This window comes from Strix uralensis, chromosome 5 (genome assembly GCF_047716275.1).
Source record: "Strix uralensis isolate ZFMK-TIS-50842 chromosome 5, bStrUra1, whole genome shotgun sequence".
Taxonomy (NCBI): domain Eukaryota; kingdom Metazoa; phylum Chordata; class Aves; order Strigiformes; family Strigidae; genus Strix; species Strix uralensis.
In genome coordinates, this window is record NC_133976.1 from 77,032,622 (window position 1) to 77,172,735 (window position 140,114).

A 140,114-nucleotide genomic window follows, 5' to 3' on the forward strand; every position below is an offset into this window, starting at 1 on the left:
TCAGCCATTGCAAGGTGGCAGCTGCCTCTCCTTTCTTCCACTGTAAGAGAAGCCAGTGATTACCTTTTTATTTTTAAGCAAAAGCTGAGGCTTTCTAGTGGTAGCCTGATGCTGGCGAGTGAACTGCTGTGTTTATTAGTGGCTTCCTCAGTGTGGTATTAATGAAACAGTCAGAGCTTTGAGTAATGGCAGTATTTGAGGGCACATGACAGTGTATCACTACTAGTAAAAGAAATTAAAATCACAAGCCTGCGGAGGTGATGATGGTAGTTCAGTAGAGCCAAGGAGCTGTTTCATCCTCCAGGCTTGCCCTGAACCTTGGGCTTTCTGCCCCACAGATGATGGCAGTGCTGGGCCTCCTGCTTATTCCAGAGTCCGCTGGTGATATATGAACCTCATTTGTAATCACACTGCTAGAGAGGATTGCTCATTTCCTTCGCAGAGGACACATGCCTTTTATAAATCGAAACTAATGCGCCCACAGCCAAGGATGCAGCTGACAACGACATCATCCCTGTCTCCCTTTTGGGAGTTTTTGCATAGGTGACCGCAACCTGTCAAGGAGTGTGTTTTAGGGGACAGCCACCACAAAGGTTGCCATCACTGCAGTTCAGCAAAGCTACTGTCTCGTGCAGGGAGGCTTTGGGCTGGGAGCTGCGGCCTTTCACACTGAGAGTTGGGCTGGTTCCCAGCTTTGGGTGCACGCTTCTACTCGGAGGGAAAAAAAAAAAAAAAATTCTCCTTTCTAGTATTTTTAATGTACCCTGGGAACCAAAAGCCTGTAGGAAGAACGAATCTACTTCCCAATCCAGATCCCTCGCTGGCTTTAACGGGTAGCTCCGACCTGACCAAGCAAACCCCTGTGCCAACAGGGAGCTGGATCCTGGCCCGGCGCAGCCACGGGCCCGCTGACGGACGCCGTGCCGCAGGCTCGGGGCTCTCCCGGCCGGCCGCTGCCCGGTGAGGCGGCTGCGAGCTGGCCGGGCGCCGCCACCGGTTCCTCCCGCAGCGGGGGGCCGCTGGAGGAACCGGTGCCGTATTGGTGGCAAGTAAGGACTTTCCCTCTGGTATGTCTGTTTGCAACCAGGCGCCTTGTCTCTTTTTTAAAACTTCTGGCCTTGCCACCGGCATCCCATTCACCTCCGGGCATCCCCCTCACCTCCGGGCACCCCCTCTCACCTCGGGCACCCCCCCTCACCTGCAGACAGTCCCCCTCACCTCGGGCACACCCCTCATCTCGGGGACCCCTCCTCACCTCGGGGACCCCCCCACCTCCGGGCACCCCCTCTCACCCACCCACCCACCCCCCCCCGCACCTGCAGACAGTCCCCCTCACCTCGGGGACCCCCCTCACCTCGGGCAGCCCCCCGCCGCACTCCCCGCGGACGCCGGCCGGCCGGCAGCGCAGGACGCGGCACTCCGCGGACCGGGGGGCGGTCGCGGTTGCCGAGGCGGCGGGGCGGGGCGGGGCGGCGCTCCCGCCGGAGAGCGGCGGGCCGGGGCCGGGGCCGGGGCCGGGGCCGGCGGGGGGCGGTGGCAGCGGCGCGGCGCTGCATGGCGCGGCGGGCGGGGAGCCCCCAGCCGCGCGTCCGCACGCCGCCAGCCCGGCGCCCGGCGCCGCCGCCGCCATGCCGGGGCACGGCCCCCCACCCCCGCCGCCGCCGAGGAAGGTAGGGGGGCGCGGAGGGGTCCCCGTGGCGGGGCCGGGCAGGCGGCGGGCGTTACCGGGGAAGAGCGAGCGGGCGGGCGGGCAGAGGTGCTGGGAGGCAGCCCGCCGTTGGGCGCGGAGGATCGGTGCCGCTCCAATATTTCTCTTAATCCCTTTTTCCTTCAGCCCCCCAAATTGGCTTTTCTTCCCCCCGGTTCGGCTGTAAAGACGGAAACCGGGGGGCGTGAGCTGAACACCCCCCCCCACCACCACCCCTCTCCCGGCCGCTGAGGGCACGGCCGCGCACCCCCGGTGCTTTCCCGCCGGGACGGGGAGGGCTCGGCCGCTGCTCCCTCCGTCCCCGCCGGGTGCGGGTGGGCCGGGTCGGCTGCCGGAGCGGTGCTCGGCCGCGGGCGGGTGGCAAAGGGGCTGAGGAGACGTGGGAGCTGCTGAAAAGCCGACCCAAGTGGTTCGGGAGCGGTGGGGCGGAGGAGCAGAGGCAGCCCAGCCACCCAGCATGGGGCCCCTGGGTGAACTCAGCCCTGGCTCGGTCTCCGGCAACAAAAAAGATGAGGAAACGCTAAGCAAATTCTTTGGGGGAAACCTGGGCCCTGCTGGAGCAAGCAGCAGAGTCCTCCTCAGTTTCAGCAAAGTTCTGAATCCCTCGGTGTTTGTAGCTCTGCATTTCTCCCTTTCTGCTCTGGATAGCCTGCTTTTCTCTTCCTTTGCCTTCAGCAGTAGGAAACGTCTGCACTTGGGTGCAGCCTGTAGCTTAACAGGGTGGCATTTCTAACTCCCACTTGGGATCCATGAGAATATTCACCTGTCCTGGGGGAAGAAATGCCAGCTTGCCTTCCTGCTCTGGTACCCCGGGAAAATGGGCGCTAATGGAGTTGGTGGAGGGGAACGGTGGTTGGGAAGGGAACAGGGAAGAATTTACAGCTGTCTGCTGCCGTGGTCCCAGGGTGTCAAATGCAAACGGGAAGGTAAACCGTGCAGGGTGTATCTGGGATGCTTTCGGAGGTTTTGGTGTTATGAGTCGCCAAGGAGCCTGACCCTTGTTGCCGGGTGCTGGAAAAGGGATGGTCTAGGGGGGATTGGGGCTTTCTGACTGCTTGGAGCGGCGCTGGAGCCTTGCAGGAGCAAGTAGTAAGTGCTAAGCATGGGGCGCTTAATCCTCCTCTTTACAAGAGCACAGCTTGTTTTGTGGACAGGTGAGCAAGTTGTCTGGGAGCTGTTCCTGACCTTGAGGTGTTCTCGGCCACCTTTGCTGTTGCCATTTAAGCAGGGTTGTTGCTTTTGGAGAAGAGTGTCTCTGGCCTGGAGCTCAGCTGGGAGGATAAAGAGAGAGGCAGAAGGATTTCCATGGGACTTTCATTTGCTACTGGGAGGGGAGGTGCTGGTGTTGCTGGTGGATTAAAAAGCTGTTTTCTGTGTTGGCTGCCACCTAAACTTGACCACTCATTCTTGGTGTGTGGTAGCGAAATCCAATAAAGTGTACTGGCTCCATTTCTGAACCACCAGAAAGGGAGTTGTTACTGCATCCTGCCAGAGGAAAGGAATGCGTTTCCTCGACCCTTGTGTTTTATTCTGAATTGTTGTCATTGGGGCAGTGTTTTGGGGGGTTAGGTGGTTATTGGGTTTTGGGGGGTTTTTGTTTGGTCGTTTTTTTAAAAATAATCCAAACAGTGTTCCAGTGTGTGAGAATGGATATCTACCACACTGGGACAGACTTGGAAACAACTGAAAATGCTAAGTATGGAAATGAGAGGAAAGCCACAGGATTTCCCAGGGTAATACAGCGCCTCTTTGAGAAACGGAAGAGAAAGCACTGAAAACAAAGGGCACTGGAGTGACCCGGGATGTAAAAAGCAGGCTAAAGATTTATGGCTCAGCTGGGACCTCTCTTTGCCTGTGGGTGAGAAGGTTGTGTGCTGAAGCCTGGATTGGCCTTTGGCATGTCCCTGTCCTGACAGTCCATGCAGAAGTTGCTCCCTGTTCATCAGCTCAGATCCCTAAGCACGATGTTCCTTGTAGACCACAAGTGCGCGTGGAGCGTCCCAAAGCGCCGCTTTCGGTAGCGTCCCCAGTTCGCTGCCTTGGGAAATCTTTTAGGACATTTTGTCTGCAGACACAACCACGTGATGCTTTCTGTTCTCCAAAAACAAGAAGGGCATTTAGATCCTTTGTCGAGCACTTACAATATGCTTGTCTTTCTCCCATGCCTGGCATATTTACATGTTAGAAATGTTCATTTTGACAAGGAGATGATAAATAAAGACTGTGTAAGCTGCAAGGCAGTGGTTTTCAGAGGTGAGCTTAATCCAGTAGAAGCTTTTCCGCTAAGTGATTCTGAATATCAGCCATAGTAACTAATTCACATGGACTGGAATGAAAACCTCTGTTTTGCTGGGCACTCTGGGTGCATGGAGCCAAATGCAGTCCTTGCCCCTCATGTAAGAAATTTGCCAGTGAGATCTTCACGCAACAGAGCCAGACTCTTAAACATGGAGAGATGCTGGGTGTTTCAGAATTGCCCAGTAAGTGTCATGTTCTTTTGGATCCCCCTAAGTGCATCCCAAGGCAGCTGGTTCTCTCTTCCTTTTCTAGCACCTGACATTTATTTCCTGACTGGAACTGTGCTGAAGCTACTCCTTCCTAAGTGGAGGCCAGACCAAGGGGAGAAAAGGCTCTGTAGTGCACCATTAAGCCTGTGAGAGTGGAGAAGAACCTCTCTTAAGCTCTTGTTGAGGCTGGTTAATTGTGATGATCAGCTCTCTTAGGCATCCAGAACTGGGGTATAAGCTCTTTGGGGAAGCATTTTTTAGCGGAAGGATTTAAGTACTAGTGGCTGATATGTCTGTTGGCAGGATCCCAAAAGCTGGCTGGAAGAGGCCTCTACTATGAAGGAAATGCTGAAATAGGACTTTTAATGAACTTGCATAGCAGTTCCTTAAGGACTGAGAAGACTCTCCACAGGGAAGAAGGGAGTGGGATGTAGCTAGAAAGAAATTTCTTGTGCATTCAAGTTCTGACAGTAAATGAGTGAGTCTGGTTTTGCCTAGATACAGCTCAAATAACATTGTATCTGAGGGGTACCTATCTGTAAGCACTGTTTTACCCAGACAAGGCTGGAGTACAGGCAGTGTTTTCTTGATTGTAGCTCTGAACTGCAACGGAAAGGACAACAGCACGCTTATCTTGCTTATGGGATTTTTCTCTGTTTTTCACCTCTAAGTGGCTTTACAAACTACTGGAAATGAAAGCAAAGGCTGAAATGTGTGAATACAGATGCCGTTCCGTGATTTCAGCCCAGGTTTTAGTGAGGAGCGCTCCCATTCTCGGTGTCCGTGGTCAGCCTTGTGTATGTCATATGACTGAACACCAGGCTCCTGGTTTCATGAAGGCAATGCTTTAGAAATGTAGGTTTTTGCAGGGGCCTTGGGTGATCTTGAAGTTGGGTGCCTAAGACAAAGAAACTAGAGTCCCTGGGGCTGCTGACCCTCTACAAGCTCGATTTTCAACTGAGAGCTGTGTCCTTGGGTGGAAGTGTGGCACAGAACAGGCTGAGGACCAGTTCAAGGTCTCTCTTGTTGGTATAGCACTAAAAGGCATCATCACTATCTTACATAAGTAAATACTTACGGTCCTATAGGCCAGTCCTACTCAAGATCTGTCCCAGCCTTTAGGTGGTTCACCTAATTGGGTCGAGGTACTCTGTGTCTGTAGACATAGGACTGATGAGGTGAAATTCATAAGTCCCCAGTCCGGTACCTCATTGGAGCAGTAGATACTTGTCTGCTGCTTATGTGAGTCCTCACCAGTTCATGTCTTTTAATGAGCCAGGAGCTCAGTGGGAACTCATGGCATAGAGCCTGCAGTGAAACATCTTTGGGGCTCTGCCATCATGATGGTCCCATCCCTCCTGTGCCGAGACGGCTCTGAGCAGCTCTGAACTGTATCATGTGGTTCCAGCCTGTCACCATTGCAGTTGCCAACAGAGTTTGTGCTCTTGGGATAATCCTGATGTGATGGCCAGGTATGCTGAAACCCCCTGGGTTTGTACTGCTCTGAGGTAAATATGTTGCCTAAACGTTTGCTGGTCAAATGCAGGGTGCCATGTATGTGCAACAAAGACCCCAAAAGGCAGCTCATGAGAAATCTTCCTTGCAAGAAGTTTTAAACATGAAGACTCCTTTCTTTAATGCAGATAACATGCATTGAGAATCTCATTTCTGTCTTTTCTGCAAATAGCACAATCCCATGGTAAAGCTGAGGGGAAGTCAAGTGTAGTTGGGAAGATGGAAGCTTGAAAGAGTAATGTCCTGCTGGAATGAACACTGTGAGTGCTGGTGTAATCTTCGTCCTTTCTTTCAGTGCTTCTTCCCCTCCCCAGGTTAGGGAAACCCGCTGCAGCTGGCATACTGTTAGTTCCAGGGATTTAGCAGGGTGAATTCAATGGTTACAGTGGTGATTAAAGGTCAGTTTTTACTAATTAAACTCGTTAGGAGTTAGTACATCTCTGAGACCCTGTACATTTTGGGTGAGGTCATCATCCCACCGCTGGGACACTGCCGGCCAGCTTTGCTTGGGGTCTTTTGGTTTTCTTTTTTTAATCGCTCATACAAATGAGAATTTGGCTTGAATGTTACCGGTTACCGTTCCGTACGTTCCGTTACGGAATGTACTGTTGCTGAACGTGAGATCAGTCTGTGTTGGCCATCTGACGAGCAATTCATGGGCGGTTGGGGTAAAGCCTCAGGTTGCTCATCGGGAGCGGGGAGGCCAGGAGAGGAGGCGGTTGCCCTATGGCCGGGCTGTGGTGTTCAGCTCGGGCAGGAGTCACCTGTTCTCAGTCCCCCTGTGCTGCAGCCGAAGCTCTCGCTCAGCCCTGTGCTCCTGGGCTGGGAACCGGCAGTGTTTATGTGATGAAAGGGAGCAGAAGATGGCTTTTCCTGAGCACTGCTTTTGCCCATGCATGTGCTGGACTAGAGCCAGGATGGAAACTCTGTCCTCATGAGCAGAGAGAGAGAGATGGGAGGGGCGAGAGATGGAGAGGGGCCCAGAAGCAGAGGGAATTAAAATAAAAACGCCAACCCATACAGAGAAAAGCCTCTAACAGATGGGCCTGGCCATTCCTGGGTTCTTCACACAGTTGACTTCACGTGCAGCCTTGACGAGGTCTCATCTAGGAGTGTGAGTATGGGGCATGGATCGTTTTGAGATGCGTGATGTAAAATCAGAGTAAAAGGCAAAAGGAAGGAAGCTAGATGGGTAAGTTAGTTGTCTGGCTCTATACTTCATGCCTGAAGTGGGGTTTGTGAGTTGCTACTGGTGCTGTGCCACTAATAAGGCAGATGCTGCTGTGTGAGCCATTGGAGGGGCATTACTTTGTTTTCGACTGTGGCATCCTTTAACAAGGCAAGTCTTGTCTCTTCTCCTCTGTAAAATAGTATTGCTAATGCTGACAGAAGTTTGTTTCACTGGTCTTGTTCCTTCTAGCACACATGCAGCAGAGGGCTATCAATCTGGATTGAGATAGTGTAAAGATAGGTTATGCAAGTAGATACTGGCAGCTGTATTTTCCTATGCCTAGCTCCTCATTAGGGATGATGGTAAGTAATCAGATTTGCTGAACAGTTCAGCATACGGGGTGCTGACCCTGCTTGGGCTAGATATCTGTGCAGGAGACTCTGCCTGGCAGAGAATCTGGTCTCGGAGAAGCAGTCAGAAAAGCTTGGCTCTGAGCTCCTTTGAAAATCTGGCCCAGACACTTAAAATGTCAAGAGCTGATGATGGTTAGGGGCAACTTGAGTGGGGAAAGGTGCCACCTCAGTTGGAAGTGCATGAAAGAGTTCTGGGTGGGACCCTGCCAGGCAATGAGACTCGTGATCCTGCAGATCCCTGAGAGCAGATGGCTCCTGACCAAGTTCAGGCACGTAAGTTGTGTTTCCAGAACCTTACTGGGGACTCTGGCAATTCACCAGAGAGACTGTTTCAGGGGGCAAGGACTTACTGCTCTTTGTAACCAGAATAATTTTAAATGGCTGGATGCTCTGTGTTTTAATTAAATTTCCCTTTGGGAATAAAAGTGGTGAAGTGTTTCTGTGATCCCGCCTACACTTAAATATTTTGTACAGTGCCCCCAGTTTGGCAAATCGTTTAAGCAGACATGTAGGTCTAAGCGCATGCTTAAATCCACCCAGCAGAGCACTTTGGCTGCCAGTGCAGTACATCATTCCTGCTCAGGGAAGTTTGGACTGGGCTTCATGAAATCTAATTGAAGATAGCAGGCTTTGAGAGTAGGCTTAAAATTAAACACCTGCTTAGGTGTCTTCCTCATCACAAGTGGTCTCACACACCCAGTTGTATTCTGTAGGATCATTTTATATTAGTGATGTCCTTGAACATTGCTTTCCTCTTAATATCCTGCGAGACTTCTTGCCAAGTGCTTGCTGACAAGCCGCGTTACTGTGAGCAGTTCAGGTGAGATGCTGTCACAGCCCTGGTATTTTGCTAGCGTTGTGAATAGGCATGCATATGTGAATGATTAAATCAACCCATCAGGGTGTCATCTGGAGAGGAACAAATGCTGAGCTTGCTTTGCAGGCAGGGGGAGGATGAGATCCCCCTCTGTATTTTTTGCTGAAAGCTTTTCCCCTCTGCAGATGTGCAGCTGCTGTAGTTCCTTGCCAAAAGTCGGCCGTGACTTTCAGAGCTGGGGAACGTGCACACATCTGCTTGCAGAGGAGAGCAGCGAAGGGGCTCGGGTCTCCTGTCCTAGGGGATTATGTTCTCGTGATAGATAGCGCTAACTGTCATGGAAGGAAATGGCAAATTTCACAGGGCACTGTGAGGGTACTTCATAAATATGAGTTTGCTTGCCAGCGTCAGCCAAACACCACCTTGCTAAATGAGAAAGGAAAGAGCTCCCAGAGACATCTCAGACTATTGGAGCTTTTTCTTTAAAAGCGTTAAGCCCCCCTAGAAAATGGATATGTTTTCCACATACAAAAATACAATGTGTTTCAGCTGCAGAGCATGATGTGACTATAGGCTTCACATTTTCCTTTAGGTAAGAGTCGAGTCTCGGGTTATCCTGAGCTCAGAGTGGCTTAGTAGCAAAGGGAAATAAATGCCTTTAACTATAAATCAAGAAGGGTGTCTTCTCCAGCACGTGTAGCACTTCAGAAGTCAACAGCTGGCCAAAAACAGACCCTGAGGCATCCTCCACAGTCTGCTGAAGTCCATGGGAGCTTTTCCTTGAATTCAGTGAGCTTGGGATCAGGCTGTCATTGAGAATCTGTGTTTCCCTCCCTTGGCATGCTAGGCGTATGTGCGGCAAGCTGTAGTCAAATTCTGCAAGAGTATTTCTTACTGAAAGGAGATGGTTAAGGTATTGAGCTTTTTCCAGATGATGTAAGAAGGTCTGATCTAGCTGGCTGCCATTTTTCAGCTTTGTCACACTCTGAGAGAGGACTGAGAGGTTTCCTACTGGGAAACCAACACATGGTAACTGTTTTTTGCACCAGATTTCTGTCTCTGTTCCCCAAGATTACTATGAGTGACTCAAGTTGAAGTTCTGTCATGGTGTCACCTCTCACATACAACAGTCCTGTCCTTGTGTTGGTGAAGGATACTGATGGCTATTGCCACTTAGTCTGTGCTAAAGCTTGCCCCATTGGTATCCTCTTGTTTGCACAGTAGGAAATTTCCTTCTAGGATGATTTAGAGTACACAAGTTCAGTGGGAATCCAAAGTTTCCCCTGTTAAATTCCTAAATTCCATCACTAGTCAGAGAAAGACACTTTTGGGTGTGTTTCAAGGAAAAATAGGATCACCTCTAAAAGGCACAAATTTCGTAAAATGTTGTCAGAATTTGATGAGGTTGGTTTTTTTCAAACTACTTATTCTGACATGTAATATATTGCTTCATGTCCCGCTTGCTTAATGTTTGCTTACATGGGATAAAATTATTTTTCTGATCCAAAGGAATCTGGAAACATTATCAGAAACAAAGCGCTTGCCATGTCAGAGCAGTGAAGGACTTCAACTCTGACCAGCAATCACTGCAGGAATAAAAATTCTAGCTTTTCTGTTCTTCAAACCAAACTATTCACATACACCAATTCCAGTCCCTCTGCTCATTCATGCTCAAGGCAGCCTTCCATTAGATTTTTATTATTATTATTGTGAATAGAATAGAATAGAATAGAATAGAATAGAATAGAATAGAATAGAATAGAATAGAATAGAATATTTCAGTTGGAAGGGACCTACAATAATCATGTAGTCCAACTGCCCGACCAATTCAGGGCTGACCAAAAGTTAAAGCACATTGTTAAGATCATTGTCCAAATGCCTCTTAAACACTGACAGACCTGGGGCATCGATCACCTCTCTAGGAAGCCTGTTCCAGTGTTTGACCACCCTCTCAGTAAAGAAATGCTTCCAGTGTCCAGTTCAAACCTCCCCTGGTACACTTTGAACCATTCCCATGCATCCTGTTACTGGATCCCAGGAAGAAGAGCTCAGCATCTCCCTCTCCACTTCCCCTCCTCAGGAAGCTGTAGAGAGCAGTGAGGTCCCCCCTCAGCCTCCTTTCTCCAAACTAGACAAACCCAAGGCCCTCAGCCACTCCTCACAGGACATGCCTTCCAGCCCTTCCACCAGCTTTGTTGCCCTCCTCTGGATGCATTCAGTAGTAATATTTTATTTTCACTTCAGGCTCCTGGTAAAGATCTGGTTTTTGAAAAATCAAGCCTGACCTTGGATTACATTGATTTTTCTTTCTTTCTGTTTTTAAGTAAAAACACATTATCAAAAAAGCCTGGAAACAGGTAATCACTAAACCATTCTTTTTTTCCTGAAGGACTGCCGTCTCACTGTCTCTGTTGCACATGTAACTTTCTTCTTTTTTTTTTTTTAAACTTGTGAACAATATTTTGCAATAGAGGAGATTGTTGTATGACTTGCCATGAAATCCTTGAATGCAGAATTAAGCAGGAGATTGTATAATGAAACTTTTCTTAAGCAGTTGTTTTACAGAGTCAGCATAACTTGGTGATACACTGATGAAGCACAGTGAGATGTACGTGGATGAGATCACCAGAAAAACAAGGTGGTGTGTACTTCCAGCAATGACCTGGAAGTGGGGTTTGGGGCTTTTTGGTGCTTTGGAGGGAATTTTGTGGTATTTCTTTTTCAGTTCTGTAGTTGAATAAAAAAATTATATGAATAAGTATTTGGAGAAAGGTATCAGGGTAGCCCCATCTCTTCCCTTCCATCCTTTTTTCCCTTCCAAAAAAAAATATGGTGGGAAGGAGGAAAAGCCTGAATAAAGTGTTTCAGCTCCTTGTGAAGGAAGGTTTAACACATCCTCTGCAACCTAGCTAAACTTTGCTAGGTAATGTCATTTCACAATAAAGAACCTGACTCTTGTAAGCTTCCTTCAAATCACATCAAACGTTTTCTTGAAAGTTTCTCTCTCTGTTGGGTTGGTTGGATTTTTAGCAGCATACTGAATTTAGATCAAACTTGGAAAAAATTATTTCAGTTGATTAGAAACCATAAGTAATTTGCTTATCCAGCAAATCCATCCAAACCTGTTTGTGATTGTGAATTGAGTTGCTGAGACCATGCAGCTGTATTTCAGGTATGTGAGCATATCTTGCCCAGATAAGTTTCTGGACCCTTTCTGATCAGGTAGGAGAAACAGGCACTTTTACAGCATGATTCAGAGTTTGTGAGATGCCTATCCCAGGAAGGGAGAGTACTTCTAGAGCACAAATTACCTCTTGCGAGTATTAAAGAGGCTAAAAGAGTAGCTCACATGTGGACATCAAGCTGAGAGGGGTCGGCCCATTGTTCCAGGTTCATTCCTGCTTAGAAAATTATGTTAATCTGAGGTATCTGGGAGCATATTTGTCATATAAACTGCTTACTCTTATCTCGGTGTATAATATTTTGAGAAGTCAGTCTTGCCAAACATATGACCCGAGGTAGGACTGATTTCTTACTCGTCATCATTTTGACCTGTCAACAAAAATCAGATTCGTGTGAAAAAAGTCTAATGAAAAGTAATTTCTTAGTTTTATATGATAACTATATTTACAAACACAATGCATCTCGAATATTCTTTTTGCTTAGGAAGGCATATAAGTAAAGATAAATTCTTACTAACCTATTTCTAGTGCTGAAATTTCTCCTCTGTCTTATTTTTCTTTTTAATGCAAATGCAGTGAACCCACTTGGAGAAGTGGATAACAGATTTTTATTGAGTAATTCTCTCCAATCTGAATGTCTGAGTTAATACATGTGGAAGAGATGGGAAGAAGAATGCCTACTTGAGTGCCAAACATTTTTCTTACCAGCCAAGAAGTAAATCAAGTATAGCATTACATAAGCTCTTCTTGCGCTTCTTCTAGTTGAAGAAAATGTTTGGGGAATTTCCCTTAAAAGATCGAGTTTAGATTTAGTTTGCCAGTAGTGTCTGTAGGCATTCTCTTTTCAATAAAGAAAATCTAGGTGTTACCAGGAGATCCACTGTGTTCAGCCATGGATTAACTGAAGCAACATAGTGCAGCTTCTACCTTTGCATAAAGAAGGTGGTTCTGGTGAGGAGTATCTAAGTGGCCTGTTCATAGAGTATCTAATCTAGAGAACATGTGCATTTGTTAAAATCACCATTTTCTGCAGGGAGAAAGACATGGCAGCCTCTTTCTTGAGCCAGACTTTTAAAGCTGAGTGTATAATGCTGATATTTTTGGGGCAGCAGGGAGGGGAACTTCGCAGAGGAACCTGCATATCATCAGGGTGTTGTACTGGGTAGGTCACCTGTCTCCTAGTGCTGGTTGCCTGCTGTGGGAGACCTCATCTCTCACCCTGCAGGAAACCTTTATATTCTTTCAACATCCCATGAGAACCTGTAAGACTTGCCCCCTCCAGCGGGGTTTTATGGACTTGAGCTGAGGGGGTTCTGCTTGGGTTTCTGTAGGTAGACCTGTGTTGGTGAGGAGCAGAAATGAAGTGAACGTGGAGTGTTTGGTGGGTGAAATGCAAGCCACACCGTAATCACTGGAGTCAAATCAACACCTTCAGTACAGCTAGGATTTTGCCTTGCATTGGACTGGAAATGAGATGTTTATGAGCATTTAAGATGAAAGGGGTTGATGTTTATTGAATAGTTCAGGGGACAGGGGCTTCTGCAAAGGGTTTTACTCCAGAAGACTCCTACTTTGATAGTTTGTTCTGGGTCCTGTAAAATCTGCCCTTGTGAAATGCATTCAATGCTGGCTGCTTTGTAGTGATGAGTTTTTCCTGTGCACAATAAACAGTATTGGGGCCCGGTCCAGGACAACATTCAAACATCTTGGGTGGAGTATGCCCTTGTGGTTACCCTGGAATACAAAACTTGGATGCACGTTCTCTGGGTTGGAAGCTTCTGTAAGAGTAGCTCTGCTTCGGTTGTGAGCTAGAGGCTCAACAGAGGAAATTGTACATGGGTGCTCTGCTTCTGCTCCATTATCAAACACATTGATGTATATTAAAGAAAGTAAACAATGGAAATTAAAGTCCTCTAGAGTATTTATTGCCTTTAGTACATCCTTTGGAAGAGAGTAGTGAACAATATGTGCTTGTTTGATAACTCTCCAGTTTCTAGGTTTTCTGCCATGAGAAACCCAAAGAAATGCTTCAGCAAAGCGAAAACCCAAATCTCCCAAATAAATGCTTTCAGTATTTCTCAGTTTTGTTGTTTGCTTTTTTTTTTTTAATTTAGTTATGAAATAACTTTAAGCTTTTGAAAAATTTGTACCCTGATCTCTCTGAAAGTAGAATGAATTTGGGAAGAAAATATTTTCTTTTTCTAATAGTGAGAATTTACAGCACTCAACAGTATTTGCCAAGGCACTGGTGGATTCATGGCCTCCCTAATAGCTTCCACTGAACTGTTGAAGTTTGTTAGGCACTAAGAATTACTGGGGACAAAAGGCTGTGGAAATTGTTAGGGATAGCGTAATTGTATATCTTGTTTTAGCAGCCATTTTTTACTGCTTCTTTGTTGGTTGGTGGAGAAAGGCAAAAAATACCTCTTGGGGAGGAAAAGTAACAGCGTTTTGAAAGGGAATTCTGCAGTTTTTTTGTTAGTTGGTTTTGTTCTCCACAGAGAAAATGAGAGTGAATTCTCTCTTTTCCAGTAATTAATGACAGGTTGTCATAGGATAATCCAGGTTGGAAGGGATTGCAGGAGGCCTCTACTCCAGCCTGCTGCTCAGAGAGGTTCAGGTCTGAGCTCAGACCAGTTTGCTCAGGGCTTTGTCTGGTTGGGTCTTGAAAACCTCCAGCAATGAAGATGGCAGGGCTGTTCCAGAGATGTATTACCCTCATGGTGAAAAAAAGAGGCGGGTTGACATAGCGCTTAGGGATATGGTGTAGTTGGGATCTGTCAGTGCTAGGTTAACGGTTGGACTAGATCTTCAAGGTCCTTTCCAACCTGGATGATTCTGTGATTCTGTGAAATTTTTCCTCATATCAAGTCTCTACGTTGTTTGCACTTGTTCCCATTGTCTCTCATCCAGCCAAGAGAGAAGCAGCCAAGGAATTTGCTTCAGGTCACACACAGTGCTACACTGATGGGTTTGTTTTTACAAGAAGTAAAATGTTTAAAAAGTTATGACAGAACGTGGAAACCTGAGTCTTGTTTCTGAAAGGGACTGGGGTGCCTGGTTGGCAGGCCAGATGTGATTTGGACATGCTCAGGTGCAGAGCGTCACTGGGTCAGTCTGTCCATCTTCCAAGCTGCCAGGCCATGAGGAAGCTCTTTAGACTCATCAGTTCTTCTGGAAGTGCCTTTTTCAGGACTGTGACCTGTTATCTCAGACATCTCCCATGTTAGCAAGTCCTGCCGGCTCTGTGGAGCCAGACAATTTGCAAGGTATGTAGGTGCACAAAGATGCAGAGAGATGTTCTCTCAGTTTTCCCAGCAATACCTAGACAGCATCTCCTGTTGCAATCAGGGAAAAAGGAATGCGTGCCTAAAATTCATTGAAAATGTTAGCCACTCTTACAATGTTTGTTTTAAAAAAATATGATCCTCTGTTGGTTTTGAAAATGGGACTTAAACTTCAAAGTCATCTAGTCACTTCTGAAAATTTTGCCTTTCCCTAACTACTTGTTTATTTTCCTGGGGCTTTCCTGCCACAAAGGTGGCAGAAGAATGTGCCACCAAGCCATTGTGGTGTCTTACCAGCATTTTTGCCTGACAGTACTAGGAGAGGGTCAGATCTGATTTCCCTCCTGTTACATAGTTTTCTTTTGTAGTCAGAAGCTGTCAGAGCCCATGGGGAAGAACATATGGGTGGTTATATGCATTAGACTTGCTCCTTATGCTCTACCCTTGTGCAGTGGGTCAGGGAGCCAAAGAGCAAAGGGTCCTTCCTCAAGCTGTTTTGTGCTCGGGTTGCCAAATGCCTGGTTACTGAGAGAGCACAGGCAGACGAGCAACACGGTGATGTGAGTTGATTTTCTGTTTGTGTTGCTTTCTTGTCCAGGGGTGCCAGTGTCAGCGCAGGGGGAAACCCTTGTGTTTCCCCTGGCCATTGCCCTCCTGACACGCTCCTCTGCCGAGCCCCGTCAGAGGTTCCTGTGCTCAGGATCACTCTGGGAGGGGAGAGAGTATCGAACTGCATATGAGAGTAAAAAAGGGTGGAGGAGGAAGAGTGATTTTCCCTAGGATTTGGGGGTTTTGGTTAGGGTTTTTTTCCCACTTTTATTGGCCGTGAGTGTAATGACCGCTTAACCACATGGACCAGGCTCGCTCCCTCCCCCACGCTTCCTCTCCCTGGCAGAGCACAGGCTCTCAGATTTCCTCCCAGCGCGGGCGGATGGCGGCTCTCAGCTACATTCCTCTTAGTACAAAAGAAAAGGAAAAACTGCTCTCCACACGGGCAGATGGCCGACTGTTTCCTGGCAGCTCTGCTCCAATGTCCTTTTTCCTATTGTCCTGACAAACACACGCACACATGCACGCACACACCCACAGAGAGCAGCTTTCCTCCTCGAAAAATAAATAAATGCAAGCTCCTTTTGCAGAGGTTTTTCTTCTTTGGAGCTGGGCAGGTTTCCTCCTTGTGATGGGTGAATCTTTGGCGGCTCACGTGCTGCCTGGCCCTGCTCTCTGCTGAGGAAGGTTGAACGAGGGGATGGCATGCTGTGCTGTGCCTGAAAGATTTCAGTAAGGAATAAGATCTGCAATAAGCAGATTCTGCGTTTATGATGGTTGAGCTATGCGGGAGAGTGAGGGTGGGAGAAAAGATGAGGTTGAGCAGGACAGGGAAGCGGGGTCTCCAGAACCAAAAAGCAATCTCGAGGTGACTTTTGCATGAGCTCAGAATGTGATGCTTAATAGAGACAGAGTGTAGTGGCAGGTCATGGACTCGGAGCTGGTACAGGAAGGTCTCCTGGAGCATGCAGCTACCAGGGCTCTGCAGATGGTGCCCCAAGGTTGTGGTGATGGACATTTCAGGAAGTTGTGTGCTGAGTCCTCATCAGGAGGGGCAAGAGTCAGCATCCTGCAGGGTGAAGGCCACTGAAGGAGAGATTTGCTGAGGCTCCATTTGTCTTCCCCAATGATAACTTCTTCCAAAATAAGTTGAGGGTCTTCGTTTTAATGCTCTCATTTCCTTTCTGAATGTGAGACAATTTGTCTCCTGCCAGGAAACTCTTTGCAGAGTTGCTCATTGAAGGGACCTCTTTGGGTCCCGTTTATGCTAGAATAGCAGAGGTTATCTCACCACATCGAAAATGAATTCCAGTGTGGTTCATGAGCTGAACACTATATTTTAGTGGCAGGTTGTTTCCTATGCTGTCAAAGGTTTGGGTTTTTTATAAGCATAATAATAACCCTGAATTCTTTCCAATTCTTTTTACGCTAGAAGTGATTTACTGTTGTTGTAGGACTGGTATATTTCTAACACAGCAATCTATCAAAGGAGACAAGTATCTACACCAACTGACTACACTGGTAAAAATGCCTATTTGCCAATGAAGTTTCTTCTTTGTTGGGGACTGAAGCCAGTTCCACTGCATCTGATAGGAATCCTCCCTCTCCGTATGGCTGATAGATGGTTCTGCTGGCAAACGTGTGCTCGTGTAAGTCTAGTCCATATTTCTTTTGTTTTATTCCATATTGACTACAGTCGTCTTGTATGTGGGTAGTTTCAAAGCCAAAGAAAACAGGTATGAAATGCCGGCTCCACTGATGTCATCAGCAAGCTCATGTTTGCTTCAGCAACACAGGATTCACCACTAATGTCTTCTTCAGCCTTGACTGAAAGTAACTGAATTTTCATTTATCAGGCTGCAAAGCATAAGTAAATATTATGCCACTTTGAAAGGGGCAGAGCAATCCCACTGTGAGCACACATGCGCTAATACAAATTCTAAAATGCAAGAAGATGATCTAGTATTGCCAAGAACTGTCACAGAAGAGCTGTCCTTTACTCCTGCCTTCACTTCCCAGGGTCTTGGTTTCTCCATCTGGAATTGTATTTTTTTAAATCTTTTGTTCATGGCTTCCTTGTAGAAAGCTTAGTCTGAAACATTTAATTCCACTAAACACTGTAATCGGATTTCATTTTAGCAGCCAGATTGGGAAATATTGAATCTTCCTCTTCTTTCACATGTGAATTTTTTCTTAGTATTTGTAAACCTACCTGCAGGGGTGAAGACTCATCATGTCTCTAAGCAGTAATACAGACCATACTTGCCACCGTGAAGAATAACAGTATTTACCCTCTATACATGCAGGATTTAATCTGTGCTTGTGAGCAGTGAATTAGAAAAAGAGTGTTGCTGTTTTGTTTGACATGACCATGTAACATCCCACCGCTAACCCTGGAAGTGCTGTGTCTTCCAGCTGAGGGTGTGGTTGCCTGAAGGAAACTGGAGGGATGTTGAATACCATTTGAGTTGTTGAGCTTTTTTTCTGTTTGTTATGTATTTAGAGGGAGGAACAAAGGGAAAATAAGACAATGGGAAATGTGGGACAAGCTTAATAATAGTGGGTGCAAGGAGCCCCACCTTTAACAGAAGACAATTCACATTGTGAGACCCTTTTTTCGATTTCTGTCTTCAGGTCAGGGTTTTTTTTTGTTTCAGTCTGCAGTTTTCCATGCTGAGCATTGCCTCTGGCTGAATTACTTTTGAAAGCCTTCAGCCAAAATGTTTCAGCTGTTTCAAAGAGTGAAGCTAGGAGAGAAAAATGTGCTGTTTTCCCTGCATTAGAAAGTACATGAGGCTTTTCTTTTGATAAGACTAATCTTATGCTTTGAAACAGAAGTGTTATATGTTGTTTGGATCAGGAATTTGTCCTTTGCCACTCCTATGTCATCTCTACCTTAACTTTTCCAAGGCTTTCTGGGAAGAAAATTTCAACTGCAACAGGGTCAGCAGAGGTTTTTATATTTAGTAGCTAAAATCTTCAGTAGTTACCTTGTTCCTGAATGTGCTGTCCTTCCAGCTCCCTGTGCCAGGCAGGTGACGCTGGTGCAATCCCTGTGGAGCTTGTCCTACAACCTTCAGCAAATGGGTGGTGGAGGGAAGTAATGGACAGGAGGTGAGGGTAGTTTCTCAAGGGTCCAGCTGCTTTACTACAGAACATGGACAGCCTAAGGATGCAATTGAGACCCAGGATGACCCACCAATATTGCCCACAGCAGGTCCTGCTGGCTCCCCTCTTCTCATTGCTGAGGGTTAGCTTCTTTCCAAGCACAGCCTTGTTGCCAACCTAGTCTTAACAATAGTCCCATAATAAAGCCCCAACCTGGGAGTCATATGTGATGGATAAATGCCATCTGCAGTTCAGAGCCAAAGGCTGGCCACCTAACCAGCAGTACAGAATACGTTTCTGGGGTTTAGTAGGACCTGCTTGTAAATCTCTGCCCAGGAATGGTGGACAAGACTACTGGGAGTTTGTTTCTCCTGTGCCATCGATTATCCCACTGACACTGTAGCAGAAAAGAGGCGGGAATGGCTTAATTTACTAGTATCCAGAAAAGGCAGAGCCTGGACCAGGAAGGAAGGAAAAGATCTTCGGTCCTAGTCAAGGTCAATGATTTGGACATAAAGATGCAGTCATTCTGCTTCTGAAGAAATAATTGCTACACTGTGCATGTGTGGGTATGCAGTGATGGAGAGGTGTGGGATCCACTCAGGATACTGACAATGGAAATGCACATAGAGAGTCCAATGTCTTCAACATGTAGGTGCAGACTCTCTGTGTAGGGCAAGCATTGTCTCAGATAAGCACTGTGGACATGCAGAAGTTGTATCCAGGAGTTCAGGATGTTTGGTAGCCAGGAGAGAGCTGTAGTGGATCTAAAACTGCAGACTCCTCAGGTTCTGCCCTGTAAGGGCAGGCAGAAAGGAGGTGCTCAAGCCAGTCTGGTTGGTGTCAGGTGGCTTTGTTTTGGTGATACTAGGCCTGGGAGCAAGTGGAAAAAAAAGAACAACTGGAAGCTGTAGGGAAGCAGCTTTTAAGGTAGTAGATTGGGTGGGGGAGGCTTCCTGGAAGTGTGGAGGGGAGGTTGTTTCTGCTGAAGCAGAGAGATAGGACACGGGTGGGTGAGGAAAACAGGCAGGGCTGAGGGCTGGGTAGATCTGGGAGAGCCCTTAGTTTGGGCAGGGAGGGGGAGGTAGGGGATGAAGAGTCTGCAGCTAGGAGCCATCACAGAAAGTCGTTAGGATGGAAGGAAGGTATTTGGATGAGCTATGGGTAGAGGACTGGCTAAGCAATGATTTGAGGGGACAAGTCTGAAAAGAGAGGGATACAGGGAAGTGGTGATGGGGAGGATGGGAAGGGACAGAGGGGGCCTGGCTGGGACAGCTGATAGTGACTGTGGAATTAGCAGTGGGAAACGGACTTGAATTGTGATCCCAGAGAGTTAAACCTGGGCTGTCTGGGCAAGGGGAAACCTGGGAAGCATGGGCTTGTATTGAGTAGGCAAGCAAGGTGGTATGTAACAAGGATCTAGTGTGAAGAGGTGAGAGGACAGAGGTGGGGGCAGATCAGAGAAGTTTTTCTCAACATGGGGTCAAACTTAAAAATAATTGTTAGGCTTAACTGGGCAATCACATTAATCTCTTTGGTGTGTCTGCGATTTCCTTCAGTGCAACGGAGGGGAGCTGTTATATATATATATATTTTTTATATATATATATATAGGTAAGAGAGCAAGTGAAATGGGTGTCTGCAGGGGTTCCTTGCTTAATTTGGCAGGTAATGAAGGAGAAATGGCTAGGAACTTCCTCACCTACCCTTCCCAGAGCTCTCTGCCATGTTGGACAAACCCTGAAAGTGGAGTTTTTGCCAGCTGCAGCCAGCTGTGTGTTCTCTGGCCTGGCTGCCAGATGTGGGGCTGTGGGGCTGGCCCCATGGCTGCTTGTGAAGGCAGTGGGGGTTGCACTTGTAACAGTCTGGAAAGTCAAGTCTTGCTCATCCCTGTACTAAAATCAAATTGTAGTCTGTGCAACCCAGTTTTCCATTTATATAGTTATATGGTGAGCAACAAATATCCTTGAAGGGAAACAGTGAGGAGAAAGCAAAATATTCAGTGAATCTGTCCCAGCAATATGATTTCATCCCTTCCATTCCATGTGCTTCAGTGCTCATCAGGTTTTCCGTGACAGGTGATTGATGTCACTATCCGAGCAGAAAACCTTTTGCTTTTCCCCGCTTTTATTTCTTTGCTGGTTTAGTGAATTGAACTAGCTAGCTTGCTAGCCCTTGCTAGCTCAGAAAGGGCTTTACAACCATTGGAGCTGATGAAAGGGATGCAGGAGCAGGAAGGGAGGGAAAAGTAGGCATGCCCTTAGTCGGTTAGATCTGTTAGATCTGATCAGGCACGTCCTTTACCAAGGACAGGGATGAGACCACGTTGCTGGCAGCCAAGGGAAGAGCAGGGGCCCAGGGAGAGGGAGAAGCAGGGCAGTCCCTTTAACAATAGTAATCCTTTAAATCAGGTTAGTGACATATAAGCAGGCAGAGTTTGTTCTGTGGGCTTAGAGAGGGAGGAGGTCAGTAGAATGAATTATATCATAAAATTAAAGACATATCATAACACACAACACAGCTTTTCTGCATGCAGGCTGAACAACACTGTGAGCTTCTGCATTCCTTGCATTGCAGCGTTGTTCCTCTGACATGGGGTGTGTGCACAAAGAGAGAGGTTGTGGTACGTCGATTCCACTTGGGGTTTTTTAAAATACAGTTTGTTTTGACACATGGAATTCTGCTGACCCCACTGTAAGCCCTGTGGTGTGAGATATGATAGATCAAAGGGAAAAGTTAGGACTGAATAGGGCAAGAGGCATAGGAGGCTGTGTGGGATCTGCCTCTAAAAGATACTGTAGGAGTATATCACTTCCCAGTCGTTGGTCCTTCATGGATATGTTTACATAGGTTTATCCTGCTTTTTTTTCTATAATGAATTACTTGGGCCTTACTATCTGCAATTCGGATCCCATTACGAGTGTGATGAACTGAATGATCCCGCTGTTAGTGTCTTCCGTCCCATGGATCACAGGAGACTCACATGGCCAGGGCAATCAGTGCCTGCAAAGAGGTGACAGCTCACATAGCCCCAGACTAACTGTGCCCAGCACAGGATGGCAGAGTAGCTGAAGTGGGAAGGCACCTCTGGAGATGGCCAAGTCCACCCCTCTGCTCAGAATGGGGTCATGTAGAGCAGCTTTCTCGGGACATTGTCCAGTTGGGTTTTGAGTATCTCCAAGGGTAAAGCCTTTGCAACCTCTCTGGTGCTCAGTCACCCTCTTGGTAAAAATGTTTTTTCTCATGCATAAACTGAATCGTCCTTTCACTGGATGCCACTGAGAAGCCCTGCTGTTGCGGAGGTGGCCTGTCCTCCCAGACCTTGGGGTACGCTCATCTGCAGGGCTGATTGGGAGAGAAAAGAAGTGGACTTCACGGAAGTCCTCTGAGGAGAAACTGTTGCTGCTGTCAGCTAGGGAAGGCTTATGACACGTGTTGTGGAGCTCAAGTTTCAGAAAACCCCTGACTTGCCACTGGGTTGGTGTTGGACACCTCAAGTCAGTGACTCCCCTACTGCAAGCATCTTGTTTCACCAAGGGAGCCAGCTCTTGGGTCCTGTTGCCCTTCTTGGCTCTAGCCGTGTCCCTGCTTGGCTGGTGTCCTCCCCACTCTGTGGGGGCTCGCCCCCTGAGGTCATGCTGCTGCCGGGGACCTCGGGAAGGCGGTGAGCTTGTACCCAGGCCCAGGGATGCTGCCTGGTGCTGGGGCTGTGCACAGGGGCCCGTGCAGTGGCCTCTGCGTGCGTGTGCACAAGCACATGTCCTCATGCCTGCCTCTTCCCCCAGAGGGAAATGGGCTCCAAACAGAGCAAGGGCTGGGGGAGGGAGCCTTGAAGGCTTTAACTGTTGGCTTCCCCTTACTCACGATTTTCCTGTTAGTGTTTTGTCTTCTTGGCATCCTTCCTGTTCTTTATATGTGTATGTTATATATTGTTGTCTCGTTGTTGCTGTCTGTATGTTGCATCCTTTGTTCTGTGAAGCACTGGAGTGGAGAGGTGTTACTTGCAGGCTCTGACTGCTCAGAGTTACTCATGAAAGTAACTGGAGAGATCGTTTCTGTGAGCACCAAGGAGAAGAAACACAGCATGTCCTTTTTTCCATCTTGGAGGAGAGTTTGACCAGCTGCGGGTCACTCCTGGTGCTGTGAAGCCTGTTTATGTGCACCAGCGGTGTGGCTAGTATCCAGTTATGGACTTGGATCTGATTTTTGCATGAGGTGCAGAGTAAACAGAGCAAAGAAAATCTTGAGACAAGCAGCAATGGTAATATCCATCCCTAAACCACAAGACCCTTTGAGATATGCTTAGTTTATTCCCCACAAATGAAATAGCAAAGAAGGGAGGCCTGGGAGGCTTGCTGCCATCACTGCCTGAGCTTATCGGAGGCAAGACTCCACACGTGCGACCTGCATGCTGGCAGCCTGTGTTTCTGATGACGTAGACTGCAGGGCATTTGGTGCTCCTCTGGCTTTTGTCGTTGTCTGGGGACTACACCAAGTGCAACAGGCAAAGCTGGTTTCCTCTCTCCCTGAAGGAGTTTAGTTCATATTCCTCTGGAAGACTTCTCTGTCCTTTGGGGGTGGGAGCATGCCTACTGTCAGCGCCTCTTTTTTATTCACTGGTTGCTTTGGAAACATCGCGTAGTGTCTAGTGCCCTGAACCAGATGTGCATACTCCAAAAGCGTTTTGATCGGAAGTGGGGAAGAGGGCATTGGGGAAGAGGGGGCGGGAGGAAAACTTAAATTAGAAGAAAGCCAAACAGCTATTGCTGGAGACAGATGATTACAGCTCATTTCATACTGTTTCCTGCATGCCAATGATAGATCAGTAAACAAACGCCTCTTTGCGAACACAAAGCAGGCAGGAACTCTGTTTGGAAGAGAGAGGTCGGGGTAGGTCCCGCTTCGCTTGGTAGCAGGAAGCCCCTATCACATGGCCCTGGGAATTGTGAGGCCGGGTGCGTGTGGGAGATACGCCGAGAGGCTTCTGCTGGGAGACTTCACATCCTTCCCAGGGTCCGGCAAACAGGTTTGAGAGATCACTCCCCTCCCTCTTTCCTCCCACCTCCTCCCCTGTCCTTCCTTTCCCAGTTTAATTTTGAAACGATATCAGATGACTGCTTTGTTCCCCCAAACAATGGCAGGGATTACTGAATAAATTGCAGTGGTGAGGCTCTCCAAATGGGGCTTGGCATCTTCTCTCCTCTTTTATGACCTTGCTGCTCCAGGATGTACGTGCCAGGTGGCCCTGGGCTCAGGTTGCCACAGGGCTGTGCCTCCCATTGCTGATAGAAAGTTCCTGTGTGGTTTTTAGAGAAAGCAGCGATTGGTAAAGAAGTACCAGCTTGATGTATGTATGTCCTTCTCGAGTTGCCTGTGAACCAAACTTAGCCCTGCTTTTTCTTCTAGGCAGTTTGTAGGGCCCTGGTCACATTGCAGATGAGGCAGGAAAGCAGAGCATTTTGGATAACGCTTTTGAGCCTCTGGCAGGTCTCCCTTCCCCATCCCTACACGCACACTCTCTTGTGCTCTCTCCCCAGTTCCATCCCACTTTCCCACACAGTCTCATCACCTCCCTTTTACCAGATCAGGTGCATGTTGGACCCCTCCCATGAGCTGCTTTGTCTAAAACTCTCATTAAGCTATAGCAGGTCACAGAGGTGCTCCAAAGACAGTCCAAGCCAGCACAAAATCAGGGTAGTATGTGGTCGACCATAGCAGAGATGTGGGAAGACAGGAGGAACAGGAACTCCCCTTGCCCTTTGCAGTGAACTGTCATGTTAACTCTGTGCGTCTTGTGGAGCCAAACCTTGGTAGAGAATATCTACCTTTTGTGTTCCTACTGGAGGCAGTTTTCCATCACTGCCATCCCAGCTTCCTCTTGTCAGGTGTTGGCAATGCCTGCAAGTCATTTCTGGTGATCTTATTAATGGAAGAGATGATCCCATCACCTCTGAAGTTCATTTGGGCTTGGGATTGACTGTTGGACTAATTGGGAGGCGCCTTATTATTTTCTGCTATTTTATTCCAGAGGTGACTCTTTTTTTTTTCCTTCATGTATTCCAGTATGTTTGGATAAATACTTACTCTTTGGGACAGGACCAGCTAACGTGCTACAATAATCCCCTAGGTGATGCTGAGGACGCCCTGTATACCCTGCTGTTCAAGGGTGAAGGCACAGAAATCTGTGTATCTCCTAGGGCTGATTTACTCCCCTAAGCGGTGTGTGTTGTCATTGGGTGTGTTGGTAGATACCTGGTTGTTGTCACGTTGCAGCATCTGATGCGTTGCTGCTTTGGAAGCTCCTGGCCGTCTCTTTAAGCTGCCTAGTGTGAGAGCGTTGCTTTGGTTACTCCTGCCACATGTGGTGGCTGAGGGGGACAGATGTCCCTCTGGCCTTGGCTCCAAGTCATGCTGATCTGCTGATCTCAGCGGTGCTCCTTTCTCGGGAGACTCTTGCAGCACTCAGCAACTGCTTTGTGCCTCACTTCTGCTCACCGAGGGTGATGGGGTCTGTCCCATCCACTACAGATGAAGAAACGAGTGCGCCTCTTATTCTGTATTATCTTCTTTTTGGCCTCTCCCACAGGAGGTACGTCGGGTATGTGACTGTGCTGAGCACCAGCACACGTTTGCTTATACTCATGTTCATTTTCAAGGCAGTGTTTGTTAGGGGACTACTGGAAAAGGCTGAGATGGAGTTTCGTGATGGGGAAATTGTGTGATCTTACTGAGGCAGAGGAGCTCATCCCAAGCGAACATTCAGTGTGGCAGCGGAGCCACACGGTTTGTGTGTATGCCAACTCCCGTTGGCATTTATATGTTGTTGTTACATTTCTTACTGCTAAAGGCAGTGCCGAGGAGCTCCGGCCACCGACCCTGCTGTGTGAGGCACTAAATGAGTGATGAGTGAAGAGACCGTCCCTGCTCTAGGGATGCTGTAAGCCAAGTGCAGAGCAGCCTCTGTTGCAGCTTTGCAGGAATCTGCTTTGGCTGCCTGGGTGAGTCATTCTTTGGCCAGGGACACAAGCAATCGTTAGTTTTTCATTATTCTCAATCCATAACAGTTAATGGATGGATGAATAGATTTTGTTCCTTAGGCTGGTAAATTTTCTTGACAGTGTTGCAAGGCTGCTCTGTGTCTAGAAGTGAAGTGAGTGTTTGTTCCAGTTACTAACGAGGAAGAGAAGCCAAGGGGGTTTATTGTCTGGGGAAAGAGAGTCCGCTAAATGGTTAGCAATGAGCTGCCCCGAGTGCGTACACATTGAGTTGACCCAGAGTTCACTCCTTGACTCAGGAACGTTGCCAGTGTGGGATAAAGGGAGGGAGAGAAAACTGTGAACAAACAAGACTGATTTTTTTTTTTCCCCCTTTTTTCCTCTCTCTGCCCAAAATACTTGAACAGTGGAAATGAGAGATCCTTTTGTTCTTTACTGTTTGTGGTGTGGTGGTTTGTATTTTTTTTAACAACAAGAACCTACTAAATTTCCCAAGGCACTCGGTCTTGTTGCCAAATGCTAGGCATGGCGGGGCAGCATCTGGCAGACCGGCCAAGTGGACAGATTTGAGAGGCTTAAGATTGTCCAAGTATTGCCTGCAAGATGGTGAGCCTGTTGTTATTGCAGTGCTGCAAAGCAGGCAGACCACCCTGAGAGTGGGGAGAGATGGTGCTGCAGAGTAACAGTGTAATTCTGCTTTTTATTGAACGAGTAAGAGTATTGTGGGGCAATAAAAAGAGGACAGAGTCTGTTGCATTGACTGAGTAGCAGCAGTGCTCAAAAGAAAGAGAGGGACAGTTGTTCCATGAATGCTAGAAATCGTGAGGCAAACAGAAAGGCTCGTTTCTGCGGCTGTTTTACACACACACACACCCCCCCACACACACCCACCCCCAAGGAGTTGTCCTCTGAAAACAGAACAGTAGCAGCCTCACATGGCCCACCAGAGAGAAGGAAAACAGTGGCTTCAGTGCAGTGTCTCTTTGGCCTAAAATGTTTTCTGTCCCAAGCTGGGGACATTGTGACAGTGTTGCATTCACAGGGATCACTTGGGTCATGTGGCTTTAACACAGGTTGTTCTAAAATTGTTTTTGTTTTAGTCTTCTGAGAGGAAAAATATCTAAATCTGCTGAGATTTTGACAACAGTAAAAGCCTTCATAAAACACGCTCCATATTCAAGTCACGTTACAGCAGTTGGTGCTGAGTCAAAGATAATTTTTGTCCTGAAAACCCATCAGCTTCTCCCTGGGCTTCTGAGGGGTAATGCTATCACCCCTCTTTCCATTTCACAGAGGAGGAAACTGAGGCTGTCCTCTGAGAGCTGTCATGTCTTGCTTCTGCTCTTCTGGATTTCAGGGAGAAACGTATGTGTGTAGAAGGAAGAGAGGATGCTGAGCACAGAGCAATGCCTCTTCCTTGTGTCTGTCTGCAGGTGACCTGCTGCCCTGCTGTGTGCTGACATGATGACAGCTAGCAAGGCGGCCGATGTGAGCAGCAAGTCTGAAAGCGGTGTCTGCAAGTCTGTTGAGAGGTGAGAGCTTTCCCTATTTCAGTGCTAGAGTGCTTTGCTTGTGTTTATTATCCCCAATAGAAAGAAAACCAAAGGAAGGAAACATTCTCTCTGCTCTGCACTGTCCCCCTCTCCTCATACGTTAAAAGACACCCCTGTAGGTCTTGGGTGGTTTCATTGCCATCTCAGAACTGTGACGCTTTGCATTTTAGCATCCAGTCAGACTGATAGTCCTAGGCTCACAGTGCTAGAAGAGGTCTGCCTCAAGGCAAGACCATTTGTGCTGATGATATCCCTATCAATGTTTGCCCTGCCTGCACTTGAAATCTTCATCACTGGAGACTCCACAGACTCCTCAGACAAGCTTTACTGTCCCCACTCATTGCAGGTTTTTCCCAGTATCCAGCCTTGGTTTCTGCTGCACAGTCCAACCACCAGTGGCACTGCAATGCCCTGCTCCTTGGGAAAGGCCATGGTCTTCACAGTGCCAGCTCTTAACCAAAAGCACGATGGTTGTCACTGAGACAGCCAGGAGTTAAGTATCTGTGAGGCTAAGGAAGAACAGTATCTGGCCTGGGGCCCATTTCTGCTCAGAAACCCATCCCAGACTCAATTTGCTCTACAACTGAGTCTGCAATGGCTGCCAGCGTTGCTTAACTCCAGGACAAAGCTCAAGGCCTGCCAGCACACAGAGTATCCACACAGATGCTCTTACAAAAGTGCTAAGTTCTGGAAGAGGCACACTTAATACATTTAATTTAATGGAGAAATTTCCTGAGTTGAATCTCAGTGTTGGGATTGTGGGTAAATGGGACTAATGATATGGGTTTGCATCCCCGTAACTACCTTGTGTTGTCCTGGTGCTCTTTCCCAAGCCCTGGCAAACCCCAAAGACATGTCTAAGTGCTTTGGCTCAGAAACATTTTGTGTTGGAATAACTGTTCAGCTGGAACTTTTCTATATTGATAAAGTACCACAATATTAATATTGTGATACCACACACTTGGAACTCCCTAGACTAAATATATTAGGGATTTTTGGTGCAGTTTGGACACTGAAGACATTGAATCCTTTGCTCTGAGGATGTTGAATCTGGTGTCTGGATGCTATGTCACGTGCTCTAGGCCAAGGGAGTGTGCCTGGGTGGATGGAAGCCCAAGCCCACGTGTGGCCTGGGATGGTAAGGCCATAGAAATGTAATAATAAAAGTGCAGTCTTTATCCATTAATATGCATTTGGGGAACATTTGGATGTATTGAGAGAGATCCTCTGAGCAGGCACCAGAGGAATGCCAGCTAGATCACACGTTTTCTTCTCTGCTTAACAGCAGCAATTTTGCTCTTGTTTGCAAATGGTCCATTTTGCATTTATTTGCAGTGGACCTGCTTAATGCCCTGACCATGTCGAAAACTCTACTGCTTCTGAACACAAACACGCAAAAATGCTGGTGAACCTCTCATTGGTATCTGATGTTTAAAAAATACCTCTCTCACCTGCCACCTACTTCTGCTACAGAGAAGGACTATATTTCAAACTGTGTCTTAGTCATAACAAGAGGAGAGCATTGTGTTCTGGCTAGAAGGACCTTTTCCTGAGCGTCCTCCCCCGTAAGTCCATCTCTCAAGTGCCTGGTTTGAGCATCCTCTGCTGTTACCAGCTGCATGAGTAGGGCTTGTGGAGCTGATGAACTAAACCAAGGGTGAGCAATAGTGGTGAATGTTTCTTCTCTTTTTGTCTTTGGTGTGTAGGATCAAGCTTGCAGATAAAAACAATACAGCAGCTGTGAAGGAATTAGAAAGACCTTCATGTGGATTTTTGAGTGAGAGATGTTCTGAAGGTGCCTCTGTCACCCTGGGTTTAACACCTGAAGCTGAACTGGTTTCTTCTATGGTGAAGAACCCACTGGGAGCCTTGGAGAACTTGATGCTGGATCCAAGGCTAGACTGCTTTCAGCAGAACATGCTTAGTCCCAAAATGATCATCAGTGACCCATCTGTGGATCTGAACGTTAAAGAAAACAGTAAAATCATCAGGAGACAGATAGGAGGCACTCAGAATATACGGTCACCTGGAAAAATTGGCTTGAGGAACAAGTCATTCAGTATCAAGGACAAGATTTCAGAATGGGAAGGGAAAAAGGAAACACAGTCTGCTCCTCGCAGAGAGGAGGAGCAAGAAGTTAAAGAGGAGCACAAAGTGCCCTGTGTAACTGAGAAGACAAGAGGGGAAGCACTGGTGACTCGGAAAGTGGAGACCAAGAGACTTATGAACTGGGAACTGGAGTGCAAAGGGGCAGGCAAAGAGAATGAGCGGAAAGCAGGAACTCAGAAAGGCACAGGGCAGGCAGCAGAGCGAAAGGGAGAAGCACAGAAGGATGAGGAAGTGGAGTTCAGCCCTGGAAAATGCAAGGAGGTGAAAGGTGGGAAGTGGGAGGTCCAGAAAGAGAATCTTTCGGTGCTTAGTCAGGTCAAGAAGCTAGAGCAGGCATTGAAAGAGGGCTCAGCAGAGCTGCAGCCACAGTTGCCTGGTACTTATTATTCCCCACAGTGCTTGCAGGAGAAGGCAGCACAAGGACACACTGCTCCTGAGGGCCATGAAAGCGTATGTGGGGCTGAGCTCAACAAAAGGCTTCTTGGCTTGGACTCTGAAATCAGTGAGCCAATTTTTGGGACTCTAGAAGAGGTAAGAACTTCTCATGTGAAATCAAAGGACTGCACAGTGGAGAATGTGTACACAGAGCCAGGGGTGCCAGAGAAGAAACCCTTCATCAACCCACTGCCAAAGCCCCGGCGGACTTTCAAACACGAGGGGGAAGAGGACTGGGTGCCAGCAGCTAGGAATAAAAGAAACCTACCCCCTCTGCCATCCATTCCTCCCCCTCCTCTACCCTCCTCTCCTCCCCCATCAGCTGTCAGCAGGAGGTTGTGGAGCGGGAAGCACAAGAACAACGCTGACCACAGGTATTCAGGCTGTGTTTCTCAAAGGTGTTGGTCTTCATGGTGGAGTCCTGCCTTCTCATATCTCTCTGGGAGAGATGGATCTTCCCTGGTCACTCCTAATCCCCAGAGAGCCTTGCTGGCCATAACCAGCACTCAGTCATCTCTCTGAGAACATACGAGCGGCCAGCACAACTTCACAGGATAACTGTGAAGGGATAAGTCATGGCAGATTTGGGCTTTAAGGTCACTGTATTACTTGGCTTAACCTTCAAGCCCATGATTGAGGGGTTTGGGGTTTTGTTTTGTTTTTTTAGCAGAAAATCTGTTTAATTACAAAATGACTACAGCTGGTCTGGAACGGGGTCTGGAATGATAATCTCTAGACACTACCACAGCATTTTCACTGTTCATAGTAAACCTATTCCTCTAACTGAATCTGATGGGTATATATTCTTCTGGGGTGCTCTCTTGCCTTTTCTCCCCTCCCACATGATTGTGACACATTTTGGGGTGGGGAGCGTAAAATGCACAGCTGTTTCTAATGCCTTCTGCATAAACCATCACCTAAAAATTCCTGGCTTAGGTACAGGAAGGAAAATCAAAACTTTCCAGGTTTGTTAGCGGGGGACACTTAATTGTTTTTTACCCTTTCTACCATCCTGCATGTGAGTATTTTTCCTGTACTGCTCAAAGAGAGCTGATTTTGGGCCCCCCTATTCCTGCCAAGGGTGGGATTCGTGCTGTAAATGGGACCTCTTATGGCCTAAGGTTCTGTGCAGTGTTGCAGGATGTGCCACTTAACACTTGCATCTTCATCGTGTGCTATTACCATGACAACCCAGATTATCTACGACATCCCTGAAATGCCTTTATTTGTGTGGCTGATAAAAATAACTGATCTCAGTGTTACTTTTTCATGCTTTATATGGGATGAGGCTGTGAAATGTTCTCTCCTCATTAATTCATTTTGCCAACTGTGTGGCATGTTGGAGAAGCGAATTAACCGTGATTTGGTTATAAATGCTGGTTAACCGTATCACTCTCCTTTTTGCTCCTTCTCCCCTCCCATCAATGGTGCAGGAAGTCATATGAGTTTGAAGACTTGCTGCAGTCATCATCTGAGAATGGCCGGGTGGATTGGTACGCGCAGACCAAGCTGGCCCTCACACGCACTTTATCTGAAGAGAACGTCTATGAAGACATCCTGGGTAGGAGCTTTGGACAGGACATACTGGGTAGGAGCTTTGGACAGGGAAGGGATTTGACTGCTAATGCTGAGTAACTGAGAAGACTCATGGTCAACACGCACTCACTGGAGGTGCTGAATGAAGTATGTTTATTACCCAAATGCAAACCAAGACACATTTTACACAGATTATTGGCGTAATAGAATAATAATAATAAAAGTAATAAGAAAAATGGAGAGAATATTTCAAAACTCATCAGCTTCAAAGATGAACCTGAGGCATGTGGGAACCAGCTTTTGTTTTTTGCTGGCACCTCTTCTCTGTCTTCCTTTTGTCCTGTGGACTAATTCTCACAGCTCTGGTCTGTCCATTGTGGTGAGGTTGTCACCGCTGAGGTAATGTGAGCAGTCTGAAAACATAACCTTGAAGTCAGTTTCCATGGTTCAGAAATAGGATTGTATATGGCTCCAGGTACCACTGAAATTAAGAAACTAGGTCCCACAATCTTTGAAATTGAGTTTTATTTCATTCTCTAACTTTGATGGCAGATCAATGTCATTTTAAAGATTATTTCCTGTAACACTCTCAATTTATGTAGTGTTTTTTAATACTGTGAGTTAGATGGCCTTTTATGGAACATGGAATAGAATCATCCCTCTTGAAAAAGCCTTAATAGGTTTTAGTAGCTGTAGGCTGGTGCTTGCGTAAAGGTCTTGGCTGAGTTTAGCAGAATAGGAAGAGAATAGCTGCATCAACTCTCGCCATGCAGCTGTAATCCTACAAAGGTGGTCTGTGTTGTTTGGCATGGGAGGAGCTGTGCTTTCTCAGGAGCAAGCCAGGCATCATTATTTTGATATGAGTAAAACCTGATCATACTTGGTGAGAAGGATTTCTCAAAGGAATCATCTTCCTGTGGGACTGATGGCAGACAAGGTGATGCCAATCTGTCCTTTTTGACATTTTTGAAGCTGACAGCCTCATTTGTGGAGCTGGGGACCTCGTGTTTGTTTTTTTCTTGTGTTTCCTTGGGGGGCCAGAGGAACAGGGAGTGCCTGAGCAGCTGCTGGGATTTTTTTGTGTTGGGGCATGGTGGGAGGTCTCAGAAACCACTGAGTAAGGGTCACCTCATCAGCTGGAATAACATGGATAGCATTACAGAGTAGCTATATAGGCAAATCCATCCATTCAAACACAAGCACACCCCTGTGTCCCCAGCTTGCAGGGAACTCAAATAGCGGGATGAAATTCCTCTCCCCTCCAGCTTTTAGTTGCAAAGATTAGAAGAAAACAAAGTTATGGGTAATTGTCAGCTAATGGGGCGTGTTTAGTTTTTTGTTTTCTTGCTGCATGTTTAGGCTTTGCCTGGAGTCAGTGATCTTTAATTGGTTCCTGCAGTCCTGTTGGTGTTACCATGGAAGCTTGGGAAAAGGAGTGGATGGGGATAACTCAAAAAAAGCTGCAGTTTTGTTTTTCACCAGACCACAGGCGGGTATAGTCCACAAAACAAACAATATGTGAGAACCACACCAATGGAGGGGGAACCAAGCCTTCAGCCAGAGGACACTAGTGTGGACCCACAGATAATCATGTGTGTCCATCAGGGCATGTGAGCACACACATACACCCCATACTCATATGCGTGACTTAGGAGGGGTTCAGCTGTTGGTGGGAGGACTGATGCCTTTCCCAGCAAGTCACACAGATTCCCTTCATGTGCTATCTTTTTACCTGTTTGCTGTTGCTTATCTGGAATATTGGAAATTGTACTGGGCATAGAGATGACAAGGTTTATTTGTCAAAAAGAGGGAAACGGTGTTGTTTCTTCTAGATTGAGGCTAATTGGACATGCCAATGGACATACCCCATTGAGGATGGGGTAGGCAACAGAACCCAAGCGTGTTCTTTTTTCTCCAACGTACCCAGTTATGTGACAGCTGAAGTATATTTTCAGTACTGAAAAGTGCCATTGGAATTAGAAAGTGGAGCCACTTTCAGGGACAGGAGCGCATTTGCTGACAAAATGTTCTTGCAGACTTGCTTTGCCAGTGTCACACATGCTTATCTTTCCCTCAGTGAATTCAGATCCACCACTGTAGTGCTGGGTATCACCAAGCCACTGTAGAAGACAGTGTTAGAAAAGACTTGGGTTTCTGTCCTCGTCTGAAGACTTCAGCTGCACTCCTGCCCCATCAGGGCAGGCAGGTGGGAGCACGGCAGTTAGACAGATCCTACAGCCGTTACCGGTCCCTGCTCCAGAGGATTGCAACATCACTGACCTCCAGTCTTTGCTCTCAGCCAAGCATTACATGACTATAAGAGAAAGGTTGTTGCTTCAAGTCCCAACTGTGGGAAGGCATGAAATGATGGTAATGAAGAGAGAAATCTCGTAACAAATTGCCTGCCCATGCAGATGCTTGGGCTAGTTATTGGTTTCTTAGATGCTTGGATGAGGATGTCACAACCTGCTTTTTCAGAGTTGTGTGTTCTTTTTGAACACACTTATGTTTGCATTTCCCAGCACTGCTGAAAAGTGGGATGTAAGAAGCTCGTTATATGTAATCTTGGGTGTTTAAAACTCAGATTAGTTGTGTGCCTCGTCTCCAGAATCAGTGGAAAGAAAGGGACACCTCTGTGTGATCATTCAAGCCTTGTGTTTTTGAGGGGATCTTAGGTAAGAATGATCTGAATGTTCCTTCAGAGGTGTCCCTCCCTGCCCCTCCACCCCCCTCCAGGGAGACAACGTCCTGACTTTGGATGGTCTGGGTTAGGTGAGGTGATTCCTTCACTCTTTCTAAAGCGGTGCACGTGAGATTGAGGCATCCGTGATCGGTAGATGTGTTTGAAAACCTAGACAGTCATCCATGTGGATTACATCTTTCTGCAGACTCAGCCCAAGAGCAGTGCATCGCTACAGCCCCGATTCAGTAATGACCAGAGGTCCCCCTAAACATGGGGTTTAAACAGAGGAGAGAGGACCTTTATGCTAGCCTTCAGCTCTCAGTTTCATTTGGACAATTCTACACAGAGGACTGGAAAGAAGGAAATATATTTATGGACCGATGTGCATGAGAACCTCAGAGCTTCCCTGAAGACAGGGAAATGAACTTGAGGACTTACTGGGTCTTTTCCATCTGTAGTATCTGTGATATGTTCCTATGGCTGCATATGTCAGTGTCAGGGTTTGGACACTGTCCAGCGAGCAGCTGGACTTCTGGGGCTATGGAGAGAATGAAGCAATTGCAGGAATGCTTGAGAACAGGTCTTTATGTCTGATGTGGGAGGTGGGAGAAGGCCAGCAGATCCCCAAACAGATTTTTATGGCAAACCTCAAGGATTTTCTGCGCTTACAATCTCTTGCTTGTGGCTCTTCGCTGCAGATCCACCATTGAAGGAAAACCCTTATGAAGACATTGAGACCAACAGCCGCTGTTTGGGGAAGAAATGTGTCCTGACCTTCCCAGCATCCCCCACCTCTTCTGTACCTGGGACTCCTACTAAGGTACTTTGATTCAAGTGGCCACCTCTCCTGCTCCAGAAAGTTTTGGGTGAAATCCAGGATCTGTGTGGAAAAAGTGGAGTTTTGCCGATTTGACTTTCATCACATCAGAGTTTCTTCCTTTTTGTCTTTTACCACTCTTTTTGTCTTTTACCACTGGTCAGAGTACAGTGTGATAAGAGGGTATTTATTGCCTTTTTGCAAACTAAAAAACAACATTCCCTTATATAAGTAGTTTGTTGCCTTTCACTGTCTACCTTCCCCTGGTAGGGGGGAAGACTTTTTGTTAATATAGTGCAAGAAAACTCTTTCTGCCTTCAAAGAGGGCATTTAAATGCTTGGGTAATCAAGCCCTGCAGTCATCTTGGCTCAGTGTCAGTGGGCAGTGCACAGTCTGCCCGTGCTGATGCCAAGATGCCTCTGCAGCCCCCTCCCCTAGGATGCCTCTTTTGCTCTCTGATGAGACTGGTTGCTGGGAAGTAATGCAATGCCAGTCCCCTGGTTAGGGAGCCAATACAGAAGGGGTGTCCCCACCAGCAGCACAGCTCACAGCCTGGTGCCATCTTCCTCCTTGGCAGTTAAACTAAAAGAAGTAGTAAAACATTGGTCAGCACCTCTTGCTCAGGGCTTACCAAGGCCAGCTCTGCTCCCAGCCTCCTGAGCTGTTTTGGTTGGTTCTTGTTTTCTGTTTAGATAGTCCGAGCCTGGAACAGCAGGGGCAGTATGACAGCAGAATTCATCTTGGCCACAGACGGGTTCAGAGCAGATAGCAGGGATCTAAACACAGTTTTCCTGACCAAAGAGTTTCCCCATGCTCTCCAAGTTGTAGCTATTATTAGAGCTGTTACCTAACATTTTCAGAAGTTTGACGTGTGGCGTTTCTTGACGTGTTGGTCTTTTCCAACCAACTTACTCAGCAACTGAGGTTTCTTTGGATAATTCAACACTTAAAAGTGAAAATTGTTCTGTGGTTCTTGATCCATTCTCTTTGTTGCTAGTTAGGTCTGGAGCAGCAAGGGTCTATGTATGAGTGTTGGGATGAAGTTGATTTCCCTCAGACAGCTTTGCATTCAGCTGTGCACCCCAATTTTCCACCTGTGCTATCAAAAGGGGGCTGCAGTGTTACACAGAAATGTCTCTCACCATAGATATGGTTGCCAGCAGGAGACACTTAGTAAAGAGCTGAATGGGAATAATTATGTTACACTACAGTGCTTTGACATCTAAAAGCTGTGATGTGCGTCAGTCAGAAAAGAAGTTCTGCAGTTCTCTTGGCAACAACGGGTTTGCAACTGCAGTGTGAATCACGCTGGAGAGCCTGCCCAGGCTAGAGGCTGGTGGAGAATGGGTCTGGACAGACTTTCAGTAGTAGATTATATCACTACTGCAGGATGAGATTCTTCAGTGCAAAGGCTCTTCCCAGCCTCATTTTAACGCATGACTTCTCTGTGGGTGGTAAGCTTTTTTGTGAGTGGAGCGTTTTCTGACAAACCATCCAGAGACACCTGAGCTAACCTGAATGAATGAATTGGTCTGACTAATAACTCTGCTGAGTGTGTCTGTTGATGGAGGAAGACCATTACGCTGCCTCAGCTACGGTGCTGCTGTGACTTGTTCAGAATTAGCTTGGATGCCTCTCCCCTAAACCACTTACTGCCACGTAGATACGTCCTCTGGCAGTGCAGATACAGTGCCCACAGAAGGTGTGACTTAACCTTGTCATAACTGCTGGGAAGTTCTGTAGGAGAAAACAATAAGAGTTCTTATTGAGCATCTTTCTGGTGAGAAGTGGTTTGCCCTTCTTTATCTGGAGCTGAGCTTTCTGCTTCTCTGATGCTGTTTTTGGTCAGAAACTTTAAGAACTTTACTCAGCACAACTACTGTTGTGCTCCCACTGAACTTGTAATGAGCTTAGGAGGAAGCCAGTCTCCGTAATTGTCTATCATGGCATTTCTCATACCCTACTCTGAAATATTTAATTCTGGCTTCTGTCAAAGACATCCATTCTGACAGTACTTTTTGTCTGGTCTCACTGCTTCTCTGTTCCTCCTGGCTAGCTGCTCCTTATCCCAAATGCTTGTGGTTGGCTGGTTGGTTAGTCTGGTCTTGTTTACAGTCCCAGCCTCTGGATTACACAAGTCCTGGGAGATTTTTTTCACACTGGAGCAAGGCTTCTTGGCCAACCCCTGAGATTGCATTCTGGTCTGGAATTAGTATGGGATGGTTAAATTGCTGGTCGAGATAGCCCTGGTGTAGCCCGGTGGCTGGGTGAGTTCCTTGTGCGTGCAGAAATCCGTGAGCGTTCTCAGGGCTGTTTTGCCAGCTGAGTTTTTTACCGGATGTACCACCATGATAGTGTTAGCAATGAAGCAAAGGTATGTGAGATACTGTGTTCATTCATTTCTTCTCCTCCATTTCCAGTTGCTTTCCAAGCCCATGTTTTTCCGACAAAACTCAGAGCGGCGGAGTTTCAAACTGCCAGACATACGGAAACTGAGCCGTGATGGGACTGGGTCACCATCCAAAATCAGCCCTCCCTCAACCCCCAGCAGTCCAGATGACACCTTCTTCTCCTTGGGAGACCCTCAGAATGGCAAGAGGAGAAGGAAGATTCCCAAGGTAAATCTAGAGCTTTTTCTCTTTTGCTTGGATTCTTCCAGGCAGAAATGTGAGTATGAGACAATGTTTTCTTTAGTTTCCAGTGTAGCATCCCTGCAATATAGCTGTTGTCCTGGCAGTTGACTTGACTTGTGTTTAACCCTTTTTTGTGCCTGAAGAAGGCTCACAAACATCTCTGCAAGTTTTGAAGAAGCTATTTTTCCATCTGAGATATCACGATTGTCAGGAGAGATAAAATAATAATTAAAAAAAAAAAAGGCATTTTAGTTTTTGCATAAAAGTTGAAGCTTGTCAGAGGGGAAAAAAGCAATTAATATTTTTGCAAAAGACGTACCGCATCATATTTCCATCCTTGCTTGATGGATAGTTCAAACAGAAATTGTCTGTGTGTTGTGGTTTTGTTCCCTCCTGGCAATCTGTTGTTTTTAGGTCTGATTCTTCATGCCTTGGCTGATTCTAATTTAAGGTAGGGTGTGATTTTAGGTGAACAATGAAAATACTGACATTTGAGTGACAAAAGGAGTCATCTGTAGTCAGGAGCGTTTTCTGGAGCATCATTTCCTGCTTCATATTTGGATACAGCATGACTCCATTTCAATTTTATTTTCTTTCAGATCTAGCAGGAAGCGTATGCAGTCCAAATGAGGTTTGGCAGGAGTCTATCTATTGAATGTTTCAAATACACAGTTATAAAAACACAGTTGCTTAATCCAGTCTTTGCAGGACAAGCAGAGGCTACCAGGGACTGTCTGTGGTGATTTTTTTCTGAACCCACAGTTTTCATTTGGGGAAAAAGGGATGTGTTTGTGTATCTTGTTTCCTGGTTGCCAGATCTGTGTTCATGTTTGCATGTCTGATTTTTGAATGCCCTCTCTGTATACCTCAGCTCTTCAGGAATGAGCCAAAGACTACAAATGTCTAAGGTTTTCTTTCCTAGTGTGCCTACACATCTGTACATGTGCTTGAGCTCTATCAGTATGTTCACACATACTTTTATGTCAACTTGAAGGAAAGATTGCAAGTATATATTTACCAGGCAGTGTCACTGAGCAGTCTTGCAGAGCAAGCTCAGAACTGAGATCTACTGTGTCAGTGGCAAGATCAACCTGAGACTTGAGCTGGGCGGCTGGGTGGCGGCTGTACTTCCACATCAGAGCATCCTGCCTCTCACTTTAATATTTGGATCAGAGTTCCCTGACCAAGTGTGTGGTGGGCCAGTCTTACCTTGACCTCTGAGGACATGTGTGCAGGGATCCCAGACTTCCTGGCATAATCTGGATGCTGTGGCCATGTCCTGCTGCTCCTGCCTGGGACCTTGACAAGGAGGCAGCTCTGCTCAACAAGGCTTGGGGAAGCCTGTCATGGTCCTTCTGCAACTCTGTTCCCCTTCAGGGTCAGATGGGGAGACCAGAGGCACTGAATGAGCCACCAAGCCCAGCTGTGCCCAACACTGAAATGTCCTCTGTCCTCATCAGCTGGGAGGCTGGGGATTAAAGGACTTGCAAAGCAAGCCACTAGGTTAAAGTACTTCAGCATCATTGGCTCCCACCCATCTGAATTTCTTCAGCATTCCTTGTATATGTTTCCCCCATGCTTGATATGAAGGTTTTTCCAGCACTCGTCACAACAGATGTTAAAGGCATGAAGACATGAAAGTTTGCTGTCATCCTTCAGCCAGTTTTCTGCTTTCAAACCTGCAGACCAGGGCAGGTTCCCAGGGGACCCTCTGGTGCTCTCTGGAGCATGGGCCATGGTACGGAGAGGCCCAGGTGGGCACCAATAAGCTCGTGTGGCCCCACAGTGAGTGCATTAAGGCCTGGCCTGTCATCAGGGCTCGTTAGCGTGACTGTACTGCTTCTGTACCAGAGCGAGGCGAGGCAGATGCTGGTAGTTGTCAGTTCTGGGCCATCAAGTGAAGAGTTTCAGTATGGCCAGGGTTGGGAAACAGAGCACTTTGCATCAAATTGTAGCTTTCTTTCTTGCTTAAGGAGGGAAATAACCTTGTTTGTTTGTTTGTGTGTTTGCTGAGCAGCTTGTGTTGAAAATCAATGCCATTTATGAGGCACGAAGGGGAAAGAAACGTGTCAAGAGACTATCGCAGTCTACAGAGAGCAATTCAGGGAAAGGTAAAGGAACTTTGAATCATCATATGTCTAAGACTTTTTGAGGACTTGTCTTAGAGTTTAGGCTGGCTTAGTCATTTATGTGATGTTTTCTAACATTTCTTCCAGTACAGAGTGAGATTGAGTTGGGACTTCCACCCTTTATTTTGGGAAGATAAAGGCTGTTCCTCTGCCCAAAAGCTTTCATTAAACCAGAATTTCGGGTTTTTTGCTTCATTTTCATTCCATGGCTTTATATGATAACCTTATAGGTCACACCAAAAATGTCCCCCCTTTTTGATGTTTATTTCTGGAACACACTGGAAGCTTTGGAGAGGAATGTTCTGTCCGAAAAGTCTGATTTGTTGAGATCAAAATATTTTGCGGGAATGTGTCACTTTAGTGAACTGTCCAATGGAAGATAGTAGATTTTGAAACAGTCCTGGTTCCTTCAGCATCCCAGTAAACAAATAGCCTCGGTTGGGAATCAGCGTTTCTAGACTTGACTGTAGGACCATCTCCATCATAGCAAGATCGAGACTTTCAGCCTTTCACTGTTAATTAACAACTTGCCAGAAGTGTTGAGATAGTTCAGAGCAATTACGTTTAAACATCTAATCTCTGTAAAACTTAAAATTACATCTTTCCAACATGGTATTTTTTTTCCAAAAGATCCTAAATTCCAGCAAAAGGTGACCACTAGCTCTATTTGTTTCCCACATTTTATACAGGATATACACCCACAGGTGTATGTTTATATGAATGTTCAGGGGAAGCATCCCAGAGTTATCTCTACATCATTTTTTTATACCCCTCTCTGAAGCATCTAAGGCATCATTGACAGAAACAGGCTATTGGACCATATAGACCTTGAGTCTGATTCAGTCTGGCAATTGTTTTTTTGTTTGCTTGGTTTTATCCCTTGTCCTGCAAACTACTGCATATTAATCAGTATTTTACCTTGGATAAAATACTGCTCTGGTATTTTATTCTTTATCCAGCTCTTCTGGCTGTGCAAAATTAATTGTGGTGTTGGTTTTTCTTATTATTCCCTGAATGTATGGGAAGATACCAAGGTTGGTAAGCTAAATGTCTGTGGGTACATACACCCTTGAAAAGAACAAGGCCCTTTGGAGCTATATGGTCTTCCCCTTGAAGTTGCAAGGCCTGGCTTTCTCATGTCAGTGATAAGAAATACACAGTTATAAATAGGCTTGACTTAATTCATCTTCCCCTTTCTTTTTTTCCTAGTTACAGATGAAAACAGTGAATCGGATAGTGATACTGAAGAGAAGCTGAAAGGTAAGGCAAATGTGTGAAGAGAGCAAATGGCTCCTGATAAACTTCGCTCTGAGATCCTGGGTCAAGATCTCTCTTCTGTGTTCTGCTTTTGGAGAAGGAGCTTATTTCCACTTAGAGTGCAGTGAGAAAACAAAGATCTCGATACTGCAGAAGAAAATCCATGGACAGAGGACTATAGGAGTCCAAACCAAACATCTGTTCCAATTCCCATCAAAGCTTTTTGCATTGACTTTCCTAGGAGATGGCTTTGGACACTATGGAAATACAGTGAGGTTCAGTGTGTGACCAGGCTGACAGCAGCACAACTGCATGGGACAGAGTGTTCAGAAACCCCACTACACATTTACTAAAGGAGAAAAACCACCAGCCAGACTGGCTAGCTAGGAAAACAGAATTGCACTATATGATTTATTGCTGGTTAAATTCTTCTGCATTGGCTGAGTTGGGATAAAGCACTGCATTGCTTGCTTCACTCCCATAGAGCTATATGGTATACTGGTCTCTATAATAAATCTTGTATTGGTAATTAGCCCTGTGACATGCTGGTGGCATTACAATCTTTTGGGAATTTATATGGCAAATTCAAAGTCCTGGCAGAGTTAGAATGCAAGGTGGAAACTCCCTCAGATTCCCAAGTTTCCTGACTCACATGCACACCTGATCTGGGTAGCAGGTCAGTTCCCAAGCTGTAAGTCATAGAATCATAAAATGGTTTGGGTTGGAAGGGACCTTAAATATCATCTAGTTCCAACCCCCCTGCCATGGGCAGGGACACCTTCCACTAGACCAGGTTGCCCAAAGCCCCGTCCAACCTGGCCTTGAACACTGCCAGGGAGGGGGCAGCCACAGCTTCTCTGGGCAACCCGTGCCAGTGCCTCACCATCCCCACAGGAAAGAATTTCTTTGTTATATCTAATCTAAATCTACCCTCTTTCAGTTTAACACCGTTACCCCTCGTCCTATCGCTACACTCCCTGATAAAGAGTCCCTCCCCATCTTTCCTATAGGTCCCCTTTAACTACTGGAAGGCCACTATAAGGTCTCACTGGAGCCTTCTCTTCTCCAGGCTGAACACCACCCAGCATAAGCAGCAGTTCCCACTCTGTGTCAACCATGGTGTGTTGTGCTTACAAGTGTTCATCCTTACCCTCTTTCAGGCTTTTAGAACAGAAACCTCAGACTGAATTCCCTCTTGTGAACACAGCTTCCCACACAAGAACTACTGTATGCTCTTGCTCTCCTCTGCATTGGGAAATCTTTTATCTGTACTGCTGTGTTGGCAAGATCAAGATGAAAATTGCTCCCACCGCCTACCTTTTGACAGGTTCTCAGGCTATCCTGAAGACAGGGAGAGAAAGCTTGTGCCCCGATTGCACAGAAATTACATTCACAACTGTCTTGAAACACGATGTTGTGAAATATAGTCCGTGTTCAGATGTAGCTGAGAAACACTGTGTAGATGTGGCCAGGAAGACTCAAACTCTTGTCTGTAACTGGTTGCCATAGTGAATCATGTGCATTAGCCTGGGTTTCTGTGTAATGTCTGTATAATTGCAGCAGGGAACTGCCTATAGAGGGGGGATGATGGAGATCGTGTGAAGTCACCTCAGATCCAACAGCACTGGACTCTGAACAATATCCAGATCCATACCTGGATCTGAGTCACTGTGCAAGTCTACATAACTGTGAACAGTAGCTCTGGCACTTGCTGTTTGCTCTAGCTACACCTGTATTTTCTTTCTATGCCTTGTTGAACTGTCGACTTTCCTATTTTTAAATAGGAAAGTGAGATGATTTAGCAAGTTTCTTTTGTCTAGGACTTTCAATTTTGTGTGTTTTACTTAACAGACAAACACACCAGCCAGTTACTTCTGCTTAGCAAGTCACTGTATGTCATAAATCATCAGACAGCAATCATCATGCTGCATGTCAGAGCCATAAGTGTTAACCCTTGGGAAGGAAAAATGTTTGAACACAAACTCTGCCACGATGACAGCAGTAAAGTTCTGATATCTTTAATAGGTTGTACAGAATATAAACAATGCAGAGCTTGAGTGAGTGCTTCAGAAGCACTCAGCATTGCTGTGACACTGCTCCTTTTGAAGTCCCTGGTAAAACAGAAACCACTTCCGAAAGCTTTTGAAGAGTTACAGCCTTAGAGCAAATAACATAGTAGGTGATGGGAGAAGAGAGTCTAAGCCATCTTCCTAGGTCTTTAACTGTCCAGGGATTGTTACACTCTCTGATTTAAGAGGCACCCAAGATTGCTTTAAATTATATTGTCTGGAATAGTCCATGAGTGGCACAACTTTACCAGACAAAAAGTCAAGCGTCTGTCCTAAAGTATATACCATCTCTCAGGAAGCCCTGTCTCCCAGGCAGACTTCTTACGTATTTGGAGTTCCTGCAGTATCCATGTGGTTGTTGTTTCTGTCAAAACATTGCATTGCCACCCGTGTTCGGAAAAAGCACAGTTGTGAGAATGTGCTGTAGTCTCTGCTTGTAGTTAATTCTTTCTTTCTTTTGTAGTAGGGGTAAGGGAGACGTCATGGAGATTTAATTTGGGATGCGACTGTAAAACAAAGCAGGGGGGTGGTCTTAGGGAATCTCATCTGGTCTCTTCTCAGCAGGCAGCTTTTCATTACTTTCCATGCTGGAATGTTTATTGTCCCACAGCTCATGTGTGTTGCAGTTACAGCTTGCTTGGCAGTTTTTCTTGTTTTCCCATTGTCTTGGGTGAACTTGTAGAAACATGGTCCTAAGCAATTAGTTTTAGGCACAGGAAGGACTGGCATGAGCCAACCTTTTTCATTTGCACCTCTCTTCACGTTTTTTTTGTTGTTGGCCTACAGCCCAGCCTGCGTTACTGAAGCTGGGAGTCCCCAGCGTTACGCAGCCAGTGGAGCCCTAGCCTGACCCAAGTGCTGGTCTTGTAAAACTGTGGGGATCGCTACCCACAGGCTTCTCTGAACAAAGGTGATCAGTCGCCTAACTGTGCTGGCTTTGAAAGATGCACAAATGAATGGTAGGATGAATGTCCAGATATCGTCTGTTACACCATGTCCCATATGGATCTTAGTTTGGGTTGTCTTCAGCTGTGAAAGCTATCCATGAAATCCTTGTGCTGCCTAAGCTCTTCAAAATGATGGCACTCACAAGATTACATCCTGTCTCTCTCGATATCTAGAGTGCAGCTTCCAAATGGTTCCCACCTCTTACTCAGCCACTGACAAAGTAAATGCGGTGAGGCAGTTTCAAGTTTATCCATGTCTTTGCAAAGCACTGTTTGCTCTGTGCAAAGAGCTAGACAATGTCACAATCTCTAATCTTTTTTTTCATAGCTCACAGCCAGCGCCTGGTGCATGTGAAATCTCGCCTGAAGCAAACCCTGCGGTACCAAACCTTGGAACGGGACTTGATTGAATATCAAGAGAGGCAGCTGTTTGAGTATTTCGTCGTGGTGTCACTGCACAAGAAGCAGGCTGGGGCTGCCTATGTTCCTGAGGTTACCCAGCAGTTCCCATTGAAGGTGCGGTGCCTGTCAGAAGGTCTGGCTGACATGTCTCAGGTTGTGTGGTGCACTTGCACACCTGGAGAAGCCACAGCTTCTCTGTGGACCACATGTTATATCAGTAACCCCTCTGCTGTCTCAGTGTTCAGTGAAACTGAAGATAGAGGGGCTGCAGTCACCCCCCAAGAATTGTCATGGTATTCCTCACTGTTGAAAGCAGATGATTTAGATCTTTTGCTGCCCTTGGCTATGACTTTTACATAGCTATTCCCTTTCTCTCCCTTTTCTCTTTAAAGAAAAATGTCACTCGGGAGAAGACACGTGTTTGCAAAGGGAGGACACAGCTTTCACCAATAGGCTAGCTCAAAACAGGGAAGGAGGAATGGGAGAAACATGGAGCTGGTGTGACGGTGTGTTTGTAAATGGAACATAACCAGAGGTCCCCTCAGACTTTAGTTCTCTTGCCGCTTGCTGGAGGATGTGTCCCAGATTAGAAGCACAATGTAGCAGGGACAGGTGCTGCAGATGCAGAGCTCGGTGGAACTGGGGGCACAGAGTTACTTTAAGATATCAAAAGATTAGGTGAGCCAGAATCACGGAAATTTTAATATCTTCCAGGCAGAAGCTTAGGCTCTGTCATCACTTCTTCATTTGTCACAGGAAAAATATTTGAAGTCATTCCATCCCCACATGACTAATTGGAACCATTCCTTCTCTCTATTCTGCTAGCTTGAGCGCTCGTTCAAATTCATGCGTGAGGCAGAAGATCAGTTGAAAGCTATTCCCCAGTTTTGCTTCCCTGATGCAAAGGACTGGGCCCCCATCCATCAGTTTGCCAGGTAAGTACTATACTTTGTATCCTGATTCATGAGAAACAGATTTATACATCAAGCTAGTAAAATATGAGAGCTGTTATGGCAGAAAATTGGGCAGACCCCTGAGAGAGGTGTACTGTAAATGTGAAAATATTGTGGGTTTATTGGGTTTGTATGTCAGAGACTTTTAATGTGGTTGACTGGTATCTTGTCATTCTGGTTTCTCTTTCTGCAGTGAGACGTTCTCATTTGTCCTGACGGGAGAAGATGGAAGCAGGCGATTTGGATACTGTAGGAGGCTGCTGGTAATTATCCCTGTTTCATTCTTTCCCTAGAGATGCAGCCTTCTGTGGAGTTGGTGTTACTGGCACCTGCTCTGGAAAGTGGAAAGCTGCTGCTCTTCTCTTTCAGTGTGGAAAGAAAGAGAGGCAACAGAGCAGCTTTGCTCTTTTCTGCTCTGCTCAGTGCTAAAGTGCCTCTCTGAGTACCATTCTCCACTCCAGGCACAGCTCTTTTACGTTTTTCTTATACCAGTGCTTAACATTATGATCATGGACTGTTTTTTCATCACTAAGCTGAAGATAGGGTTTGTCTCCCTTAGGTTTAGATAGCTACTAAACCGTTGTCTCAACCTGTGCTGGTCCTGTAGGCTCAGAGTTTTCTCTGTAGAACAGTCTGCCCTCCCTCAGTCATTTGACTTAAGAAGATTGGGATCATACTGTGCCCATTTTTCCCCATTGTTTCTAGTGTACCAGGGTTTGAGCCAGGCTTAAGGTATTGTCATCAGCAGCATGCTGTCAAATGTCTGCTGGTTTCTGAACAGCCAGCAAGCTGCAGAACTAAGAGACCTGTCACTCTTATCTTTGCACTGGTTATAACTGACATTTTCTTGGTGATTTTTGTGTGTGTATTTGTGTTTGTCTTGAAAGCCCAGTGGGAAAGGGAAGCGCCTCCCAGAAGTTTACTGCATTGTGAGTCGCCTTGGATGCTTCAATCTCTTCTCTAAGGTGAGGGGGGAGAGGGACTTTGTGCTGTAGGCCAAGAGGGACCTGAAAGTGAGGTCAGCACCAGAGGAATGGGGATCAGGGAAGCTGATGGCTGAAGAAAGGGCTTGAAATAGTGTTGGCAAGGCAACCACATACTAATTCCAGAACCTAGCAAAAACACAGTTAAGAAGAAAACTAGATTGTCAGCTGTTGCCTTTTTCCTTCGGCAGAACTACTAGAACACAAGCACTGAAAGATTAAAAGGTGGAGTCCTGACTCCAAGGGTGGTGGGGAGTTTGCAAATTGTAAGCTTTCCAGTGACCTCACTGGAGCTGGGTTTCTCTTGCTGAAGGAAATAAAGGGTATTCAGTTGCACCTTTTACCTTCTTCCTTATGATTCAAGGCTCCATGTTGGGTTAAGGAGAGACCATAGATGCTGGTGCACTTCCCTCCTCCTGATTTACATGTTTTTGTGTCTTCATGCCTTCATTTCAGATCTTGGATGAGGTTGAGAAGAGACGGGGCATTTCCCCAGCCTTGGTGCAGCCTCTCATGAGGAGTGTCATGGAGGCACCTTTCCCAGCTTTGGGCCGGACAATTACAGTCAAGAACTTCTTGCCAGGCTCAGGAACCGAGGTAAAGACACCACTCTGGAGAGAGGGACACTTAGGCCAGCAAATGGTGCAGGACTGGTGACTGGAAGTTGGGACTGTGACATAGCACTGGGGATCTTCAAGGACATTTTTTGGCAGCTGTGGGGTGGGGGAAGCTAAGGAGTAAAATAAGGGACCCAGAGGGGATGGCATGGAGACTTTTCCAGTGACCATCAAAAAAGAAATCGTATGGTAAAGGTGAAGGTGAGGACACGTTAACTGGGCTAATATGGTAAAATTAATTGGGGCAATGGCCTTGAGGCCAAGTGGCACAGACTGGTGGACCTCATGCTGCATAGCACATGACCTTGGATCTCCTCGAGGTCCCCCCACACTTAACTTCCTGAAGACAGGATTCATAGCATGTGCTCCACCATCCTTAATACAGAAGTGCTGTTTGTGTGGGACAGGGCACAGGGTTCTGGTCAAAAAGTACCTGAAACCACGCAAGGGCAATGTTGTAGCCTTTCAGAATGGCATTTTCACAGCATGGAGGTGAGGGTACATGTTGCATCTCCCACAGTGTGGTGTGAGGACAGTGTGAGAGTTTTAAGAGTGCAGAACTGTTGAAGGACTCTGAGAGGTTTGAGGAAGCCAAATTGAATGTGAGAGAGAGGAAAGTGAGCACACTGCTAAAGGTTGTGTCTGAGGGCTTTCAGCATGTCACTATATGATTACATTCTCCTCAGCTAAACTGAGAAAGTCCAAACTAAATGAAATTCCTGCAGAGCACATGCATAGCTGGTTAAAAATCTGCACTCGAGGAGTAGAGTCCCAGTGGCGTGCTGTCAGGCTGTGAGAATGTTTGGGCTGTTTTGTTTCTAGGATCCTTAATGTTCATTAATTATCTGGTTGATGGCATAAACCCCACATTTACACAATGGATAGATGACGGCATTGGGGTGGGTTGCAGGCACTTTGGAGAGTAAGGGATTAAACTTTGAAATGACCTTGCTAAAATGAAGATTTGGTCTGAAATTCAATATGGACAGGAGCAAAATGCTGGGAAGAAGAAATGAGCAGTCTAATACAACATGGAAGTAACTGAGTGAGCAACAGTACCTCAGAAAAGGATCTGGCGGTATAGTGGGCCATAAAGTGAGCAGAAGTAGCAGCATGGTATTATTTAGACAAATTGTGGAAGGTGAAGGGATGAATAATAAATAAAAGCTTTTTCTCTGTTTTTCAGCATTGGTGGAAATTTATTTAGAATATCATTTTCCAAAAAATGCAAACACTAGGAGAACACCCCAGAAGAGTAGTTCCACTTACTAAGTGGCTTAGAAAGTACAGGCAAAGCTTGAGAAAACTGTTTGCTTAATACAGAAAACAAAGGACAAAGGAGGGCACGTGACAATAACCTTCCAGTATACCAGAAGTTTCCTACAGAGGGGAAGGTGACCGGTTGCTCTGAGTTGTATACTGAGCGTAAGACAACAAATGAAGTAATTTGCCACTGAGATGTTTCAGCTACAGGCTTGCTGTTGGTTAGGGTAGCTCAGAACTAATTTTCTTGTGGGATTTATGAACTATCTGGTGTTGGAGGCTTTCAAGAACAAGTTAAATAAGCTCTGTCTAAGATAAGGAAAGGAGTATGAAGTGCTGAGGTGCTGTGACAGGAATTATTTAAGTAGATGTGAATGAAGGAAAATGCCCACAAGCTGCTCTTTTCTGTAAGTGAAAATTTATAATCAGTAGGTTAGACATCCAGCTTCTTGCGGTAAAAAAAAAAAATAATCGTAACCGTAAGAGTGCAAATTTGAAAGGCTTCATGCCATTTTGCTGCTTGAATGCCAGAAAGGCTGGAAACTACTCCTCGCTGGACACAAACTAGTTTTCCTCCTTATGAAGAGCTCCCTGTCCTCAGTCCAGTGGGGAGAACTTGTGGTTGGTCTCATGCTGTGCCCATTGCAGTGGACTCTGGATCATCTTCATCTGGAAGAAGGATTTGTTGGGAGGTCTTTGGAGAACTGTGTTTGAGGGCTTAACACTGTGCAGTGTTCACAGCACAGTCAGTAAGGCTTGTTAGCTGTGACAATACCTGTGGGGTCCTTGCTTGCCAGCAAGAGCTGACCTGTGGTGTTTTTCTCTCCAACAGGTCATCGAGCTGCGGCGGCCTCTTGACTCCAGGCTTGAGCATGTTGATTTTGAGTCCTTGTTCACATCCCTCAGTGTGCGGCATTTGAGCAGAGTCTTTGCCTCCCTGCTTCTGGAAAGGAGGGTGATCTTTATCGCGGACAAGCTCAGGTACCCTCTTGCATTTCCTTAAACAAAATGCTGACGAGGAAGGGAGGCTGAGAAGACTGCAGTGACTGATCTCTCTGCTTTGTTCTTTTTTTCTTCTCTGCGTTTTTCCAACTTCTTATCTGATGTGAGTAGGGCTGTATTTCCCAGGAGTAGGGAACTCAGGCCATGCACCATAATTTTGCTTTGCAGCTTGCAAAAAGCATGCTGCATCTCGTCCCTAAGGAGAACCAAATTCCCTTTCCTCCAGATGGTTTTAGAGCAGAGGCCTGGTGCTAAAAAAATGAAACCTCTCCTTTTACTCCATGATGCTGCAGTGTTCCCCACTGAGCTGCACTGGAGTTTCCAAGGATCAAGCCTCGGGCAGAGTTTACCATCCCTTCTGGGTTGTTTCCCGATGTCACAAAATCTTCTTAAATCTTCAGCTTGTATTTTAATATTGGTTCCTAAAGACTTTTTTCTTGTGAGAGATGAAGGTAAAGGATGCAGTGAGGGAGAATGAGACAGAGGACTTCCCTCTTCTATTTTGAATCTGTTCAATTTGCTTTCTTGAATTTTTTTTGTTTGTTCTCCTAAATTATGAAAATGGGCCCTGGTTTCTTTAAGATCTTGTGCAGCTGGTGGCTGGCAGCTCTCCAGCCCTTGAAGCGCTTGAGGATTCAGGGAGGAAAGTTCGCCAAGGCTGGGGAAAGAAAAGCTGCCTGGATGAGTAATGACACTTAGGAGCACGCTCAGGTTTCAGGAGTGTACAATGCCCCTAAGCTGTCTGTTTTCACAACTTCCAGGCAGCAGGCTACAGCTCTGGGAGTGAGCGCTGGGGCAGAGAGTGGGGAGGCCTCTTCTAAGGAAAGTAAAGGGAAAAATTCATCCTGCAGGGATCTGGGGCTCTCTGCAGGCAGACCTCAGGCAGTCTCATCACAGGAAGACTGGAGAGAGGGAGGCTGTAGCATCCAGGCAGCACTGGCTGCTTGCAGTTTTTGGCAGCTGCCTTGGGTCAGAGAGGGGAAGATTTACCTCTTTATAATCACTGATACGTATATGCATAGATATTTAGTATTCTGGATACTTAAGCCACACATTTCATGCAAAGCATTCAGACTTGCATTGAAAATGAGAGAATTCATCCAAATGCTAGATTTCTATGTAGCATATATGATTTATGTGATAATTTACGGTGACAGGCTTTGTTTTCAAAGGTTTTTCTCCTCCCCCGTAGGACAGATTTTACATTCTGAGAAAACCTCGTAAGGACCCATGACATGAGGTCTGGGTGGTAAGAGTAAATGGTAGGAAACTTTTCCTTTTTAAGGCATCACTTTAGAATGAACCTTATTTACCAGATCTTTTCCTATCGTGTCTTTGTATAACAGCACACCACCATGTTTTCTGAGCATTACAGAATATCTCTAATTCAAAGCACTTCAATGGATTTTGGTGGGGTTTTTTCCCCTTTATCTTTTGTCAGCATATCCAGGGTCCTTAGGAATGAGTCCAGCTGCCCAGGCCTGTAAAAGCAAACAGGAGAGAGCTCTAGAGTCATAGTTTCTAGAATCTCTGAATGTACCATAAACAGCTTTTTCCTGTGAAAAAAAGAATTGTCACATTTTACAGATCCAGGGACTGTTAGACCACAGGGCTCACAGTCAAATGTTTACCGTAGATTTGCCAGCTCTCTGAAAGACTTCTGATATTTGATGTTTCTGAGAAGACCTTGCTCTGAGCAATTTCAGGAGAGTCTTTTTCTTTTCCTGTAACAAAATACGAAGTTTCTCTTGCTAATTTTTGTGGACAAAAAACTTGAAAATTACTCCAAAGAACTGTAAAGGCTTGAAAAAACAGAAAACAAAGGAAATAACCCTCAAAAGTAAGTAAACTATTGTATTTTAATCTAGTCCAGTGACTTGAGTGCACTGGATTGGTGAGCCTTCTGTAAGGTCAACAGTCTCTTCTGCTTGTTGGTGGAAATTCCATGTTTTGAAAGCTGATGGTATTATAGATACAGGTTCTTGTGTCCAGATGACGCTTTTCCTGGGACAGGAACACATTGAACTAAATGAATATTAAGTAGTATTTAGTTTAGGGATGAAAATGCCAATTTCAGAAGAAAGAAAAGAAACACTTTTTGGCAATAGCTTAAGAGAAGAAAAAAAAAACTATTAAAGCAGCTGTTGGAAACTGCTCAGAGGTTAGGAATGCTAGAAATAATCCATCTGAGATGGATTAATGGAGAGAGTGCAGGTGACATGGTGAAAGATGCATAATAAATTACATTTATCATTCATCTTTGCAGTTCTTTATGTGGGCACTATCAGTAACTATTTGTACATGTGTGTAAAGGTGTGTCTGGGTGTCAGTGACAGAGAAAATGATGTATGCAATTTATTTACATCTTTTAATTGCTATAAAATCAGTCTGTGGGAAAAGAAAGCTGAAAGGTCTCTTGCCAAATTCTGTGTGAACTGTGAAATGTTTTCAAGCTGAGCCAGAAAATGCATCTAACAAGTGTACAGCAAGTGAAATACTTTGTCTTTTCCATCTTTAGAATGAACATTGAGTGCTTTTAAAGACCTGTCAATCCAAAGCTTGGCAGCGGAAAAGGAAAGAATTTGGTTTATTAGTTTTTGGGTGGGGTTTTTCTTTTTTTTCCCCTCTATCACTATGGGAACTGGAGTATACATTGCCTCGCAACCCAGGAAAATGACTTTGCTGAAACTGTGTTGGTCTGTGTAGTCTCCCCTAGCTTTTCTTCACTCCTCCACTGTAAACTTTAGTCCTGGGGCAGTGGAGGCCATGGCACGGGTTAGGCGCTGCTACACGAGAGCTGCTCTGGTTTCCAAGGGATGCTGCCTGGCACACAGTTCAAGGCACAGTAGACCAACCTTTTAGAAGGCATCTTCCAAGTAAGAGTGGCCCGATTTCAGAAGGTACCTAGATCTGGGCAGTTTTTATTGGCCTGAGGGGGAGATGTGTTAGATTCAGAGGGCTTTTTTAAATCAGGAAAACTTACACAGGCTTAAAATCAAGGCACCCTGTTTCCAGATCTCCTCAAAAGCCTGTTGTGGATCTGACTAACTTGAGCAATTGCCTCTGTCCCTGCCAGAAACCACAGCTGTTTCAACAACACAAAGTGGTCATTGTTATCAAAGGCAGATCTGAAAGAATTAGAATAGACACTTTAAATGTGGTCATCCGCAGTAAAAGGTAATTAATCATCAAAAAAGAAACCTTTTCCATGTGCTATGAAAACAAATCTGGGACTGCGAATCCCAGCCTCCCAGGTTTCTCCTTTTTGTATTGTGGTTAGGGAGAAGAAGAAATCCCAAGGATGAAGTTTGGATGTCAGGTAATAGCGTTGTTTCTTCAGAGTGTCTTAACGCTCGCTTCTTCACCTGCACTAACCTGCCACGTCAGTGGGAGGCAGTGACGGTCCCCACAGCTCGTGGAACTTGGCATCCTCCTGGTGGGATTTGCAGCAATGCTGCGTGAAGTCACGGGGCAACGTTTGGAAGCTGCTGCGCCTGCTAAATGTTGTAAACCAGATCTGCGATCCATCATAAGTAAATCCAGATGTGACACAGTGTCAGAAATCTGAAGGTGTTTGTAAAATGAACCCTACTGTAGCAGAGCTTATAAAAAAGAAAAGAAAAAGCCACATAATCAAACTGTCTTAAATTGCCAAATGCCAGCATATTTTCAGCAGTTTGGTTAGTGCAGGGAGCAAAGGGCTTCCTGGCATTGAATTCCAAAAGGCCGATTGATTCAATAGTGTTTTTCAGAAATCATGAAGTATCCTAAATTCAAAGAGGGATTCAGCCTGGGGGGCTTTGTAGCATAGGTGCTTGCCTTTGGAGCAGAAAGCTGGAAACCCTGTAGTCAAAGTTTGGGATGAAAGCAACCAAACTCAGCAGCCTTCCTTAGAACCTGTTGCAACTTGTCAAGGTGTCTTTTTAGAGCAAGTCAAGCTAGTCTTGGAGCGAGTTTTCCAAGGAGAGGAAGAAGAGTTTCCGTGTAGTTGCAGCTATTGTGTTCAGATTCTGTTTTGGCCACCTCATTTCCAGATGGCTACGAAGAAGCAGCAGCTTTGCAGGATGCTGTGTGATAGGTTTTTGCATAGGATGCTGTGTGGTAGAAAGGCCTGTTGTTTGAGCAAACAAATATCACAAATTGCTGCAGTATCATTGTTCTGACCAAGGGAATGCTCAGCCAGAGAGATCTGTGTGTCAGTCTGTATCCAAATCAGCCCTTTAGGGAAGGATCTGACATGCTTCTTTGTGTACATCAGTACTTTTTAGCCTCTATACTAGCGATATCTCAGTCTCTCCTGCAAGCTTCTGTGCAATGGACATCAGACATACAGCTCAGCCATGTTCCCTACAGGAGGCTGAATGAACCCATGAAAACGTGCTCAGGATCTTGAAAGTCTGCTTGAAAGACCTGCAGTATTTTAAGGATTACTGCTGAAACCAAAAGCCTTAAAAAGTGGTATCTATGTCCCATTTGAACAAATGGCATTGAACTTCTGTAGCCTGAGGGTAGTGCATGGCACTCCCCAGAGCACACTGCAATCACGTGGGCTAGATCTCTTCATTCCTGGTGGCATCTGGGGTGCACCAAGCAAACTACAGCACCTGGGTCAGTATTATTCCAACGGCAGCAGTTGGCATCATGGTTATGGTGCATGCATCCTGGGATATCAGAATTTCAGTGGGGACCCTGGCTGTAGCTACCCAAAGGCGTTGGCTACCTGTTTGGTATAAGAGCCCTCAAAGGGCTGACTGACACTGAAATAGTGCTATGAGAGTGCACTAAACTTCTGGTTGTGTTGCACACATCAACTGTGGTTGATTCTGTGCACATCTCATAGAAAGAGGCATCCAGCTTGAGCAGCACCCAGAACTTCAGTGGCCATATTCACCTTCTACACAGACGGCTACGACTGTGGTGTAGTTGGGGCCGTCTCCCCCATCGCTGCTGGCTGAAGAGCACACATACACAGATGGCATAAAAGGAATTTATCATACTGGATTCTTTTGCAAGGCTCAGTAACCCTGGTGTGAATCAGCAGTCCCTCGGTGCTTGTCGCAGTGCCGTATGCAAGAGGAGGAGGGAGCTTAGGCTTGAGTCATTCCACAGGACAGAGGTTCTGCTGGGCTCCTGGCAAGCTGCAGCTCCCTGAGACTATCTGCAGAGCAAGTCTGACTGAATCACATGTGGAAGAGACACCTCAGTGTTACCCCCTCTGTGTCCATCTCTGAACTGCTCTGCCTTCAAAGGAGGCTCGCAGACCTCAACCGTATCAGTATTGCTCCCTGAAAATGTCTTCCACAGTGAGGAATGTTTCAGAGCAGAGATCGCTAGGATTCATCCTGGAGGCGATGAGACATTCACAGATGGAAGGGTGGAAGGGGGAAGCTATCTTTACTTCCCACTGTGTGGTGCATACAATTTCAGACTTACACAGCTCTGTCTGTGACTTCCACTAACTGGACCTGAGCCATCTTTCCTCCCACTTAATCTCTCACGTACCATGTGTACTCGCTGGGACTTGAGAGCAGGGTTGAGGGAAGAACAAGCCACCATAAATATAGTAGGAGACAGCATGCCATAATATCTCACCATGCCATAAATAACTATGTACTTCAGCTGCTCACTCTGAGGAGCTACCTGGAATCACAGAGATCTTTTTCCATTGGTTTTCAAGTGCTGTCTATAAAGTCAGTTCCCACCTTTAGGCAGGTAAGTTGAATGAGCCTTCAAGATGGAGGATTTGTGACGAAGGTGAAACTTCTGACACTTCCACATTCAACCTCTTCTCGAAGGAGAGGAAGTCCGGTGGTGGTAGTCTAAGAGTAATGCCACAGTGCTGCGCTCCTCCTTTCAGCTTTTGTCATGATGCTGCTGCTGTTACTACTGTGGGGGTATTATCAGTCAGAAATTGAGGAGTGGAAAATATGCTCTGCAGTAATGGAGGGGAAGAGAAGTCCCTGTTTTTGCATCTGGTAACATGGCCTGAAATGTACAAATAGCACAGCCTTGAAGAGGACAGTTTTTAAGGGATCTCATTACCTTGGACTGTACTTCTAAGATGGCACATTCACTTTTGTTGCAGTTCCTTTCAAGATTAGCTTGTGTGAAGGATACAAGAAAAATAATATACTTTGATATTGTTACCACATTTCTTCTAGGTGGTTTTGTGTGTGTGTGTGTGTGTGTGTGTGTAAGTGTTCCTGTTTCTTACTAGCTCTGTGTTCTCTCATTGTTTTCATTTTGCTTCAGATTCATTGTCTATTTTGTGTGTGTGGTAGACCCAGCAAGACATGGGCTTCCTGATGAGGGCAGGCACAGCTTGAGAGCAGGGACAGGGGCAGCCAGCAGGAATGAATGTGGAGAAGGGAGGGGGATACTCTAAGACCTTCCTAAACAAGGATGTGGAACTGAGGGGTTTTTCCCATTTAAAGGCTTAAAGCTACCAGTCTGTGACACAGCCTTTGAAGGGTCCTCCTCTTTTTTTTTATAGAGTATCCCCTTAAGAAAAGACAAGCCTCTGGGAGCACAGAGGAAACTCTCTCCATTTTGTGAAGAGACCTTCCCAGTGCACATGTCCCAGGCGTCCCTCCCAAGTGCCCATTCCCTACCTGTTGCAGTCCTAGATAAAATTCTCACATTAAGCAGATTCCAGCCTCTCCGCTGGGATTTACTTATCTCCAAAAAGCATCATGCGTTTAACAATGTTTACTGCCTGATTACTTCATACGGTCACACTGATGTCCCAGCAACCACAATTGTGTTCTGCTAAACTGAACTTATCTGATGAAAGCCAGCCAGCTGTAGCCCAGCCACGTTACTCTGCTCAGCGTGTGTTAGCGTTACAGCACAGGGATTCAAATCCACCAGACTTAGCTGGAGTGGGGGGGGAGGGAAAGCAGGCTTCACTTTTGCAGAGCGAGCTGGAGAGTCCACACCCATCAAACCCCTTCCCTCTCAAGTCAGCAATAAACTGCCAGATCCGGGTTGCTGAGTGTAAATTCCCCCGTGGAGTTTAACAGGAGCCAGCTGGGCGTCCTTCCTCAGCGACGTGACTCCTCCTGGCCTCACCAGGCTCCCTCCCCTCCTCCAGCCTTTCAAGACCTGGATGCTAGTAAAACAAAATGACGTTATATACAGGGTTTATAGTGGCGAGCCTTCCCCCTCCCTTGATGCATACAAATGCTTCCAGACCCAGAACGGCTGAGTAACTGCTGCCCTGCAGCGAGCTCTGCTGTGTCTGCCTGCAGACCCTGCCTGCTTCCTGACAGAGAGCTGATGGGGTTTCTGGATGGATCCTTTTGGAAGTTGTCAGCAAAGGTGCTTACAGCTGAGCCACTGGTGGCATTTGAAGGGGAAAGAAGGAAGGTGGCAGTCCCGTGAGCTGTAGGTGGCTGCCTACAGAGGCTGGCCTTGTGCTCCCCTCCTGGGATTTCACCCTCCCATGATTCTGAGTAGCCTTGGCAGGCTCCAGAGGTTCTGGGATGCCTGGATAGCCTTGGCTGGAGACCGCTGCCTTCCTCCTTCCCCCGTGCTCTGGCGTGGCTGCTAGGAGCTATCGGTATGATTGGGACCAATCGAAAAGCATGCCATTGCCATGCAATTACTCCTGCTAAGGGTTGCCCAAAGGCGAAGTGTATATGCTGCACAAGTAGCAAGCCAAGAGGCAGGGGTGGACCATGGCTAGAACAACCTGCAGGAACACCTGGGGACCTTGTGGCTGCAGGTTGTGCCCAGGGCTTTGCCAGAGGGTCCAAGCAGGCCATCCAGCTGCGTTGCCAAGGCCAGGAGTATGGCCAGCAGGTAAGTGGGCCACAGTGCAGCCCAACAGATAGCTGCTGTAGTGGTGGAGCCATCTTCTGCATCCCACAGCTGTGTGCTCTCTGTGCTGGATGGTACAGTCACTGTGCATTCCGACCTGTGGCTTTCCTATGGGAACAGGCACAGAGGCATGCTGTGGGAAAATAAGCTCCTTTCTCTAATGAAAGGCAGTGGCATGGAAGACCCCGTGTCTGTCTGGTCTTTCCCATCAGGGCACTGGAATAGCAGATGCTGGATTCAGTGGGAGCCATCTCTTGTCACAGGAATCATCTTTTATAACCTGGGCTCCTACCTCAAGTTATTGCTCCTGAAGCTGAAAAATGGGGTCAGAAATCTGGGAAAGCCCCTAGTAATTACAGAGATCAATCAGGGAACAATTGAAAGAGCCCTGATTTCTAGGAAGCACCACTCATCTCCTGACTGACCAACTGTTGCCATTGGTTGTGTTTTATGTTCCAGCACTCTCTCCAAGTGCTGCCACGCCACGGTGGCCCTGCTGTACCCCTTCACCTGGCAGCACACCTACATCCCCGTGCTGCCACCTTCCATGATCGACATCGTGTGCTCGCCCACTCCCTTCCTCATCGGCCTACTCTCCAGCTCCCTGCCCCGCCTGAAGGAGCTCCCAGTGGAGGAGGTGAGCCATGCGCCTGCACTGTGGCCTTGCTCCTGCTTGCTTCCCGTGGGCTCAGTTGTCTTCTGTCTCAGAAAGGCTGCTCTTGAGAGTCTGCCTTGGCATCTGTCGGCGTGAAGGAGCTGAGCTCTCGTCCTCTGGGTCCTGCAAGCGTGGGGTGAGAGAGGAGGCAGACATCCCCCGGGGAGGCAGAGGTCTGCTCTCTGCCTTGTCCGCAGCTTGGGAAGGCAGGGGGCTGGGATCTCCCACCGTGACACTGCTGCGGGTAGGAGATGATTTTATTAAAGTTTCCATTGTTTTCTGCATAGTGCTGTCTAGGGGCTGAGCACAAAGTCTGCCAGGATTGGTATGATTGCTACAAATCGGCCAGGATAGCTGTCCCTCTAATTAACACAGGTGACTAGTGAAAGCACTAAATAATTAAGAACCAGATTCATGGTGCACAAGAGTGAACGCAACAAGGCTGAACATGGTTGGGGAGGCATTTCCCTCTCTGCCCACCCAGAGGACAGCGGTGCAGCACATAGGGACAAAAGATGGAGCTCCGAGCCCAACATGGTGGTGAGGAGTGATGGGCTGGGCTTGGAGCGCAGCCTCCTGCTATCCAAGCTGTTCTGTGGTTTGCGGCGACGTCGTTAGAAAGCCGCAACAAGGGCTCCGCTCTTGGCTCCTGCTGCGTGCCTCCTCCAGCTGCGGTGGTGGGTAGGAGGAGCAGGGGCAGCGCCAAAGTATTTCTTCCAGAACAGTTACGATTAAGATAAACTCTGATGAGGGAAATAACAATGTCCCCTTTTTATTCTTGCTCTTTCATTCTTAGGTCCTCGTTGTTGACCTTGTAAATAACCGGTTTCTGAGACAGGTGAGCTGAGCTATTTCGTATCCTTCATCTTTCCTCCCACTTTTCCACCACACCTTGTCTCCATCTTCGTTTGCTGACCTGCCTGGCTGCATGGATTGCTTACTCCCCAGGCAAACTGAGGCAGGCTTTGTGGTTGGCAATGTTATAGGGGTTGCTGTGTACATACGTAATATCAGCATCCCAAACCACAGCTGTTGAGGACCAAATCATTGTGTATAATCTCTCTCTCTGCTTTTTTTTAAAGAGGGGAAACAGTGGCACTTGGGCAATGTGGGTCCTTAAGTGGCACCCTGTAAGGCTGAGAGCAGAGCTGGACAGCCTGGGCTCAGCACTGTCTGCTGGGGAGCAGCGCGGGCTCTTCCAGCCTGTGTCTGTCAGTCCATCTCCTGTCGCATACCCGGCCCTGAGTGGGCAAGGGAGCCTTGATGATTTCTTCAAATCCTTCCTGCCTGAGGAGCTTGTGGCTCCTCATTCCAGTCCTCGCACTGGATGGGTCACAAGTAGGAAGCCAGCACGCGGGAGCCGCTATGTCAGCAGATGAGATTGCCTGCTGACTTTTACTTCCCTTTGTTGTGGAGAGGAGGAGCGGGATACCGAAGGGAAGAGGATAGATGAGTGAACATGCTCCTGGCCAGGGAAGCTAGTTTTGCCCCAGAGCTCTGTGGCAAATTGCTGAGCAGTGAGTGCTGGCTGCATCGGTCTCTGCCGTGCCTCAGGCCTGGCCTGTGGGTAGGATGGGACGAGTGCACCTCCTGCTGCAGGGAGTCGTGTGTGGGTGAAGGCCACTCCTTCCGTGCCGTTCTCGCTTGCCAGCTGCCTGGGATATGCTTTACCTTGCACCTCTCTTTTGGAGGTTTACGCTGTCTGAGCCAGGGCTGGTAGGAGCTCGCACACAGTCACCGGCAGTTCCTTGGCTTCGTTGCTCTACGGGAACTCGTTACGCCTCTGTAACACGATCGGTGCCTGAGCAGAGCTGAGCAGGGAGTTGTGCTCACCTGGCGGCTCGCCAGCATTGTTCAGATACGTCCTCTTTGTGGTGGCGCCAGTGCTCGCAGGCGGACGGTGGGGCCACAGGTGAGCCCTGCCTGGTAGCCTCCTGGGTAGGACAACTGAAATTCTTCCAGAATAGAGGAATATTTGGGAAAAGACACCCCCTTTCTTCATTCTCCTGAGCTTCTTGATAGTCCTGCATGGGGAGGTGCTGGGAACGTGCCAAGCATATTACGCCTTTTCCCTCTCCTCACAGTTTGTTTTTAGCGCTCCCCCTGCTGTGCTGGGGACAGGATAGGAGCTGGGGAGGAGAAGGGAAGGGGCCAGCCATGTCCTGGCCCCAGGCCCTGAGGAGGTGGCTCTGTCTTACAGATGGAAGATGAGGACTCCATCCTGCCCCGCAAGCTGCAGGCCGCCCTAGAACACATTTTGGAGCAGAGGAATGAGCTGGCGAGTGACAAGGAGGAGGGCCCTGTCAATGGCAAGCAGGGTAAAGCACGGTGCCTTCCACCTTAAAACCACTTTTTTTCCTGCCCCTTTTTCTCATATCGCTTCTTAGGGCAGAACCAGGCTTGTATTGAATTTAATACCACAGAAATTGAAGGTAGGTCAGGATTTGGGTTGAAGCTGTGTTAAATATTCCATTGCACCAGGGACGGTTCTCTTTGTGTGAAGAGAAACAGTACTTACCCGTTCCTGGCTCTGTCGGTCTTTGCTTTACGGCTCCAGGGAACACTTGCACTCCTTTTCTGAGGAGGGGGTGGGGCGCAGATCCCACAGGCCTGTCTCTGCTGCTGACTGTGTGAGTGATGCAGGCTCCTCCAGGGGACAGTCCACCCGCAGAGCTGCAGTCTTGGAGGCAGCTGTGGGGCTCACAGGCAACTGGGCTGAGACAGCTCTTTAGGGAGCAGTATGGGCATCTCCTGCTTGCAGGGGAGCCAAAACAAAGCTTGGTGGCTTTCAAAGTAGTATCAGCCCAGTCCTCTTCCATGGTAAGCACTTCCTAGGACGCTGTCTCTCTTGAGCAGCTTTTTCTGCTCAGGCTGGATCTGAAAAAAGCCAGGAGTTTGTTCCCAGGGCTTTTCCTAGCACATCCTTACAGTACCGCCCTCACCACTGCCTCTTTGTTTTCCCCTTAGAGACCAGCCCTTTGAACGAGGTGGTGTCTGAGGCCTTTGTCCGTTTCTTTGTGGAGATTGTGGGCCACTACTCCCTCTTCCTGACCCCCACTGAGCGAGAGGAGCGGACCCTGCAGCGTGAGGCTTTCCGCAAGTCCGTCTCCTCCAAGAGCCTCCGACGCTTCCTGGAGGTCTTCATGGAGACACAGATGTTCGGGGGCTTCATTCAGGAGCGGGAACTGCGGAAGCAGGGGGTCAGAGGTGAGAGGCTCTTCCTGGGCTCTGCTGTTGTGGAAATTCTGCTGTTGCTCCTGCGAGAGCTGGGAAATGCTCACCAGCTGCCAGCTCCATCCCCGGCACCATGGCTGGAGGCTGCAGTGTCTGTGCAGGGACACCGGGAGCGAGGTGGTTTGTTCTAACACCCCTGCGTGGAATTCAAGAAGTCACTTGGGGATTTTTTTGTCCCTGTTTCCTTATCTTCCCAAAAGGGAGCATCGCCTCCCAGGAGTGTGGGGAGACATAGTGTTTGCACAGTGCATGGGGACCAGCTGCTGGGAAGTAGGGGTTTGTGTGCTTGATCTGATCGTTTCTTGTGGTTGGGGTTACAGGCGCACCCTTCACCGCTGCAGTAAGGGACAAGCAGTATCCTCCATGTGTGTGCCTCTTCCATTCCACATTGAATTCCCTTCAGGACCATCACAGAAGGGGTACACTGCTGGAATGACGTTTATTCTTGCAGTCCCTCATGTCCCCTCCCCATGTCTAGAGGAAGAACTGGCTGGATTGGTTATGGATGTTTCGGCTAATAGAAAATATGGATGCTCGTGTCCTTCCCAGAGCTGCTTCTGTTGTTTCACTTGTGTTATCCCCCAGTCCCGAGGACTCTACTGGTAGCTGCAGTTTCTCATCCCTGCTGCTGCTTGGTGCTGGTTTAGCAGCTTCCTTCCAAGCACTAATGAGTAGTGGACACTTGAATAGGTGGCTGAGGAGAAGAGGTTTTGCAGCGTGGTCAATCCCGCGTCATGATTCCCCAGATGATCTCACTCTCTGGACTTAGCCTCATTCGTAGCAGAATGAGCAGAGATTTTGTCTCTCCCTGTGTGAGGTACAAAAGCTCAGTCAGCCTTGCCATGGGAAGCAAGGAAGCAGACCAAAGCTCCTGTCCCAGATCCGGGCTGAGCTGGTGGAGGAGGTGGGGAGAGTTGTTCCCTCTCGGTAAGCTGGGACAGTATGCTTTTAGGTGGACGTTCTTTCTTTTATTTATAGGGAAGCAAAATAGAAGTTGTTGACTTCTTTCTTTCTGCAGGTCTGTTTGAGGTACGGGCTCAGGAGTACCTGGAAACACTTCCCAGTGGGGAGCAGAGTGGAGTCAATAGGTTCCTGAAAGGCCTAGGTAAGGAATCAGCAAAACCCTTGTCTTCTCAGGAGGCTTGGCCACCTTGTTGCTTTCAGGTTTGGCAGAAGAGAAGCTGCTGAAGGGTGGCAGGGTTCTGCTAGTGACTGCGTGTGGCTTCCTGCAGAGCAGTCTGAGCCTTGAGTGATCAGTGCCTGTTGGCACACTGTTGGCTCTGCCCCTGATCTGCCGCTTGACTGGAGGCTGGTGAAGAGCCAAAAATTGGTCCATGAGCTGTGTCTGAGTCTTCCAAAGGAGATGTGTGGGTCTGAGGAGGCAATGGAGCAACCAGTGACTTGGGGGTGGTGGATGCAGGTCCTGAGGCGCGGAGTGACCGTCTCCATTGCCTTCAGGTTTGCCCTTAGGAATCAGCAGTGGGAATTGCCCAGGGGTATCCTAAGGTGGAACCCATTTTCCACTGTAAGGGGAGCTAGACAAGAGCTCCAGACTGAGGTGAGAAGTCCTTGATAACTCATTGGACACCATGGCTAAGAGAGTTTGATCTGTTCAGATCGCATCCCTGGCCCTTTTGTCTTTTTTTGGCCATTTAAAAGCAGCAGTATCTGTGGGGCGGGTGTGCCCTGCCTCTTACCCACACACACTCTGGCCAGGTGAGCCGAGTAATATGTTCACCTTCCAGGACCAATGGGCAAATGGGCTCTGCAGGGTGTGCCTGGGGGCTTTTGGGGTCCTGGTCTGCCTCACTGCTCCCAGAGGGAGGGCAGAGCTGTGGCTCTGTAGGCACCCGCTTCCAGCTTTGCAGGGCAGGTGGCTGTGGATAAGGGCGCGGGGCTGGCAGCAGGGGCGATTCTCTGCACAGCCCGGTGGTGGTGAGGAATGACCTTTGTTTTGCCTGTCACTGTGGGGAGTCTGTTTTCCTTTCTCTGTCTCTCCAGGTAGCAAAATGAAATTCCTCCACAAAAAGTAAGAGCAAAGCACATCCTCGTACCACAGAAGAGAATGGCTTTACCATTTAACAGCAATAAATCAGACTATTATCAACCGTTCCCATTCAGCCTGCTCCCAGAAGCCAACAGCCTTGGGCGAGCTGACCACGGCTGGGCCGCGCTCACGCAGACGTGTGGTGCCACAAGAAGATTTGATGACTGCGGGGCTGCCGGGACAGGTTTCTGGATATCTACAGTACCATGCACTGGACCAAGCACTCTCTGAACTCTGCACTAGCACGTTGCAGGCATCCCAGCGGATTGGATCTCTTAGCTAGTCAATTCTTTGTTTTGTTGTATTTTTCTATTTATATCAGGGTTAGAACAATTATTAACCGATGACTCTTGCCCTGCCTCCTCTCTGCCTGGTGCTGCAGGGGCCAAAGCGGGACTCCCACAGGACTGAGCAGGCAAAGCTCAGGCACGGAGGAGGGGAAGAACAAAGATGTATGGAAATAGGTCTCTGCAAAGTGAGAACACTGAGGGCTGCAGGGATGATTTGGACTGACCAGGAGGAGCTTCCAAGCAAGGGAGAAGGGTGAGGGGGAACCACTAAACCTACTGAGGACTTGATGGGCCAGCCAGCTCCCCAGGTGGCTGTGCCAGGGGGTCCTGGCACAAGGAGAGGCCTTTCCTTATGCAGTGTAATTAAAAGCGAGTGGTGTAAAAAGGCATGTGGACCCTTGGTGTTTTGGGAAGGGGGACAAGCTGTGTCTGCCCACCAGCCCGCCTCATGCTGCGCGGGAGCTGGAGAGGATGTCTAGCAGCTGAGCCCTCGGCTTGGCCGAGCCCTCGGCTCCTTCGTGAGCCTCACAGCCTGAGTGGCCTCGTTCCCTCATCTGGCTGCTTGCAGGGGAAGCCCAAAATGGAACTCACCTGCAGGGTCTCACCTGGGAGACCTGCGTCTTGGTCAGACAGGCTCTCCTCTCCCATCTGGGGTGTTGCTGCCAGGGAACGTGGTAGGAAGCAGGCAAGGGGAGAGTGCCTGCTGCTGCCCTCTGAGCTCCTGGCTGGGGAGGAGGTGGGACCTCTCGCCTCTCCTCTGTCTGTTTGTGTCAGGAGGAGAGGTAGGGAGGTGTCAGGGGGGTGCGTGGAGGTTGGGGGGGTGTGAGGGCTCTTTGCCAGCTGGTGCAAAAGCCATTTACCTTGCACTGTTTTTAAGGGCAGTCAAGAGCAGCTGGAGCATCCTTGGGTCTCCTCTGCTCTTCAGAGAGGAAAGCCGGGGGTAGCTCTGCTAGAGCCTGAAGGGAAGTCTCTTCCCCAGCTCCTGGGGGGGTTGCAGGGTGAGAGCTGTGTGTGGTTACCAGAGGTCCCTTCCCACCTCAACCTCTCTGTGGTGAGGAGCACTGTAAATGCCAGACAGCAGCAGGGCCCTGCCGGGCAGGGGGCAGGTCGGCAGCACCTGCAGCTCTACACTCCCCAGCTCGGGTGTGGGACGGTTGAAGGAGCGGTAGAGGGGGTCAGAGAAGCCAGCAGCATTTATCTCCACCACCACCACACCCCCTCCCCAGGGTCAGGATCCCACAGGCGTGACCAGGTGAGGGGTGTGCGGGGCTGAGCAAAACTGGCACTACTTAAAGCTTAGCTTGTCACAGGAGGCAGTGGTGGCCCACCAAAGGAAACTGCAGTGGAGTTCAAGGTGAATCAAATGCTGTGGTTTGGTTCTCTTTTTAAAAGGTGTTTTTAACAGTAGCAAAATGAGGTTTTGCAAAGCTGGGATGCACCCACACATGCAAAGGCAGCCAGGATGCCTGCAAAGCTTTGTGGGGTGCTAAATGAAGCTGATTGTGGCTCTGCTCAGGCTTCCAGAGGCAAGTGTCCTACATGGTTCCCCACTGCCAAGCCCAGGGGTTCTGTGTTCCCCTTCTCAAGGAGCATTTTCAACAGCATGAGACTTTGCTGTCCTTGGCGGGAGCTGTGGTAAGGAGCTGGGAGGGTTTCCTGGGATGCCTGATGCTCACAGGCTCCTTAGCTCAGCCTGAACTTGTGTGTGAGCATGCCAAGATACTGGCAGCTTTTACTGCAATATCCTTATAGCTCAAATTAAAAAGGGTTGTGAAATAGCCCCATTTGTCTCATTTGGGGGCTCCAAGGGGACTCTGCCAGCACAGGGCTCTGTGGCCACTCAGTGTGTTCATTGGCAGCTCTCAGGAAGGCGGGAATCAAGCCTACATAGCGTACAAAATCCAAGGGGTGTGTTAAAAAGCAGCAGTGAGAAGTGCAATGAAAGAAACACGTATAGCTGTGCCATTAAGGATTTAAAATGAAACTCAGATGGAGAGCGTTGGTCTCCAGCTGCAGGTCAGCCTCTCCAGCTTCACACTGAGCTGCGTTTCTCCGGGATGAGCAGGACCCCGCGTCCCTCAGGCCTCTGGATGCTTTGGAGGAACCCACCTGCAAAGAAAAGCCGTAAGATGGGCTGTGCTGGGTCTGACTGTGGGTCCACGTGCCCTTCCCTGGAGGCGGCCAACAGCAGCTGCCTAGAGAAGACTGTGAACAGACCACACATATTGGGAACGCCCTGTATACTATAAACATACACACTGTATATACTATATATACCCAGAACGTTATACTGGCCTCCTGTATGTCCCACAACCAAGGGTTTCCCACAGCAGAGCTGGTGTCCACGTGTTTAGTAGCCTTGGATAAGTTTCTCCTCCATGACTGTGTGTACATGGGTGTAGACAAACATGCTAAGGCAAGAGGCCAGTCCCGGGGCAGTCTGGATTTACCAAAAGATACTAGAGAACCAGGACACTCGCTCTGCGAGGTTAAACATTAAAAGCCACGATCTCTGCTCCCTGCCGGTCCCTGGTTAATTAAGCAGCCCACACACACCGACGCGGGCAGCTCTGCAGGGCCCGTGATGCCTGGGAGAGCTGCACTTGCTGACTCCCAGGCCACTGGCTAAACCCCAAGCTCCGTACCCCTCCTTGGCTTCCCCACACAGGCTGTTGGCGTCCCGCGAGAGCTCAGGGCAATGGGCAAATCCCAGCTCTTACAAAAACTTACGGGAATGTTCCATTCACCATGTAGTTGTTCTTTCACCACCGATGGTGGCCAGTTCCGGCAGGACAGACAGAGCGCCCTGTGCAGTCGAGAGATGAGACCTTGCCCTGCACAGGGTAGATCTGATTTGGATTTGGAGGGGTGTAGCTGAAGGGCTGTGCCTGCAGGTGGTTGCGTGTGGGGGTCCCGGGTGCTGGCGGCCAGGGGGCTTGCAACCTACCTCTCTGCCTGGAGACGGCTTTCAGGTCGCAGGTGCCGGCGGGCAGCTTGCAGGTGTAGAGCCCCAGGCAGCCGCCGCAGTCAGAGGGCTTCTGGCAGCGCCGGGACTGGATGTCATGGCAGGAGTGCTGCGAATGGAGGGAGGCAGAGTGGTGGCCGCGGTGACCGCAGCCAGCCTTGCCTGGGACCCCCTCCGAGTCACAGCCGTGTCATTGCTCTGTGCTCGTGCCACTGAGAGCCCCAGCCCTGAGGACCCTGTGCCATACACAGGCTCAAAGAGATACTTTCTGCACAGACTTGGGCTGCTCGAGAACAGCCTCTCATAAAATTAGGTTTCCTTCTGGCGTGTGCCTGCCCCGCAGCTGGTTAGTCAGTCATTTTGGGGCTACATGAACTGCTCAGCTCCAGGACTGCATTTGCTGGGGGCTGTTGGCACACTCAAACTGACAGTGGTGCAATGCCTGGGGGTGAAATGAGCTTGAAAGTGATTCTTCATCTCCCCCAGATAGGCAGGACAGAGAGGCTCTCCGTAGAAAGCAAAGCCAAGTTGCAGAAGATTATATGATATAATGGGATGAGCATCTGCTGCATTATTTTACCATTTAAAATGGTAAAATAATGCAGTAAAACCTGCAGTAGCAGGAGGAGCTGCTCACCAGGCTATAGAGCAGCAGCTTCATGCAGGGAGCCCAAACTCAGGGCCCAAGGAAGCAGTTTCAGTGGCAGCTCGTTACTGCTTTTGGCAGAAAGCGCGCTAAGTGGCTGAACCCCATGGCTGAAGGGCCGCCGCCTGTGCCCCAGCCCACCTTCTGGGCATGGCGTTTTGGGACACACACCCAGACCTGCGCTCACCTCCTGACCTGCTCACCATCTGCACGTGCACTGTCAGCTCTGCTCTAAGGCTCACCAGGTACCAGATGGGGTTTTAGGCTTGTCACTGCCCACCACCCATGTCTGTACCACAAGCCACACAGTGCTGTGAGGCCGTGTTGTGGCCAGCACTGTCACACACAGCCCATGAGGAATGGCCCAAAAGCAGCTTTTCTACCCAATGTTTGCAGGGACGTATCTGCTTTTGATGTCCCCATGGTGCCACAGGGACTGCCAGGCAGTGAGGCTTTGCATGGGGATGCTGAGGCTCACGTGTGCATGGAGGACTCAGTTTTGAAGCTGGAGAGCTGGCTGAGCCGCTCAGGCAGATAATGCCAATGTGAGGGCAGACAGTAGCAGCGCATGGATCACGGTGTGGGTGCAGCAACTCTCTGCATGGAGGGCACGTGCTGCCCCAGCCCTGCTCTGCCAAAACCCCAGCCCTGGCTGCCTGCCGTGGGTGCATAGCCATCCAAGTGCAAGTGTTTGGGTGGGAAAACTGCTGGGAGCTCAGGGCATGGGGCCGTGTGGGGAGGATGCTCTCCTTTCCCTGCATTGCAGCATGGCAGTGCATTTTGGGGCTGTCCTGTCTGGTTTTGGTGTCTCTGTGCTGCACAGAGCTGCTGTTATAACAAGCACCCCAGGGGCCAACAACATCCCACCCACCCTGGAGAACCTACAGAGCTGCAAAGCAGAGGGAAGGACCCATTTCTTTGGCCCCATCCTCTTCGTTAGACGCTCATAACACCATTACAAATGGCCCCTCCATGCCCTGCAGACACATCTGCTGAAGGGGCTCACCAGGCTGCCCAAACCTGGGGACAGGAGTTGGGGGCTGCCATCTCCCCTCGCTCCCAGTCCCCCTGCAAACCCTCTGTGCAAACCCTCATCCTCGCTGGCCGAGGACAGGCTGTGCTTACCGTGTCCCCGTTGAACTTCCCGTGGCCCTTCAGATGATGGCTCAGCCCTGGCCTCCTGCTGCGGGAGGCCTGCGGTGGGAGCTTCCAGGGCTTGCTGCGGGGGTCCTGCTGGCTGCTGCCCAGAGGGGGCTTGGCCAGGGTATTGTTGGGGGACCTGGAGCTGGGGAGGGCCTCTCCCATCACCTCCCATGCACCAGCCGGGGGGCAGCTCCCCTCCAAGCCCTGCCTAGGCAGGTTGTCCCCTCCATCTCCAGGTGGCCAAGGGTCTTCTCCAGGGCTCCCAGCTCCTGGCTGCCACCCTGGGGCACCAGCCCAGCCCCGCAGTGCCTCAGAAGGTGCTGGGGCTGAGCAGAGCAGCACCAGGAGGAGCGCAGTGACTGTCAGCGCCTGGACCTTCATCCTCAGGGCCTGGCTTTGCTCGGGGTCCTCCTGCCCAGACAAGGCTGTTGGAGGCAGGAGCAGAGGTGGAAGCTGCCTCTCTTTCCTGCCACTGGATCCAGACAAAGTCATTTTTATAGCGCAGGGACCTATCCCAGGGGCACAGCCCTTTTCCCCCGCCCCTGCCCTGTCCCACCTCCCTGCTTGCAAGCAAACCCGGCTGCTTGCATGGGCCTCGTCCCCCTCCCCCCAAAAACGCCCCAGTACCCCCCCGCCATGGCCACCCCGTCCCCGCTCGGTGACAGGTACGTGCATGCCTGTGCGCGGGTGCGCAGCGTCTCCTGCTTCCAAGCAAAGAGTCTTTTAGCTAAACCACACTTGCAAGCAAAGTCTTAGTAAAGGTGGGGGGGCCTGCTGATAAATGTTTGTGTGTGGCAAGGGGAGAGGGGGTGTATAAGATTAAAATGGGTCCCTTCAGGCTCTGGAAAGGCAGCTGTTGTATTTTCGCTTTGGTTGCCCAAGGAGGTAGCGCTGATGTGATACAGCTTTGTCAGTTCTCCAGCCCACCCCTCATGCCTTCTCAGCTCTTCACCTGGTTGTAGCCAAATCTGATGGAAAGGCAGCAGGCTCAGAGGTAAGGAATTGCTACGAGCCTGGTGAAAGTGGCCTGGGTAGAGGAAAGACACTTAATTAATGCCTCCATCCATTGCAGACCCCCTCCAGGAGAGTTGTGTTAGAGCTGCCCTGACCAAGCTTTGGTTGGCTTTTGTGCCGTGTCAGACACCAGTGATCTCTCCTCTGGCAAGGGTCCCCGCCGATGGGTCGCCTCAGTACAAAATGGAGGGTGAATCTGTACTCAAGGCTTACTGTCTATCAGGTCCAAAAAACAGCCAGCACCAAGACCCAGCTCCACTAGAAATTAGTTTTAATGACTTGATATCAGTGCTCACTGAACTGTTGGCACCCACAGTTGGATCCTGTGCATGTCACATGCTGGGAGAGAGGAGGTGACTTTTCTGCATTGCTTCCACGGGAGATGTCCTTGATCCTTAATACTTGCCTGTATTTGGCATCTCTCTTGGATGGAGAAGGGATGGCACCCTCCACCATGTCATGACTTCCCTGTCGCATCCTCTTGGATGAAAGTCAGTCCTGAGCATGAGGACTATCCCCTTCCCCTCAGACCCACTTACTAGTATGGGGGTCACCCCCAGAGTCTTTTTCCACTGAGTCCTGTCTTCTCATACACCAAAGAGCAATGTTTGCACATGCATGGGGTTGGGGGAGAGATGCTTTTCATTCAAAATTGTTCTGTGTGCCCGCTGAGGAAGGACTGACAATGGTAGCTTCAGACATAGCATTTGGGTAGGATGCCATTATGGCTTCCAGTCATGGATAGCTCTGAATTAAAGCACTGGGCAGGATGGGCAGCAGTCACACCACCACAGCCTCCACCACCTCCGGCTGCTCCGAGGCTAGTTTTCCAGTGTGAAAAGTGTCTGTGGTCCTGGCTGCTGCGCTGCATCCTCCTGGTGGGAAGAAGGACTCTGGAGGGGGAAGTGAGTTGCCACCCCACCCCCCAGGTGTGAGCAAAAGGGAGGCAGGAGACCACGCAGAAGACCAGAGAACTGATTTCTACACATCTGGTGCTATTATTTTCTGTATAGACAGCAAAGGTGTACTAGCAAAACACAGATATTTTTATGCGTCGCTGTAGTGATGATGAACTTGGACATTGCAGCTGGTGTAAGGCTGTAAGGGAGAGGGAGACTGTTTCACAGACACTGCACCTGAAGTCCGTGCTGGACCCTCTCTGTCCTGCTCTCCCCCAGACATCATTTTGGTGTTTGTCATTGCACAGCGGATGCTGTGGACCAGACATGAGTTCACATGGTCACTGGCCTTCTTACCTCTGATGTGGGAATGGCTCAGCAGCTGTGAGCTAGCAACCATCCCTGTGAGACCCACACAGATCTCTCCTGCCACTCAACCACTGCCATCCCTTATCAGCCACCGAGGGTCCTGCATAACACCAAAAAAATGCAGGCAGAGCTCGTGTCTTCCCACCCTCAAATGTAGCTGCTCAGAGGCTGGAAGATACCTAGAATAGGTGTCTCTGGGAAATAAGTTACACAACAGAAGAGTGAGAAGTTGATTTCCATAGCCAAGGTGGCTACATTAGCTAATTTTCAAAAGGCTGTGGACCAGACTTAATTTGTATAAAATTGATCTAAGCGTAGATGTCCTTCCTAATAAAGATGCTGGAGGGGTTAAAGGCAGAGGGATAACTGTGCAGCTCTAGCTTGGACAGGGCCAAGGAAGCTCTGTGCCTCTGTTTCTGTCTTTGCAATGGACTCACTGTGAAGTTGGCAGATTCATTTGAGCTACACAGCTTGCGTGTCCACCTGTAAACAACGGCTGTGCTTCCCTGCCTCCCTGGAAACACTATCCTTAGCCTGAGCTTCTGCGATGGCGCCAGGGGACCTCTTGTTCTGGAGGGAAGGGAAGGTGTGACTGAGCGTTTTGGTCCCAGCACGCAGTGCTCTGTTAGGGTCACATGCCTGCCAGTGCTCCTCACCAGCCAGCCATGTGTGGGAAGTTTCCTCTGGCAAGTACCCAGTGGTTTGCCAAGTGGTCATTAATGGAGGTGTGGCAAGAGGGGCTTGTTCTCTTTTGTTTTAGACTAGACACTCTGCATGGAGGAAGAAGGAAGCCCCAAGTTCAGAGAAAAGCATGTGGAACAAGGGGCAGTCATCTTTTAAAGGCCACCAGCTGACCCCTTTTTCATTAGTCTTCCCTGCTTTCTCCAGGGCATTGGACTTCAGAGGCATGAAAGTGCAGCATTTGCTGGCTGGTTTGGGAAGACCAGTGAGGTTGTCCTACAGTGTTGTGTGCCTGCCAGCTGCACCTTGTCACAGGTTGTGGTCCATGAGACATCTTGGATAGAAATCAGGAGTAACCAGCAAGAGAGGATGTTGCTGCTGGGCCCACCTGAAGAGACATGCTCCTGAAGATCTAGGAGTCAATGACAGAGGAGCTATCGTGATAATGGACAACAGTGATACAAGGTGGAGGAAGGGAAAATTCCCTCAATAGAAAATCTAGGAGGACTGGAGGTTCAGGGAGGCAGAAGGTCTGAAAGACCAGAAACCAGCTTTTCTTTACAAAGAAGTTCCCTGGGTTGGGGCCTCCTTCCCTGAGGGTTTCTCAAGACCAAACCGGATGAGTGTTCCCATTAGACAGAGGAGGGCTGAGATATACTATCAACAGGCAGTAGACAGAAGAACCAAGTAACCAATTTGCTGTAACCCACCAAATTAAAAAAAAAAAAAAAAAAAAAAGGAGAGGAAACAACAGCAGACAAACACAAATGTGAACAGTGCAATACAAGCTGTCACCAAATGCACTCCACTGACACTTCACCTCCCAAAAGGTAGTATGCACTGAAAGTCTAAGTCCTCTGGTCAGCAGCCAGCTTTTGAGCTCAAAGCTCAAAACACAGCCCAGTTCCTGGAAATAGCAATGCTGGGAGTGCAAGTTGGTGATGGGTGAGAAAGACATGGTGCTCTAGTCCATCTTCCATACCTTCGCCTCTGGCCAGCTCCTGCTCTTGACTTGCTCCTGGCTGACACTGGAAGTGCTGATTTCTGGGGAAATGGGCTCATAGGAACGGAGAGACAAACTTGCAGCAAGCAGACCCATCCGGACACAGGTATCTGTGTCATGTTTAGCAAGCATCCCTGCAAGGATTCCCGCCATTAAGCTGTGGAGAGAAAGAAAGGCAGTTTTGAACACTGGGGAAACAGCTTTGACTTTGGGAACACGGTTGTTAGTTTGTAAGAACATTCATTTGGACCCAAACTGACACTTACAGAAGCAGAATATGTCACACAGGAGGGGTGAGGTTATAATGAAAAGTTTTTACTTTTTTATATTTATTAGTGCTATTTATAGTGCTATTTATTTGCATTGTATTTGCTTCTCATCTGAGAAGTTGAGGTACTTTCCCATTCTACCCCATTTTCTTTTCTCCCCAGTTTTCCAGGTGAGGCAGGAGAAAAGAAAGGAGTCTAAGAAAGGAAGAATCTATTTTTCCCTTGCTCTCTAATCATTTTGTCACTTGTTGGTGCCTTGTTACATTCCCTTCTGTGCCCCATTGAGAAGGGGTGGATGGGAAGAAAGGTAAAGTTTCCATATATATGTGAGTGGGGCAACAGACACAGATGGAAAAAGAAATCCAAAGCTGAAATGAGATTTTAGATTCAGATTTTTGTAAACCTTAGCTGTGGTTTTCCATTTGAGATTTCCCAGTAAATATCATGTGAGTGCTTGGAACAACAGCAGTCACCCCCAGGACCTCACAAGGCACCAAGGGGACCATCGGGAGAAGGGGATGACTTCACCATCTGCCTGGCTTGCAGGGAAAGGCTCTGGTGAGTCATGGATACGTGCAGGATGGTGTTTGTGATTGGTGGGGAACAACTACTGTTTATTCCTAGCTAAATACAGTAATGGTGCTCGGAAGCTAGGAAAGGACAAAGGAGAAGTGAAAGAGAAGGGAAAAGATAATATTTGAGAGGAAGAAGCAAGGACTGGAAAATGTGACGGCAGGGAGGACTGATGAGCAAATATATGGGGAAAGGAAAAAGATCGCCTTTTTTTTGCTCTTTGAGTAATTACCTCAACATCTTTTTATCCATAACAAAGGCACAGAAGATTATGATTTCCACAAGCCATTCGATCTCTCAACAGCTCCAGAAGTTCAGAGTAAATATTTGGGGGAGCATCCCCTAGCAATGCCGTGTGCAGGCATGCGGTGTTATGTTGTCACGGCAGCCGAGCGTAAGGAGCAAACAGCCGCTGCTCCCCACACGCACGCACGGCTCCTTGGGCAGCATCTCTGGAGTTGTAGGAGAGCTGCAGGGCTGAAGCGAGGCGTGAGGTGCCCTGGATCACTGTTTCTGGGTGCACGGTGTCCACTGATTAGTGCCAGGGCTCGCAGGGGCTGAGCTGTGAATGTGTTACAGCCCTGGGTTATATCCTGCTGCACAGTCCCTTGAAAGTGCCAACAGGCTGGGCCTGGGCAACTTTACCCGTTTATATGCTGTGGAGATGGCAGGTACATCGATGTATTGTCCTGGCATTTCCAGCTTGTTTTGGCACTCTTACTCTCCAGAATGGGGATTTCTGCAGCTCAGAACTTTCAAATATTTGTTATTTCTAGATTTAATGCTTAAAAACATGCAGCATTCTTTATTTGGTAGTGCTTTCACTTCTAGTATGATGAAAAGTAAAATGTTATTTTTAATTTGAAGCAAAATGACATGGTTTGCGCTGGGTTGCCGAGGACTCTTCTCGTGTTTATCCAACTGACAATGTTCAGTCAGGCAATACCAAGTTCTCTGAGAAAAGTCCAAATTCTGCTGTTGCTCAGAAGGATTTTGTGTCCTTACCTTCTACTTCTTTTGAAATTAAACCGGTGAGTTACACCCAGCTGCTTACTTCCGGGGTTACCAGGAAGGACGAACAAGACAACTATGAATATTCCCACCTGGGGACTCTGGGGAATGGGATTTCCAGACCAACGTTACTTCAGGAACGGGAGCAGTAATGGGCAGTAATAGTTTTCAGATAGCTTTGGAAGGAAAAACAAACTTCAAGTACTCCTGTGTAACTCAGTGCAGGTGTTTGGCAGTGGCACACTTTATCTCGCCTTTGCTCTTCCCTTAAAGTAAACTTTTAAAAGGGAAAGTAAACCCTGAAGAAGATGTTTACATTAGCCTCTAGAAAAAATTGTCCTGTGGTGAGGGGTAGTTGTGTACTGAGCAGATGGTGCAGAGAGAAGACTGTCCCTGGAGGGGCTGGCAGAGGTTGGGCACATCTGCTAGAAGCAGTGAGCAAAGCCGAGCTTTCCTTAGGACAGGCTGACCCTGCGAGGTTCTCCCCAGCACCCATTCCTCTGCTGTTACACTTACTGCTCCAAACAACACATTGGTCTTCGTTGGAGAAGACCAGCTGGCAATTGCAGTCAACTCGCTGCAGAGGTGATTTGGGACACAGGGAGTGTGTCCTGGTGTTAACTAGCTTGGCAAGAAGTTATTGATTGATCGTAACTCAAATATTGAGGATGTTGTAAGTTTCAAAAAAAATGACTTTTCATTCTGCACACTCATAAAAGAAAAAAGAAGTGTTGCTATCTTATTAGCAAGTAAGAGTAGTAAATAAAAGGAAATCTCTGATATGTACAGCCTTCTGGTCTAGCACAAGACAATGAAAGGAGAGAATCAATTATTGTTGCATGTGAAGCAAGAAGAAAAAAAACCTGACTACTACATATAGTTTGACAAGTTAACAAGGACCATAATAAAATATTACTCTGACAGACTGAGAATTGATCAGTGGGGCTACGAATAACACCTGTCATTTCCTACTCTGTACTGCATTGTGTGAACAGCCAGGCGAATTATACAGCAGACTCTTTTGAAGCATGAGCTATTGCCAGAGGCAAATGCAGAACCTGATGAAATGCTTTTATAGGGCTATTTGAGCTACTGAGTGGTAGTCCCACTTCCATTGGAGAAGTGTGGAAGCAAAGTAGTTAGTTAGTAAGACAGCTTTGATGTAAAGTGGTTTACTTTGCTTTTAGCAGCTCAGCTTGGACTAATTCAGAACTACTAGATTGCCATGAACGGTTTGGATCTTAAAGAAAAGCAAAAATAATAATGGCAAGACTGGCTTCCAACATGCTTAAGGGGACATTTTCAGAAAGCTTTGCAAGGAATCACAGTAACCAGTCTTGTTCTTGTGTCCTTAGTGTCTGTTCCTCAAGCAGCAGAATATCGTTTGCCTTTGCAGTAGAATTTCAAAGAAACCTGATTATGGCCCTTCCACGTTTAGCTGGAGAAGACAAAGTAGTGAGCCACACACCTGTCACCAGCTCCTGAGACGTTGACTATCTCCTCCCTGCCGATGTGGATGGCGGGGTAGTGGGTGGCACAGAGGCTGGCAGCAGCAGTCTGCGGGGAAGAGAAGGGAAGTTAGTGGGAACTGCCCAAGCTGATAAGGCCTGGTGTGGCTGATGCCATCCAGAGCTGCACGGATGTCAAAAAAAGAAAAGGAAAAAAAAAAAAGGCAATAATCTTTTTTTCACACTTTGAAAGAGATTAGCGATTTAAGTGAAGCTTCCGGAAAATGCAGCTTGCGCTCATGAATATTCACAGTAAGAGCATTTAAAACTAGCTGACTATAAACACTGCTGCTAGGAGCGAGCAGTATAGGGACAGACAACTTGATTTTCTTTCAGAGCTGTGTATTCCACCCCCTCAAACATGTACATTTGCCAGCAGTGATGCCATGTTTCCCAGGAGCACTGCCATGCCACCAGAAATAGCAGTGATGCTACACGGTCCCAGAAAAAAGCAACTGAGAGCTCAGAGTTTGTTTTCCATGCCCTTACCTGTTTGTGAGCTCCTGGATGAAGCGAGATGCTCCCTCCCAGGCTCTTGCCACACAGGAGGACGCCACGAGAACCGAGGGTCACCACCACACAGCACAGGTGGGCCAGCAATGGGCGGGCCAGGGCCATTGCAGTCTGGACAACATCCTCCAACCTGGATGGAAGCTCTTCAGAGAGCAGGGAGGAAAAACTGTGACATAACTTTAAAGGTCCTTGAGTGGCCTTTTTATGGGCTGGCAGACTATTTATGAGCATCGCTACTACAATTTATGAGCACTGCTATTTATGAGCACTTCTGAAATGTGGTTGATATAATTTTTTTTCTTTAAATCATGGGAAACATGGAATTCTCCCACGTTAGATTTCCATACCATACCTCTATCCTATGCTGAGGAAACCACCCCTCATGGGACTAAACGTGTCTGCAGAGATCAAAAAACTGTACTGAAGCATGACTTCTTTGTCTTGATGCTGTTGGATTTCCACCTGTAGTGGGGTATTTCATTTCTGCAAAGGGTGGTGATGTTGGGACAGGTGCCCTCAGAGCATCATGATTCAGAGACATGTTTACAAACCAGAGATTGTCCCTGTTCAGCTGATGAAGTGAGGCAAATGGGATCTCTGGTTTTGGACAAGGAGCCATCCCAAGCCTACTGTGCTCTCTGATAGATCATCAGGCCAGCCCGGGCTGTACAACCCACACAGAGATGGCTGTAAGGTGGAAGACACCAAGAGTGCTTATGAATCCCCCCTGTGTTATAACCCAGTTGGCTTGAAATGGGGGCTGGAGCGGAAAATACTCTTCTCCAGGATCTAAGCTATCTAAAAGTGTGACTGACCCTTCTGAGTATTCAATACCTGCTGGCAGAGGGTTCCCGAGGGTCCGATTTATTGCTCTTAGCTCTTGCAGGTTGGGGGAAATGTATGTGAGCGCTTTCCAGCTGTCTGAGAGGAATGGCTTAGAGGCCTTGTTCTCATCTGTTGGCTCATAGCACACTTCAAAACAACATTGCAATTGGTTAGTTAATTAATTAATTAGTGGTTCATCTCTATGTCAGAGCAGGAGGCAGTGTAGAAGGCATAGCGTGATCTGCACAACTGGGGTTATACGTGTCATCTATTAGAAACATAAATACTATTTCCCCCATGCTTGGGACAAGGTCTCCCAAGATTTCCTTTCTGCTGCTCAGCAATAAGACAGTTGCTTCTGGCTCTGGGGTGATATAATCAGACTTCAGTTTTGTTACTCCTTTTAGCTGGTTTTGGAGCCTCTGCCAGGTTTTAAGAACATTCTTTCTCCCTTCAGAATTTGCTTTTAAAATGAAGGCATAGCTCTAAAGGTTTAGGAAGCCTTGTGGAGGGTCCTCAGCTCACCAGTGGAGGGGGGGATGTATTTTATGGAAAGTGGGAGAGAAATCCTCTCAAAAGATGCTTTAGCACTTATTCTGCGAAAGAAACTGTATTGCTGCTCAGACTGGCAGAAGCACACATATTTGTGCTTGCCTTGAGATTAAAGGCAAAGAGAGCAGCTTTCCCTGGCTTTCTGGCAGTGCCTAAGGGCTATAGCACCTACATTATGGGAAATGAGATTTAGCTGCAGAATGAGAAAAACTCAGAGAAAGTAGAAATGTTCCATCCATTTGAAATAGAGTAGCAGAGTACAGAAAGCAGTGCTGAATAACACAGCACGTCAGACAATAACCGAGTATCATCTCCAGCAAGCATCAGTGGAGAGCACTCAGGGTGTGCGGAGTGTCTCAGCACACGTGCAGTTAGGAGCTATGGGGCCAGGGCTTGGCAAATTCTCCTTACCTGCTAGCTGATGCTCTCTAGCTAGTTGGCAGATGTACCGAATAGTGGAAAGAGGCACATTTCCATCAATGCAAACTAGTGGGGCCTGGCACAGGTTCTTCTTGAACTGGGACACCTAGGGAAAATCCAGGACACAGTAGAGAAAGCTTGAGTAGTTGCAGAGGGACAAAATGATTGCTAGTCAGACTCGGAATGTAGGATTTTCACTCGTATTGCAGCCCTCAGGTGCAAGCATGAACCTAAAAGAGTGATTCCCTAAGGAAAATGGATTTTTCCATTTGCCTCATCTCCTCCCCTCTTCTTCTTCCCCTGCTCCCTATCATCAAGAGCTGAACTCAACTAGCAGGGCCCCTCCAGCAGAGGAAGATAGTTGCTGGTCCTCACAAGACCACTTTGGTACCCATGGGTCAGTCAGAAACCTACAGGGAAAGGGAATTGCTGCTCTTTAACGCCACTGTAGGATTTATGCCTGGCTTGACTACACCTCTGCTTGCTGGGCATGTCATTTGGATGTCCTCTGTGCACAATGCCTCCTAAAACAGGTTGTTCATCAGAGTGTTTCACTTCTGGGTCCTCCTGCATTGTGTAGGGATGGGGGACAGTGGAGCAGCTGAGTGGGGAGCTGCTGTTCCCTCCTTTGGCTCGCTGAGGCTGCACAAGCACTGCCTGAACACCAGGCCCATGTTGTAGGCACTCGTGCAGCATCCCTCCCATGTCTCTGCTAATCCTGGCAGAAAGAAGGACTGACAGAAGGCACTTTGCAGCAGAAGACTGATTCAGAGTTTCCACTGGCCACAACTGTTTCATAAAGCTCGGGAGAATTAATCTGTCAGGTAATGGTTTTCTGTGCCAAGGCTTGGGAGAGGCAGGGTGGGGATGGAAGTGGAAGCAATGACCATATTTTTCCCTAGGAAGTCTCCACCTCACAGGGATCCCACTGGTAAGTAAATTGCACTTAGCTTCCATATCGCTGTCAGTCATGAAGCACAGGCTTTTGTTCTGTTGACAAAAGAATGAGTAGGGAAGGAGGGTGCAGTGATGGGGCTTTCACTGAATCAGTCCTTAATCACTGCTTCCATTAGCCCTGATGTTTTGAAGGTCTGAATGTGCTGAGCAGCAGTGCCTGTTGGTACAACTCAGCATGTAGAAACAACAGGGATGGTGGGCAGGCGATGGAACAGGAAAACTTGCTTTAACCGGTGTTCTGTCCATTTTTTTTTGTTTTTCCCTAAAGGAAGAAAAACCATTTCTGCAGGTGGACTGGATTTATTACTGGCTTTAAGGTGCCAAAAATTGTAGGTTAGCTGGAACTAGTTAATGAAGAGAATTCTGGCCTACATGTCATGGATGACAGCAGTGATGATACTGTATGGAGCAGAAACAGATAGAAGCTCCATCTGGGTCAGCAGCAACAGAGGGCTCTGGTAGCTTGCCATGCTTCTATCTCAGTGGCCAATTTCTGGGGTTAACTTCTGGATTTCCCATGTTCCCTCTGCACACCCACTCCCTCCTGGTACAGTTTCAACAGTTGCCTTTTGTCACACGTCCACGCTCCTTCTCATAAGAAAAACCTTACAAATCAGATGGTATGCATACGTATTGCTCTGTTATCTGGTGGTGGATGTCCATATCTCCCAAGCCAAGGCTGAGCTCCCCAGCACTAGTGATCACAGCACAGTAGGTGGCTGTGCTCTTCCCCTCCAGCTGAAGGACGGCACTCATGTCCTAAAACAGGGAGGACAGTTATACATAGAGCATGTTTCTCTTCCCTGCCACACTCGGCTCATTCTTTCTCTGTGGCCACCTGATCAGTAGCCCAGCTTGCTGTTCTCCCTTCAACCTCCCTTCTCCCTTGAGATGAACAACATTTCAGAGGTATCTCAGTCTAGACAGTGCTGGCAGATGGCTATTTTTTCATATTTGCAATGCAACAAATGCCACAGCTTAAAGAAATCATTTAGTAATGAGAGTGACAGCTCTCTGCTGTGCAGTTGTGTCCCTGTTGTAACGGAAGAGTGGTCTGAAGCCCTGCCTGCTCCAGCCATCCATTCCCATAGCTTGTGTGACATTTCGATGGCCTGCCGACATGCTGCCATGTCTTGATGGCACGCTCCAGCTAGCGGTTATGTTAGCCACCTCGCTGACTGCAGAGCCTGACTTTGAGGGCAGCCTTGGAGCCATTTTTACAGCAGTGACACAGAGTAACTGTGAGGCGTCCTTCCTCTATGGGTCTTGTGAACGACCTGCTTAGAGAACTCAGGGCATTTTATGGGATATACATGTGGACAAAGAAATGTGTTCCCCCCCCGGTAGTTCACAGGAAAGCTGGAGGTTTTAAGGAAAGGGTCCTCTCCAACACTGATGGTAATGTGTTTTGTCACAGTCAAGGATTGCTTGGTGGCTGTCCAGCAAGTCCATCTTCCCTTAGGAGACTGTTCACTTTGATGACACAAACTGTGCTGTGCTGGGTAGAGGAAGGATTATAGACCTGCTGCTAGGATGCCTTTATAAACCAAAAAAGAGTTAATGTAATTGCTTCATTTACTGAGTTGCTCATGTAGGCAGAACTAAGGCCCCAAGTGCTCTGTTTGGATACCAGGGTCCTGAGGGCAGTAATAGGCCTTAATAGCCCTGACCAGCCTCACCTGGGGGCTCTACCTACACCCCCTCTCCTCGCTTCTCTTCAGTCCTGCCTTTTCACGGTGGAGGTGCCTGCTGCCCTAGGTTAGGGCTGCCCTCCTGGCTTTCTCTGCTCCCTGATGGGATGGTGATGTTCTGCCTTGCTGCCCCTGGTGAGCTCCTGCTGCTCCTGGCTCCCTGACCTTGGTGGACGAGCTGGTGCTTAAGTCAGGTATTCCTCTGGTGCACAGTTAGGGGTGTACAGCTATGTGGAGGACCCTACTCCTCTGAACCTGGGAGGTGCCCAGCCTGGGTTCCCATTTCAGGGTTTTCTCTGTCTTATGCTTTAGCCAAACCAGGCTGATTTCGGCATTGCTTTGTCTATTCTCAGGGTCAGGGTTTACATATTTCTGGCTGTGCTTAGGCCTTACTAGATTTTTTTCATGGTTCCTCCTGATTTACCTCTCTTTCTCCTTCAAGCACCACTTCCTGGAGCTGAATTCAGACCCCATGGTTCAGACTCCAAATGGGACATACATCTAGCCTGTATTTTGGGGGGTGGCTCCTTGCCTTCTAATTGTCTGTAACTAAATGAGCATTGAATTATTCTACTCTTAGCCTGATGGAAGGTGGCTCTTGTCTGCCAGGGTTGAGAAGACTTTTCCTTCTATGTAACATCATCACTTCCATGCTTCTGAGGTGCCACTACTGTGCAACATACCATGTGGTGACAGTAGTGCAGGACGGACTCTGAATGTTCATCCTTCCCCACAGCTGATAAAAAGAGAGGAGTCCGTCCAAGACGGCTTAAGCAGTCTAAAAAGCAAATGGAAACAAAAGATATTAATAAATCCATCAGATACTGTGAACAGAGTGACAGCCTGTGCAGGATGAGTGTCTGTAGGAAAGCCTTCTCCCAGAAAACTTAATGCCCATCAATCCTTGTCTAGAAGGACGCTCAAGATGAAACTCAGCCACAGCTGCTGCAAATGACGGGCTGAGGTTGAGTGGGATGATCTATGTCTGCCTGCTGCACTGGCACTCTGAATTCTCTGCATTTTTTGGAACATCTGGGAGTGGAGGAAAAGAGAAGAAGGGGAAAGAAACTTCTGCACTTCCCTGGCATCATCTCCTTTATCATCACAGGCATGTGGGCTTTCTCACATTGCTTCTGTGCTTGGCCTTCCCACACTGCTATTCCCACCATGCTATTTTACTAGAACAACTGAATCTGAACGGATTCACAGGAAACCCTTCTTCCTCTCCCTCCAAGTTACCATAAATTATACCTCAGCGGGTGGCATGGGTGGCCTTGTTTTCCCCCCTTGAGCTTCCCCATTTGTGATCTGAAGTGGTAGTAGATTTGTGTTAGGAAGATCTGGGAAAGGTCAAAAAGCCAGAATAATCCTAAAATAATTTTGCAATCTGCCCTTGCTAATTTCAGTACCCAAACACTGGTCTGCTGCTGCTTGTGGTAGAGCACCAGGTACAGCGTGATCCTTTCCTGTTGCCAAGGACTGTAGTCCTTTTTCTTCTACCATAATTCCTGTGCCCCAGTTCCTCTTGTCCATGGTGCATGCATGATCATCTTGGAATAAGCTTATTCCTTTCAAATTCTTGCTCAAAACATACTTCGGTTGCAACTATAACCTGGCATTCGTTCAGTGCTGAGGGCCAGGCTGTTCAGTAGTCACTGGAGATCACTGATGCTTATTTAACTTTGATTTGGGGTCACTGTGCTATGTGCTAGTTAACTTCATATTTGTGGACCTTTCTTTTCCTGAACCCAACTCCCTCCCCTCTTATTTCTTGGAATGGCCCCTGCCTTTTCCAGGCAGTCTGCCCACTGGTATATTGCCTAATGTGTCCCAGATCTTAACAGCATTCAGGAGCTCCTGCTGTTGAAGGACTACCAAAGGACAAATCACAGCTGGCACGCACCCACAGGCAAACCCAAGCATTAGGCACCTGCCAAGTTTCTTCCAACGCCGCCAAAGGTTTGTCTCACTCTTCCAGCGTTTGTTTGCCCACCACCCTGGAAGAATAAATTGTTAATTGGCAAAACTTGGAGGGCTGCTTGGCATAGGTGCTATGTCTCCATTAACATGCGAAGTCGATATTGCTGAAACATAGGTCAGCAATTAGAGGGAGCAGAAGGCACGTATCTACCACATTGAGGGCAATACAAACTTCTACAGCCATCTACAGGCTTCAACCTTGATGACAAAGGCCCACTTCCTAAGACAGGAGATCTGCTTGATCTCCCCATGTATTGCTGTTTTGGTCTTATTTGCTAAGACCTCTTAGAACAATGTTAATGAGTGTTTCAGTCGATAAAAGCAGCCCTCTGAACTTACTTGCTCACAAAAGCACTGGGATTCCAGAGCTGCTGACCCAGCCCTGATGGGGTCTGCAGCTGCCTTCCAGGCCACCCAGCATTCCCTTTAAGCAGTTTGGTTTATTTATTTATTTATTTATTTTCCTTTTTGAAAGTAAAATGAGATGTGTTACCTTCGCCTGTACTGCCTCTGTACTTTACTCATGGAAGGATCTGTTTCAGTGTCTGAATACTTTTTCACTTATTCTTCTCTTCCCAAACATCTCCCTCATCAAAAATACCCTTCTTCTCCACCTGTGTGGTTATCAACTTCTCTTTTCTCTTGCCTCTGCCTTCCACTCCTCTGTCCATCTGTCAGTCTGTCACAAACACCCAAATTGTCAGAGCACAAGCAATCCCTCACCCGTCTCCTCTTCCAATTCTTCTGCCACAAGAGTTACATCAGTAAGTGCTCAGATCAGTTTGGGCTTAATCTGGCTATCAAATGTTTTTAAAGCTCTTGTTTCATAAAATCCTGAAACGTACTTTCCATTTCTGAAGACAGCTTGCCACTGGAGGTCATAATGATCTCCACCGTTCTGGATAAGTCAGAGCTTTCAAGAGTTTGTTGAGTGTTTGGGTGGCAAGCGCTGAAGTGTGTGCATGCCTACACACAGCAGCTCCTGGCTCAAATTCTCTCTGCCCCATGTTAGCCCAGGTGTGCCAGAATACCCCTGCACTACACATTTTTCTTGCTTGTGAACACCACTATCTATCTTAAATAAATGTATTGCCGTCTCGCAGTAAGAAATATTCTGCCTGCAACCCATCACTGTTCTTGGGTGTTCCCAAAACTCATACCGAAGCTCCCCAAGGACCCTTCTTCTTCCCCTGTGTGAAGCTGTACATCTGTCCTTTGCACACAATGCTTTCTTCTGCATCCAGTCCTATGACTGTAAGAGGCTGCTCTCCCATTTAAATATGCTCTTTTATTACTCTCTTCTGACCTCCAGGCTGTTTTTGTTTGCCTTGACTCTCCAGTTTTGTAGTCTGTAAGACTTGGTGCTAATTCTTGGTTGCCTTTGCTTTTCTGTCTGGCAGCTCTCCAAGCCCTGATCTGCTCAGACCACCTGAGCAGAACTGCATGTATATAAGCAACCTATGGCCTCTGTCCATCTTTCCACTACTTGTCACTCCTTATTAACCCAAATGCCCCTCTGTTACATTTGCTCATGCTCCCTGGGAATTGCCACTGGTACTGCCAGGAATGAGGATATTTCCATCTGCAACTGTCTCCTGTTGAGTGTTGCAGATTTCGAAAGCACTGAGCTTGCCTATTTTAATTCTGAAGCTCACTAGCCATAATAGAGGCAGCCAAGGGAAAAAAAAAAAACCCAAACCAAAAACCACCACCACCAAAAAAACCCACTCCAAAGTAAAAAGCAATTATTCTTGTTTAGGCAAGTCAAACAACATGGCTTTGAACACTGGCCCCGATTTCAATGTTAAAAGAGGCTACTAACTGCCATCAGTAATGAGCACAAACTCTATTTTATGTAGTTCCACTATCTGTTTTTCAAAACTGGTGCCTGCAGGAATGCTGAAAATACTCGTGAGCTTCTTTCATTGTCTGGCACACTGGCCTTCTCTTTTAGTCCTCCACACATCCCGAAGGCAGAGTTTCAGGTTTTTTACACCAAGCCTTGCCCTAACAGCAGATGTACCAGCCTCCCACTCAGGGACCCAGCTGTGGGTGACCTCTGCTGTTGTACAACCCCACAGAGCTTTAAAGTAGTAGATGGGGGCAGTGAGAGGGAAACTAGCAGCCTGCTTTTGAAGAAAATGACTGGCTTTCATTGTACCTTGCCAGCTCAGCTGGTAACTCCAAATTTGAGTGGTACTAGGTATCCCTTCTACATTGTGTTCAGGTGGAGGCTGGCTGAGATGTAAAAACTTAGGTGAAAATGGGCTGATGCTTTCTGGCAATGTTTGAGAATTGAGTCTCTGGGACCTTCTTCTATGTCCTAAGAAGTTTGAATTCCTAACATAAAATGAGACTCTGCCCAACTTCTGGGTATCCTGAGAGAGTTATAACCATAATGCTGCTTCTAACACCTTTCTCTGAGCAAGACCACGCATCCTTATCTGCAGGTCTGATAGCTACTTATAAAGCATTTTGCTTCTGGATAGCCTTGAAAGCCCTGTGGGAATGACAACCAGGACAGATGACGGTTGCTTTCTTGCTGAGACAGAATGAGGTCTGAGTACCCCAGTGCTCTGCAACAAATCCAGCATGCATAAGGGTGGGGCCTGCTGGGTGCTGAGCCCTTTGAAAAAATCTGTCCTTAAAAGCCAAAACAAAGCAATGCTGTTGAGAGTGCCTTCTCCTCTGTGTCTAACCACAGCAGCTGTCAGCAGGAACGTTTTGGCTCTCAGTTCCCAAATACTCCTGCAGCTTGGCATTTGGGTAGCTGCCACAATGGACCATCAGCTCTAGGGCTCATTGCTATACAGAAGGGCAGCTAAAGCCTCACTTTTTTGTGCAACATTAAAATCTCCTTTTTCCTTTTCCAACTTTAGCTGTTCCCAGGGGGGTCTACAGCTGCCCTTGGCCCCTCACCATGCCTTGGGTGGTCCAGGGATCTGCACTCACTTCTGATGCCACGGGGTGGCTGCCCACCCTTGGACACAGCTTAGCTCCTTGTCCTGATAGCTGAGTGTGGGGTATGTATGTTATCAGTTAGATCACAGCTGAAGCAGTTGAACTTTTGGTTTTGCAAGCCTTCATAGCTGATGCCACAGCATGTGTCACCACTGACCATTATAATACTTTTTGGCCTCTGCCTCTGTATCACTGAATAGCCAACTTCCTTAAGGACTTCTTCCCCAGCACGTCTTTCCCTGACTGAGAGGTCTTCACAGACTGCCCCATCTGATGGCAGGAGTTTCCTGCCTTGGCAGGAAAAATAGAGTAAAAAAAAAAAAAAAAAAGAGTAATATGAGACACCAAACAACTTCTGAGCAAGCTTCACCACTCAATCTGTAGTACTTCATATAGCTCAACAGAAATTTACAGACTATGCAAATGGCTGTCATTTGCATGGGGAAGTCCCAGGTCTGTTCCACTTTAGCTGCTTGGTTGTTTCTTGATCAAACAAAATTGAGAGGAAGAAGGTCTGGTAACATTTAAAATGTTCTATTTTTTTTTTAAGCAATCTTTTTCTTTTTTTTTTTTTTTTTTTGTGACTCAAATCCTTTATGACAGAGGAAGTTGACTCTCTTGTTTAGCTGTATCTGTGTCAGTATTACTTTTCTCAAAGGTTTCTTACCACTGTGGAGACTCTTGCTCCTATTCATGCTGCTTTCCATAGCCAAGACAGTCCCAGGTGGCCAGACCTGGCTCTTACCTAGGCATTTTCTCCCTATAGGGTCTGTCCTTGAATTAGAGGTTGTCATAGCACAGTGAGGATCTCCACCTATTGCTTCTAGCTCTTTGCATATGTGTTTCGAGAGCGCTCTGGGCAGCTCTTCTGCTAAAAGAGCAATTTGGGCTTATGGCATCAGAGAATATCCCCAAGGTACCTTAACTTAGACTGTAGAGGCCAAAGTCATATGTGGAGATTGTAAGGATGACACATTGCTCTGTCCCTGTCCTGAGTGGTAGGGATAGTGACTTTCAGCACAGGAGCAGAGTAGGTCAGTATGTATCACTCCATTGCCCACCTAGACAACACACCAAATGCAGCACTACACCTCCCAGGTTTGTGCATGTGTGTGCATACAGATATGTGGATATCATGCATGGATACCACCATCCCCCCCACCCCTCTTTGGCTTGACACTCCTGTAAAAGTAGCTGGAAATGACAGTGATGCTAAGAAAACTGCTATAGATACAGTACCAGGATGACAGGGTTCTGTGCCTTGGCTATAAAGTCAACGTTGATACCTCCAATCACGACCTTGAAGAGGGAAGAAAGAGGTAAAAAGCGGTTGGAAGGACTTGAGGAAAAAGTTTCCAAGTCTTTGCTTTTCCTAGTCACTTTTCCCACCCTCTTGAGAGCTGTCTAATTTACAGTGTGAAGCCCTGTGCTCAGTTTGGATGGCTAGACACAGGTCTGTACAAACCTGATTAGAATCTAAATCTCTTCCATATATTGCTTTCTGAATTATGCCTGCTCATAGCCAGCCCCAGCATGGCAGGTGGGATGTTACTGTGTACATATATGGGTGCTGGCAGTTTCTCTGTGTAGTGGTAGAGTAATATAAGAAGTTGCATGGGTCTGGTTGTGTCAGTGTCCTTGAAGCCATCTCTCTTGGGACAATTTCTGCCATACCAAACCTCAGAAACATTTAAGCACTGCTGTGTTGGGAAAAAAAAAAATAAAAAGAAAGCAAAGAAAATGGGAAAAAGTGGGCAGAAAAATGCAGTCAGTTCTCGCAAGCTCCCAGAAGAAATTGCCATACCCAGTGACACTTTACGGATCACTGTCTTATTGTTCTACAAAGCCAGAAAAAGCAGTACAGCTCCACAAACAGGAAGTTTCCAGATTCTTTGGGGACATAGAGCTTTTTCTTCTCGTTCCATCAAATGCTGGGTTATTGCCTCTGGAGTCACTGCCCTCTTTTATGTTGACAAATCCTATCGCAAATGGGTTTTAGAAAATTTTTCAGCTCTCTAAAGACTACCTAAAATAGATTTCCTGTAAATTATGTGGCACATACAAAATCCAAGATAGTGAATAGAGTATTAGGGTTATAATGGATCTTGTTTGGGATATTCTGTACCTCTTGTAATTTTGGCAGTCATGAGCAGGAGGCCAAAAGAGATATTTATAAAACGTGTAAGGCTCAGCAGCTCAAAATATCTCACTCCATCCTCTTCCAGGTCTACTCCTGTAGTCACGAGTTCCCTGGCACTGAGGGCAATACAGTTGAAGTTGTATGTAAGGGCACAGTAAAAGGTGAAAAGGTGATTAAAGTTTTAATGGATTTAATGGTCTAAGACTTTATGGGATTAGGCCACTGTCAGTCTTTGTTCCCTGTAAATGTGGATAAGGGGAGGAGGAGAGGATATTTATCTGAGAAGAATAAAAAGTATTAAAGAGAGAATGTCTGCCAGCATGAATCAGAAAGATTGGCCTCTGGCTGAGTCACCTTTTACTTTTGGGAATAGATATAAATTTATCCCGTGCTGTCAGCAGAGAGGCATTATATGGAGGACAGCAGGAGACTCACTGGTTGAGGTAGGATTGTGTCCTCTTGCCAAGGCAGCTTCCCCTTCCTTCTGGCTTTCTGTAGTTTGTTCAGGGCCACTGCAATGCAGCTGCCCACCCTGGCATTGTTCTGGATCAGAGCAAGGTCTGTTTGGCATTTCTTTGAGGAAAAGAAAAAATAGCAGCAAAATTGACCTGTCAGAAGCCTACGCAGGAACTGCCTAGAGGGAGAAAGCAGAAAATACATGCTGTGAGAATTGATCCCCCTATACCATAATCCTTTGGGGACACACATACTGGGTTACAATACTGCATGAACACCCTGAATTTTTTTAAGTTTTCTCACCTTCCTCCCCCTGTGTCCACAGAGAGGGAATCTGTCATCTCAATTTGACAGATAGGGAATGGAAGTAAAGGCTTCACAGAGAAAAAGAGAAGGTGAAGTACTTAAACTAGAGCCGAAAGTCTAAAACCCTTGGAGGATCTTGGCTGGCTTTTCCAGAAAGAGATGCCTACCAAGATTTTTGTCAAGACTCTATAAGCAATTTTTTCAGCAGTTTCACTGGGAGCAGAGTATCAGAGGCTTTGAAAGCCCCACTTTGTGGCTGCATACAGCTCTAATATCCAAAAATGCCTTTATCAATCTGCCCTGACTGACCGGGTCTCCTAGAGGGCTGGCAGCAGAGCCTGGATGTGAATCCAGCTCTTCCAGATCCTACACTGGCATCCCAGCCAGTAGATCTGCTTTTCTCTTGCCTGTGCAAGAGGATTCTGGCCCACCAAGGGGTGTTTTTCTTCCAAGTTTCTCTTACTCTGCACCCGTGTGAAGAATTGGATAAGGCAATGTGAGGTATAGCACAGTGCTCTGGGAAGCCCAGGTACCTTCCAGTGAGCAACTCCACCACAGACAATGGTGTCCTGAGACTCCATCACAGAGCAGGCAAGCTTGGGGATCAGATGTGAGGGATCTCTTTGGGCTCGGGACCACTTGCTGTCTGTGCTGGCCTCCAATTTTTAATGCAAAAGTGAATAAGGTGTTCCTGAAAAAGCAGGATGCAGTTGATAAGCTCTCATCTCCAGATACTGAAGTGTTTGCCCCTTGCTAGACTGTCAATAAAGTGACAGCATTTTCTACCAAGCGTTATCAGAAGAGATATGAAATACGCTGGAGTACCTTCCCCAACCCCCATTCAGTAAAAGGATACTGGAGTCCAGTGACCTCCCATCAGTTAATTCACTGAGCTTCTGTAACATAAAAGGTGTCAGTTCTTTGCCTGTGATCCCCTTGGACCTGCAAATGTAAAGAAAATGCCTGCAGATGAGATGACTGAGCTGAAACAACATCAAAGAAGCAGCACTGCTGCTAGCAGATAATTTATCTCCTTAACCACATACCCTAAAAAGTCCTATAAACAAGATTCAGGTTAGGTAAAACTATGGTTGAAAGCATCTTGTGGGCTCATCCGTGCCCACTGTTAAGCTGTGCTACAGCCCCTGCAGCAGTGTCCCTGGAATTGTTTACTTCCCCGTGACCACTGGGTGAGCAAAGGACAAGGCTTAGGTTGCTTCTCACCTGGCTTCGCTGAGAGCTTGCTGGATGGCCTCTTCCATCACCTGGCCTGAGGCAGCTCGCTCCTGGGGACAGGGCACGGCTATCAGCACCCCGCTGCTCAGGCCTAGCCCCAGAGCGCTGGCTGGGAGAGGACAGGCAGATCATTAGCAGTTCTCCTTGGATAAATCAAATGCTGAAGGGACAGGACAGAGGAGAGTGGAAGTGGGAGTGGGGTGAAGAGCTGGAGCTCCTTTTCTTAGCTGACCCAAGGACAGGTTCTTTTCCAGCTACCAATCACTCTACATCTGCCTATTTGTTTTGAGTCTGTCTGTACAATAAAAGGGGCAAAGAATTATTTTTTTTTTTAAATAAAGAAAACTAATTCTACTTCTGAAGGCCCTGTTTTTGTAAACACATTAACATACACGTTCCCTTCACTTCACCAGTGTGAACAAAACATGTATGGACATGCCAAGGTGGCTGCAGCTAGCTAAAAAACTTGTTGTAAAGACTGAACTTCCCTGGTACTTTGTATTCAAAACACTGAAGCAGGAATGGGGAAGGTGGGATGGCTTGGGTTTTGGGACAACCCTTCTCCAAAGTTAAAAAAGAAAGTGCCTCATCCAAGGTGATTTTTGTGTCCCTCTTTTCCAGGGCCCTACATGGGCCTTTCCCTTCTGAAACACACCAATGAGTTCAGCTGCCTCCTTTTCATCCCGGACGTGATATGGTGCCTGGAAACCGCTCTGGCGTGAGAAGAAGGCTGGGAACTCCCTTGACTCTCCAAAGGCAGCTACACAGACTCCCTGAGTCTCCTGCAGCAGTGAAGGTGAGACAAGAGGGTAATCAGTGGAGGGAAAGGGGACCCACCAAAAGAATAGCACATTTTCCTTCTACCCAGCTAGAAACTACTTTTCTTTAGCACAGGGTTTGGTTATTTTTATACATCCTATTCTATTCTATCACCAACATTTTTCAAAGTAAAGAGCCAGACATGGTAGCTGGTTAGACAGAATCTGGCTTACTGAGGCACAGGAGACATGCACGTCTTTTGCTTGGGCTCGGAGCTGATCAAAAGCCACACAGCTGCCATTAGCACAATACTGAGTCCAAGGTAACAACCTGTGATCTGAAGACATGACATGAGCTGACAGGAATATAAATGATTGAGAAGTATTGACGTCGGCTGTCACCTGAAGTGCTGGCTCTGGTCGTTTCCAACATACCAAACGTTAAAAAGTGACTCTATTAAAAATCATCTTGATTCCCATTTTAATTCTGATTTTTATTTTAGTGTTTGATGGATCTAGCCTGCCTGATCCATCAGTTCTGGAGTGTTCTCCCAGAAACGCAAGTCTAAGGGCAGAGAAACATGGCGTGGCTAGCGCTGCCTTTGGCCTCAGCTGGAATAGCTGCTGGCACAGCCCCTTGCTTTATGCTAGGGAGCAGCCCAGCATTTCTACAGCTCCAGGACTAGAGTAATGTAAATATGGCTTCATGTCCTCTCAACAGACATTTTTAAAAATGCTTAATACCTACCCCAACACCACTGGGCGTTCTGTACACAAAATACAACATTATCTGCTTTCAGGCTCAGCAGCCCATGCTACCTACCAGATATTCCAGTGTCCTGCCAATATCAAGGATAGACTTGACTCCTGCAGATACAACAGCAACTGGAGTTCTTCCTAGCTCTGTCAAGTCAGCACTCACATCCAGACCTGTCAAGGGACAAGCAGCCGTTGGGTGGTGATTGTGTTGTACTCCAAACTGATGTGATCTGTCCTCTTAAAAAGCTATATCTGCCTGGGATGCCACTGCCTGCTTTTGTAACCATTTAGATACATGAACAAGTATTACAGGTTTAGATCATGCCTTTAGGTGTTGAGATTGTAAGAGATATTGACAAAAAGAAGTCACATGGCTTAAGGCAGAGGTGCAGCCTTGCACTGTATCTCTCAGCTCTTTGATCACATCAATAAACAGCGTGCAAAAAAAGGGTATAAAAGAAAAAAAGAAAGTGTTATAAAGCAAGGACAAAATTGAAGGAGATGGAATATAATTTAAGTAATTTTGATGTTGGTATTGACATCACCGGCAAAAAAAGCGCCACAGGAGCTTTGCAGACCTCAGGAAACTCCCTGGTCTGGAATTTACATCACATCTGAAAGGGATGGCATCCAGCAGGGCGCTTACGTTACGCTAGGAATATATCTAAGAAGAGAGAAGGTACTTAAAGGTCACAAACTTCACTGCCAAGGCTGGGCCATTTTCCAGAGAGGAGCACACACCTCTAACATGGACCAGGGCCTAAGTCTCTTCTTTGGTAAGACTCTCCTTCTCCTCAGCTGAGAGTCGATAACAACACTGTGCTCGGTAGCCAGTATCAGGTTACCCAGCCACTACAAACTGGGAGAGGTACAGTCAGCTCCTGTTGCACCAGCAAACAATATCCATACACCTGTGTAAGCAAAGCATAAAGAGAAACTCCCACCCTCTTAACAACTGGCCAGTGCTTGAGAGGAATATTCAGAAGCTTCTGGAAAGGAGATACTGGGAAGAAAACAACCATAATATGGTCAAGAAGAATGATAGCTTCACTCTTCTGAGTGGACAGTTACTGTAGGACAGACTGGGAAAAAGGAAAAAGGTGGAATTAAATAAAACAGTAGCAACATAGAGCGAAGTAGAATTTATTGATTTTCTTACTGTTCTCTCCTCCCCGATGGACACCTCCTATGCCGCCTGTCACAAACACGGGGATTCCTGCTTTGTGTGCAGCAATCATTGTTCCAGACACTGTAGTGCCACCAGACAAGCCCTGTCAGGGGACAGCCAGTTGCAGTCAGCACCAGAGTGGCCCAAGAATACCACGTGCAGGCAGCTATGGTTGTGGTCTATTACACAGAAATGTCACAACAGTTGGCTCTTGCCAGCTGGTAGGTGAAATTCTGATATTCTACTGGGCAAAACTGCAGAGGAATCACTGTCCCTGCTACGTAAACCGTTCTTGCCCTGGTGACAGCAAAGGCCTTTGTTCTCCAGGGCTTTCCAACCCAAAGGCTTCATGGGCAGCTAGGGTGACCTTAAGAACTGTGTGTGTTCCTCGGGATGGACTGCATGTCATATAGTTAACACGTAATGCGATGATGCCTTATCATGCCAATAAGAATATTCTTAGCCAAGTGCTCATGGCTTGCCAGCCAATCCAGAATGACTTTTCAGGAGCTGTATTTCATGGCTGTTATTCCCTCATTCTGTTTCTGACTCTAGATAGGACACGTTTGAGCTTACCAGTAAGACACCACTTTACATGATATTTTCAAGAGGTTTAAAAGCCACCTGGCTTGAAGCTGGAGAGCACTATACTATTGCCATATAGAAAACACCACAATAGAAAGTCTGCATACCATACCTGGCTGAGGACGAAAGGAAGATCTCTCCGAGACACTTTAACTACATTTTTACTGCTTGCCAAGAACTCAAGTTCCTCATCTGTGAGTCCCACATGGATTTGACCCCTTAAAATACCTACAGTGGCTGGCACTGCTCCGTGTGTTGTTACAATTTCTTCCACCTCTCTGGCCATGCTAAAATAAGATGAACAAGACAACAATGACAAAATTAGTGAGGCAAACAATCAAGAAAACTGCCGTGTTTGGCCATCATTCCCAGTTTCCAGTTTTATACAGTTCTCGGGATTTCAGTGAAGTCCAGTTCCTCTTCTGTATCTTCCTAATGGCAGAAGTCTTTGCACTTGAATTTGCAGAAGTGCAGACCCCCATTTACAGGACAGAAATGTCCAAGCTCTGTGCTTCATTGTTGAGAAAAATCACTTGGTTTGCAGACAAATCTGGTTGTACAATAGGCTACTGAAAATAGGGATCTTCTCAAAATAGGACCTTTCTGTATCTATTACCTCTTATTTGTCTGAGATCATAGACCTTCACAGAAACCCCAGGTAATTCAAGCCCTGCTCAATGTCCCTCAATATATCCCTGGTCAATGTCCTGACTGGGATATATTTTTCACAATACAAGCAGTTACATATAGAGTAACAGTGCCAAAAAGCTGCAGTCTGAGGATACTCCAGGGCTGCACACTAGGTCTTTCTAACCTTTGCAGGTTTTATACTTGATCATTCATACACTATTCTTTTTAAGAGCAGCTTCTTCTCCCTTTTTGAGCTATCTGTAGATATGCTAGGTGATCTTTAACTACTGAAACTACCTCCTCCCCAAAACCGAGTTTTTAGAGCTTCATTCTAAGACAGAATGTCAGGCAGAATAATGGCCAGGTAAAAAGCAAGATGGAAAATCAATACTGAAACCTTCCTGTGCTTTCTGGAAGCAAGGATGGAGGGGAGAGTGAAGTGATTTGTGGCACCATAACTCAGTGAAACACAAGTCTACTGAACATCAATAAACAAAGGGTAGAAGTGGGGCGTTTTCTGTGTGGGGTACACAAGGCAGCGAGAGGAACCAGCAGCTCTCACAATAGCTGTTCTGAGTGACATGCTAAGGAACAGACTTCACTATTGTGTTCCAATCCTTTTTGCATTACAAAAGATATACCAGAAGAAACTGCAGTGTTTTCAATGTCTGTGCAAACTATGCAGCCAAAAAGGCTGGTAGCTCTCTTTTAGAGCAAGTGATGACATCAGCTGCTGCCACATTTTAAAGGAAGCCAGAAACTTAAGGTGTTGGATAAGGAGACAAATAGGTACCCCATATGTGTCCTTAAAAGTCCAGACACAATTGTTTTACACCTGAGCTCATATTCTGCATGCCTAGCAACCTGACATTTCCATTTGCTCTTACAAGGGTTTTAGCTTGACCAAGAATACTGATACCAATCCACCAATTATATGCCTCATTCTTACAACTTCGTTGAATGAGGAACATCAAAATCCACCACCTCAGATTCTGAGGATAGGCCATGCCATGTGTAATGATGGTGCTTTCCAAGGCTACGACTGGTCTCCCCTCCATCAGGGCTTCCTGTACTGAGGGCTGAATCTTGAAATAAGCACCTGAGGATAAACACAGAAAATTGAATTATTTGCATGGGTATTTGCAGTAACTACTGAGTGGTTTTATAAAAGGCAAATTGTCATCATCACAATAAATTTATTACCTTCTTCAGCTGTTCTTTAGAGTCAATTCACAAATAACTTCACGAAGACTAAAGCTGTGTTTTAGGTAAGTGAAATATTTGCAAAATACCTCCACTGTTAATATTAATAACAACCCTCGTCATCATCACTAAATGCTCCTCTGACACCATTTTTGCAGCTGGGTTGTCAGCGGTTCCAGTAACATTACTTTAAATCAACATTACTGTGAACAAAGTGAGCCCTGCAACCATGCCCAACGATTATGTTTTAAAAGAGTGGAAGCACTAAGGATACCATAGTAACTTAATATAAGACTATGGTGCATCAAGACTATTGTTACTCTTTACTTTGCTCCCAGAATACTGGCAGCAAGGTCCCTGATGCATTCAGATGAGGAAAATGCTTGCCACCCAGGAACTGTTTCTGAATATGCTACTCACCATGCAGAAATCTTCTCACCTGGGTGGTCCCACATGCTGCAGCAGACACATGTCTTCCCAGGCTATAGGTTATCTTCCTAATCATCTTGTGCCTACAGATGGTCCTGAGATAACAAAAGTCAGGTAAAAATGGAAGTAATTTAGCGATGATGTGACTATGTGAAGCTAAACATATCATCTCTTGCCTTGATCTTGGAAGGTAAACTACCCTTGCCCAGATTGCCTGGAGATTCTCCTGGTGTTTCAAGCATGAGCCAGGGTGTCCAAGCAGAATGTTAAGCTGCGGAAACCGAGCTGGAAGAATTTACCTGACCCATTGTCAATGCTGGGCTGAAATCACAGTGGAGTAGAGGAAAGGATGAGGAGTAACGAACTACAGGGAGTTTAGAAGTAGACAACCTTTTAATTTCCAAAACTACTTGCTCATGATAAATTACAGGCTCTGCCACTGCCACCTCCAACCTGAAAGATCACAAGGAGAAATCTACAGGGCAGAAGAATGCTGTAAAGAGATGAACCTGATTTTTGCCAGTATCTAGGAGGAAACAAGCAGTTCGGTAAAATAAAGAAAGGAGCTGAGAAGTGGTAAACCAGACTGTAACTCTAAGGAGGAAAGACCAGCTTTCCTTAGGGCCGGTGGTGCTTTATGTAGGCTCATGTTACATCATCCTTCTTAGCGCAAAGCTTTGGAAGCAGAGTGGCAATTCAGCCCCAGCAACAAACTCCAGAACTCCTCTGGTCTCTTAGCAACTCCTATTCACTTTAATTAAATTCATTTCCAAACAGAAAAAGAGGGGGAGAGAGTTGCAAAGGTTAAGAGACTGGTCTGGTCTGGGCCTCAGCGCAGTTTCACTCGTTGCCTGGCTTGTTTCACTTATTTTCCCTGGGCATTTGGCCATATTCCTCAAGGGGGATAGGCCTCCAACGAGAGGAAAGGATTTCTTTCTTCAGTCCTTTGTACCTATTGTTAACTTGGATGGCAAATTAATTAGAATACAGTACTGTGTTCATGTTACACTTAGCAGAACATGGCTCTGATCTCAATACAGTGTGTGGCACTACAGCTATACAGAAACATCTTACAGCCAGGAAAAGTATTTTTGCCAAAATCTAAAGACTTCAGCTACACAGGACAGCTTGGGCTGTGTAATGCAGGAAAAGAGGGACTCATTCAGCTAGACATAATACACACCTGACTGAAACAGTAAGATTTTCCACTTTCCAAATCCTTTTTAAGGACAAAAAACTTAATTAAGTCTATGGAGTCATATCATGACAGAAAAGCGGGAAAAGCTCTTACTTTACATTTACAACCTTTGCCTGTGCGTTGCTAAGCTCAGCAGACAGCAGCCTGAGCGGTTCATGCAAATGTTATGGTATCACTCTGTGTGTGTGTGTGTGTGTGTGTGTGTGTACACACCCCTCGCTCTCCAGGGCAAAGTCAGCTTTGGAATAAATTCATTAAGCCAACAAGGTTACGCCAAGGATGGATTGAGCTGCTCGAGTTGTGCTCTGAATCTTAACAACCCCCCAAACTCTGAAGCACAACAGCCAGGAGTGCCCGAGCTGTGTTGGCCGGTGGATAAAAACCAGCTGGTCACCACCTGAAACCCAATATGAATTAGCTGATGGTTGCTGGAAACTCAGCCAACACTCAGCTTGAGCTGGCTGAAAGGTTTTTGAAGCTTGGCGAGTTTTGCAGTGAGACCCGTCCGACCTTTCACCTTGTAACAAAACTTTGCAGATTCCTAGTGGATTTCGGGCAGCTCTAGCACAGACCGCCTTTCCTCCCTCCTCCAAACCGTCCCTGCTCGCCTCCCCTCGTGATCGATCCGGCGCATCCGACCTCATGGAGCAATGGCCTGGCGTGTCTCTTACCTCTGGGCGTCCGTCTCCCGTAGGGAGGCTGGGTGGCTACTGGAGCGGTGCCTGGGCAGCCCCAGGAGAAGGCGGGAGGAGGGGGGGCTGGCAGCAGCATGGGGGTGCGCAGGCAGGCGCTCCTGGCTGAGAGAGCCCATTTATTATTAACCACAGGCGCAGCTGAGCTCTGCAACTGCTCACTGCCCAGGGTGCAGGGGGCCATTTCACAACGGGGCAAGGAAAGCTTCTCTGATTATTTTTTTCACACACTGCCAGATTTTTCCCATCACTCTCTAAAAGACTTTTCTCATTTTTCAGATTCCTTTGCTGTTAGATTTTTTTTTTAATCGGTGAATTCATTGTTCACTAAAACAATGCCTGTGCAGACTGAGCCCTTTTGTACTTATTCCTAAAAAGCAGAGGAATTGCATTCATGCCTCTCCCACAACTTCGCCCAATGCAGCTGTTAAGCTCTTTCTTCTCAGGGTGAGAGCTCTACCCTGCTTTTGGCCTCCCCAGCCAGAAACGCTGTAGGTCTAAAGCCAGTTGTAGCCATACTCTGTACAACGCAGATGCCTGGCTACATTGAGAATACAAGCTGGGTTTACAGAGAAAAACTGTCTTAGTGTCCTACCGTAAAGACAATCTATTCTAACAGGTTTAGGGTAGCTTTGAATAAGGACTTTGAAATTAATAAATCTTTGTTCCTTCATAAAAAAGCGAGGATACTGTGAGATCTAATGCACAGACATTATGCATGTTTCGATTTTGTAGTCTACAGAAAATAGCAGAGGTCAGAGCTAAATGGCTACCCATGAAGGAATTGATTTACAGGATAATTGACAAGACATGATTCTACGCAACTTCCATGCATAACATAAAACCAGCTAAAGTAATTGCTAGCTTATTGCTGAAGCAATCAGTGTCAGGGAACTGATTTTACTGCAACAATTAATCAGGAAATTGTAAAACATAGGTTGTTAAAGCAGTATTCACACTTTACCCTTGTCCCTTCCAAAAGAATTTTCCTGCAACTTTTGTTTAACTCAGCAATCACAAATGTCATCTCATTTTCTACATCCCTCCAATCTTTTCAACTAAACATATTCAAGGAAACTTCAAACAAAGCTTGCTAAGTTGCAAAGACAATTCGCCTCTGACTTCTGCTACGCATTCTGCAGGGAATTTAATTGCACTAATGATAGACTGCATCCTCAGATACCATAAATGGGTGCTGAAGATTTTGTGAATGGTATCTTCTTCCTGGGGGGATGGGTAGCCAGATCTATTGAAAAGAAAATGTGTAGGTAAAATTACATTTTTGAAGCATATACACAAATTATAATGGCATCATCTTACTTTCAATTAGATCTATTTGGAAAGACTGCAGTAATGCAGGAACCTATCTGGGCTATCACATTTTTGGCATGCTACCAGATGATGATTTAGTAATCAAGCTGGTCACCCAGATTCCGATTCTCAAGATCAAGATAATCTCACGATGAGCTTATGCAGCAGGCACCCATTTCAGTCTGCCATATCAGGTAAGTTAGGGGTAAGAGTGTGTTGCTTGATTTGCCGTTTTTCTCCTCTAACCAAGTGGAAAATCAGCCTATTGGATTCCTAGCTCAGCTTTCCTATATGAACCTGTAGGTCTCTGAGACAAAATGGGGCCACTCAGGCACCTCTCTTGAGGGTACTCCTGCAGTCTTGAGCACATCCCAGGTTTTAGATTTGTCTTTTGGGTTTATTACAATGAAAATAAGAGCTTATATGAGCAATTTTCAAGGGCTAACCCCATCTTTTGCTCTACTAGAAAAGCCACTGAGGCTTGCTGAACCAGAAGGAGAATGGGCCAGTTTGATACCTGACACCCCCTGAGAGACAGGCTGGCTGTGCTGTTCCTGGCACGTTTCTTACATGGGATGTACGGCTCATGATGGTACAGGGGCTTGGGCGGCAGTCAGGACTACAGTGCACAGGTGGCTGCAGAAGAGAAAGCCGCAGAAAACTGCTGGAGAAAGTTTCTGTAGGAAACTGGGGAGGCTGCATATAACTCACTCTTCTGCTTGCTGCAGCGTTAGCTGACTTTCCAGTCCTGTCTGCCTGCAGAGGCCCAGGGTGCTTGCTGCTGACACTTCCCCCTCCAGGCCTCAGAAGTAGAGGTTAATATTTAACAGGTTGCTGGGTAAAATGGGAGCGGCTGGGAACAAAGAAAGCACCATGGCAAATTCCTACTGCCTGCTGGGAGCTGAGCCCTCTGGCCACCCTTGCATTTTCCTCTGTGAGTGATTCCTTCCTGAGTTACCATCTCCTCTGAAACCTTTTCTCTCTCAGGGGCGTCACTACCGAAGGCATTAGAGAAATTAGAAGCTCCACATTAATTTTGGCACGTTAATAATTAATAATAAATTTGGCACATTAATACTGTCACATCTGCCTTGGGACAGTATTTTCCTTTCCCTGTGTACCTGATTTCTAAGAGTTTCTTAACCTGCAGCAGTTCTGCGAGCTGGAACATGCTTGTTGGTGTCTCCCTGTTGTGAAGCTTGCTCCTAGGCGGCCAGTATCCAGGAGATGTGAGAGAGGCGTGCAGAATCATAGAGAACACACTTATTTAGCCATTTATTTACTTTACCTCTGTGTGAACAATGGTGCCCGAAACCAGCTGTCTTGCCAGGGCTGCCATGTAAGGCAACAATACAAAGACCTGACAAAGTTGCTTTTTAGTGATTTAACCTTTAAATCTTTAAAGGCTTACATCCTTGCACTTTTATCAGCAGATCATTCTAATGGTTCCAAAAGAAATTTCCAGATTATCTTAATGGCTCGATGATAAAGTATTTGATTCATTTCTTTTCTCCCTAATATGAAGTATTTTTTCCTCCAGCTGTTTCTAACAGAATGTAAGACTGAATGCACAAACCTGGTGTGGTTTTTGAGCTTATGTTTCAGTGTTGAACGTTATATGAAAAATGCTCTGTGATGGAACCAGGTGCAGAAGATAACTTTCTGCTTATGAATAGGTCTTTAAAAAGGTCTTCCTGATTCTGACAGCTCAGTTTTCCATTGAACATCCTGGCGTTCTTGTACCAGTGATTTGTGGAACCGAATTTATGAACGTTGGCAATGGTCTCAGGAGGGAGGCAGCGGCTGCTCCCGACTATCAATGCTGCAGAGAGAACCTGGATCAAGGTTTTTATGTGATGGCAGCTCCTCGTCTTGGGTGAAGGTTGGTCTTATACAACCGACCATGTTCATTCCTAAGAACTAAATGTCTCTGCGCACCGGCCCTCTGTCCCACAAATCCTGTGAAATTCAGCTTTTGGCAATCCTTGATTCTGATGCATACCTTTACCTTGGTTTGAAGTCTCTTACAATCAGAATGTATACTTCACCTCCTTTTGAGTTCTGTTTGCCCAGGTCAGGGCTCTGCATACTCCAGAAGATGCCAGCAAGTGCATTCACATTACCTCATTCCTCAGGTCACTCAAGGGCACTTAAGTCATTGTTTCAAAGCAACCTGAAAAGATATTTACCTCTTCCGACCTTTCTAGTACACTTCCTAAAGTCTTGCTGTTTTAGGATGGTGTCCTACTGCCTGCTTTTAGAACAAAGGCTTAATTTCAGTTTTTTTCTGAAGTGACTGATGGCTTAGATATGTTTGATTTTTTAATCTATTTTCAAATAGATATGCAAAATATCAATTAACATTGCACTGACAGACTTCTCTCTTCACCTTGCCCCCACATGCCTGCTTGTCGCTGCCTTTTTGGACTGTCTAATACTCGGTTTAAGCCTCTTGGCAGTAAGAAGACAAGGACATGAAGCAGATCAGGCAAATACCAGTTTCACAACCAGAATTTATTATGGCAGAAGGAGGTAACATTTCTCGCCCCGAATTAGCAGCACTGAGCTCTCTGGTGGCCTCGTGCCAATTTTCCGCCTGGACTTTTGAGGCGCCCCTGGCTCGTTCCGTCCCCTCCTCCCAGCTCCCCGCCCCGCAGACGGCGCCACGTTGCCGTTACGCGTTCCTCCCTCCAGGGCCCGGCCCGTTTCCCGCCGCTGAGTGAGCCAGCCCAAGCGGCGCAGCCCAGGCCGGCAGCGGGGCGTCTCCGACGGCCCCACCCCATCAGGCGAGCGCTGCCGCTCCTCAGGGCTGGCTGGCGGGGTGGCGGCGCGGCACGGCCCCTGAGGCCCGGGCCCGGGCCCGCTCCCGCTCCCCTTCCCCCGCCCGCCCCCGCGGGTTCCAACGCGCCATTAAACCATCGGGGCCGCGCGGCGGTAACGGCCGGCGCCCCCCCCCCCCGCCCCGCGCGCTCCCGCCCGCGTGTTCCCCTCCACCAATCGGAGCCGCCGCTCGGCGCCGCGCGCGCGCGGGAGGGCGGGAGGAGGGGGCGGGGCCAGCGCGCGCCTCCGCCGTCCCGCCGGCTGTTGCCGCCCAGCCCTCGCTCTGCTCCACTCAGCCGCGCCGCCGCCGCCGCCGCCCGGAAGGATGTGCTCCCGGAAGTTCCGGTGCTGCCGCGGTGGGGGATAAACAGCAATGGCGGAGGCGGTGGCTCTCGGAACAACGGCAGGGGCCGCGGCGGCCGCGGCCCTGGGAACATCCGCCGCAGCGGCCGCGGGAGCGACGGCCGCGGCCTTCGACTTCGCAGTGGTGCCGCCGCCCGTCGTGGGGCCGGGAGGAGGCGGCTGGACCAAGCAGGTCACTTGCAGGTACGCGCTGGCCGCAGCTGGGGGGGGGGGCGGTCATGGCCGTCCTTGCCCCCCCCCTTTCCCCCCCCCCCCCCCCCCCCACCCAGCGGCCGTTTCCCTCAGCGCCGCGCCCCTCCCCTCCCCCCATGGTCACGTACACGCGGCGCGCGGCCGCAGCGCCCCCCCCCTCCCCCCCCGCCCCGCCCGGCGCTGGGGGGGAGGCCTGCGGCAAACTGCGCAGCTGGCCGCGCCCTGCAGCGGCTCCGCGCGGGAACCGGCCGCGGCGGCCCGGCTGGGGATGTAGGGCGGCGGCCCATCGCCGGAAGTACCGGCTGGCGTCGAGCGCGCTGCGGGCCTGGCCCGCCGGAGCTGGGCCCGCGGGCGGGGGCGCTGCGGGCTGCGGCCTTTCTTCTGCCCCTGCCTCGTGGGAGGGTGTTCCCTGCGGTTCCGCCGTGCGGATCGCGTGTGGCTGGCGGCCCCTTGCCGCGCCGGGGGTTTGGAGGCCTTGCCGGCTCCTTATGAGCTGCCGTAGTCCGCTATTTATTGTGTGAAAATATGCCCGGTCAGTGTGGAGGAGACTGTAGAATGGAAGGCCCGTAACCGCGTTCCAGAAAATGCGATAAAGCAGGAAATGCAAAATCATCTAAGTCCTTCTCCGTTTGGTTCAAAACTTAAAAATGGAAATGAATTCGCATTTGATGTAGCAAGAATTATTTATTAAACCAGAGAAAGGGAGCAAGTCACGATAGGCCGCAAAATGCGAGGAGTGCTGCTACTTGTGTTACATTAAGATTCTGTATGCTGCGTCATTTTCTATTTGTATTTTCTTTTGAACTGTATTTTGATAAATTTTTTATATAGGATTATGCAAATCATACTGCACGTTGTAAAGCTTGCCAGATGGACTATTTTTAAACTTACATTGCTGGTCTGTTTGCAGGCTGGAAGGAATATAAAACAGTTTCGTGAATGTAGAAATATTTTACGTGAAAGCAAGTGGTAATCCAAGATTGCCATCGAGAAGCATCTCCTGATTTTTTTTTTTGGAAATAAAATTGTAAGTTACGTTTAACCTGAATATACTTCTGGACAAATACATTCCAAGTCAGTTGGAACCTCCCTTGGGCAGGAAGGAAGAGTCTCTAGGGCTTGATGTGATCTCCTCTGCGTATTTTTTCATTTGTGCCAATTGCAGATTGAAATAGCAGTATTGAGAACGGTGGTGGGGCTTTCACAGGGAGCTTGCTTGCTGCGTCTCTTTTGTGCTGTTAAGTATGCCCCGCAGTATTTAAAGCGTTCCTGTTAACTGCTGATCGCCGTTTATTTCGGTTAATGTACTGTTAACGTGTCCATCTGAGAGGCGCTGTTTCTCAGCGCGCTCTCGGTGCTTCTGCACACAAGGAGTTTCGCCTATGAATAGCCGGGTTAATATTTGATGTCTGGCAGTTGAGCGTAGGCCAGTGATGAGGAAATGACCGGGAATGGTGCTTAGCTCAGCTTTTTAGTGAGCTGCGAGGGCGTAGGTTAGTGCTCCCTCTGTATGGATTACCTCATAATTTCTGAAGATCGAAAGGCTCAATTAGGTAAATTGGGTTGTGAGATATATATGTGTTTTCCGATAACAAACGCAGTGAATCAATTTTCTGAAGACAGGGAGTGCCACAGTACAGAAGCAGTCAAGTTCATCAGTGTCGTGCAGTGACTCTGCTTAATGTATCGTGCAGTGAGTCTGGCTGATTAATATATTTATTTACAAGCACTCAGGACTAGTGGGAAGTCAAAGCTACTCTTTTGTAATGGTTAATGTGCTTTAATGTGAGCTTAAACAACAGTGAGATCTCAAGCTTTGGACCTAATGAACCTCTCCATTCTTTGTTCTTTTAGACTAATCCTCCTAGTTACCCCATTGCTTGCTTGCTTATTTACTTGTTTACTTTCACCGGGCCATTCAATTTGTGGGCAGCATAGCTTTCCTCAGACTTTACAGTGGAATTAAAAATTCTGACGAGCTTCTGGGAGTGTGTGATAAGAATACTGTTTTTCTCAGTTTGGTTTCAAGAGGATGTATTCATATGCAAGAAAATGTATTTCTTACCTTTAAATCTTGTTTTACCTTCGTAAATGAGCTTGAGATGCAAATTTAACTGAGATGGAGTTGAATTTTGAAATGCAGGTTTTCAATCTTAAAGTGCTTCTATGGTTTAGCAGTTTTCAATGCTTTTGTGGTATATGATTTATAATCTTTCAATCTGGAATAAAATGCAGGGGAATAAAACTGTAATTCATAACTATTTAATATTCTGAACCCTTTGTTGTTGATATGTTTGAAATGAGAAAAAGAATGGTGGTCTTTACCAACTTTCTCTGTCCTTTCAGTTTCAGATACGTGGTTTTATTGAGCAGTAGTATAGCCAACATTTTTTTTTCCAAAGACTTGACAATGTTAGCTCCAGATACTCGCATTTTCCAGATGTCATGCAATAATAAAGGGCATCAAGTTGACTTAAACAGATTGTATTTCACTTGTTTGTTTAATAACTGAACATAAAACCCTTAGTAACTAATCGGTGCATTTTGGGAGTTGTCTTCATGTTTGGATTTTTGCTGCTCTTTCTGAAAACCCGGATCGGGTATTTATCTCTCTTTCAATATGAAGAATCTGAATCGGTAGCGCATACCTACTTAAGTCAGTGCAGCACTAGTGATAAGGTGTGGGGCGCAAACCTCTTAACAGCCTGATGGTGTTGCCCTTTTCTTAGCTGCTCTGTTCTGGTCGTGTGTAGTGTCGTCCCCCCCCCCCCCCCACTAGCTGCTTGCTGAAGAAAGGGACAAGGAGATAAATGCTGTTAAGACCTACTTTTTTATTTTTCCTAAGGTTACTAACTCATGTAGGATTTCATCAGCCACTCGTGTGGCTGAACGCCCCCGTGCTGTGCTAGAACAGCGTGCCCGGCCTCCTCTTCCCTGGGAGTACTCGCTCTCTGTATGGCACCTGAAGAGGCTAATGGCTGCAGTCGGCTATTATCCTGAGCTTCCCCATCTGCCAGTCGTGGCAATGTCTCAAGTTTTGAAGAAGGTCTGTTGGCAGGTGTGACATTCTAATGCATCAAGACCAGTCGTTTAATAAACAAAATGGGGTTACCTGAAAGCAGAATTAAGTGGACCTGAAGTAAAGGACAAACCACACCTGAATAAGCAAACCTGAATAAGCAGACCCATTGCAAGCTTCAAAGGCTGTGGAAAGAAGTATTGCATATTGATTTCACTAATAGGATTACAGGGGTAAAGACTTAACATATCGGAGGAAGCATCTGAAGGAAGCTAATATGTGTTCAGGATTTTAGACTGCAGTTATATGTGTTTAACACTGCAGTGTCTTTTTGATAAAGGCATTGCAAATTCTTTATCCCTAGTTTATGGCAAGTAATACAAGTAATATTCTAGCAGTGGGAAACCAAATCTTCGGTAGATTATTATATTTAAAGCATCATGGAAATCAAGGTCATTGAAACATGCATAAACCTGAAAATTTAAAGTATTGTAGTAAATTAATTGTAGCACTTGTAACATCTGACCTCTCTCCAGTGGTTAGAATTCCAGGGAGTTGGAGACATGATTAGCTTTATGGCCTTGGGCAAGTGTTTTCTTTATAGCTCCGAAAAATGCCCACCAGATCTTGTTTCCAACTCAAGACTTTTGGATGGGCAAAGCCTGACTTCTGTGACCTTTTTGAAGTACCCCATGGATATGCTGTTTTGATCAAAGCATTCACAACTAGACAAGAGTTGAAATGTTTTTCAGTGATAAAATGCCAGTGCAGGCAACTATTGCTTCTGTGTGGTTGTTCCATGTGTTGGTATCAGTCATGCTTTGTACAGTCATGCAACGAACCAAACTGGGGAGTTGATCTGGGTTTGGACCCTGAAGAGTTCTCTGGTCTGGTTCCCCATGCAGCCTCACCAAATCACACTATTATATCTGAATAGGGAAGACAAGAGAGGATTGCTGCCGGAATAAGTGCTTTTCAAATGACAGAATCATAGATGCTCTGAGAAAATCCAGTTATATACTTATCTTGATCCAGTTTTACTTTTTCAGATGAAATTACATGTATTCTCCAGGTACTTGGCAGAATGCAAATTGCAGATATCCTTCTACGTGTCACTGAGGCAGGTAACTCATGTATTTCTCAGTTTTAAGGATCCTTTTTTCCTGTAACCAGAAACAGGTGCTGATACTGCTGTTGCATAGAGTTACAGTTAAATTGAATACTGTGTGTGTAAAGATGCTCTTCAACAGAAGTTTTGTTTCTTTTCACCAAAAAAATAATGCACTCTCTTTATTTTTCAACATTACCAAAGCATATTTTAGCCAAACACAGCAATTTCATATGTAAAATGTTAAATTCTTTGTGACCTTAAAGTGAAAAAATCTTACATCTTGGGGGAGGGGGGAAGTCGGTGAGAAATACTTTTTTCTCTCCTCCCACCCCAACCGCCTTGTTCAAATGATGCTGAGTTTGCTGCGTAGGATTGCAGGCCTTTAAAAGTGACGTGTGAATTAAATTGAGCTTGTGAGTGTTTCAGGTTTGGCTTTTTTCCCTTTATAGCCTACCATCTTGATGTAATGAACTGTGACAACTTTCAGAATTATACAAAACCTGTATTTGCAGAGGGTTTTCTAACATAAGCTGGGAAAAAAGAAATGGGACTTGGAGCTCTGTTTCCTCTGTCTAACAAGCAGTGGGAGAGCCTGATTTTGAGGTGTATGTATTTAGGACAAGTTATATCGACCAAGTGCTTTCTAACAGAAGTTCTCACTTCAGGCTGGTGCCTTTCTCTTAGTCATTTATTTCAGCCGTAGTGGTGTCCTGACACTTTGCTGGCTTAAGTAGCAGTGTGACTGTGCAGTGGGGCTCAACAGTGATCTGATCTAGAGTAAAAATAACCACGGGGGCGGCAAAAGGAATGTCAGGTTACATCTGAAGCCATTTCCTGATCTGAGTCAGCAGGTGGCTATGAAATTGCGTGTCCCAACACATGGGGGAAGCAATGCTGTATGGAAATAAGTGAAGGGTGGAGATAAGTTGTTAACAAGAAGAAACGTTTAACCACCTGAATTAGTTTTTACCCTATTGGTGTGACTCCCATTTCAGGCAAGCCAGAAATTCCAGTTACGTTCTGGTTCCACGAGTTTGTGGGTTGTTGGGGTTTTTTTTTTTTGTTCTGAGGTGGGTTTGTTTGTGGGTGGGTTGTCGTGTTGTGATGTGTGTGTGGGTGGTGGGGTTTTTGCCTTTTTTGTGTGTGTGCAGTGGAGAGTGCTCTTTATGGAGTGGGTGGTTTTTTTGTTTTGTTTTTGCAACACCCTATTCCTGGTGTGTGCTGGCATAGCGGTTTGCAGCCACCTGGCAAACCTGACTAAGGTGCTTGTCCTTCTGGCGATAACATCCCGCAGAGCCTTATCTTGGTCTTCTACTACTTATTTTTATGTAGGACCGCATTTCTTAGCCTGGTTACTGTGCGGCTACAGTGTACAGACAGGTGATTGTTTTGAGTGTGACTTGCAGCCTGATGGCAAGTGTCAGCTGGTGGTTTATAAAACCACTTTAGATTTATTTCTTCTTAGTACCTTGAATACACCACTGGCTTTGCACCTGGAGGGTTACCAGCCCTCTTAAGACTCACCTCAGGTTTTAATATCTCCCTAGTACTGGATTGTACACTGCTGGTTATTTGCTGAATTGTTCACTTACATTTATCTGACTTCTTAAAAATACAGCAGACCAAGTACCTATGCAGAAGTTCATGCAGTTCAACAACTTGACACATTTTAAGTTTAGGAATATCGACTTGAATGTGCTGTTTTGTGAAGAGCTATCCTAATCTTAGTTTGGGCTGCTGAAAGATCCTCCTGTCTCTTGTGCTGGCTGTACTGCTGTGTGGCTGTGCGGTCAGCTGCTTGGAGGACCTGCTTCTTCTGGCTGTGCAGGTGTGCTAGTACCATCGCAAAGTGCTGAAAGCGTGTAATAGGAGGAGGGCAGGACTGCCCCTTTCAGCAGCAAGATAGATTCAGGAGGTTATAATCTGCTTCTCAATCTTTCCTCAAGTGGTGTTTTATAGGCAAGTGAAGAATTTGTATCAGACCTTAGACCCTAACAAATTTTCTTCTTTAGGGAAGGTCTTGATATTTCCAGTGGGTTTAGAGTTTGCAACTTACTTGGTATCTGGGGCCAGTGCTTCTCTTTCTAACATGCATTGATGGGTTCAGTTTTTAGATAGCTGTTGTTTTTTTGTTGTTTTTTTTCTTGGCTTGTAATTTCATGTTGATTGGGAAAGATGTACTTAAACTTGTATTTTCAGTTGTGGTTTTGATGTGAGCATATTGAATCTGAGTAGTTACGGTGCTTTAAATTTAAAGAAGCTTGTATTTCTGGGTTAAAATTTAGACTAAATGGAAAACCACTGTTCAGTTTTCTTTAATAGCTGAATCTGAGGATGCTCAATTAAACTTGTGTTATTTGACATGCTAAAATTTAGTAAACTGCTCTCAAAAGCTTTGAAACCCAATTCTTTCAAGATGGGCAGCAAAGTATTGAAGCAGGGTGCTTCTACTGATTATTTGGCTCTTATGACAAAAACTAATGTGTCTGTTTTGTCAGAGGTAATTATCCATCACAAACATGTTTTGCATCCTTGGAGAGGAAATGACTTTTGAATTATTTATGAATTCAAAATAGATGTAAGGCCTCAGGAAACTTGTTTAGGGTGTGTCTAATTCTGATTTTTGGATTCAGTGCTGGACTTCTCTAAGGGTTTTGTTGGTGTCAGAACACAGGAGCTACAAGTAAAACTTTGTCGCTATCTGCTTCATCCAAGACACTTTTCTCTCTGTGTGATAGCCCAGGATAAAAGTTTGTTTTGCAGGGGGTTTTTGGGTATTTGTAAGCATAAGTCCCTAAATGTGCAGTTCACTGGAATAGCTAAGGCTTCATGTTTTCTCAGACATTCCTATTTGTATGTTTATACTTGGATGTGGTCCCATTAGTCGCTAGTGGTGTTCTTAATTCAGCATAGTTTGATTTATAGAATAACTCATCATCCAAATACTTCGTTTACAGCTTCAGTGCTTCTCCGTAATTCACAGTAATCTTCTGTCTTACAGATATTTTATGCATGGAGTTTGCAAGGAAGGAGACAACTGCCGCTACTCCCATGACCTCTCCACTAGTCAGTCTGCCATGGTGTGCAGGTATTACCAGCGAGGATGCTGTGCTTATGGAGATCGTTGCAGGTAAAGAAAGGCTGTTGACCAGCCTGTAAGGGAGTAATTTCACTCTGAGTCCCTGAGTAGAGAGCTCTCAGGCAATAAATCTTAAAGCATTTTCACTCTTTCATTGCAAGTTCAGAAACTTATAAAAATAGATTATTTTTTTTCACAAGCTGCCTTCTCTTGCTAAATACTATAGTGTTTGCTTTGCTATGGAAATAAATAGCAAAGGCAAAATGGGAAGAGAACTGGTTTTTGTGAAAGTACTAGTTGTCAGGGTGTGTGGGTTTTTTGTTTATTAATAACATGAGTACATGAATTAATTGAAAACTGAGACTGCGTTCAAACTAGCTGAACTGATGGAACTGAGTTACGTTTAGTAAGTGATCATAAAAGCCTGAACAGCTAAGATTTCCCCCCCCCCCCCCCCCCGATTGTATGTGTTTCTTCAGGAATTGCTATTCTGATGCTTGAACTGCCATTTTGGAAAAGTAACTGGAGTATAGTCATGTAGGTTCTAAAATATCACCTGTACAAAATGGCCCTACATTGTGAAAACATAGTATGACTTAACCTATACCCCTGAAATTATTAAAAAGAAAAGTGTGAAGAAAGGAAATGGATGCTTTCTAGTGTAGCAAAGCTTTACAAAGTTTTAGGGATGTTTGCATCATCTTAAGTTCACTTTATTAAAATTTATAAGGAGTTTTAACATTCTGTCTTGTTGCAGTTCTAATGCATGATTAAATATTTGCATCGTGACTTCATATGGTAGTTCATAGTTAGCTTTATTTTCATGTTTAATATATGGTTACTATGTAGAAGAAAACAAAAATAAGCCTCTCTGTAGCCTTCTATCTGTCAGTGTTGCTTTCTTGGTCATGTAGATCAGTGCTCTTCAAACTTTTGATCATGCACCCCATCAATGAAAAATTTTTGAGCACTCTCCTGATATATATATATTTATATATATCTACTACTGTACTAATACATTATGTACATTATAAAACAGACCAAAATCAGAATTTTGTAATAAAGATAAAATAAACAATATTTTATAAAAACTTTAAGAGTACAAACCCATTTTTTCTCTAAAAGCATTATTAATAATAATTTTTTTTATTGATAGTGATGTTGATTGGATATGCTGCATTATGTAAAATCTTAGTTTAAAATTTTGTAATACAGTGATTTGAAGGTCTTGTTCTAAGTTCAGTTCATTTTAGTACTTAGTTTTAATGGCTGTCATAGCTGAAAAAAATCTTTCACAAAGATAATGTAGATCCAAAAAGAAGTGTATCTTTGGCTGCACTTACAAATGCGTGATACTCATTTTTTCAATCCCATCCACCAGTTATTGCAAAGATTTTTCTTAAAATTTAGCTAGTATATTTCCATCTTCCCTATGTCAACCTGCTGTTCTTGCAGACTAGTTGGAAGGTGTTGCATTTTTATTTTTAACAAATGGGTCCAAAACCCACTAAAACTTTGCTCAGAAGATTTTAAAATATGTTAGAGAATTCTGTTTCCAAGGGGTTTTAAGTATACAAGATATGAGAGTTTTTTATAGTAGACACGCTTGCATCGTTTTTAGCAACAAAATGCATAATGGTGGAAATGTTTTGGAACAGCCATTTTCAAAATGTTGTCTCCATACTGTGAATTTCTTTCAAAAAGCAGTTACTTGTTCTTAAAATGTTGTCTTTACCTTGAAAGAACAGATTGAGTGTGTTTAATGTTTTGAAAGCGTCTGCTAGGTAGCATGCTACTGACATTGACTTGTCATCACTGAAAAGGTCAGCAAATTTGGAACACTTGTCTCTGAAATAGAAATGCATAACTCATCTTTGACAACTTTTAAGCACTTTACCATTAGATAACCTGAAAACCTCTGTGTGGTACTGAAGATTTTCATGGTTGCTCCCCATCTCAAAGTGCTGTAAAGATTTGATTATTTAAAGGTCTTGTTTTTATAAAATTGACCATATTGATGATGCTCTAGCACTTTGTGGGCTACTGACTCCATCTTTGCTACAATATCTTTCTTATGAAGGATATATTGAATGGATTTCTGGTGTGGTGCTATCTCTGTAACCTTACTCTGGAAACCTTTTTTTATTCCGGTCAAAGCAACAGCTCCATCAGTGGTTATACTTGCACGGTTTTTTCTTAAAACATTGGTTTTATTAAAGAAGTCATTTACTGTTGGGAATACATCTCCTCCAATACATATTTTGTCTTTATTAAAAAAGTAATTTGTTGAGAATATCTCTCTTCTGGTACATCTTTAGTGGCTCACAAAAAGTAGTTCTTTGTGTATTTCATTATTGAAACAGAATCTAGCAATTATGAGACATGTTAGAGGCTTTCATCCAACTGAACTTAACAGCAAACTTCCAACACTGCAAAATTTGTTTTAATACTTGTTTCTTTACATCTTCAGCAATGTTTTCTATGAGTTTCCCAACAATATTTGCTGACAAAGGAATGTGTTTTACTTTGTCACCATATTGTTTTCCATGTGTTATTTCAGTATGTGTTATTTCAGTCATTTTTACCACAGCAGGAATAACAAGTGGTCCAATGGTACGTGGCTTTTTGTCTTTCACTGTTATGTAAGAAGCCTCAAAAGAGGCTTCTAAACATTTACTGTGAAGTACTGGATCGAATATTGCATGTCTTGAAACATCTCTGAAAAAATTGTAGAGGCTTATCTTATGTTCTGGATGTTTAAATTTTAAATGACTTGCTAACTGCGATAGCTTCATACTATCATTAGCTATCTGAAGGCACAATACACACTCAGGGCAAGGCTCATCATTAATAATACTGGATGTAAATCTGTATTTCAAATTATCTTGGTAATATCTTATTTACCACCACTCCCCACCCCCCAATTCTTGTCAGATCTGATTAGATTGGCATTGTCTTTATGTAGTAATGAAGAGCTCATAGTAGGAGTAGGAGAAGTTGTTAGTTCTGACATTTTCTTGTCGTTGGCTTGTGTTCATGTTATCAGTACTGTCTGCAGTTCAGTTTATTTGCAGGAATCTTTTTAAGCCACTTGTTCCTTTTGTCAGTTAGTTTAGGTAAAACAAGATAATATAATCTGTCAATCCATTTAATTGGGCACCAACAAACTTCAGTGTTTAGAAATATGCTGAAAATGAGCAAACAAGGGAGGGTGCCATTGTCAGCCCTGCTGTGGTGGAACACCCGCTCCTCCTTCAGGACACCTCGTGCATACCATGCGTGGAACCCTCTAACATACGGACCGAGTGAGGACACTGCTGTCAATCTGTATGTTAAATATTACTAAAACTTAATTTCTTATCTTTTTAGAAAAAAAAAATACGGCAAGTTCTAGTATTTTCTTCCTGCACCCCAGTGGCTTGTCTTGCACGCTCCCTAGGCTGCATGCATACCACTTTGGAGACCAGTGGTGTAGAGGTCAGAAGGCTTGACTTTTAAATTTGTGCTTCATAGCTTCCTTAGGATTTGAAAGCTGACATTCGGTTGGGAGCATCTCTTATATGCAAGAACTGTGACACTTTGTTGTTTTCAGTCTGACACAAGGTAAATGAATCATAGTTGCCTGAAAGTTTTGTGCTATCTCCAAAAATTCCCTCCCTTTGTTCTTGAAATTAGTCAGCAAATATCTATGACTTCAAAGGTGCACCTGTAATTTACTTTCCCATGTTGTCTACTAATTGCTGGAAGACAGATTTTTTTGAGGGAAATCTTGTTTTCCCTGTTTGTGGGTGGTAGGGATCAAAGTGTTCTGAGCATCATTTTCCACAGTAAGTTGAAAGAGGCATTAGAAATAACTACTAAAATTCAATACAAAATCTGACTGAGGCAAGATGCTCAGATACAGAAAAAGAATCACTTATGTTGGTGGGGATCTCTGGGGCTGTGCTGAAGGCAGAGCCAGCTTAGGTCAGGTTGCCCAAAGCATTGTCCAGTCAAGTTTTAATTATCTCCGAAAATGAAGATTGTGCAACCTCTCTGGGCACCCGTTCTAGTGTTTGACTACTCTCACAGTGAATTTTTTTCCTAATATCTAATTGTAACTTCTTATTTTGAACTTGTGTTCACTGGCTGTCATCACTGCACTTCTGAGGAGACTCTGGCCACGTCTTTCCTGTGTCTTCCCACGAGGTAGCTGAAGACAGTAGTATGTGACCTTAGTCTTTTCTTTTTGAAGCTGAATGAACTAATTTATCTCATTCAGTAGTACTATACATGCATAATGGGTATGTGACCAGCTTTGGACATAATTGATGTTCACTCTACGTAGGTTAAGTAAGGATTGTGCGTGCTGCTCCGTTTCCTCCAAAATCATGGAGTGCCTTCTGTTTCCTAAGTGGTGCTGACAGATCACACAAGTGGAAGCACGTCTCTATAAAGAGTCATCAGTGCCTTTCTCTTCCAAGCCTCCTTCCAGATAGTGTGTTTACATCTTAATCAGTTTATTTCCAATACCTTGGGCTGCTTTATGGAGGTATCTTTTTTTGTGAAGTGTTGACATGATGTGTTTCAACTTTTTAGATATGAACATACCAAGCCACTGAAAGAGGAAGAAATGACTGATATGACTGATATGAATCCAGATGCAGAAATTTATCCCTCAGTGTCCTCAGACTTCGTATCACTCCCTGAAACAGTTGAAGAAATTATTGCTGAGATAGAAGATGAAGATATAGATCTGGCAGCTGCAGGAGTAGGTGCTGAAGACTGGGTGAATGCTGTAGAGTTTGTCCCTGGGCAGCCATACTGTGGACGTGGTAAGCTGATCGTGGGATAACGGTAGATTTCTGTCACAGGTCAACAATTTATATGTAGTGCATTTATTTTAATGCTTTTGGTTTTGTTGAGTACAGCCATTCATATTACTGCTTCAAGTGATCTATCCTTAACTTAGGCTTGAATTCTCTGACGTGAATGATTGGACCGTTCCATGTCTGTTACTACTGCTGTCCTGATGTTCTGAAACCAGGTGTACTTGAAGACAGTCTCTGTGTAACTAGCTTCCTCTTACTATGGCTCCGAAGCACTTGGGGAATCTCCTTTGAAGTTTAGTTTGCATATGTGATGGGAGAAGAAAATACTGGTGATGCACTTAATACCACTATTTAGAAAACGTATAATCTACCTTTGGTTTTTGGGTTTTTTGTTTGTTCTGGGGGTTTTTTTGCAGTCATTTAAAGGTTTTCCAGTGGAGGTACAGATTGCTGTAGAATGAATTGATGCCTAATGCTTGCTTTCATGGGTCCCATGGCAATTCAGACCAGAGGCTGAAAATCGTTTATTCCAGTTACCTTTCTGAGGCTTGACTTTCTAATACTGTGACGGCTCATGTTGAGGTTGAAGAAGCTCATCATATGGGACCAGACTGTCTCAGCAGCATACTTGTCATCTGCTGTCCCTGCAGAAAGATAGCACAAAGACTTAAAATTTAAGTGAGAAGTAGGCTGAAGGTGTTTACTTTTGCATAATTTCTAATAATTGGCTCTCTAAAACTGAAGGCTTATGGCCATGAGTACTCAAATAATTTTTTGAATCCAAAATGGACACCTGTGTCCAGGAGAGTTTGAAGCTGTCATACAGTGCTCAGTTTAAACTACTTTGTCTCCACAGCACTATTCAGGTTCTCAGATCTGGAAAGAGAATTACCTTCTCAGTGGTACAGGGTGCTGCTGGAGCCTGCTCTGATCCGATTTGAGGAAGGGTGAAGAGGAGAGGAATGGTCGAGCGACATTAACATTTTGTTAGTGTTGTTGAGAAGCTTGATTATGGAATTGTTTGGTGTGCCTGTGATTTGTGTATAGTCCAAAGGAATGAAAACTTGTCTTCTACCTGTTAATAGGTCACCTTACTGTCATAAAAGATACAGCTTCCGTGTTCATTGAGACAAAGGAGCCTTTTTTTAATCTTTTAATCAGAACAGAATAATTTAGATTGGAAGGGACTTCCAGATTTCATCTAGTTCATTTCCTGCTCAAAGCAGGGTCAGCTATGTTAGGTTGCCAGGGGCTTTGCTTAGTTGAATCTCCATCCTCGCAGATGTTCAAAACGCTATAACCTCTGGGCAACCTTTGCAGTGTTTGGCTTCTTTCACAAGGAAAAACCCTTTCCAGTATGTGATTGGATTTTTCCCTGACTCAGCTTGCCTTCTGTCTCTTGTCCTGTGCACATCTGAAGAGTCTGGCTTTGTGGTTTGGTTTTTGTTTGTTGTTTTTTTTTCCTTTCCATTAAGTAGTTGAAGATAGCAGTAAGATTGTTTCTTAAGCTTAACAAGTCCAGTTTATTCAGTCTCTCTTCATGGGCTTTATCGCCCTTAATGGCTGGGTGGCCCTCCACTGGAATCAATTCATTGCTAGTTTGAACAGCCAGAGATCTTCTAAATACACCTGCTCCTTATAGGAGAGGTGGTGCTTTCTCCTAAATTCCTGAAGTGTAAGAACATTTCATTATACCTTTAACTTGGTTTTCCTGAAGCAGCTCCTTTTTCTAGGGGGTCAGGCTTATTTTTCATGGAAATTTGTGGCTGCCACAGATTAAGTTACGGTCTCTCCTCCGAATCTCGTTCCAAATTCTCTGTCTTTTGAAATTTGATGTATTTTAATGTCCAGGTATGCTTGGCTGTTGCTGTTCTGAACAGTGCTACATGATGCTAATTCCCATGGTGACTTCTTAAAAGCTGCATTTAAAAAACTTTCCTTTTCTGAAGCTACGAAAATGAAGAACCTTGCTGTAGTGATCAGGAGGATGTGTACAGTGTGTTTCACAGTGAATACTTTAAAGGTTATTCTTGTCAAATGCCTGGAGAAATGTACAGGTACTTGGAAACTTTAAAATGGAACCTATTTCTCAAGATTAGCTAGAAGCCTGTGTGTTTTTAAATTGTCTTATGAATGCTGAAGATTCAGGATTGGCAGTTTAACTGTGAGTAGCTTGGGCTATAATGCTCATATTTTAATAGCGAGTCAAGACATTCCGTTAATGCGGATGATTCTCTGATTTAGGACCAAACCTGTTTTCTTGAAGCAGATCTCAGGGCATAGCAAAGAAAATAGTGACAGTTCTTCGGATACTCATTTGTACCAATGCACCACACTTCTGTGTTTGTTCTGCTGCTACTGCTGCTAGGTGTTACGGAATAGTTGAGGGAAAGTAGAAAGGCAGAAATATCAGAAACACTCTGAATAGGGTGTCTGTTTCCTGCTGCTCCAAGATGAATGTATTTGATGCTACAAAGTGTGTCCTAGAGTGAAAGCAGGTGGTGTGTGAATTGAAGGTAATGGACTAGTTTTTTCACTAGTACAAATGTAACCCTGTTGACTGTGAAATGGGCACTGAGAAGATAGGGATTGGGTCCACCTACTGGAGAGTAGTGGTTTTGAAAACAGTGTGAATGTTACTCTATGAGGGATATTTGTTTTGCAACCACCGAGGCAATGAAGTCTGAGTTTCTCTAATTTTGCTTTTAAAGAGGAAGCAAAACTGTAGCAGATACAGTGCAGTACATATAGGAGATAGGCATGCAAGGCTTTAGGTTGTGGAAGCTGAGATATTCAGAAGTGGAAATGCTAACTTAATTTTTATTTCATAGAAATACAACTCTCGCTGAGAGGAGGTTCTGGGACAGCATGGAAGACTGGGACTGGAAAACTAATGTCACTTCTAGCATGTTTCTTCCTCTCCCACCCTCTCTCACTGTAGAAGTACCCAGAGCCAGTATTAAAGGCTGACATTCATAGAGCTGTATCTTGTCTAGATGTCTCGTCACTAAGGAAGTGGTTGTACTTTTTTGTGCAAGGCTAGTATTGGACTGTGCTGGAATTTAGTAAGCTGTCCAGTGTACTGTGCTTGTTGACTTAAGCAGTTGTTGGTGGTTTGTTTTAAGTAACAACTCTCTACTTTTTTTTTTCTTTGTGCTAAGATGTGAAGCTCTGCTCTCTCCTTCAGTGAACCAGCATAGTAAATAAATGGGTTTCTAAGTCAGTCTCTGGAGGGGTAAGACTTAAAAGCCTTTATTCTCAAAGAACCTCAAATAATATGTGTGGAGTTTTTTTGTGGGTTCTTTGGTTTTTGGTTGTTTTTTTAGGAATAAAACTCTTACTGAATAAAGTTTTGACAAAAGGTATCGTTGAGGAGTGCAGGTGACTGGGAAGGTTTTCTGTTAAGAGACGCTCCAAATGTGTCTCTTCTTTCAAAGTACACATTTTCCAGGGATACAGGATTGCCTTAAGTAAAGATCATCTTGCCAGCCCCATCAAAACAAGTATTGTGTCACTTGATTCCTTTGAATCTCACCTGCATTTGTCTGTCTAGTAGGCTTCTGGCCATCCATACTATGATCTACTAAACTCCTTCTGTAAGGGTCATACAAGATGTCACAAGTCATGTGAATCAACTAGGTAAAAAAATCTGTAACAACATTAACTGGAAAAAACACTGGCAAAAATGACAGTTGAGGAAATAAAAACTCACTGGTAATTGTGATTTTTGTTACTTGTGGAAGTGGAGACCATGGATTTCAAGCAGGGGGGGATTTCAGTTAAGTACAAGTTTTCATATTATGTTCAGCTACTCAGAAAAGTAGAGCCTAGTGTATGGTTAGTATGGTTACTTGTTACTTTTCTTGGTAACAGTTCGCTGGAACTTGCGAGGAGGAAGAGGTAACGAAGATTTTTTTGGTTGGGAATCTCTTGGTGAAAAATGAGGTTGACAGTTGACTTGTCAATCTGTCAGTCACTTGCTTTTGAAAAGTATGTTTCTAGCAAACAGACTGATCCAAGATCAGTGTGAGTGACCTCTAAAGTCAGAGATGGTTCAGGAAGCGGACTTGAACTTTGAGAGCTAATATTTTCCTATGCTAATCTTCAATATTTGCTTATCCCCCAAAACTGAGCTCTCAGGGACCTGCTTTTTCTTTTTCTCTGTATGTCCAAAAGCTAGCAGGCTGGTACATTCTTATTGTATCTCTTTGCTCCATGGGGATGAAAACTCTGCTAGCATGCAGCCTCTGATCCTTTTTGAGGAGGAAGCTGTCCTTGACTTGTACTGAGCCAAGTATGCACTTGATAGTTTTCGCTTACTTTGCCAAATCTAGTGCTTGAACAGCTTATAAAAGTTATACTTTCTTACAGCATAGATGACTTTACTCTAACAGCTGCTGGTTATGTAAATGAAGTCCAGTTGCTGTTCTTCCTGGTGTTTATTCTGAATATAGTAATGTGTTGTTGTCCTGTGTTTATTATCTTCCGTTTCAAACTGACTGCTTTTGTCTTTAACTTAGTTTATCATCCTACTTATGTAATGATCTCAAAAGGCTGCTTGCCTTGTGGTGGCAGAGACAAGCGTATGTTCAGGAGGCACAGGGAGAAGTGTTAAGCAGAAGCTGTCTAAATGAGAGCTGATACAGATTTCAGTTCAATTAAAATTAGGTAAGGGAATTTACTTAGGATTTTGCAAAACTGATGGCTGGCCTAGAATGTGGTGAAAATGCCCTGAATTTCAGTTTCTTAAAGCTTAGGTTTATGTGTCTGATAGACTGGATATCTGTTTAGGACAGGGGTTTTGGCAAATATCTGGAATAGAGTTAGTTTGAGAGATGTGGACACACTTTTGTATCATTCATACAGATGCATGGAAGCTTAAGAAGTGAAAGTGTTCAGGCTGAACAACAACCTGCTAATTAACCTGCATGTAAGGAACTGCTGGTGGTGGTGTTTCCATAGTAGCATTTTGTTACGCTGGATACATCTTTATTGCTTCAGCTGTGTAATTTCTGGGGAAAAAGCCTGTTAACTTTAGCCCATGTGGAATTGATTCCTAAAGCAGTGAGAGATTTGTAACCTTATTTAACTGTCTCTGAACCAGACTTTGTATAAAAATGTACTTAAGCTGCTGAGGACTAGTGAGATTTTTCTAGTGCGGACTTAGCCTATAAATGGATCTGAATCTGACCCCTGAAACCTTGATAGCTTTAGTCTTGTCTGGGTTGAAGGATGAAGAAATTGGCTGTGCTTTCTTGAGTGGGAAAATAACTGTTAATTCAGGTTGAGGGTATGTGAAAGTTGGACGGAAATGAACTTTGGTTGCTGTTATTACTCTCTTTGGATAACTAGAGCAGGGTTACCCAAAGATTACTTTGCATTAAAACAATGTGTTCTCACTCCCAGCGCTCTAAATTTGAGTGTACTGCTTACTGTCCTTAATTTTGTTCCCAGCTGCTCCTTCCTGCGCTGAAGCACCCTTGCAGGAAATGGTGATTGAGGAAGAATACGAAAAGGAGCAAGTAGATGTGGAGATAAAGAAGGAGCTGTGCCCCTACGCTGCAGTAGGAGAATGTCGTTACGGAGAAAACTGCGTGTATATCCATGGGGATGTGTGTGATATGTGTGGACTGCAGGTCTTGCATCCAATTGATGCTGCGCAGAGATCCGAGCACATAAAGGTAAGTAAGCAACTGTCTGGTGTTAAACAGCTTTAAGTTATTGCTTCCTCGCTCTCCACAATCACTTGTCACCAATTCCCTTTCATTTGAAGATGCATGCAGGTCAGGCAGTGAATGAAATTGCTGTTGTAAACTGGACTGTTTCCTGTCAGGGCCATACTCAGAAGCAGCTGGGTTTCCTTATCTGTGCTGGGAGAGCAGTCTGCTTAAAGATACTAAAGCTTTGTTCTTTGTCTAGTAAAACTGGATGGTCTTTTAGATTGCTCTTCTCATGTCTAAAAGCAGTGTCTGAAGAAAGGAATTTGGACTGTGAATTGATTGTTCCCCACTACCTGAGCAAACTTTTTCTTAGGATAAAGATTTTTCAGCTTAATCATACTCCATTCATTATGCAAAACAGCAGAGTAAAACTGAGCTTAAAAACCTGCTTAGAGTTCCCCAGGTGACCAGTTGTCTCTGTAGCCGTTTTCTTTGTCTCTCCTTTTCAGTCTTGCATTGAAGCTCACGAGAAGGACATGGAGCTTTCATTTGCCGTCCAGCGTAGTAAAGACATGGTGTGCGGGATATGCATGGAGGTGGTGTATGAGAAAGCTAATCCTAGTGAGCGCCGCTTTGGGATCCTCTCCAACTGCAGCCACACTTACTGTCTCAAGTGCATCCGCAAGTGGAGGAGTGCTAAACAATTTGAGAGCAAGATTATAAAGTGAGGCACTTTCCCATTTCGATTGTGCTTTGTTGCTATGGAAGAACTTAGTAACTTGTGACAACTTGCAACAGACTTCCAGATGCAGACTGCACAGAGACTGCATTTAATGCATACTAACTTTAGTTTGGAAGTGAAATACTTGTTAGGGATAACATTTACACTCTGATTTGGTTAATATGGTTAAGTTTGCAAAACTCACTTAATGGTAGAAAATAACTTTGATTTATTTAGTAGCATGTTGTCCAATGGTTACTGTTTACGTCTTGGACACCCAGCCAGGAATCTTGAGAACAGATTAACCAGTTCAGAATGTATGCTGCTTAATTCGTTACTGCCCTAGTTCATTAATCAGTTGACAAAACATTTCTCCATTTAAAGGCTGTTCTAAAAAGACAAAGTTCCAATCAAATAAATACAGAAATCAAACCAAAATAAATTTATTTAATTCTAAAGAAAAAGGAGTCTGTGTGAAGTGTTTTTTTAAGCTTTTCTGAGACAAGCTGACCAGCTGCCATTGCCATTGAGTTCTTGAAGAAGAGAGTTTAGGTTATCTTCATGTGTAAGAGAGAATCTAGATTGAAAAGCCTGTACAGCAAGTACGTGGGTACAATACGTCTTTTAAAGATGGATATATGCCATTACTTATTATATAGGAGAGAGAGCGCCCTGTAATGTGGAATTTTGCAGCGCAGTCTGTTCATTCCTCAGGTCCTGCCCAGAATGTCGGATCACATCTAACTTTGTCATTCCAAGTGAGTACTGGGTGGAGGAGAAGGAAGAGAAGCAGAAACTCATTCAGAAATACAAGGAGGCAATGAGGTATGAGCCCTGCAGCCTTTTGTCAAGTTGAGCCAGCAGAGATAAAGGCACACCTGGAGAAGAAGGGTGTTGATGTAAAGCCCTCTCACACCTCATTTCCACCAGCACGTGTGAAGTGCATCCTTACCTGTCTGCTCACAGATGCATGCAGCCACACAGTCGCGAAGCTATTCCTGTGTTCTTTGACCTCAATCTTTCCCTTCTATACACAAAACGCTGGTGGTGTAGCCATAAGGTAGAACGAGCTTGTGCGCTACGAGCCATCAGTGTCCCTGTGCATGCATCAACCCACACATGTTGTGTAATATATCGTTTCTGCGCGTAGGGGTTATACTGACAAAATACCTTCAGCTGCAAATGGTACCTGAGATCCTTTTGGACTACAGGTAAAAGCAATTCTGAAGTCTGGTTGGGGTCTGCTGTGAGTAAGGGTTGCGATATTTTCCTTTCCAGCAACAAGCCATGCAGGTATTTTGACGAAGGCCGTGGGAGCTGTCCGTTTGGAGGGAACTGTTTTTACAAACATGCATATCCCGATGGCCGCCGAGAGGAGCCACAGAGACCCAAAGTGGGAGCATCAAGTAGATACCGGGTCAGTGCTGCTGTGTTTTGTTCTTTCTATGCAGGGCGAGCGCAAGAAGGGTGTGCATTAAATGCCTTGAGAAGAGGACAGGGAAATGTTGACTTTTTTTTTTTACTTCTGATAGACGTCTGTAATGGTGAATGTGAAGGAGATGGTGGTCTAAAGTTTGGGAATGCTGGAGGCCAAGATGCAAAGAGTGAATTTTAAAAGCTTTCCTAGTACACCAACATAATGAAGTAGAAATACTGGGTAGCATTAATAGGGGTGTGTAAGGGTAAATTCTGCTGGAGGTCAATATCTCCCTGGAAGAGAAACGCTGTTTTTTGCATGTCAGAAAGTATGCCGGGGGCTGCTCCTGGTCAGCCTCTGGGAAGACTCCTACCTCATACCGCTTGGTCACCTGGGGAAATACTTGTGTTCCACTTGCAGGCCCAGCGGAGGAATCGGTTCTGGGAGTTCATCGAGGAGCGGGAGAACGGTGATCCGTTCGAGACCGATGAGGATGAGGTGGTGACCTTTGAGCTTGGTGAGATGTTGCTTATGCTGTTGGCAGCAGGAGGTGACGATGAGCTAACGGATTCCGAGGACGAGTGGGACTTGTTTCATGATGAGCTGGAAGATTATTACGACTTGGATCTATAGCACCTGTCAGTGGAGTGTGGACTGTTGTCTTGGCTTCAGGCAGTAGCTATTACCTGTGGTGTTGTGGCAGTGCCTGTGTTTCTCCTAGGCAGGCCGATCAATTCCAGGTGCTGTTGTAATAACTTCTACCCAGGGTCTGTCTCTTCCCACCCTCTCCCACCCCAGGAGTGTTGTTTTTCCTCTGTTTAAACCAATAACAAGAAATAAATCTTTAAATTGTTAGTTTTTGTAAAAATGAGTTTAACTGTCAAACAGTTAGCTTAGGTTTGTTGCTTCATCTGTGTAACCAACAGAGTTCACCCAGTTCCAGGGTTAAAGTGTTTACAGGACTTCCACACTCATTTTGAAGAGCCCAGATACAAAAATGAGCAGTGGCCATGCAGTGGGGATGTAAATTGGCTGATGGCCTCTTTTCTGTCTCTGTACCAATATTTCTGACTTCAGGCCAGATACAAATTCTTTCTGGCATCAGCTCCGTTCCAGCCCCCTCATGTACACGTCTTCATTTGTGATTTTGGTCTCTTGTTTACTTGCACATTACTATTACTACTGTGTAACCAGAACCAGGTGTGAACGTTCTGGGTTTTTACTGTGTTTAGCATGAAAGGAAAATGTCTTTGTGAAAGGAGAACTCTCTATGTGTATATACAGATAAATGTAGAGTTGGACCTCAAGGATGGGGAGACTCTGTGTAAGTTAAAAATAACAAAACCATCTTTCATCCCCTCTTGGTGCATGAAGTCTAGCCTCCAATTGGACATGAAACTGGTTTAGTGGTCTCAGCCCAGTCTGTGGCAGTGATCTTGACTATCGCTTAACTTAATAGATGACACTCCCTAATACACCAGCTCTCTTTCATGTGTATGATTAGGGTTGTCCAGGAGCAGAAATCCGGTTAGCCAAGGTGGGGTCAGAGGAACACCAGAGAGGCCCCTTTAGCTTTATTGCTCTGTAAGTTTTAGAACTTGGTGTAACCACTTAAGCTGTGCACTTTGCTAGGAAATCGCTGTGCCTCTCGGCTGGTTTGAGGTACACGTGCCTCTCGGCATCTGAGTTGGGCAGGTTGCCTGGTAAAGCTGTTCAGTTTATGTGAGTTACTGCTTACAAAGGCAGTCATGCAGTTTCTGGCTGTAATTTGCATTGAGAAATTACTTTGCCACCAAAGCCCCAGCACAGGAATTTTAACCTTGCATTACGTTATTGCTGTTTTTTATTGACTCGTGGATGCCCCGTGATCTGTTCTCCTGCTGCTCTTGTCCCCTAGACTGCCTCTCCTTTCACTTTTAAATGGAATGAGAAATTGTTCTGAGGTCTATAACGTATTGTTTTGCAGCTGCCTTTTGTAAGAAGCACTTTTCCCAAATAAAAAAAAAAAAAAGACAAGAAGTCTGCCTGTTCTTTTAAGTTTGAAGCTTCTGTGTTTCAGTGTGATTGATTATTTTTGTGTGTGTGTTTCTGTAAAGACATTTATGTCACTTAACTCCTGCAGAATCATGTCACACTAATACAGAATTTTAACTTGGTTATAACTTTTCCAGCAAAGACCCTGTAACGTAAAGAACACATTCTGAACAGACAGCTGAGACAGTTGAGCTGTTGAAGGAATCTGTGGGGCCATTAGCGGGAACAGACATTGCTTGCTTTCTCAGAAGTAAGTTCTGCACTATGATACTAATTCTGTTTATCCTGAAAAGTCAATTCCTGTCCATATTCTATTGATATTTTCCTGTCATAATGCTGTTTGGACAGCAAGTCCAAGCATTGCAACAGGCAACTTCCTGAGAATCCATGTGCTTCTTTAAGCCTAGGAGTGCACAGACAGAAGCATTCTTCTGCAGAAGTACATAAAGTTGGAAGTAAACTACTGGAAACATATTCAGATTCTGAGGGATATGACTAAGAAATGTTTAACTGAACAGTCTAAAACCCTCTTTGGTTTGTTTGGTTTTTTTTTTCCAGAGGCAAGTAGCGGAGGGAGAAAAGGATTTGAACGCAATTTGCACAAATGACTTTTAAACCTGATAGAGGGAGAAACAGAAAAAATGAAAGGCTTTGAAGCAGGACTAGCCTTTCCTACGTAGTGAACATAATCCTATTGGAAAGCTGCATTCAAACATAAGTTTAACAAAGATGTGTTCTGGTAGGGTGGAAAAACATAATAAACTTACCAGCCAGAGCACATGCAAGCAGCTTTCCTTCGTGGGGTCCGAAATGGCGTGCTTGACTTTCTGAGTGGATGTATGTGTGGCACAAGGTGGATGCTGCTGCTGCTGCATGTCACTTCTGTACAGGTTATGGGGGAGGCTGAGAATACACAAATGTGACTTGCTTTGGTGGAGGCTGTTCTGTCTAGCTGCAAGGTGGCTGATGTAGTCATGTGCATCCTGACAAGTAGTTTCTGTTGATCTCTCACTTTGAAGTGTGCTGTGGTTCTTGTTCTGTAAGTTAAAGAACTGCATGTGTTTGTCATCAAGCAGTACTGCTGTTGTCACTGCCACTTTGAATCTTGGTGGTGGTAGGCCTGTTTCGAAGCTTGCTGTTGCACTATGATTTCCACCCCACCCCACCAGACTGGAATGGCTGAAAAGAGTAGGGCCTTTGAAATGAGTTAAGTATGTTAGGCCGCTATGATTTTCCTCTGTAAGAACAGGAATGAATTAGTAGAATTAAGGCAAACTTCTAATGCAGAAATATGGAGGGCAATGACTTAGGCTGTGCTACAGTTTCTTTAAACAAATACAAGTACAGAAACTGGAGGCCAATGAGAGTAGTGTAAGATGAAAAAGGTATAAAGACCCCAGAAATTCCACCAGCAAAATCTTGATTTAGAAACAAAAATCTTTAGAAAGAGAGGCATGCTCTCACTTGAAGTGTCTTGTTTATTCCCTATGCAAGAATATATGGTTTGGTATAAAATTCTGCATCTTGTGGTAAATGCAAAATAAGTGTCTGTTGCCCATTCTAATTAGTCTGAATGTGATCATACAAGCAAAGAGCACTTCTTAAAACCTCTGCTGCTTTAGTTCAGATCTGGATAGCACAGCTCTTCCCTGCTCCTAGCCCAAGGTGCACTGTAATCTTGCTGAGGGGATGCCTGGCTCATTTAATGAATCAGTTACTCTTTCCTGCTACAGCAGGTACAAAATAGATTTCTGTTTGGAGGAGAGGGTGAGGTACGGGGTGTCTGTATACATGGAATTATTAATGCTGCAGCAGCTTAAAACGGGGACTCCACTTAGGACTGAGATACAGTACAGGGCTGTGCTGTAGGAATCAAGCTGCTACAGTCAGTTTTACTCTGATGCTAGCACTGGAGAGGCATTGTTAAACTGTAGTTGCAGTGAGCCTCACTTTGGATAAGCAGAACTAGACAGACTTGGCAGTGGAAACTGTAATAAGCAGTGATATTCATGGATGCAGCTGTACCAGGGGAATGTGGGATTGCAAATACGCTAAACTTGTGCCCCTGCTTGCTGCTGTTACCTGTGGGTGTGCAGTTTGTCACTCCCAGTCAAGCCAGAATCAACACCTGTTTGGCAACAGCTTGATAGGATTGCATAGACAGAGCTTGTGCAGGCAGCTGAGGTAAGATTGATTTTTAGAATAGCAGCACTAGAAAAAGTGCTTTTAAAAGACTTTTTAAAAAGTCTTTACCTCTCAAACTGCAAGTTCCTATTAAAAGTTGAAGTGCTCTTGGATAAAAGGGGCTCTTGGCCTGTCTAAAACTGCTCTCAGAGGAGTCTGATATCCCAGCATTGCCTGTTGTAGCTCCAGTCCTTAACACACTTGCTTGAGAGAGGTGCTTGAAAATGGCTTCAGGAGTCAGTACACTGAGCAATGAGTATTAAAGCTCCCCTGCCTGCAGCCAAATGGGGTGTTCTGGGAACTGAGAGATATAAAAATCTACCTCTTGGCAGCCCACAGCTAAAGAGTGCTGTGGTTAGAGCACTTGTGGGGCTGGGGGACACTTCAGTTTCAGTTCCCTGTCCAAAAGCACAGGCATGCATCTGTCTCCTGGAAGAAGGCTCCAGGATAGAGCGTTCTATCTCTGGTCAGGGCCTGAAAATTGCTTTCTCTGTCTCCTTTCCAATGATACTGAAACATTAACTGGAATGATTAGGTAAGAACTTCAGCTTTTGTTATTAAGAGCCAGTCCCCTATGTATGAAGAAAAGCTTGACCACACTGGCACTGCCACGTGCCTTCCACATCACTGAGTTGCAGTTATGTTTGCTTTCAAGCCAGTCAGCTTCTGGGAGGTGTCAGAGTTTGCTCCAGGGTTGGTTGTTTTTTTTTTTTTGTTACCCTGTTATGTGGACAGGTGCTGCTTCAGTCTCACCTGGCATGGCTGTGATACCAGTGCAAGTAATGTGCCACAGCTTAGATTCAAATACTTCTTTCAGTAGGTAAAAATTTAACAAATAAGCTCATCTTCAAGCTGGATGTGCAGCTCTTAAGACTGTGGGACAGTCATCGTTTATAGAATAGCATTGTAAACAGCATTACAATAAGCTGCACTTTCTACAAGTGCATTAATAATGCTGTCAAGAAGCACACTGAATTTGCATATGGTGTTGGGGAACAAAAATGTTAATACAAGGTTCCAGAGCAGTTAATGGTACTTGCAGTGTCACAGCCACGCTTCCATCTGCTCTGTGGTGGGGAAAGGCATAACTGCAGAAGTTACACTGTGCTTATTTTTTATTCTAGTGGTTGCTGTCTTACACTCTAGAATAACAATAAAGGGATTTATTAAAGTTTATAGCTTTCTTCATGTATTACCTCATGAGTAATACTGTCTACTAATATACGCTCTGAATAACCTTCTTGTTAGCAACCGCTGCAGCTTCCCCTTCATTCACAGAGGCAGCTTAAAAAAAATGACCCTGTGGAAACCATTCCCTGTGACTGCCCAAAGGGCTCATGGAAGATGCCAACCAAAGAGGTCACACCCCTGGCTTAGCTGCACAAGGGGTAGGTATTTAAGACTAGTTTCTTGAAAGAGTAGTAAAGAGCCATCACACCTGTTAAAGGAAGGGGAACGGCACAGCGCAAAGCCTGGTCACAAGCGTGCTCTCCCAACCCTGTGTCACACAGCTTTCTGCCCAGGAGGGACGTACTCTGCAAGTAGCTCCATGTGTGTGGGATGAGAGTGGCAGGAGCCCTGTAACCTGGCAGTGCTGGGCCCTTAAAGGAGCATCAGCCTGCAGCAGTCTTCATACTGAGGGTAAGCAAAATACTTCATACAGTAATCTCTAATTAGGGCAGTAAACCCAGTGAACCATACAGAGGTTAATACTCTGCTGGTAAGAGCTGTCCTCTAATTCTCGGCTAATGAAGGAGTGTACAAGATGAACACAACACTTTTCTATGAAGGTCTCTTGGAAGATTAGTATTTGTTGCAAATAACTATCTCTGGTATATCAAATAGAACAAAGTTTGCTAGCAGTTTAAATGTGGATACTAGAAAAAACTAAAGACTGCCACATTACAAACTACTACCAGGAAGAGTTTGGATTTTAAACACGCAAGAATATTAAACTTAATTTGACTGTTTTCCTAGTGACAAGAGGTGTAGAAAGTAGTTGTTTGGAGGCTGGAATGCTACTTGTTCAGCTGTGTTGAAAGGTTATGGTGATTACTGTTGCTTAAACATGCAAACTGAAATGCCAACTGCTAGGCTAGTACCAAATCAAGATGAAATTAACGTTTAAAAGGGAAATATCAGAAAGAGGATGCCTGAAGAAGCAGCTTTCTCCACAGCAGACTATAGCAAAAGGCTTAGAGGCTAGCACTGAAGATTAACTCCTGCTCTTTGCAGGTGATGGCAAAGAACCTGGCCAGAGGAAGCATTAATAATATCAGAAATATTTGCAAAACTATAAATCAATGATTCATTCTGCTTTATTTTTTGTGCTTCTCAGGTAAGATTTTCCAGAAATATTTGCTACATGTTTTTCCTTATTTTTCAACAACTTGTGAAGCATGGGTAGACTGCCATCTGCTAAGCTAGCAGCACACCAGCCTTCCCAGGGCTTCTTTGCAGGTAACCCAGACTGTTTTACCATTACAGAGTTTGAGTTCCAGTTCATAGCCTAACAGTAATGAAGTGATGCGCCTTGGTACACATGGAGTGCAGTCAAAAAACTTACTCTGTATAGTATTTCTTGCCTCCCTCTCCTTCCCTGTTTCCATCTACTGGAGGGAAGAAAAAAAACCAACAACAACAAAACCTCCCACAAAAACTCAAACCCTTCGTGCAGTTCCAGTACATAGAAGTGAGCCCTCAAAAAGCAGAGCTTGTATTTGGGAGGAGTAATAAATACGAAACCTTCTATTGCTACCAAGGTGTTTGGTCTCCATAGCAATAGCATATATACTTGCCTAGGGATAACTTTCTGGTATACTCCATACCATTCCCCTACAGCTGTAAGGCGAGGCTACATGATTAAACCTTCTTACCCCTTGCTGAGTCTTACAGGAGCTTGAATCTCTTCTTCACACTTGAAAGTTACAGGCATATTCTCAAGCTGCCATTGGGCCATCACTCAAACTACAGAAGGCTTTTGATTAAAATCAGCACATCAAAAGCAAGACAGGAGTCGGGGGGAGGAAAACATCCTTTCACCCCAGCATTGATTTAGGCCATTACTGCTGCCTTGGAAGCATCACTACTCCTAGCAAGTCTATGTAGCAAGACAGAGATCACTACTGGAAACAATTTGTAGAGTGCAAAGTGAAAGACAACTTTTCTCACCCCAGGAGGAGGGTTGAGACCCTGGTGTATCATATTCTGCCCACTATGAAACCCCAGGGATGTCTCCAGGTTTGTCTGACGAGGAAGCCAGTATAGCTGTGAAATCATGTCCTCTTTCACCAATGTTACTAAGTTCGTTGGGATGGGTGGCTACATGCCTCGCATCAGGACCACCCCTAAATGAACGTTTAAGCAGCAGTGGGTTAGTGCTGTGAAAGCACTTGTCAGACTTTTTAAAGCTACTGGCAAAGAGTAAAGTGCTTACGCTAGAACAAACAACATAGCTTAGGAGGGTCAAATCAATGCAGAGCTCTGGTGCAAATTTATCTTCAGACACAGCCAGAAAATAATTTAAGGTCATAATTAAAGGCAATAATTTTTACGGTTCTCTTTGGTTAAGGCAAGGGCTGGCAGCTTTGTGAGTCCTCTCAGCTCAGATGTTTGTGTTAAAGTATCAGCTGCCATGTTCAAAGCAACCTGTGCTACCAACAGCAACAACGATCTCTGAAGATACTTGCAAGCCAAACTGCAAGGCAGAGATAGCAAGAGAGACTGCTTGAGGCCACATAGCACACTTTCATCAATTCAGTAAAATGAAATCAAACAGCTTCAGGAGAATGACGACTTCCAAGTTCTTCCCGAAATCTCTCTTTAACAGAGGCACTGGTTTTTCTCCACACTTGGACTGGCAATCACCGGCCTGGAATCAAGATAGATGCTGTTCGGAGGGTTCTCTCCATGAAGCTGTAAGGTATTTCGGGCTATTAGCTCCTTAGCCATCAAAATGAACACCTCTTCTACATTTTGAGCTTCTTTTGCTGATGTCTCCAGTACAGCTAGGAGCCCGTGCTTCTCTGCCAGTGTGCAGGCATCTTCAAACAGGACTTGGCGCTTATCCAGCGAATCTGATTTGTTCCCTTAAAAGAAGGCAAATAGATAATTCAGTAATCTAGTCTCTCAAAAATTAATCTTTAAATGCAATACAAGAATTCTATTTTGTTTAAACAATAGATTTATGTTAGGAACAGGATTTACTAGAAAAACCAAGATGTGAGCACAGAGCTACAAGCATAGAATGTGGATCAAAACTGCAGTATCATGATAATATCAAAACAAGTTAAAATCCAAACAAAAACTAAAAACCTGTGTTCATCCAATTACTTGCTGTAGATAATGGTGCCAGAAGATTATTTGGAAGCAACTGTGGCTCCCTATTCCCTAGTCTTTTTAAACAGTAAGTAGCATTTAAGTTAAATATTTGAAAAAAAAAAAAAACACCAAACAACCAAATCTTGTAGCTATAGTGAATGCACACAGCAAACAAAAGCAATGTTGCATAAAGGTTTATTCCTCACTCAACCTTCAATAGAAGCCACACATGTTATGCTATTGTCAAGCTACCTTGATGCATCTCAGAGTGGATGCTCAGCTCTGAAGATCTGGAATGTTGTTAGCCTAAAGCATATCTCCTCAAAAAAACCCCACTAAACCCCAGGAAGAATCTGCTCAACTGTTAATCAGATTTTAACATGACCTATTTGTACAAGTCAATAATTTTAAGATGACATTGAAAAAGACATGAATTCACACCAGCTATCTTAATGTTTAAAATGTATACTTAAAAAGTTTCTACATGTATAGATTAAACTTTTACTTGAAGCAGTTTAGTAAAAATCTGTCAGAAGTCATGAAACACCTCAGATGTTAAATAAGCCTTTGTGTATTTAAGTAGTTACAGCACACATGGAATTATCATCAGTTCTGGTACTTGCAGTACCTGGCTGAAGTCTACGTTCATAGTTTCAAGACAACCCTTCATCAAATTCAAGATCTGAATTTGAAGCATATATAAGCCAACTCCCCTCCCATTATGTCCCTTTCAGTTTTTCTAAAAGGAAAGAAAACCACAACCCCCCAAAAAGCACCTTCTTGAGGGTTATTTGCCTTTTTAAAAAGAACCCCCCCCTTCCTCCTTCAGTTTCAGGTGGGAAAGTTAGACTTTTTAAACTTAACCTCACACTAGAAAGGTGTATAACATGACTATATGTAATTAAATGTACAAAGACTTCCTGCCAAAGTAAGTAAAGCAAACAGCACCAGCTTTGGAAGAAAGCACCAAGCTGGATCCTTGGCAAAAGCTTTATTTTTACCAATTTCAGAACTTCTTTCTTAAAAAAAAACATCCACCACCAGCCCTGACCACACACACAGATAGGTCTTGTTCTTTAGATTTATGAGAAAAGTTTAGTGTCATTTCTCCCCCCCGCCTTACTCATTCCAAGCACTGCAGTTACACGCAGGTCAGAATTTGTTTGTTTCTTCAGAGGCAGAACAGGCAGAACCACCACAGCAGCAGTTCAGTAACTTGCTAGGAGCACGAGCAGCAGCTTAGGCCCCGTGCCTGCTGCGCTGTGGGGCTCCAGGCTGCCTGTCCTCAAGAGCCAGTCTGGCTGCTGCGGCTGCACGCGCTGCTCGGCACGGCGCCACAGCGGAGCAGGCAGACGCAGTGGAATGTAAAGAAAGGCTCTGTCATTTTACTACCCTAGTTGTCTCATTTGCAGCTTCTTCCTTGGCGGAGGGAAGAGCAATAATAACCTGGAACACAAAGGGAAAGAACCACACTGCTTCCTACCAGCTCCATTCTTAGCAATTTCTATCCATTCCGTTTCGCAAGAGGCAAAGTTTCCTAGTGGAATAAACGAGGAGGAACACAAGCAACTACTTCATGCTCTGCAAAAGCCATGTCCCCATCTACTGTCTTACCTGATCCGAGTGCCATTACAGAGCAATGCGCATGCATATCAAAAGAACAGAGAGGAAAGATGAGAACGAGGAGTTGTGTTGCTCTGTCCCCTTCATCTTGAATTACTGAGCTGCTAAATTCCAGCACATCAGGAGTACAGGGTCAGACTCAACTGCAATTCTAACCTCAGTAAGGTTGTCCATGCTTGCTAGACTAACAGCAAGCTCATTGCATTATTCCAGCAGGAAAGGAACAAGTAAAAAGGTTTCACTGTCTGTAATGGGCTTGGTCCTGTCAGGACTAGGCCGTGACTTTCCTCATTTTTTAAGCTTAGGCCAAATTGATACACTTTCTGATCTCTTTTAACTCTTTTCTTAATCTCTTTTTAACTAAAACTGCATTCTTCTTTAATGCATAGTTTGTAGGCGCTTTAAGTAGTGGGGGGAAAGTGAGGGCGATTTTACATATATATTTAAAAAGCTACATAATACTGAAAATTAGATTCCTACCAATTAACATCATGACCAAGTTTGCAGCACCATACTTTTCAATTTCATGAATCCAGTGAGGAATGGATTCAAATGTGGACCTCCTAGTAAGGTCATAGGCAAGGATGGCCCCATGGGCACTCCTGTAATAAGACTGGGTTATTGTCCGGAACCGTTCTTGACCAGCTGTGTCCCACACTTGGATCTGTAAGAGAAAGGATACAAGTTGTAAAGACCAGCAAATGCCACTTCTTAGGTGTTTGCCATCGGCATCTACACCTTTGAAACCCCTTGTCTAGGGGGCTGCTAGACCTGTCCCAGCTCACTCTACCACACCGCAGTGTGGCTTTGCCCTCTCTGGATCTGAAGAGACATTTACATGCCTGTAAAGACAATCGACACAGACCAAAGAGAAAGCTGCAAAGGTAAACCCAGCTTTATAAAGAGGCTAAGAACCTAATTTCAACTGTACTAAAAGGCATGGAGCATTACAGCCTCTTATAGGAAAGGAAGAAGAGTTAAGAAGCCCTGATGCAGGGCTGGGCAGAGCACAGCTGTGTAAAGAGCAGGCATCTGAACTCTCATCTGCACACAGAAATAAGTTCTAGCTAGCATTTTCTTCTGGTATTTGTCTTCAAAGTCTTCATTTTCCCTCAAATCAAGCACACATCAAAGCAAAGCCTTTTCAAACTAGAAATTTTTCTCTCCTCAGTGTTCCCTCATATCTCTAAGGGAGAGAAGAGACACCCCCTCCAAACCAGAGCCGGCTTTCAAACAACCCCCCGCAGGCAAAGCGTGAGCCCCCTCCGCAAGCAGAGCCAGAGAAGCCACGGGGGCGAGTGCAAACCCAGATTAGGGCGACTGCCTCTGCCAGGGCATCCTCCTGAGGGAAGACTCCCCTCGGCAGCAGCCCTGGTCAGAAAGGCAGCCGGCTTGTACCTGCTGTCCTCAGCAGGGCCGAGCAGCAGACGCGGCGCAGCCCCGGGCCCGCACGGCGCTGGCTACCGAGCGTTCGGCGCTGGCCACCGAGCGGCCCGGGCTCGCTCCCGGCACCTACCTTCACTTTCTTGCCGTCGATGTTCATGGAGCGCACGGTGAAGTCGACGCCGATGGTGTTCTGCTGCTTCTCGTTGTACTGCCCCGTCTTGAAGCGGTGTACCACGCAGGTCTTGCCCACGTTGGAGTCCCCGATCAGGATAATCTTGAAGAGGTAGTCGAAGGCATCGTCCGCGCCGGAGCTGGGGAAAGGCATCGCGGGTCCCGGGCGGGCCTGCGGCGGGGGAGCGCGGCGGTCAGGACCGGGAGAGAGGAGAGGAGAGGAGAGGAGGCACCGCCCCGACCCAGCTCACAGCAGCCGCGGGCCTGGGACAGAACCCCCGTCCCGATCAGCCGCCCCGCTCACCTGCCGGGACAGGTAGAGCCCGCTTTGTACCGCCCCGGCCCTCCGGGGGCCGCCGGGAAATGTAGTCCTAGCCCTAGCCCTAGTCCTAGTCCTAGCCCTAGCCCTCCTCCTCCTGCTGCTGCTCCGCCCCGCTGGCGCCGCTCGCTCCCCCGCGCTGCGAGTGGGGAGGCGGGCGAAGGCCCCGGGGCGCCCGCGGGCCGAGCTGTGGAGCCCTCCCCGAAGGCCTGGCGAGGGGCTGGACTACAACTCCCACCGTGCCCGCGGACCCTCCCGCCGGAAGAGCCGCCTCCCCCGACTTCCTGAGGGCCGCGCTGGCTACCGGGCCCGGTACGCGGGGGCGGGTGGCTTCCCCCGGGGTGGGAAGGGGGCGCGGGGCGGTTTCATGGCCGTGCTGGGCTAGTGGTTGTGGCGGAGCCGGTGCGCGTCCTGCCGCTGCCCGCCCGGCTCGGCTCGGCTCGGCTCGGCTCCCCACCCTGCCCGCTCCGCCCCGCTCCGCTGAGGACGTGGCCGCTGGGCCACCTGCGCCGGGAGCTGGGCGGGGGCTCGCTGAGGGGAGAGACCCGCGTCCTCATCGCCCGCCTCGGCGCTTCAGCAGGGGAGCCGGGCCCCGCCGAGCCGGGCAGTGCAGCGGGGCGGAGCCGGCCTCAGGTGAGCCGAGCCCGGCGGCGGGAGCGCGGCCTGGGCGCCGGGCCGGGCCGAGCCGCTCGGGCCTGGGCCCCCCCGCTGGAGCCGGGTAGCCGCGGCGGGGCGGGGGGGCTGTCAGGCTGTGGGCCCCGCAACCGGCGGGACCGTGCTCGGACGGGCTCGGGGCGTGGAGGAGCCGCTCCCGAGCGGGGGCTGGCGGGTGGCCGGGGGCCCGCTTGCGGTGTCTGCCGAGGGCCCCGTGTGGGTCTGTGCCTCTTTCCTTGGCATGAAAAAGTGTGGTGTTTGGGTTTGGTTTTCTTTAAAAAAAAAAAAAATCGTTCGTTTGTTTCACACTTTGGAAACCCCAGGAATGTTAATTCTGGGATTTCCTGCCGGCTTTGGAGGGCGGCAGGGTGGTATTAAAGAAGTTTATTTTGAACTTCAGGTTTCTTATTTTGACCTTAAGTGAAGGGATAAGGGAGAACGTGCAAAGCTTAACAAAAGCTTGTTCAAAATACCCGTTAACTGAAGGCAGTCTAACGCCCTAAAAGCCCTCCTCTTCCTTTCTTAAAGTCTTGTGCTTCACTGCCTTGAGTTCTGTGGGTTTTTTGTGCCTCCTAGTTTTTTTGCTCCCCCTCCACTACAAATTTAATGTGGTATTCTCAGAAGACTAATTTCAAAGGATAAACTCTTAGTTTAGCCTAAGGAGAATACCAGTTTTGAATGTGAAAAGGACAGGATGAAGAAAGAAAAAAAGGGAAAACAAAGTCTTTCATAGTCATCTCTACACTCTAAATCAGTGAGAAGTGTCATTCTGTGCCAGGTCTTCTTCTAAAAAACTAGCTGAGATCGAAAAGTTCTGAGGAATAGATGATTTCTGTAGTAAGTGCTATAAAAAAATAGGTGACTTTAAGGTCACAACAAGGTCTTAGCTTTAAAAAGACTCGGTATCTTGGACAAATAAGATCTGTATTTGCTGACATGAAGCAAGTAGTAAATCTTGTGCTTTGGGCTGCAAACTGATTACCCGAGGAAGGAACTTTTCCCCACAGCGTTGCACAACTGGCAGTGTTTTGCTTTCCTCAGGAGAGCTCTGTTACCTGCTGTTGCCTCGTGGGAGGGGACCTGGGGGCACGGAAGAAGAATGAACTCTTGTGTTTGACCAACAGGTCCCGCGGTTGACAGGCCTGTAAGGACCGTGGTGCTGGGAAATTGGAGTGCCTTGGGTTCCTTTCTCTTCTTCATGCTGCTTGTGCAGGGGCAGCCCTAAGCAATTTTACTGCTGCCTTAAAGTGAGTAGCACCATGTGATACTTGGGTGGGTGCTGAGTTTTCATTCATTGACATTGAGAAATGGTCTGGGACCTTAAGTAGAGGTAGTATCCGGATGACTTGTGAAGTTACCTCTTCCAGGGCTAGCCTTGCCTTCCTGCAGCTCCAGCTGTAGGTGCTTTTTTTGCCTCTGTGTGAACCCAGTCAGTCTAGAAGCATGTCCCTACAAGAAGGTGCTGGCACACCTGGGTGGTCTGTGCTAGCTGGAGCAATGGGAGTGTGACTCAAATGCACCTGGGCTACATAGACACAGATGTTCTTGGATCTTGTATAGACTTGCTGCGTTTGTCCTGGATGAGAATGGAGGCATTCAAGTGTGGTGTAGGATAAACGTGACTCCAGTGTCAAAGGCGTAATAGCTGGATCCATATTACTCAGGGGATTTTGATGCCATACTCTGTTTTGGAGGTCAAATGTGGCCTCGGTTTCCATGATGGTTAATGTATCCAGTAGTAGCTGGTGTCAGTCAGGCATGCATCATCGTTGAGAGAATGGGAAAGGCAGGCTTCTTACAGTGAAGGTTGTCTTGGTGAAATCTTTAAGAGTTAGTAGAAGGAAGAGCAGAAAGCCTCTGTGAAATACAGGTTTTTCAGCAGCAGAAATTCAGGTGAGAGAGAATCTGGGCAATGACTTCTCATTTCTCCGAGTGAGGTTATGAAGCTGAACTTGAAAAGTCTTCTGTCAGATTTGCAAATCGTTACTAAAGGTACCTGTGGATACAAAAGAACACACAGGCATTATGTTTCATCTTATTTCATCTCTGATTCTTTGGGGGAACAGGGTTGGTGCATTATTTTACCTCTCCTCAGCATTCCGAATGTGTGTGATTTTTTGAATGTTTTCTGAAAATGGCAGTTCCCACCAACTGATTTGTCTAGCTGTCATAAGCCAGCTAGCATGAACAGAATCAAGTTCTGCCTTCAGCAGCGACATCAGTATACAGCGTATCTTCCTTTGCACTGCTCTCTGTTGCACAGATGCAGGTGTTTGTGTGGCTGCTTTGTGAGCCATGACAGGGAAATCTGCCTGAAAAGATCTCTGCCAAGGAAACAACAGGGAGGCGTGGAGAGAGATTCACCACCTCGCTGCCCAGTGGGGTCGTTTCTCAGACTTGGTGTGCAGAAACGGCCCCTCAGTCACGCCAGCACAGCCGAGGGAGTGGTGTGGCATGAGCCGGCACTAAGAAACTGAGTGTCTTTCATAGCCTTTCCTCAGTACTGATAATATTTGATATCTGGAGGTTTAGGCAGGTGTCCCTCATGCCCTACAGGTAGGAACAGGAAAGTATGGCTTGCCACATGCTGTACTAATGAGTTAGTGACAGATGGAGCTATAATGTAGGGCTTGAGAATGAATAGGCAGGGAGTCTAGCTGTTGGATTTCAGCACTCTCCTCACAGTTACATTCCTTTTTCTGGCTGTGCAAGTCCGCTCTTGAGTATATTCTTTCAACAACATCTTAGAGGCAATTAGATCCAAAACCCTTCCCCGCCAGTAACCAAATGCTGCTCTCTTGACTTATTCACCAGTCTCTAGCCAGCCAGGTAGCAGTGGAAAGTTAATTATGGCCACTCTATAGTGCAGAATGGTCTTTAACATGGGAACGCTGGGAGTGGCAGATCCTGGGGAAACTCCTTTGGTGGCGGGCACTGAAGAGGTATCTGCTAGGAGGGGAACAAAAAAGTAACCACGGGGTACTGGGCGAATGGGAGAAAAAAACATTTCTGGGCATAGAAGGTATCAAGGAATGTACAGGTGATTAAATGGGTAGTGATGTGAAACAAATTGGGAAGGAATGGCATAGAGTTGTTCCTGCTGAATTCCAGCTGTTTGGAGAACACATCTATATTTTATACATATGTTTTAATTAAAATATATTTTCTTTTTTTCCTCCCTTCCCACTTTCTTCTGTTTAAGTGAGAAGAAAAATGACCTAAGCACCATCCAGCCTTTGTGGCCAAGGGTGGGAGCAGGGGTGGGGCTGCCGGGAGGATGGCTTTGCCTGGAAGCTTATGGAGGCAGCCTGCAAGCAGAGGCCTTGTGTCCCATTGCACCCACCATCATATTGTTGTCTTCCTGCTGACCTTCTTCAGGTAGGTTGAGTGTATCTCTGCCCAGAGAAGTGTTCATCTCACTGAATTTGGGGAGGTGAGGCCATGCCCAAAGAAGGGGAATGAAGGTAGGGAAATAGTCTTAACCTTTGGCTGTAAGCCTTGAAAACAAACTTAAAAGCTGGTAGTACCAACTGGTCTGGGAGTCAGGCAGTAGTGGAGCTAAGTGTGCTATGCCCTGGGGAATCCAACCACAGACAGGGCTCCCACCAAAGGTGAGGCTGACTGTGCCAAGCTGGCAGCAGTTTGTTACAGAAGGGGGAACGTGGGTGGGCGTGGGGAGGAACTAGCTGAAACGAGGAAGGAAGCAAACCCTGGTGCTCACAACTCTAATGCCTGTTCTGACTGATGGAGCATGCTGTCATTGCTTCTGGGGTCCTCTTCTCTCCTGAAAGTGCTGTCTGCAGAGAGTGGACAGGCCTCCAGAACAGAGGTCACTGCTTCAGATCTGAAGGTCTACTAGATTTGTTTGTTGAAAGCTTGTCTGTTGCACCAGCTGACAACAGCTGGAATACCATACTGCCTCTCCTTACAAACTTTGCCTTGCTGATATCCTTTGATCTTCACAGCAATACTGCCACTGATACCTAAGCTGTCTCTGGAAGACCACTTGTAATGGTGGTTAGCCAGATGAGCACATCTTCTCTTTTCTCTTTATTGTTTTATTTTTCCTGAGGTACCTAATTGTGTTGCACAGTCACCTCTTCTTTTGAAAATAAGAGGAAGTCCTTTCCAGTCAAGACCCTGTTTCACAACTCCCCACTAAAATCAGTGTGTCTGCCCGTAATCTGGGGCTTCGCACTGCTGACTACTATCTCCAAAACTGCCAGTCCTCTGCTGTGCTGCCTGCTTAGACAGCATGTATCTGTATTTTGAGTCTCACTCTTTCCCACTTGACCTCCAGAGAAGGTTTGCCAACCTGTCCTTTTGTGTTTTCTGGCAGTTATTCCCTGCTCCATGCTTCCAGAAAGACATTCAGTAATGTCAAAGTCAGCATTTCCAGCCAATGGACTCCCTCCTGCCTAAACAGCACAGCCCCTGAGCTCCGGCCATATGAGGTAAGGACACAAGGGATAGGCAAGGGCAAAGAAGGATGGGTAACTTCCAGTATGCTGAGCTTGTGGTGCTGAAGAGGCCCCTTGAAGTGTCCATCAGAATGAGAGTGGGAACTTCAGGTGTCTGAGTTGTAATTTTTCTGGATGATCAGGGAATGGTGAAATCTTTCCTAGTCGTCCCCAGAGAGAAACTTCTCAAGAAGTTACAATCTTCCAATGGAAATGGGAACCCCAGGAGAGTCTATGTAGTAGCCAGCAACATGGAGATGGGGGAAAGAGGGACCCTACCTGTGATGTGTCAGAGGTGATAAACAAGAGCAATTAATGGAGTTACAGGGATATCTGTAAAACCCTGGCTGTGGCTTTCTGTGGTGGCGACACCCTGTTAAAAGGATAGCCAAAGTAGGAGAGAAGAAAGCTATCTGAAAGTGTTAACTGCTTATTCTAAATTGATACTGAAGAATGACGTTTTTCTTGCATCTAAAAGGTCTGTTCTTCAAAAATGCTGAACATCCAGTACACATTGTCTAAAATCCTAGCTTCGGTGAAAGCAGTGGAAGTTTTGTCAGCATTTGCTTGCAGGAAAGGAAGTTGTATACTGCTTGCACCTCACAAATGGGAATACAGGAGCTACCTCTTGTCTCCTACCCATAGTTCTTTCAGGGGCATGCTTGTTTTTAGCAGTGGCTTGTCCCGGTGCTTTTGAGAAGTAGAAGAAATCTTACATTAACAGCTTAGTCACAGGTCATGAGATCTATTAGAGCGGGGAGTTCAAAGTCAGTTGCTTGGGTGTTACCTGCGTTAGAAATCATTGGTTATTTGAACGTTTGACTGAGGGATGATAAATGCTGACTTTTTGTGATAAGTGCAAACAGTAAATTGGGCCTGTAATGTGTTCAGGATTTTATAATATGGCAAAAAGGAGTGAGCATCTCAGGGATGCTAAAATGAACTACGAGGTGTTTATATTTAGTTCCTTAACTGACATTCAAACTACTAGTTTATTTTGGAAGCTGTTTTGATTTTTTTTTTTTTAATATATAGAGGATTAAGTGTTTGCTGGATGTTGAGGTGTATGTGTCTGATCAAGAAAAATGGTCAAAACGGTCCTTTTGGTATCAGTTTAGGTTACATGAGTTAACAGTAAAGTGTGTTTTGAGAAATTGATAGAACAGATCAAGGATGTGAATAGAGAAGTCACTTATGTGCTCTCAGTTTTGAACTTTGGTATATCTTTTAACTACAGCTGTTCTTTATACTTAAAAATATTTTTTAAAGTATAACAAAATGTTTTGCAATTGTTTTGTGAGTAGGCCCTATTAAGATTTTATTAGAAGGGCACCTTGGATCTGTACTTTTCAGCCTTTAAGGGTTTGCGAGTTCTGTGGAGGTTGTTCAATGAATTAAAGCCTAATGACAGATTTGATTCTCTTATCTTTCAAAGACCCTTAATAGCTTGTGAACATCCAGGGATCTCTGGTTAAAAGTTGAAAGATACTGGTGTAAGTAGGTATTGGTGGCCTCAAGTGGCAAAAAGTATTTTTCAAGAGATTTATTAGTTTTCTTGGACACATGAGACTTAAGCAGAAGCTGTGTTGACAGGCCTTACCAGTGTTACATCTTTTCAACTAAGTGGATGTGTAGTTAGTGTTGTCTGTATGGGATGTTCTTCTGGAGAGGTAGAATCAAACTACAACTATAAACTATATTTGAGTTAGGTGCATCCGCAGGTCAGGTTTGGATTGGGTTTATTTGTGAGTTTTTTTCTAATGGGGATGTGGTGGGGAGGGAAGAAAACTTTTTCCTGATTAACTTTATTTGTTCTTCAAGTCATTCGCAAAGCTTGCTGCTTTCAGCTGTTGTCACTAATCTTAGTTTGGGGACAATTGAGTATTTTTCCTTTCTTTTGATCATATTGAAAGTAAAACGAAGCTCAGGGTAAGCACAAAAAATAACATTAGTGTCTTGAGTTCATTGTAAATAGTTTCCAACCAGTCTGTTTCTTCCCCTTGTTTCTTTTCTGTTCTTTCTTTTCTGTTTGTGATCTGTCATTTCTTATTATGGTTGCTGCCACAAATACTTTAAGGGAATTATTCATTTAGTGAAGACAGCAAGATAAGTACAGAAGAGAGACTGCACATAAAACAGAATATGCCTTTATTGTATTATTCATTAAGATGCTCGTCAGTGTTTCTGTGTAAGAAGCTGTCTAACAGTTGCATGCTTGTTAGAAGTAGGGT

At 46.1% G+C, this 140,114-nt stretch overlaps 5 protein-coding genes across 10 annotated transcripts in view; 3 read left to right on the forward strand and 2 right to left on the reverse strand.

The window, feature by feature from the left end:
- Positions 1 to 1,543: 1,543 nt before the first annotated feature.
- Positions 1,544 to 63,077, forward strand: DENND2A (DENN domain containing 2A). Of its 4 annotated transcripts, none has more exons than XM_074871807.1 (20): positions 1,544 to 1,670; positions 26,686 to 26,784; positions 28,512 to 29,723; positions 30,783 to 30,937; positions 34,267 to 34,388; positions 36,807 to 37,004; positions 39,037 to 39,130; positions 40,358 to 40,408; positions 43,750 to 43,937; positions 44,649 to 44,758; positions 44,970 to 45,039; positions 45,664 to 45,741; positions 46,216 to 46,356; positions 48,472 to 48,620; positions 56,922 to 57,099; positions 57,914 to 57,955; positions 59,318 to 59,435; positions 60,085 to 60,324; positions 61,370 to 61,456; positions 62,353 to 63,077. In XM_074871807.1, the coding sequence occupies exons 2-20, from the start codon at positions 26,714 to 26,716 to the stop codon at positions 62,382 to 62,384; spliced, it is 3,336 nt and encodes a 1,111-aa protein (XP_074727908.1). In that variant the 5' UTR covers positions 1,544 to 1,670; positions 26,686 to 26,713; the 3' UTR covers positions 62,385 to 63,077. The 4 variants fall into 4 exon arrangements, with proteins under 4 accessions (XP_074727908.1, XP_074727911.1, XP_074727910.1 ...); XM_074871810.1 differs by having other exon boundaries at positions 30,783 to 30,910; XM_074871809.1 differs by lacking the exon at positions 1,544 to 1,670 and adding an exon at positions 10,750 to 10,769.
- An 8,098-nt stretch (positions 63,078 to 71,175) lies between these two features.
- On the reverse strand, positions 71,176 to 94,415 carry LOC141944723 (uncharacterized). The gene is made up of 18 exons (XM_074871811.1): positions 94,330 to 94,415; positions 93,691 to 93,805; positions 92,189 to 92,363; positions 91,483 to 91,594; positions 90,388 to 90,494; positions 89,462 to 89,588; positions 88,795 to 88,915; positions 88,427 to 88,512; positions 87,244 to 87,368; positions 85,908 to 85,967; positions 81,658 to 81,724; positions 80,411 to 80,505; positions 78,667 to 78,795; positions 77,071 to 77,185; positions 76,117 to 76,254; positions 75,259 to 75,425; positions 74,730 to 74,818; positions 71,176 to 71,565 (listed from the first exon to the last, which is right to left on the reverse strand). The coding sequence occupies exons 1-18, from the start codon at positions 94,412 to 94,414 to the stop codon at positions 71,370 to 71,372; spliced, it is 2,109 nt and encodes a 702-aa protein (XP_074727912.1). The 5' UTR covers position 94,415; the 3' UTR covers positions 71,176 to 71,369.
- A 6,213-nt stretch (positions 94,416 to 100,628) lies between these two features.
- On the forward strand, positions 100,629 to 122,751 carry MKRN1 (makorin ring finger protein 1). The gene is made up of 8 exons (XM_074871812.1): positions 100,629 to 100,905; positions 108,046 to 108,174; positions 112,702 to 112,937; positions 118,389 to 118,615; positions 119,104 to 119,318; positions 120,030 to 120,140; positions 120,594 to 120,732; positions 121,153 to 122,751. Exons 1-8 carry the CDS (start codon positions 100,733 to 100,735, stop codon positions 121,363 to 121,365), a joined length of 1,443 nt encoding a protein of 480 aa, XP_074727913.1. The 5' UTR covers positions 100,629 to 100,732; the 3' UTR covers positions 121,366 to 122,751.
- Positions 122,752 to 127,250: 4,499 nt separating this feature from the next.
- Positions 127,251 to 132,849, reverse strand: RAB19 (RAB19, member RAS oncogene family). The gene is made up of 4 exons (XM_074871817.1): positions 132,755 to 132,849; positions 132,410 to 132,622; positions 131,374 to 131,557; positions 127,251 to 129,038 (listed from the first exon to the last, which is right to left on the reverse strand). The coding sequence occupies exons 2-4, from the start codon at positions 132,602 to 132,604 to the stop codon at positions 128,773 to 128,775; spliced, it is 645 nt and encodes a 214-aa protein (XP_074727918.1). The 5' UTR covers positions 132,605 to 132,622; positions 132,755 to 132,849; the 3' UTR covers positions 127,251 to 128,772.
- Positions 132,850 to 133,043: 194 nt separating this feature from the next.
- The window catches only part of SLC37A3 (solute carrier family 37 member 3), a 24,763-nt gene continuing 17,692 nt past the window's right edge, over positions 133,044 to 140,114 (forward strand). Inside the window, exons 1-4 of one of the 3 annotated variants that reach the window (XM_074871815.1) lie at positions 133,044 to 133,081; positions 134,548 to 134,670; positions 136,626 to 136,801; positions 137,763 to 137,877. In XM_074871815.1, the coding sequence (XP_074727916.1) occupies positions 136,701 to 136,801; positions 137,763 to 137,877 (216 nt within the window). In that variant the 5' untranslated portion in view covers positions 133,044 to 133,081; positions 134,548 to 134,670; positions 136,626 to 136,700. Of the gene's footprint in view, positions 133,082 to 133,295; positions 133,403 to 134,547; positions 134,671 to 136,625; positions 136,802 to 137,762; positions 137,878 to 140,114 lie in introns of those variants that run through there. The other 2 variants (XM_074871814.1, XM_074871816.1) reach the window with 2 other exon arrangements.

Bases quoted from the DNA above. Each gene is read 5' to 3' on its own strand.
- DENND2A (XM_074871807.1), top strand. From the start codon at position 26,714: ATGATGACAGCTAGCAAGGCGGCCGATGTGAGCAGCAAGTCTGAAAGC. The intron at 37,005-39,036 runs GTAAATCTAGAG...TTTGCTGAGCAG, and splicing joins GGAGAAGGAAGATTCCCAAG to CTTGTGTTGAAAATCAATGC. The intron at 61,457-62,352 runs GTAAGGAATCAG...CTGTCTCTCCAG, and splicing joins TAGGTTCCTGAAAGGCCTAG to GTAGCAAAATGAAATTCCTC.
- LOC141944723 (XM_074871811.1), bottom strand. From the start codon at position 94,414: ATGATTAGGAAGATAACCTATAGCCTGGGAAGACATGTGTCTGCTGCA. The intron at 92,364-93,690 runs GTGGTGGATTTT...ATCTTATTTTAG, and splicing joins GCCTATCCTCAGAATCTGAG to CATGGCCAGAGAGGTGGAAG. The intron at 81,725-85,907 runs GTACTGTATCTA...TTATTCTTCCAG, and splicing joins CACAGAACCCTGTCATCCTG to GGTGGTGGGCAAACAAACGC.
- MKRN1 (XM_074871812.1), top strand. From the start codon at position 100,733: ATGGCGGAGGCGGTGGCTCTCGGAACAACGGCAGGGGCCGCGGCGGCC. The intron at 118,616-119,103 runs GTAAGTAAGCAA...TCTCCTTTTCAG, and splicing joins AGAGATCCGAGCACATAAAG to TCTTGCATTGAAGCTCACGA. The intron at 120,733-121,152 runs GTCAGTGCTGCT...TTCCACTTGCAG, and splicing joins GAGCATCAAGTAGATACCGG to GCCCAGCGGAGGAATCGGTT.
- RAB19 (XM_074871817.1), bottom strand. From the start codon at position 132,604: ATGCCTTTCCCCAGCTCCGGCGCGGACGATGCCTTCGACTACCTCTTC. The intron at 131,558-132,409 runs GTAGGTGCCGGG...TTTCTCTTACAG, and splicing joins TCGACGGCAAGAAAGTGAAG to ATCCAAGTGTGGGACACAGC. The intron at 129,039-131,373 runs GTAGGAATCTAA...CCTTCTTTTAAG, and splicing joins CTTGGTCATGATGTTAATTG to GGAACAAATCAGATTCGCTG.